The 139,640-nt window shown below is 43.7% G+C and overlaps 5 protein-coding genes across 6 annotated transcripts; 3 read left to right on the forward strand and 2 right to left on the reverse strand.

Annotated features, from left to right (window-relative positions):
- Nucleotides 1-30,016: 30,016 nt before the first annotated feature.
- Nucleotides 30,017-31,668, forward strand: aard (alanine and arginine rich domain containing protein). Its single transcript, XM_028964377.1, has 2 exons — nucleotides 30,017-30,448; nucleotides 30,599-31,668. Exons 1-2 carry the CDS (start codon nucleotides 30,176-30,178, stop codon nucleotides 30,722-30,724), a joined length of 399 nt encoding a protein of 132 aa, XP_028820210.1. The 5' UTR covers nucleotides 30,017-30,175; the 3' UTR covers nucleotides 30,725-31,668.
- On the reverse strand, nucleotides 31,460-35,115 carry LOC114770441 (protein FAM167A). Of its 2 annotated transcripts, XM_028964375.1 has the most exons (3): nucleotides 34,980-35,105; nucleotides 34,704-34,870; nucleotides 31,460-33,014 (listed from the first exon to the last, which is right to left on the reverse strand). In XM_028964375.1, exons 2-3 carry the CDS (start codon nucleotides 34,743-34,745, stop codon nucleotides 32,745-32,747), a joined length of 312 nt encoding a protein of 103 aa, XP_028820208.1. In that variant the 5' UTR covers nucleotides 34,746-34,870; nucleotides 34,980-35,105; the 3' UTR covers nucleotides 31,460-32,744. The 2 variants fall into 2 exon arrangements, with proteins under 2 accessions (XP_028820208.1, XP_028820207.1); XM_028964374.1 differs by having other exon boundaries at nucleotides 31,461-33,014; nucleotides 34,704-35,115.
- A 6,845-nt stretch (nucleotides 35,116-41,960) lies between these two features.
- Nucleotides 41,961-47,563, forward strand: LOC114770317 (zinc transporter 8-like). Its single transcript, XM_028964126.1, has 8 exons — nucleotides 41,961-42,215; nucleotides 43,988-44,148; nucleotides 44,502-44,648; nucleotides 44,778-44,931; nucleotides 45,960-46,221; nucleotides 46,396-46,501; nucleotides 46,659-46,793; nucleotides 47,066-47,563. The coding sequence occupies exons 1-8, from the start codon at nucleotides 42,139-42,141 to the stop codon at nucleotides 47,209-47,211; spliced, it is 1,188 nt and encodes a 395-aa protein (XP_028819959.1). The 5' UTR covers nucleotides 41,961-42,138; the 3' UTR covers nucleotides 47,212-47,563.
- Nucleotides 47,564-49,569: 2,006 nt separating this feature from the next.
- med30 (mediator complex subunit 30) lies at nucleotides 49,570-66,739 on the forward strand. Its single transcript, XM_028964850.1, has 5 exons — nucleotides 49,570-49,683; nucleotides 50,288-50,503; nucleotides 50,594-50,752; nucleotides 54,298-54,405; nucleotides 65,744-66,739. The coding sequence occupies exons 2-5, from the start codon at nucleotides 50,333-50,335 to the stop codon at nucleotides 65,837-65,839; spliced, it is 534 nt and encodes a 177-aa protein (XP_028820683.1). The 5' UTR covers nucleotides 49,570-49,683; nucleotides 50,288-50,332; the 3' UTR covers nucleotides 65,840-66,739.
- A 1,222-nt stretch (nucleotides 66,740-67,961) lies between these two features.
- On the reverse strand, nucleotides 67,962-121,676 carry ext1b (exostosin glycosyltransferase 1b). The gene is made up of 12 exons (XM_028964125.1): nucleotides 121,340-121,676; nucleotides 120,003-121,158; nucleotides 83,198-83,291; nucleotides 81,601-81,708; nucleotides 81,378-81,497; nucleotides 78,475-78,607; nucleotides 78,052-78,170; nucleotides 75,509-75,604; nucleotides 73,107-73,196; nucleotides 71,084-71,244; nucleotides 70,804-70,975; nucleotides 67,962-70,678 (listed from the first exon to the last, which is right to left on the reverse strand). Exons 2-12 carry the CDS (start codon nucleotides 120,941-120,943, stop codon nucleotides 70,493-70,495), a joined length of 2,220 nt encoding a protein of 739 aa, XP_028819958.1. The 5' UTR covers nucleotides 120,944-121,158; nucleotides 121,340-121,676; the 3' UTR covers nucleotides 67,962-70,492.
- Between the last annotated feature and the right edge of the window lie 17,964 nt (nucleotides 121,677-139,640).

A 139,640-nucleotide genomic window follows, 5' to 3' on the forward strand; every position in this document is an offset into this window, starting at 1 on the left:
CACATGATCTCAAGTGAGATGTGACACCAACTAGAGTCTATTTTTTCCCAGAGTGTTGTTGATAGTGACAAGACCAAATGCCCACCCTCGGGGGACTGCTGTTCCCTCGTTCCGACCACTCCTCACCCCTCAATTGTTATTAATCATCTTGTCTGCGGGGTGTCTTACAGAACCACAGTTTTTGTTTTTTTCTTCAGTGTTTGTGATCCCGTCAAGCGTCTGTCCAGACGAAACTGTCTAAAATGTCTCCCTAGGCTGCCGTACTCTGTCCCATCTGCCAGTTCAGCTGGGTTGTCCTCACCGACGTGACGTTATCCGCCCTGACATGCGGTTGCTTGCACTAGCGTAGTACCTACTAACTTCACGTCTTATTGAAAAACCATCTTCAGCTTGAGTGTAACAGAGCAACGGTCTGCTACCGGTAAAAGAATGACTCAGGACAACCATACGTTTTTAAATAAAACTTTATTGATATTTTAGCTCTGTACCAAACCTGAATGTATTTTATTAATATACCAGGATGTCATTGTTACTTGCGGCTTTGGTGTGTTGTACAAGATAATTGATAAGATTCACCAGATTGATGGCAGTGGCCAGAGCTAGAAGAGCCTCTGTGGCATGACATTCACCTAGATCCATGTTGGGACTTTTGTCCGAGGTGAAGTAACGTCCAAAAATAAATGAGGTCTAGTCCTCAGTGACATTCTGCCTTGAGAACTAACCACTGCATTAGTTCCACATAACTAAGATAACCTATCTTAGTTAATTGTGTCTCCTAGACGTACCAGTTTATCTTTGCTGAATGCATGCCCTTCTTTACAAGGGTATTTTAATGCATTGTGTCTCATCTCGTAGTGTGGTAGGGTGGTAGTAGCCAGAAGACCCAGGTTCAAATCCCACTTACCATTGTGTCCCTGAGTAAGACACTTAACCCTAAGTTGCTCCAAGGGGACTGTCCATGTAACTACTGATTGTAAGTTGCTCTGGATAAAAAAAAGTCATCTGGTTTACAGCTACAGTAGAACATACAAGTTTGTTTTCTAATGCTGGGAAAAGTCCAGCGCATACAGTTCTGCATTGATTTCCCATATGCATGTAAGTCATCACTGAGCATGGCCGCAAAACCCATGTTTGCTTTACTGTATGTAATTACTGGCATCGCCTTTAACATAGCTTTTCAAATGCTTTTCAAAAACAACATTGAACATGTCAAATTATTAAATGCAGATTGATTTTTTTGTAATTCATTAGACACGGACTTGTTAAATCGACATTAGATTTGTTATCTGTAGTGGTATTGTGGCCTCAGACATCCAAGGTCAAGGGTTGAGTTTGCATGTCTCCCCACGTCGGTGTGGCCTGGTGATGAGCACTATAGTTTTTGTTGGTGACTGTTTTTCATTCCAATGTCAAGTGACTTTAGATTGGCGCAGGCATGAATGTGAGTGTGTGTTTGTGTGGGTGAAATTGGCTGGTGCCCTGTCCAAGGTACCTGCCCAGTGATCTGGGATAGGCTCTGACACCCACAGCCTTAGTGTGGATTAAGCTGCCTCTGAAAGTGATTGATTGAGTGAGTGTGTGAATAAAATTTATCACTTTGCACATGAGTAAATTGCACCATCTACTGGGTGAAAATGTTGGAATGTAAAACATCGCTCCCATCGAGCAAATTTTATCAGACCATTAACTGGCAACTGAAACATTGCCCATTACATTCCATAGTGCTTCTTTACTGTCCTTTACCACCGATTGTTATCAGGAAATGACAACCATTAAAGATGCCTTTGACTGATCAAATTTCATGCTTGTGCTCATTTCTGCCACTAGATGTCACCGTATACCAGGTATGAGAACCTGCATTGACACAAAAGTCACAGTGAGAAATGACAAAGGTTCCTACTGTGGTTGGGATGCATGTTGCACTTGATCAGATGTCGCATTTCTGAAGACAGCTCTAAACAGGATCAGTATGTGGAGGTGAAAGCTGTGTAGCCTGGGGTGTCAATATGAGCCCTTTCATGTATTCTGAGAAATTCTTAAACGTTTGTTATTTAACTTCTAGTTTTGCATATGGTTTGCCCATGCTTTATCTACCAGAGCCTAACTGTGGACAGTGATGTGTTTGTAGAAGTTGTGACGTAGCACTCTCTAGGACCTGATGTTTAGTCTTGTCACCTCTCACAGGCTGTGTCATGTCATTAATTTGCTTCTTCCATTATTTAATTTTTTTTACATTTCTGATGTGCACATGCATCCACATAACATTGTGTTTTCCACCATTCCTTACAGAAGAGATGAAGTTCTCGGAATGATGCGTTCTTGGCAAGAATGTCAGGAAGCTCACTTGCTCCACTTTCTGTCTGACTCCACATGATTTTGGCGAAATAAAGGGGAATAAACTTAAACAAACCCGCAGGCGTGTGGCGATTGCCAGAACTGAAAATACTAACACCTACACGGTTACAATGTCAAGTTCACGAAAATGCCGGAGATCTCGAAGGGGCGGAAGTCTCTGGCATTTATGGGGCGTCAGGATTGGAGTCAGGTGTGGAGCCCAGCTGCAGGCAACCCTGACAATCACTGTCTTTTTTAGTTGAACCATTGACAATTTGGTTGCACTCTAGAGCCCGGCTGTACATCATAATTCTTCCAGTCAATCATGTTTTTCCTGAGCTTCAATGTGATTGGCTAATTGAATTATCAACAGATGTCCATATAAGGTACAAACTCTAAAGAATAAAATCATTTCAAGAACCCCAAGTGTGGGGTTCTTCATGATTCAAAGTTCTTCAAACACAATGTTCTTTAGGCAGAATGAACAAAATCATCTTTGTACAACTTTGGTGAATTAAACGAAGCCTTGAGGCAAAGAATTTTTTTGTAATTATTCGAATAATCGTTTCAGCCCTAATCTCGAGCTTGCACAGTATATAATGTGATGTGTTTCAATTAGCACTAAATGGGAATTTGAGGCGGTGAAACGGAGGCTAGCTTCTGCCGGTTACGAAAGCAAAGTCTGAGGAGTGGAAAAAAACTTGATGTTAAAAAAAATATAAAAGATACAGACACAATACACAACACTCGGTTGAGGAAGTCGGAGTGGTCTACTTGGATCCTTTCCAAGTCACTTGGTAAGATCACTCATCAAGGTAGAAAGCAAACTACTGCCATGCTGAGCCCTGAATTCCAAGCCTCTTCAAGATAGACAAGAGAGTCTTGTGGTTAACTGTGTCAAATGCTGCAGAGAGGTTGAGGAGAATATGTACAGATGACAGTTTTGCCAATCTGGCCAGATGTAGCTTCTCAGAAACAGTCAGAAGGGCAGTCTCAGTAGAACGAGCTGTTCTGAAGCCAGACTGGTTAGGATCTAGGAGGTTGTTCTGTGACAAATGAAGTGATTGCTGATTGTAGGATTTTAGAAAGAAATGAGAGGAGAGAAACTTGTTGGTAATTGTTGATGTCTGTAGGATCAGCACTGGGTTTCTTTAGGATTGGAAGAACCCTGGCTGTTTTAAAGGCAGATGGTACATAGCCAGATGTGATTGAGCTGTTTACAATATAAGAAATGAAAGGGATGAGGTCAGGAGAGATGGTTTGGAGCATTGTGTAAGGTATTGGATCTAGTGGACAGGTGGTTGGATTGCTTGTAGATATAATCTGAATGATTTAATCTGATGTGATTTTAGCAAACTGATTTAGAGCAGTTGTACAGGGTGGGCCATTTATGTGGATACACCTAAATAAAATGTGAATGGTTGGTGACATTGACCACATTTTATAAGTGGTCAGAAACTTGTAAATAACTCATGAAAGAATAAAGTTACGTTAAAACCAAGCACACCATTGTTTTTCTTGTGAAATTACAGATACATTTGATGTGTCCAAGATGACCGACTTCAAAATGGCCACTATGGTCACCACCCATCTTGAAAAGTTTGCCCCCAACCATTCCCATTTTATTAAGGTGTATCCATATAAATGGCCCACCCTGTATAATCTTCTGAGGGTACAGTAGGATTTGTGGTGGATAATGTCTTACAGAGTTGTTCAACCTCCCTGTGAAGAAGTTCATCGGCAAAATCATCAGCAGTTAGGTAAGATGGGGTAGGGGGAGTTGGAGGGTTGAGTAAAGATAAGAATATGCTGTGGAGTTTTTGATGGTTGTGGGCAGAGGCTTCCAGTTTTGCCTTGTAAAAAATTTGCGCAGAAGATTCTGGTAATACAGTAGGTCTGAGTCAAGGTGTGATTCCTTGTATTTTCTCTACACTGCTCAAAGTACTCTTCGGTTGCTGCACAATGTATCGGAGAGCCAATGTATCGGGTTTAGAAGATAGAGGACAGAGGTGATCTAAAGAAAGGGAAGGACGTTCACAGGAGAAGAAACTGAGACTGTGTGGTATTCAAACAAAGAGATGTTAAGATAAGGGAGAAGCAGTGGTTTGAATGACCAATTTCACGATATTAAAAGGCCAGTACCCCCTCCTCTCCCAGACTTTCCCAGAGTGTGGGAGAACGTGCAGGCAGAAGAGAGAGCAGCAGGTGTAGCTGTATATGGATAAGGGAGTCTGATAAATGTAAAGAAGAGGCACAATTAGGGCAGGCACAATCGGCCACGATTGTCAGCAGTAATCTCTGGGTTCTGTCGAAAACTAACTCAAGTGTTTTAAGGGCTTGAACTTGATTATCATCTCAAGCTTGCACTGTGCGCTTGTGATATAGGCCCTTCTAATCTTAATCTAGAGTCAGGGGACAATGTTGGGATATCTAGTTGAGTCAAGAAATTCTCAACTGAATTATGGTCCTTTGGGTACTCAGAAGTATATAATAGAGAATAGAAATTCCTGAATGCGTCATTAATTTTAGAATGATCGGTAGTAATGGTACCATCCTCCATTCGAATTTTTGTAATGTGTTGCTGTGCTCTAAATCCTCTTAACTGACTAGCTAACAGTTTCCCAGATTTGTCACCATGAATGTAAAATTGGCTCCGATTCTTTAATAATTGGCGTTTGATTACACGTGTTGAGATAAGTTCAAACTTACTTTGCAATTCTACACGTTTTTTATACAGATCAGGGTTTTTAAATAGAGCATACTGCCGATCAATTTCTTTAATTTGGTTGGTCAGATTTTTTCGCTCTTTATTTGCCTTCCTTTTCATATTTGCAGTATGAAATTATCTGTCCCCTTAGGTAGGCTTTCAGAGCATCCCAAACAACTAAACATGACACTTCAGGTGTTTCATTTGTATTTAAGAAAAAAACTATCTGGTCTTCCAGAAATTTAACAAAATCGTCCCCCATCAGTAGCGATGAATTAAAAGGCCAATGTTTGTTAATCTGAGGGAGATTGGGGAGCTTTATGGACATAATTACTGGAGCGTGATCCGATATCACAATGCTCTGATAGGCACAAGAATTAACCATTGGGATCAATTGATTATCTACAAAGAAGTAATCAATTCTGGAAAAGGTATGATGAACATGTGAGAAAAAAGGAGTACTCTCTCTTTTTTGGATTAAGGAAGCGCCATATGTCAGAAATACCAAAGCTACAAAAGGTAGAACTGAAGTAGTGTGGCAGATTTACTCAGAGGTATAAGATTGGGAGATCTAAATAGCAATTAAAGTCTCCTCCTAATATGAGGGAGTATGAGCTCAGATAAGATCAGTTAAATAACTTCCCTGAAACAATGATATAACGACCATATGTATCAGCAATAATGTTGTGATGCTCAAAGGAGATGTTTGGATTAATGAGGATTGAGACACCCCTCGCTTTGGCCTGAAAAGTAGAGTGGTAGTGCTGCCCCCCCAACGCGACATAAGACGAGAATGATCAGAACTGCGAATGTGAGTTTCTTGTAAAAATGCGATTGCAGTGTTAAGTTGTTTAAGGTGTGAGAGCACCTTTCTTCTCTTGAACGGATGGTTTAAACCCTTAACATTCCAGCTCACAAAGTTTAAAGAGCTATTCATTCTCCCTGAGAGGAGATGCAGGTAGATAGACACAGATAATAATGAAATGCCTGGCGTCAATCTTAAAACAGAAATGTATAACACAGAGTAACATATTGAACATACACCATGTACACTGAACTAGTACAATGCTGGCTTTGGAGATCCCCCACCCCTTTAGTCTGATCTTTAGTCTGGTTCCGGTGTATACTGAGAATGACGGGCCGGGGTCTCTGACCTGAAGCGGGTTTGGATGCGGGAATACGGTGGGCTCTGTCGATCTCCGGCAGGGATGGGAGCGTTTCACTCCCAAACACCTCACATAGAAATTTTGAGAAGAACTCGGTAGTGAGTCCACTCTGATAGGCACAAGAATCCTGCTCCGGCCCTCTAGGTCCACGACTTTAGGCGTTTGCTTAGCGTTGCTTTCCCGAAGTCCGGAACAGATGTTCTCCAACTCACTCACACGCTGGCTCAGGTCATCCGTAGCGAGTTCTAGTGAAGGTAAGCGCTGTCCATGGTCCTCTACTTGGACTTGAATTTGGTCCAGTTTACTTTCCAGTAAACTAAACGCTTCGCGGTGTTTATCTAACAGCTCAGAGATGGTCTCGACTGTTAGCGCGGTCGCAGGGTCGTCCTTTTTCCCGGTTTTAACACTCCTGGTAGCCATTATAAATTAATAGTAGATCGCCGTGGGGTAGAGTATAAAGTTATTGTGAATTAAAGATTTAATTTAACATTTAAAGACGAGTAGGGGAGTAAAGAAACCAAAAATTGTCGGAGCACCTAACTCACACGTCTACTCAATGTGGCTGCTAACCGGACATTTAGTTGAACCAATTTGGTCGCACTCTAGAGCACGGCTGTACATCATGCTTCTTCCAACCAATCACGTTGTTCCTGAGCTTCAATGTGATTGGCTGATCAAATTATCAACAGATGTCCATATAAGGTACAAACTCTAAAGAAATGAATTATTTCACTATGTGCGTGTAGGTTTCCTTTTAATGAAACATTCTTTAAGCACAATGTTCTTTAGGTCGAATGAACAGAATCTTCTATATAAGACTATAAAAATGAGCAAGTCAAATTAATAACTAAACTTAGAATGAAGTGGTGGAAGATTTTTGACAGAGGCAAGCGGCCAAAGCGCGTACCTTTAAAAAAACAGTTGGAGATAGAACGACAGAACAGAGAACTCTGCCAACTCAGAGAGAATGAATTTCAAAATGCATTACAAATTGAAAAAATGCTCCATGGAGAACTGGAGAGAAAACAGGCTCTCCTTGAAGAGGAAAATCAAAAACTGAAAGCCATAATGCAGGATGAAGAGAGCAAAAGAGAAAAAGCTGAAAGAGAAACCAGGAAACTAGAGAGGATTTTACAGAAAAAGGAGGCACAGTTCCATGCAGAACTGGAGAGAAAACAGGCTTTCCACGAAAAGGAAAAGCAAAAACTGAAAACACAGCTGGAAGCTGAAAAAGAAACCAAGCAAAAACTAGAGAAAGTTTTACCAAATATGGAGGCTCAGTACCATTCTGAGCTGGAGAGAAAACAGGCTTTTCACGAAAAGGAAAAGCTGACAGACAGAATGGAGGATGAAGAGAGCAAAAGAGAGAAAGTTGAAGGAGAAACCTGGAAACTAGAGGGGCTTTTATAGAAAAAGGAGGCACAGTTCCATGCAGAACTGGAGAGAAAACAGGCTCTCCACGAAAAAGAAAAGCAAAATCTGAAAACACAGCTGGAAGCTGAAAACGAAACCAAGCAAAAACTAGAGAAGGTTTTACAGAATATGGAGGCTCAGTACCATGCTGAGCTGGAGAGAAAACAGGCTTTGCACGAAAAGGAAAAGCTGACAGCCAGAATGGAGGTTGAAGAGAGCAAAAGAGAGCAAGTTGAAAGAGAATCCAGGAGACTAGAGAAGCTTTTACAGAAAAAGGAGGCACAGTTCCATGCTCAGCTGGAGAAAAAACAGGCTCTCCACGAAAAGGAAAAGGAAAAACTGATAGCCATAATGGAAAATGAACAGAAGAAAAAATGGAAAGTTGAAAAACAGCTGGAAACTGAAAAAGAAACCAAGCAAAAACTAGAGAGGGTTTTAAAGAAGATGGAGGCTCAGTACCATGCTGAGATGGAGAAAAAAATGTCTCGCCACGAAAAGGAAGAACAACAACATGCTGATCTGGAAAGTATATAAACATTTTATGGAGAAGTTCCAGCATCTAACCAAGAGAATTAAAACTCATGATGAAGAGTTAATAGAAAACCTCAGACAAGATCTTTTCGATTAGACCTAAGCCAGGCTTGAACTGGAAATGCATCTTGAGGAGTTGACATGTGAATATGACACCAAAGAGACTAAAGAGGACGAGGAAGCCTGGAGCAGAGTCGAGGAAAGGGAGGCGGAGCTTGCTAGGCAAACTGAGCAGAATGCACGGATGAAAATTAAATTAAAGCAGCTACTAAAAGCTTCTCAATGGAATTTGGGGAAAACAACAGAACACTTGAAAGAGGCTCAGCAAAGACAAGCTGTCGAGGGAGCAGAGAATACCCAAACTAAAAGGAAAGAAAAGCTGGGAATGAAGGAAATCCAAGAATCTCCAAAACGATCTCCAAAAACAGCTAGAGGTAGAAAGTCAGAACAGAGAAGAAGCAGAAAACCTTCTCTATAAGACCACAAAGACCTTTGAGGAGGAGGCACAAGTTTGTGTACCACAAGCACATGCGTGACTTGTTGTGACTTGGAGGAGTACACGACATCAGTCACCAGCTACATCGGCAAGTGTGTCATCGTCTGCAAGTCCGTCATCACCTGTCCGAACCACAAACCCTGGTTCTCCGCTAGGATGCTAAACCTGGTGAAAATCAGGGACTCTGCCATCCAATCCAAAGACAAAGAGGCTTATATTCTACAGCCAGATCCAACCTGTCACGAGCCATTAAGGAGCCAACAGCCACTTTACATCTTTCAAAGGATATATGGCGCATGTGGCAGGGGATCCAGACCATCACGGGCTACAAACACATCAAGCATGCAGCAGCGACCCTTGTCAGATGAGCTGAACGACTTCTTTGCACGGTTTAAGGCAGAGATCAGGGAGTCACCGAGGAAAAAGACTCCCTCTCCCAACAACCAGGTCCTCTGTCTTTCCACAGGAGACGTCAGGTTGACGTTCCGCAGAGTCAATCCGTGGACAGCAGCAGGACCACACAACATTCCTGGTCAGGTGCTACGGGAGTGTGGTGACCAGCTTGCATCTTCAACATCTTCACAGATATCTTCAACACATCACTGAGTTCAGCTGTGGTACCTACCTGTCTCAAAACCACCAAAATCTTCCCAGTGCCAAAGAAGTCAACTGTGTCCTGCCTCAATGACTACCAGCCCATAGCACTGACACCCATCATTATGAAGTGCTTTGAGAGGCTGGTTCTGAGGCACATGAAGAATCTAGACTCGGTCAAACCGCTCCACAGACGATACAATCTTGTCTGCCCTTCACACAACCCTCTCCCACCTCAACAAAAAAGACACTTATGCCAGAATGCTGTTTATTAACCTCAGCTCAGCATTCAATACTGTCATCCCTCAGAAGCTTGTACTGAAGTTTGACTTGCTGGGAATAAGCTCTCCACTCTGCAGCTGAATCTTGGACTTCCTAACAGACAGGCCTCAGTCTGTGTCTATAGGACATAACACCTCCAAGGTCCTCGGACTGAGCACAGGTTCCCCAAATGGATGCTGCTCAGCCCACTGCTGTTCACTCTGCTGACACACGACCGTGCTGACCAGTACAGTTCGAACCACATCCCAGATGATACAGTAGTGGGGCTCATCACCAACAACTTACAGAGTGGAGATAAAACATCTGATGGATTGGTGCCAGAGCAACACCCTGACCTCCTAGGAAGGCTCAATTAGGTAAAAAAACCTAGCCTGCATAACAACAACATACAACCTTATTGTTTCAGGCATAAGGCCGTATCTCTGTAAAATACTTGGTTTCTCAAAATGAAATAATCTTTCAATTTACATAGCATGGAATACCATTTTTTCTTCCATATCCTTCTATGAAGTGTTGTTTTATTCAATGCTAAATGAATTACCATGTGTTTTAGGTTATTAACCATGAAATTATGATAACTCCTTAACCATTAACATTTAACTTTATGACCTAAATTATCGTTCAAAATGAAACATTCCATCTCAAAACACTTCTCTTTTCCTCATGAAATGATTACAGAACATTAATGAAGTGAACTTTACTCATAGATTACAATTTTACTCATAAATTGCGCTAGCAACAAGCACACACACAAGGCGCAATGCAAGCAACCACATTTAGCTACTTTAGCTCAGCTTTGCGTGATCCACCAAGACGGTCCGTACAAAGACATTGACAGGTTCTGGGTAATTTCAAGTGTTTTGGGTATTTCTATTAACACTGGTTTTGGGGGTTAAAACCACTTTTTTTCCCACAATCACCGAAATTAATCTCTCACTCTCTCTCTCGTTCGCGCACGCTCCTCGTGGTGCTGCGTTGACTAACTTGCTAACACAAATGAGGGCGGGACTTTCTCCTCTCCTGCAGTAAAGTGAAGTGATTGTCACATGTGATACACAGCAGTGAAATTTGTCCTCTGCATTTATCCCATCACCCTGAGTGAGCAGTGGACAGCCATGACATGACATGCTCAGTGGCACCTCAGTGGCAACTTGGCGGATCGGGATTCGAACCGGCAACATTCTGATTATGGGGTCACTTCCTTAACCGCTAGGCCACCACTGCCCCAGTGTAATAGCAAGTACTGACTGGCCAGACCAATAGCAATTAAACAAAACATGACAGGCACCCAAATAACTTTAAATAGTCATAGTTTGGTTTAACATGAGTAATAAGAACCAAAAAAATACACGTTTCATGAATTACGGCATCTCTAAATGAAAGGAGGGACTCTTTCTACTGGGTTAGATCTATTTCATAGAGCGACCATATATTCCTGCTGAACTGCGTGAACACTGCTAATGCAGTAGCCTTTTGATTACTGTACACTCAAATGTGCGTGCAGGAAAACCGGAAGCAGCAACCGATTATTGTTTGAACATAGCTGCAAAATTAAGATGCAATAAACTCTGCTGATTGGCCAAAACCTTCTATAAAACTGCATAAATGGATTTGATTGGCTGGCACTTGCTTAGCACTTAATTTTTTGTTTCCAATTCCAAACAGTCTCCATTTTGCAAGTCTTATTCTTTAACGTGACCTTCAGTGTTGCCTGTCTGCAATGAGATACAGTCCTGAAATCTTTCCTGAGCCAGATGCGATTCATGTGACACTCATATATAAAAAGATTGTGAAATATGATTATATGCTGGTTAGTAGAATATTCAGTATAATGTGTAAAAAACAAAAGTAAACAAATAAATAAACTATAAATGGATATAAATTTGTTCAAAGGATGATATAAAAACAAATTCTTTAATACATAAATTTAGGGTCTTCAGTTAAATTAGATTTTTGTATATTTCAATTGGAGGAGGAAGTGTGCCTCAGAATTACCATGTGAATAGTTTAACCTGTAAACATAAAACATAAAGAGCGAATTTGTCCCTGCAGTGTAAACATACTCAGTATGGGGCCTTTGACTGTCCTCCTCTCCCTCTGTTTTCTTTGTGTTGAGAGAGTTTGCACCGATAACTAACTAGATTCCACAGGATTATACGTTCAGCAATGTCACACCATTTTCCAAAAAAAAATTGCACCCCAAATGCTGCCATGTCTGTTGGGGTGTTGAGTCCTGTTTCCCTGACCATAAAACGCAAGTCAGAGATATGAAGTGCAGTGGAAGAAAGGTCGGAAGTTGGAGAAGGACGACTGAAGACCAGGTCCAGGACATTCCCTCCTTTGTGTGTGGGAGAGATGTTGCTGTTGGTCAAGGAAAAAGAGTGGAGAAGGGGAAGAAGGCAAGATGATTGGCTAGTGGAAGGTTTGAGTTAGGGGGTGTCTAAGGAGAATATGCTGAGCAGAGTGTCCAATTCATCAATAAAGGTCCAAAGTGACCCTTGAGGGTGAAATATGACAATGAGAAGGATGTTCACAAGAGAAGCAAACAAAGAATGTTATTTGGGCCTGTCAGAATGACAGACCATTTGCTATTGAGCTGGGAACACGTTTTTGGCTCCCTGAGGCTAACCGCTGAAGCTAGCGACCCGAAAACTGAGGCGAGGCCGAAGGCCACGCCGAGTCCTATAATCTGATATATAGGACGAGTCAGTGCCACCAACGGGGATTTGGAAAATCCAGAAAACCCCGGAAAACTGGGAAAAAGGCAAAAAAGGACATGTCTTACATTCAAGGCTGCCACACAAAGACCATGAAACGCACAGAAACAACGGTGAGGTTGTCTCCGCACAAGATGACATATTGTTTGTTTTGATAAGAGGTATGGCCCGCCCACAAATCGGGTTCAAAGTGTAAAAAGTACCGTTTATTATTGTGCAGAGGAAGATGTTTTCATCTCCCTGTGACCAGCAGTAAAAGCTAGAGACACGGGAGTCGAGGCGAGTCCAAAGGCCTTACTGAGACACACAATCTGACATATTCGATGTGTTGCTACCCCCAACAGAGGTCGAGGAAATCTGGAAAACAAGGAAAAAAGCAAAAAAGGCCATGTCGTGCATTTGTGGCTGCCACACTAAGACCTTGAAACGCACAAAAAAAATGGAGCGGTCAGGCTGAAGGCTTGACCTCTCCGCACAAAATGACATATTGGTTGCTTTGTTGGGGACTACAGGACGGCCACAAATCGTGACCAAACCATTAAAAGTGTGAATTTGCGATGACACATTTCAGCGCACACACAAAACTTTCATGTCAGGTCGTGTGGCTTTTCGTTCCGCACGGTTTGACATATGGCTTGGCTCTGTCAGATTTACGGTTTGCGCGCAATTCCCCAAAAAGCGTTTTCAGAACGCGTTAATTATCCTAGTCCAAAATTGGACTTTTTTTTTACTTTGTGTCCAGATGGTTTGACATACAAAAAAGGTTTTAATGTTGTCTCGTAGATCTCGCCAAGACCGATGTTTTGACATATGGTTTGTCTCTGTCTAACTTACGGATTATGCACAAATTTGAAAAAACTAAAAAATGTCAATAGGCAAAAAAAAATGTATTTATAATTTATTTCAGCCTTTTATCAGCACTTAATGCGGGTCGTACCGAAGCACGCACACCGGCGTGCTCTATATCAAAAATTTGTTCTTTATTGTGTGAGGTGTGCTATTACTTTTATAAGCGATCGGACTGGGCGTGGCCAAGCTATTAACGCTCAAACAGGGTCATTTCCCATTGAAATGTATTGAATGCTAATTTTAGCATTGGTAGCACTTGTAAAATGGGGCCCCGTTTAAGTGGTACTGCTACTGTGTCATTGCCAGCAAAGGGGGCCCTACAAGGGGTACTGATACAGCAGCAGCGCCAGCACTGTAATTCAATGGAATCTTAAACCAGCAGCTTCATTCAGCTTCATTATTAAGACCGCCTGGTCCGCTTAATTAGGGACGACCTGTCCTTCGGCCATTTCATATGGGACGCCCTGTCCTTAAGCCACTTTATTAGGGATGCCCTGTCCTACAGCCACTTTATTAGGGACGCCTGGTCCTTCGTCCACTTTAGTAAGGATGCCCGGTCCTTCGGTCACTTTAGTAGGGATGCCCTGTCCTTCTGTAACTTTATTAGGGACGCCCTGTCTTTCGGCCACTTTATTAGGGACGCCTTGTCCTTCAGCAACTTTATTAGGGATGCTTGGTCCTTCTGCCACTTTATTAGGGAAGCCCTGTCTTCCGGCCACTAAAATGCTAACCCTTGAGCTAACATGCTAATTTTTTCGACATGGTCCAAAAACACCAAATTTAATGTGAAGCACCTTGGCCACGCCCTGTTAGCATTTTATTATGTAAGCATGCTAGCATTAACATGGTAGCATGCTATCTTTTCAACATGTTCTTAACGTCAACAACGTCATCTTGGACACGCCCTCTTAGCGTTTTTGATTTTAGCATGCTAGCATTAGCATGCTAACATGCTAATTTTTAAACATGCTCCAAACGTCACCAAATTTACATTGACGCATCTTGGCCACACCGTGTTAGCGTTTTTTATGTTAGCATGCTAGCATTAGCATGCTAACATGCTCATTTTTAAACATGCTCCAAACAACACCAAATTTACATTGACGCATCTTGGCCACGCCCTGTTAGCGTTTTTGATGTTAGCATGCTAGCATTAACATGCTAACATGCTATCTTTTCAACATGTTCTAAACGTCAACAAATTTCACCTCACTGCCTGCTCTATCAGATACTTTAATAACACCGCCTGATTTCAGAGCTGAGACCAGCTCAAGAGGTTATGCCTGCGCTCCTACGAAAAACGGCCAGACAGGCCCATCAAAATTTCCTCTGGAATTTTCGTTTCTTTGTTATGAAAAAGTAAAAATCCCATGCAATAGAGCGTTGTGATAGGTCCCAGTGTGTGGCCTGTCTGTACAGGCCTGTGTCTGAAATCAATACTAGATCAATTATGCAAGTGTTTTAAGGGCTTGAACTTGATTATCATTGCAAGCTTGCTCTGTAAATGATGTGATGCGTTTCGATTAGCGATAAAATGGAAGCTGAGGCGGTGAACCGAAGGCTAGCTTCTACCGATTACAAAAGCAAACTCTGAGGTGTGGAAAAAAGTTTTGACCATGAAAAATTTTGAAAATCATGAAAAACAATGTAAAAGATAAAGACACAACACACAACACTCGGTTCAGGAAGTCAGAGCTCCTCCTGCCAGTGCGACCGCCAATTATTTTTTTTTTAGTAGAACCATTGATAATTTGGTCACACTCACAGAGCCCGGCTGTACATCATGATTTTTCCAACCAATCACGTTGTTCCTGAGCTTCAATGTGATTGGCTGATTGAACTATCAACAGATGTCCATATAAGGTGCAAACTCTAAAGAATAAAATCATTTCACTATTACAAAGTGTGGGGTAATAGTGAAATTAATTCAAACTTCTTTAAGCACAATGTTCTTTAGGCTGAATGAACAAAATCTTCTATATAAGAAAAAAAACGAGCAACTAAAATTAATAACTAAACTTACAATGAAGTGGTGGAAGAAAATTTTTAACAGAGACAAACGGCCAAAGTGCATAACTTTAAAAAGGCAGTTGGAGATAGAAAGACAGAACAGAGAAGAAACAGAACGCATCTGCCAACTCAGAGAGAATGAATTACAAAATGCATTACAAATGGACAAAATGTTCCATGCAAAACTGGAGAGAAGACTGGCTCTCCACGAAAAGGAAAATCAAAAACTCAGAAGACAGCTGCAACATGAAAAAAAAAACAAGCAAAAACTAGAGAAGGTTTTACAGAATATGGAGGTTCAGTACCTTGTTGAGTTGGACAGAAAACAAACTTTGCACCAAAAGGAAAAGGAAAAGCTTACAGCCAGAATAGAGGATGAAGAGAGCAAAAGAGAGAAAGTTGAAGGAGAAACCAGGAAACTAGAGGGGCTTTTACAGAAAAAGGAGACACAGTTCCATACAGAACTGGAGAGAAAACAGGCTCTCCACGAAAAGGGAAAGCAAAAACTGAAAACACAGCTGGAAGCTGAAAATGAAACCAAGCAAAAACTAGAGAAGGTTTTACAGAATATGGAGGCTTGGTACCATGCTGAGCTGGAGAGAAAACAGGCTTTCCACGAAAAGGAAAAGGAAAAACTGATAGCCATAATGGAAGATGAACAGAAGAAAAAATGGAAAGTTGAAACACAGCTGGAAACTGAAAGAGAAACCAAGCAAAAACTAGAGAGGGTTTTAAAGAAAATGGTGGATCAGTACTATGCTGAGATGGAGAAAAAACCGTCTTGCCACGAAAAGGAAGAACAACAACATGCTGATCTAACCAAGAAAATTAAAATGCTAAAAGCCAAAACTCATGATGAAGAGGTAGAAAGTCAGAACAGAGAAGAAGCAGAAAACATTCTCTATAAGACCACAAAGACCTTTGAGCAGGAGGCTGCAGACAAATTGTTACTACACAAGCACAAGCTTGAGTGGCGCAAGCACATGCAGGTTCTTCATGAAAAGCTATTGCTAGAACTGATAAATGAACAAAAAAGCCGACTGCCAGTGCTCCTAAAAAAACATGGTAAAACAAGCGCTTCAGAGAGAAAAGACCAGGACGAGAGAGCAGATTATTCCCAAAAAACATACCTTTAAAACTAAGCCGGCTCAGCCAAATAAAGGGGACTTGGTGGATAATTTCTGATTTTAGTGAGTGGGACTGGATGTCGGATGTGTTTACTCTTCATATGGGTTCTAAAGATCATACATTAATTAATAAAATGATAAAGATAATTAATTGTATTTGTTGAAGTGTATGATTTAGTTAATATGCCATGTTAATATGCTTTGCTGTATTTTCTTTTTGAGTAAAAAAATATGCTTTTGTTCATTTTTAAACATGCTGCAAACGTCACCAAATTTACAGTGACGCATCTTGGCCACACCCTGTTAGTGTTGTTGATGTTAGCATGCTAGCATTAGCATGCTAACATGCTCATTTTTAAACATGCTCCAAACCAAACCAAATTCAATGTGAAGCACCTTGGCCACGCCCTGTTAGCATTTTTTTATGTAAGCATGCTAGCATTAACATGCTATCTTTTCAACATGTTCTTAACGTCAACAACATCATCTTGAACACGCCCTCTTAGCGTTTTTGATTTTAGCATGCTAGCATTAGCATGCTAACATGCTAATTTTTAAACATGCTCCAAACGTCACCAAATTTACATTGACGCATCTTGGCCACAAACCTGTTAGCGTTTTTGATGTTAGCATGCTAACATGTTAATTTTTAAACATGCTCCAAACAACACCAAATTTACATTGACGCATTAACATGCTAACATGCTATCTTTTCAACATGTTCTAAACGTCAACAAATTTCACCTCACTGCCTGCTCTATCGGATACTTTAATAACACCGCCTGATTTCAGAGCTGAGACCAGCTCAAGAGGTTATGCCCGTGCTCTCACGAAAAACGGCCAGACAGGCCCATCAAAATTTCCTCTGGAATTTTCGTTTCTTTGTTATGAAAAAGTAAAAATCCCATGCAATAGAGCGTTGTGATAGGTCCCAGTGTGTGGCCTGTCTGTACAGGCCTTTGTCTGAAATCAATGCTAGATTAATTATGCAAGTGTTTTAAGGGCTTGAACTTGATTATCATTGCAAGCTTGCTCTGTAAATGATGTGATGCGTTTCGATTAGCGATAAAATGGAAGCTGAGGCGGTGAACCGAAGGCTAGCTTCTGCCGATTACAAAAGCAAACTCTGAGGTGTGGAAAAAAGTTTTGACCATGAAAAATTCTGAAAATCATGAAAAACAATGTAAAACATAAAGACACAACACACAACACTCGGTTCAGGAAGTCAGAGCTCCTCCTGCCAGTGCGACCGCCAATTATTTTTTTTTTAGTAGAACCATTGATAATTTGGTCACACTCACAGAGCCCGGCTGTACACCATGATTTTTCCAACCAATCACGTTGTTCCTGAGCTTCAATGTGATTGGCTGATTGATTTATCAACAGATGTCCATATTAGGTGCAAACTCTAAAGAATAAAATCATTTCACTATTACGAAGTGTGGGGTAATAGTGAAATGAATTCAAAAGTCTTTAAGCACAATGTTCTTTAGGCTGAATGAACATAATCTTCTATATAAGAAAAAAAATTAATAACTAAACTTACAATGAAGTGGTGGAAGAAAATTTTTAACAGAGGCAAATGGCCAAAGCGCGTAACTTTAAAAAGGCTGTTGGAGATAGAAAGACAGAAGAGAGAAGAAACAGAACGCATCTGCCAACTCAGAGAGAATGAATTACAAAATGCATTACAAATGGACAAAATGTTCCATGCAGAACTGGAGAGAAAACTGGCTCTCCACGAAAAGGAAAAGGAAAAGCTTACAGCCAGAATAGAGGATGAAAAGAGCAAAAGAGAGAAAGTTGAAGGAGAAACCAGGAAACTAGAGGAGCTTTTACAGAAAAAGGAGGCACAGTTCCGTGAAGAACTGGAGAGAAAACAGGCTCTCCACGAAAAGGAAAAGCAAAAACCGAAAACACAGCTGGAAGCTGAAAACGAAACCAAGCAAAAACTAGAGAGGGTTTTAAAGAAAATGGTGGCTCAGTACCATGCTGAGATGGAGAAAAAAATGTCTCGCCACGAAAAGGAAGAACAACAACATGCTGAGCTGGAAAGTAAAGAAACATTTTACAAAGAGAAGTTCCAGCATCTAACCAAGAGAATTAAAATTCATGATGAAGAAGAGTCAATAGAAAAACTCCAAGATCTTTTCGATGAGACTGAAGCCAGGCTTGAACTGGAAATGCGTGTTGAGGAGGTGACATGCGAATATAACACCAGAGAGACTAAAGAGGACGAGGAAGCCTGGAGCAGACTCGAGGAAAGGGAGGCGGAGCTTGCTAGGCAAACTGAGCAGAATGCACGGATGAAAATTAAATTAAAGCAGCTACTAAAAGCTTCTCAATGGAACTTGGGGAAAACAAAAGAACACATGAAAGAGGCTCAGCAAAGACAAGCTGTCGAGAGAGCAGAGAATACCCAAACTAAAAGGAAAGAAAAGCTGGGAATGAAGGAATGCCTGAGATGCAACAATCTCCGAAAACAGCTAGAGGTAGAAAGTCAGAACAGAGAAGAAGCAGAAAACCTTCTCTATAAGACCACAAAGACCTTTGAGCAGGAGGCTGCAGTCAAATTGTCAGTACGCAAGCACAAGCTTGAGAGGTGCAAGCACATGCAGGTTCTTCATGAAGATCTAGTGCTAGAAGTGACAAGCTCTTCAGAGAGCAAAGACCAGGACGAGAGAGCAGATTATTACCAGACTCTTTCATCCAGGAGATTGGAACGCAGAAAACATCAAAAGTTCATAAAAGAACAGAAAACACAGCGTTAAAACTAGGCCAAATAAAGGGGACTTGGTGGATAATTTCTGATTTTGAAGTGATTGTCACATGTGATACACAGCAGCACAGCACATGGTGCACACAGTGAAATGTGTCCTCTGCATTTAACCCATCACCCTGAGTGAACAGTGGGCAGCCATGAAGGGCGCCCGGGGAGCAGTTTGTGGGGACGGTGCTTTGCTCAGTGGCACCTCAGTGGCACCTTGGCGGATCGGGACTCGAACCGGCAACCTTCTGATTTGGGGCCGCTTCCTTAACCGCTAGGCCACCACTGCCCCCCACTGAGAGTGGGGCTGGATGTCGGATGTGTTTACTCCTCATATGGGTTCTAAAGATTGTTCTGAAATTGACCTCTGGTTTGGTACTCATGTGGGCATGTGGGGTGGAATCACTGTGATTTAATTGGAAAGTTTACTTAAACATTAATTAATAAAATTAGAAAGATAATTGATTGTATTTGTTGAAGTGTATGATTTAGTTAATATGCCATGTTAATATGCTTTGCTGTATTTTCTTTTTGAGTAACCTGTCTTCAGTGCAGGCTAGAGACATCAGAAGCAACATTTTTTTGACAGAGCTAATGATGCTAGTGTGAATTATTTAGTCAAAGATCTGGACTCCCTCACATTTCAAATACTTGTTGTCAGAACAAAATAAATTTATATCAGGGTGAATTTAAGATTGGGTAGTCTGAGGTGCCACTCTCTAAATGGCGAAGCAGAATGACCAAAGCACTCTTTATACATATTGCCATTTCTAGCAGGCTGTCATAGACAGACGAGGGGAACTCGTATTAAAAAAACTCCCTCTCCCAACAAACAGGTCCTCTGTCTTTCCACGGGAGACGTCAGGTTGACCCTCTTCAGAGTCAACCCGTGGAAAGCAGCAGGACCAGACAACATTCCTGGTCAGGTGCTATGGGAGTGTGCTGACCAGTTTGCATCTTCAACATCTTCACAGATATCTTCAACACATCACTGAGTTCAGCTGTGGTACCTACCTGTCTCAAAACCACCAAGATCTTCCCAGTGCCAAAGAAGTCAACTGTGTGACAACTTAATGACAACAACCAATAGCACTCACACCCATCATTATGAAGTTCTTTGAGAGGCTGGTTCTGAGGCACATGAAGACTCCACAGAATCTGGACCCGCTTCAGTTCGCCTAGCGGACAAACCGCTCAACAGACGATACAATCTTGTCTGACCTTCACACAACCCTCTCCCACCTCAACAAAAAAGACACTTACGCCAGAATGCTGTTTATTGACTTCAGTTCAGCATTCAATACTGTCATCCCTCAGAAGCTTGTAAAGAAGTTTGACTTGCTGGGAATAAGCTCTCCACTCCTCAGCTGGATCTTGGCCTCAGTCTGTGACTATAGGACATAACACCTCCAAGGTCCTCAGACTGAGCACAGGTTTCCCACAGGGATGCTGCTCAGCCCACTGCTGTTCACTCTGCACGACTGTGCTGCACAGTACAGTAGCATACGTCCAGGGACGTAACACCACATCATCAAGTTCGCAGATGACACAGTAGTGGGGCTCATCACCAACGATGAGTCTGCTTACACAGTGGAGATAAAACGTGGTGGATTGGTGCCCGAGCAACACCCTGACTCTCAATGTCACCAAGACCAAAGAGATGGTTGTCAACTTCAGGAAGAAACCGACTGTCCCCTCCTCACTGAACATTGATAGATCTGCTGTTGAGATAGTCAGCAGCATGAAGTTCCTGGGTGTTCCATGACAGACGACCTCTTCTGGAGTCTCAACACCTCCACCACCAAGAAATCCCAGCAACGTCTGGTCTTCCTCAGAAAGTTCTCCCTCCAGCCGTCTGGCAGACTGTTCCACAAGCAGTCAGAGCTCTCAATGCACCACCATCACCAGAACACTCTTAAACTCAACAACAATACACTTCCAGCCTTATGCACCTGATTTTTGCACATCTCAACTCATTTTGCACTTGTCTGCGCTTTTTGCACATTCCTGCGCACATGTTTGTCTTGTCTTGTGTGTCCTATCCAACATATCCACTTACAAGCATCTTACATCATGTTGTCAAGTTATGTCCTGTTCGACCGGTTCATTGTACAGAAGTTTTCTCCTTTTAGTGTGTATATACATGTACTTTTTTCTATTATGATTGCACTGTGGGTCGGGTCTGTGTGAAACATTTCAATACACGGTATTCTCTAGTTTCTGGGTTGAAAATCGGTCTCGATCTGTAACCCAGCGGTGCTGGGTTGGGAACGCGGACCTGAAAGAGAGCACGCACGTCACGTCAACTACCTGGGACATCAGCGAGAGGAGCCGCCATTGTCTTTGCACCGTCTTTAGTTTCTGAGGGGCGAAAAAAAATTTTTTCTGAAGGGCGAAAAAATTATTTTATGAGCGAAAGCCGCGGGGTTAGGAGACGGGCGGAAAAAAATTCTGAGGCAAAAGCTGCGGGTAGAAGGACAGAGGAGAATTTTTTTCTTGCTAACTAACACTTGCTATGCTAACAATGCTTAATATCTTACGACTGCATTGGGGCCACCAATTTGTGTGTACTCACTCACACGGAGATCGGTAAGCTTTATTTTGCATATACAATGTGAAAGGGGGTTTTGGGGTTTAATGTTGGATTTTAGAAGTATACCTTTCTGTCTACATTTGTCTGTTTCTCTCAAGTTTTTTTTTAAGGAGTTTTGCTTGCTGCAACGAGAACCATTTTGTGGATGAACAAGGTGAGTTGTTTTCTCTATTCAAATTAGAAACTGCTGGAACATTTGTAGTTTGAAACATGCATGTAATTATGAGGTCATCTTAAGGGAACAGTGAGCATTTGATACTTGCAGCAATGTGTTTTTAGAGTAGCTCTCTACTTCTCTACATACAGTTTTGTAGAATTCAAATCATTTCAATGTAGGTTTGAAAAAAGTAAACACCCACTTTCAACATATGCCAGTTTTTTTTTTGCACTACTAGTTTTGTTTAAAGCCACTTTAAAATGCTTTGGAAATGCAAGTACTATCTGCGAGAAGAGCACAGTTTTTTAAACGTTACAGGCTAAAATATGGATCTTATGCAAGAAGGAACTAAGCCCTTTCCTTGCTTGCATCAGGAATCAGGAGGTTGTAAAGGATGAGCCTGACATCAACCAGATGATCCAAAGCTGGCCAGTGCTTTTCACTGAAAACCAGGTTTGTGGATGTGTCCTTTAATGTTTTTTTTTTTTTTTCTTATTTGTTTTACATACATGATGTTCAGAGAGGTTTATTTGTGTTATAAATAACTCTGCCTGAAAATCAAAACTGAGCATATTTAATATTTTTCAGGTTTACCTGGAGTTTAACAGGATTGTTGGTAGAAATTTTAAAGAAGAGTTCTTTGGTGTTCTTGATGGGTTGTGTTCAATTTTGCTGAAAATTTCAAGAGGAAGACCGGTCGGATAGAAAAGCAATTAGCTGACCTGCTACAACACAACGGTGGGTTGATATTTCTCTTTTCTTCTCATAATGGTATTGATGGTTAGTTCAATACATAAACTGTTCTCTTGTGGTATTTCTCTATATGGACAAATAAACTGATTTATTTCCTTTGTTCTACATTCAAGTGTGTTTTATACCACTTTGCAGAGCACAGAGCCAACAGCCATTAGATGCCTTGTCCTGAGAGGACTTCCAATAATTCTTGGAGATGATGCATCTATGTTCTTCAAGAGCAGTTCAGTGAGTAAACCCTTTCTCCATTTGTACCATTCAAATATCAAATTGTGTAATATACCACCTACTGTCACAACATGAAAGACGGCTATATATAAACACACAAAATAGATTGTTTACAGTGCCTAAAATAAAATCACATTGAATTACAAAATCTATAATATTAGATAATTCTATACAGTTGATTGTAGACAAATTGCTGTTAACCTGCATATTCTCTTTTTGTCATGTTTCTTGCACTATGTAGAGTCTATGGAGACTCCATGGACATCCCAGTGGGAATCCTCTATTATGAGGACAACAGTTCAGCAAGCCCAGCAATACCATAACTCAACCCCCCAAGACTGGGCATCAACCGAGAGGGCAAGGGAAGCACTCACCAACCTACCTCAAGCAATGTGCCTCTTGTTTGGCTTAACCTACCCACTTCACCTGCAGCACCCAAAGTGCTTGAAAACACGTTTACCTTCATTCAGCAGGCAATGTGAAATTAAGGTAGAAGTGAGCTACCTCCAAAGGTTCAGAAGCTGAAGAATGAGCTAGCAGGGTAAGAGACAATTATGCTTATAGCACAGCTCTTCATGCCTGATTGTTGTACAATTACTTTGCAGTGATTAGAGCAAATAGGCTTGCAGTTGTTCATTTTGTATCTGATTCTTCTTGTGCTTGATGTGTCTAGTATTGTATTATTATTTGTTTTACAGAGGGCACATTTTTAGGAAAGTTGCAAGTTTATTATATGACCAAATCTGATCCTTACTGCATAGATGTTCTTAATGCCTGCTTTGTTGTGTGTTTCTTACAGATGACTCTTATATCTTAGTTTATGCATGATAAGAAAACTTTTTTTCATTACATTTACATGTCAAATTGTGTTTTTCTAAAGTTAATTTGGCTTCAATCTGATTCATTGTTACTGACTTTATTCCAGAAACACTGTGACTACATTTTGATACATTTTCATAAAAATTGTCTTAATGTTGAGGTGGAGATGGAAAAAAAGGTCTTAAATTCATATGGACACATTTTTTACATGTTTTGTCATGAATAAAATTCCATTATTGAAATATGTATTGCTGTATAATTGTTTTTATTTTAGTAATTTTAATCACAAGTTTCTATATTAAATTTCTGACCCATTTTGGGTTCCATTCAACCCAGCAGCGTAGTCATTTTTAACTAATAGTTGGGTTAATAATCACAACCCAGCATGCTGGGTTAAACGTGTAACCCAGCGTTGGGTTGGTCCCTTTTTGACCCAGCGCTGGGTTACCAAAATAACCCAAATTGGGTTGTTTTTAACCCAGCAGTTTTTAGAGTGTACAATAAACCAATCTTGCATCTTGAATCTTGAAATAACACTTAATTTAAAGTTTACTTTTAAAAGTTTTACTTTGTAAAAAACCTTGTGGGCGGTATAATGTGCAAACTATGTTCAAACCACCCCATAAAACATTTTTAAACACAGTTGCCCACAAAAGTACATAATTCTGAATTGTCCAACATTACAATAAAAAAAGAGAAAAATAAAGCCATAAGTGACCATAACTGTCAAATGTGCTTTTTGCTATTTCTATAGCAAACATGAATATATCAGTTGTCTTTACTGATATATAAAAAATATAAGAAAAAATATGTAAGAAAGCAGCTACAAAATACTATAGTATTAGACTCTAAAGCTCTTGCTCAGCTTGAGCAATGTAATGTATGCAATACACAGGTAAAAAAGCATATATAGTGCATCTGGAAAGTATTGACCATGCATAGCTGTTTCCACATTTTGTTATTTTGCAGCCTTATTCCAAAATCGAATACATTTTTTCTCATCAGAATTTTACACCCAACACGCCATAATGACAATGTAAATAAAGTTTACTTGAGGTTTTGTCAAATGTATTTAAAAAAAATGAGAAAGCACATAAGTATTCACAGCCTTTGCCATTGAGCTCAGGTGCCTCCTGTTTCCCCTGATCATCCTTGAGATGTTTCTGCAGTTTATCTGGAGTCCATCTGTGAAAAAAAAAAAAACTGTTGACTGGACATGATTTGGAAAGGCATACATATCTATATACGGTCCAACAGTTGACAGTTCATGTCAGAGCAAAAACCAAGGAATTGTCTGTAGACGTCCGAGACAGGATTAGTGCTTGAGGCACAAATCTGGAGAAGGTTACAGAAAATTTTCTGCTGCCTTGAAGGTCCCAATGAGCACAGTGGCCACCATCATCCATAAGTGGAAGAAGTTCAAAATCACCAGGACCCTTCTTAGAGTTGGCCGGCCACCTAAACTGAGCGATCTGGGGAGAAGGGCCATTGTCAGGGAGGTGACCAAGTCATTCTGTCAGCGCTCAAGAGGTCCTCTGTGGACAGAGAAGAAACTTCTAGAAGGTTAACGGTATCTGCGGCAATCCACCAATCATGCCTGTATGCTATAGTGGCCAGACAGCTGCGGGAACTGGGAGACTAGTCAGAGAAAAAGATGACTGCAGAAATGTACAGAGGAATCCAGGATGGATGATCCTGGAGTGCTCTTGAATTCAGACTGGGGCAACGGTTTATGTTTCAGCAAGACAACGACCCTAAGCACACAGGCAAGATATCAAAAGAGGGGCTTCAGGACAACTCTGTTAATGTCCTTGTGTGGCCTAGCCAGAGCCCAGACTTGAATCCGATTGAACATCTCTGGAGAGATGTCTGTGTCTGTTCCAAAGTGAACTGCAGAAAGAGAACAAGGAAAAACAAAGCCTGAATGCACGATTAATCAAAGGAAATAAAAGAACATTTAAGGAGAGCTGTAAACTGAAGGAGAAATTTGGAAAGTACTAGAGAGGCTTTTACAGCAGAAGGACGCACAATACAAAATCTCTCTACAAAGAGGAGGTCATGCAGCTAAAATGCACAGGCAAAAAACTCAAAAAAGAGCTTCTCAAAAAGACCAATAACCGAATTAATCTGGAAATTCGTTCTCAGATTTGGAAAATCTGAATTTCACAGGTGAACATAACGAAACAGAGACTCAAGAGATTGAGGACGCCCAGAGTATAGATCATTATAAGACAGAGCTTGTTGGGAAAATTGAGAATAAAGCATGGATCAAAGCAGGGACTGCTTCAAGTAAAGGAAAAGATGAGCTGGAATTAGAGACAATCCATGAATGCCTGAAATGTGAGGATGTCCAAAAGCAGCTAGAGATGGAAAGACAAAACAGAGACAGAAGACCGTTGAGCAGGAGGCTGCGGTCGAAATGCAACTACCGTTCCAAGCAGACAGGCAGACAGAGCACTAACAGTGCTCAGTGAAGAGCAACTACAAGACGAGAGAAAGGAAAAGTAAAAGCAGACAGCCAGAGCCTGGCTGTAGAAAAGGTGAAACAAGCTCCTCAGAGAGAAAATACCAGGACGAGAGAGCAGATTATTCCTAGGCTGTTTCATCGAGAGGATTGGATTGCAGAAAACAGAAACAGGCCATAAGACAGCCTCCAGTACTGCTCGCCTGGTCCCTCCATCTCTGAAGGTAAAAGGAAAACATTCATCTAGACTCTTCTCCGTCTTGGCCCCTCGGCGGTGGAATGAACTTCCCCTCGAGGTCAGAACAGCTCAGTCACTGAGCACCTTCAAACGACAGCTCAAGACCTTCCTCTTTAAAGAATATTTAGATTAAATTGTAATTTTCTTGTTGTCGAACTTTGTGTACAGAATCTACAACAGAGTGAATTAAATAGATGTATTCATAGTTGGGGTCCTAGTGAACCGGAATTGATCTCTTCATCGATGGTAACTTGAAAGCACGTTGTAAGTCGCTCTGGATAAGGGCGTCTGCCAAATGCCATAAATGTAAATGTAAATGTAAATAAGGCTCAGACTTGTCAGTGAAGAGCATGCTCAGAGATTGTTAGGTGCTAGACGAAGAAAAATTATAATGTATTTATACAAAATTTATACAAAGAGGTAGGCGAATTTACACCACTTTAGTCTACCATGTGAGACCAGCGTGAGCTGCAATATCTACGGATGTTGACGATCACGGAAAAATATAAGACAAGAGAAGGGCATGAGTCTTTGCATGAAAACAGGCAAATAATGACTGAGCAGGGAACGACGGGCATCTTGCCTATTTATAGGAGTTGTGTCACCTCATTTCCGCGTTGCTCCCGGTCATGCAGATGGAATTACACGACGCAGGCGTCACAGCTGTGATTGATGTAATTGCTCGTTTGCCTCTATAGCGCGGGTAGCTGTTTTTATAAGCAATAAGGAAATGATCTGAGATTATCTGAGATTGCAGAAGAGTGACTATGTCTTATATATTTAAGATGTAGGTCAGTACAACATCAAGTTGGTGACCACCTTCATGAGTATATCCTGCAATGAGTATGGCAGTGGTGGCCTAGCAAAGCAAAGCACCGTCCCCACACACTGCTCCCTGGACGTATGTCAAGGCTGCCCACTGCTCACCTAGGGTGATGGGTTAAAAGCAGAGGACACATTTTGTTGTGTCACCGTGTGCTGTGCTTCACAATGACTATCACTTCACTTTCACTATTCTGTTTAACTTAGACTGAGTCTAGCATAGATAAGAATACTGTTTTCAGTGAGTCTTCTAATTTATCAGAGCATATGTGCTTTGAGACTACATATATAATCTCAAAAGATTTAAATCTATGTTTTGGTCAGACACAGTTCATCAAACCCCTGATCTGTAATAATTTCACAAACAATTAGTGCTTTACATGTGAGATATCTAACATTTAATAATCTGATTTTTATATCGGAGATGTTGGTGGTACGTTCAGTAGGAATGAGGGTAACAGGTATTAATCTAGGTAACAGACACCCATCCAGCCCGGGGAATCTTAATCGTCCTGTTTCTTGTAGTGGCTCTACACAAATGACAGATGCTCGGTTAGGCCGCCTGGTCTCGGCTCTGGCAAGTCAGTTTTGTTTTTTGATTCTTAAGACTATCAGCCAGATTTTTAGATAACTGAGTGGTGCCCGCACAGTTGGGACGGATACCACCTCGCCCAAAATGTTTGCCAGTTATTAATAAAAACACACTTTATTTTTTGGACACCACTCTGACAACCAGTGGTTTATATTGAGGAGCTGCTACAGGTGTCATCGCCATACCCGTCAAGTTTTGGATTTGAAAATACATGAAATTTTCCAGCCAAAACGGGATACGCCCATTGAGTGTCCAGTAATTAGCTAGTAGCCTACAACATGCATGCCATGGGGTGATGCTCATGTTAGAATATTCAAACACTTTTCAAACCCATTTCATACCGTTTTAGCAAACGTCCAGTAGTCCAGCAGTAAGATAGGTAGCTAACGTTATATAGCTAACTGACCTTTGATGAGTTGAGTAGCCTTCGTTTTTCACGTGGAGTATTTTCGTGCAATAGCAGTGACATGTCAGCTACACACTTGTTGAAGACACCATGGAAGGAGAAAGGAATGCTGTTATTGGCACACAGCATTGCCATTTTTACCTCTGCACTTGTGACCTGGTCTGCCTGCCTGGGTTTTTGGCAGGAGCACCTTCCTTCTCTGTCCTGGCGTCCATCATCTGTCTGTTTTTTTTTTCTTCTTTTTTCCCATGTTGTCACTCATCAACTCGTCATCTGACCTCACACACTAATCTCGCGACATCTGCCACCTACAGTACCTGTAGTAGGCTAGTGACAGAGCTCAGATTTTTTTTTGCGGGGAGACTTTTTTTATTTTATCATTTTTTTTAATAACGCAGATTAAAATACGGGAGATTTACGGGAAAATACTAATACGAGAGGACGGCGAGAAAGAAGGGTAAATTACGGGACTTTCCCAGGCAAAACGGGATACTTGACAGATATGGTCATTGCTACTGCAAAACTGGGGTAGTGGGCTAGAACAGATTACTTTTTCCGACTCAATTTGAGCATAAAACTGAAAGTGTCACAAGAGGAAATGAAAAAGAGAGAGATGGAAGCAAAAACTCATATATAAAAAGATGGTTAAATATGATTATATGCTGGTATAATGAGTAAAAAACAAAAGTAAATGAATAAACTATAAATGGACAATATAAAAATAAATTCTTTAATACATAAATTTAGGGTCTTCAGTTAAATTCGATTTTTTATATTTCAATTGGAGGAGGACGTGTGCCTCAGAATTACCATGTGAATTTTTTCACCTGTAAAAGAGGTTATAAACATAAAGAGTGAAATTGTCCCTGCACTGTAAACGTACTCAGTATGGGGCCTTTGTCTGTCTTCCTCTCCCTCTGTTTTCTTTGTGTTAAGACAGTTTGCACTGATGACTAAATGGGGGTGGTAGTAGCCTAGTGGGGAACTCGCACACTTAGGCACACTTAGGTTCATAGGCACACTCGCCTATGAACCAGAAGACCCAGGTTCAAATCCCACTTACCTCCATTGTGTCCCTGAGCAAGACACATAACCCTAAGTTGCTCCAGGGGGACTGTCCCTGTAACTACTGATTGTAAGTGGCTCTGGTAATCTGATAAATGCTGCAAATATATATGTAAATGTAAATGATTCCACAGGAGTATACGTTCAGCAACGTCACACCATTTGCTATGTAAAAAAGTAAATAAATTGCACCCCAATTGCTGCCAGGATTAATCTCTGTTGGGGTGTTGAGTCCTGCTTCCCTGACCATAAAACGCAATCCACGTGCACCACAAGCTATAATAAATGTTTTGCCATTTCTGGCCAACAGTACTTCCTTCAACTTAACATTGAGAGTTGTGCAAAAAGTTTCTGTGACTAAAATATAAAAAAATATACTTTTTTTGGTTGGTTACGGTGTGTTTTTACACCTTGAATATACAGTTTCTATAGAAACAGAAGCAGGAGTTGTAAATTTATCAACACTGTGTATGTGTGTACACCATGCCTTTCCATTTAGAACCTTCAAGCTTGCTTTTGAATTGGGCTGACGAGTGGGTCTCTGAGAGGGTAAGCATTGCTGTGAGACATTTTAAAAGGTCACCGGAGCAACTGAATTTACCGCACAGCGACATGACCAGGCTTGGAGACGTCCCACGGCCCATTTCTCACATGAGAAATTGCATCGGAGAGTGTTTGTGAGAGACTGCGAGAAAGGGTAAGGAGTCGGAGCCAGGGACAGAAAGAGGCGGAGGGGGGGTTCCTTTTCACTTCTTTTAAAAGCAACAATTGTCTTTGTCTACCACTAACCCCCCGACGCCCCCCACCATTCTTATTAGGGTGACCAGAGGGAGGGGGCCAGAGGGCCGGCTTTCCATAGTAACGCTGACAAAACTGGTCAGTCCCAGACCAATTGGGGAGAGCGATGGGAGACAGAGCCGGAGAGGAACACAGAAAGCTCTGCAGCAGCACAGCGAGAAGAACGAAGAACGATGCAAATCAAAGTTAAAATCTGTTACAAATTTTTGACAGAAGTTTAACACAGACCATCCAGACTGACTTTTTCATGGACGCAGAAGCCGTTGCTGCTGTCGCCGTCCCGGCAACGGACTGCGAAATGAATCCAGAGGCGGCGCAGTGTGAGGACGCCCTGTCCGCCATGGTTTTGGAGAACATTAAGAACAAACTGTTGCATGCGTTCAGGGCAACAAGGGAGCCCAGGGGCATTCAGGACATCTCAGGGGCCTCTGCTACCTGCATCGGGAGGAGTTATCAGGCAACCGAGGAACTGAGGAGAGCCAAGATTGATGGCGCGATAACATGGCTGAGGTCTGAACTGGTGAGTTTTCTGTTAAAGTGGTCATTTTACCAGACGCTACTGTCATTTTTTGGTCAATAATTACTGAGAACAAGGAAATGTGTGGTTTTCATTTTTTTTTTTTTGTTCGGATTTGAAACACTGATTCGTTCTTCTGTCATTGAAATACAGCTAGAGATGCGATCTCAGGACCAGCAGCTGGCCCGGACTCTGCTGGGACTCAACAACGAGATTCAGAGGCTTCGCCGAGAGAGCAGCACACTGGTCCTGGATCAGGAAGGCGCCGAACGTTCCTAACCGAACCGAGGCAGTCCCACAGGGAGCCGGCAAAGGAGGGGTTGGGGGTTGTAAGGCTGTGACCCTATGGACCAGGTCCCTTCCCGCTGACAAAGTGAATCAGAGGAATCGCTGAGTGGCAGCACCGCACATGTTGTTGTTTTCCCATGGACAATGAATAGGTCCAACCAGAGGAGGGCGGGGCACTTCCATCATTTCTTAGAACAGAAATTTTTTTAAAAGATTACAATGCTGTATGACCACAGCGGTTACTATCTTGAACACTAACTGTGAGGCTTGTTCGCTAGTGTAAGGTCAACATGTCCTCAGGATTTGAACGGCGTGGTTGTTATCTGTATCATTACTGGGTTCTGGTTTTGGGTGACAGAAATAATTACACACCAACAGAAAGGTTTGTTAGTTTCACTTCTTTAAGACACAGGTATCCACCAAGCAGTTCTTTCTCGTTTTATCTATTTTAAGTTTAAGTGAAACACTCCAGCACAGCACACGGTGACACAAAGAAATGTGTCCTCTGCATTTAACCCATCACCCTTGGTGAGCAGTGGGCAATCATGACAGGCGCCCAGGGACGGTGCGTTGCTCAGTGGCACCTCAGTGACACCTTGGCGACTCGGGATTCGAACCGGCAACCTTCTGATTACCCCAGTGGTGTAATCCTGTGGACGCCTTGCATGGCACACAAGTCCCACGTTTAGCACGTAGTGCCCTGAATGTTCATTTGAAAATGTGTGGGGTTTTTATGTTTCTAGTGACTAAAATTAAAAAAAAAGATCCAGCGTTTTCAAGCTGATATCGAAACTAAATAAGATGCATCAAACCTCATTTTCATAGAAACTGTTTATAATTTTTGACAAAAATCTAAAACTGTTGCCAGACCAGTTTAAAGAAGGGCAATGGGCATAAGCTCACCTGTCCATGAGGGAAGGAGGTTGTCATTTTGTGAATATGCATGTATTTCTTTTTTTTGTAGCATTAAAGTATTAAATTGCAACAGCTACAGAATTACTATCTTATGGCTTAACTCTTTGTTCATGTCACATCAACTTCACCATCACCACATCATATTCATGAAGTACACAAATGATGCTCCTTTAGATTCCAGATATTGCCGAATGGATCGTGCATCCATGGACATTTTATTATTTATTTATTTATTTATTTTGAAACTTTATTAATCCTGAAAGAAATTGCTTCTCTTCTTTTAACCCATCACCCTTGGTGAGCAGTGAGTGGGGACGGTGCTTTGCTCAGTGTCACCTCGGCCGCTTCCTTAACCGCTAAGCCACCACTGCCCCATACTATATGCCATGCAACAGTATGTAATATTTCATCATTTGTGTGACATTCCGTGACCATGGGCAGAATTCCGTTTTTTAGCTGTGGACAGAGGAGGAAGAGGTCATGCCAGGCTTGTTCTATATTTGCACTGGTCCTAGCACAATTAAAAACTAGACTTTACTTGCATGTTTTCTACTATGACTACACATTATACTGCTTATTCAGCCAAGTCAACATTTAAATTTGGTAGCAGCCCTCCTTTAGCAGAGTTCTGCAAAATTTCTGCCCAGCGTAGCATATAGCAATAATGTCACACATAAATTAATTTTGCTAGAATCTGGTGCCTGTTTTTATCAACAGTTGTGACACATTTCATTGCACTGCTTGTGTCCTGTTTGTGTCCTGCCCCTCTGCTTAACTAATTAACAAAAATGCGCTCACACATTATTGTACAAACAGGTTCATTTACACATAAGACTTCAGGCACAGACACGCTGCCTTTGGTTGAGTTAAAAAAAAAAAAAACGCCACACAAAATAACAAATACACAATTGCAGCCTTTTACATCTGGCTTTGTTTAAAAGTCATATCTTTTAAGTGGGATCTGGACATGAAGGTGGGCCGAATTCAGAAAAGATGTTCTTCTGACATTTGCCATGAAACACACAGGCTCGTGTTGGAAAAGCAGCTTTGCAAAATTCAGCCCATGTGAGCGGAACAGTGGTGACCCGGTCCCCATTTAGGGCACAGAGCTTCTCCTGCTGTACACTCTCTTGGATCGAGAGCCCAGAGAAGGGGGAGAAGCTCTGGAGGTGGAGCACAGGTAGGGCATGGTGGAGTGGTAGCCCAGCTCGGTCTCGCTCCCAGAGTCCCAGTCCTCCTCCTCTTCTTCTTCCTCCTCCAACTCGTCGCCTTCAATCTCGGCATATTCCATCTTGAGCTCCTGAATGCCGGCATGAAGGTCCATCAGCTGGCGAATAAGAAGCTGGTCCTGGGATCGCAACTCAATCTGCAGGTAGAGAAAAAGACACAGGATTGGGGGGAATGCGGATGAAAAGCAGAAATCGTTATTTTTTTCCTGGAACGTTTCAGACACCTCAGGACGACAATGCCTTTTTTCACATGCAAATGTCTTTTCTCCAGCTTTCATCTTCTTCATGGTGGCCGGTCTAATTGCACACATTGTGACAGTGTAATATCCTGAATGCGAACAAGCCCAGAAAAAGAAAAAGAGCTCGTTTCAGAATGAGGAATTTGGGGAAAAAAAACGCAGAGGCTGTTCTCTGCTAATTACTCAGTCAGACGCTGAGGCCGAGAAAGAAAGACGTTTAAAGTACATTAAAGAGATTCAATGATGAGATTAAAACCACCGTTTGGCACGCTGGGGACAGGCTTTATATGTTTCCCCAAAGCTCCGGTAAAATACAGTGAACACAGAGAAGATTATCACTTTGGGACAATGCGTCAAGGGACTCAATCATCTAATCAAAGGGTTCCAAAGGTGAGGAGGCTACGAAAGCCTTTGTTGTTTGAATGCAGCCTTTGACTAGGCTTTTTTTAATAGGAACAAACAGGAGAAAAGGCGTGTTTACCACTCAGCTGGCAATTTAGTATTTTTTTTCGTGGTTATCCTGGCTCGTACGCGAATCCAGAACCACCAAGATCCCACTGAGGTCCCCTTGAGCAAAGTACCGTCCCCACACACTGCTCCACAGGCCTGTTTTTTTTGTGTATGCTTAAATACTATAATACAGCATGTTAACATGCATTAATGTATATTAAAGATATTTGCTGTGTAATGGCAATGAAATTAAGTTAATACAAATAGTTAAAGGTTTATTATTAATCAATGTAGAAAAACATTATTATAATATTATTCTATTTTTTTTTTCAATAAAGGGGTGTGTAAACAAAGCCTCTTTTGGTCGGGTAATTTTTTTTTTTTTATTATTTGTTTGGAAGGATTGCCTTAGGAGTTTGAGGTTTTGGTAAAGGCAATTGTGCTAACCAATAATAAAAAGCACTATTCAAGCTAAATTGACGTTTAAAGGTGACTGCTGTAATTAAATTGATCTAAACTTTCAGTTATACTTCTTTACAGTGACCCACTGATCTCCAAAATTGCCAAACCTGTTTATAGGAGACTATATTCAAACATGCAGATCTTATGCAAAAGGTTATGGTTTAATTTTTTTTTATTATTAATAGAAGGCTATTCATTTCAGACTGTAATGAATCAATCTGTCCTCATCCAAGGTTTGTCCTATCTGGTTCATGTGGCTTTGGGATGCCAGTTGGTTTCCATGACGAGTCGTTATGGAAAAGGGCCCAAATGCCAAGCAGCATATTAATCATTGACAATAGGACCAGAATCTCCGCAAGTTTAACCCCTTGGGAGTGTTTGGAGATTTGTCTGGAACTTGGCCACATGTATCAGTGAGTAGGAAGGGGGTCATAATTCTGCGCGTGAACGTTTCCGAAAGGCCAATGCAGCACCATTAAATGCCTGAGCCTGAGATCTCTGACCTTTGGCTTTATGGGCAATAAACATGCTTCCACCTCCCCCCGAATTACGAGGACGTGGTGGACCACCCATGGTGTTGCACACAACACAGATTATGTGCAAGCGTGATCAAATTTCGGACTGTTTCTGTATTTCGATTTTGCGTTTGAAGGGAACCCGCTGGTCTGTACTCACCAGTTCTCGGCGCAGCCAGGCTAGGGCACTTTCGATGTCCATCTTGCTGGAGCAGCGCCTCTCCCCAGGTGGGCATTCGTTCCTCTGGTTCTCCTCAGAGGGACAGTCCCCTCTCAGCGGATCTCGCCGGAGCAGTGCGGAAGCAGCTCGGCAGTCACCAAAGGTAGCTGCTTTGCAGGAAAAGTCTCTCAGTCTGGTCAGCACAACCTCCATTGTTACCTTTTCTGGGGTACCAGGGTGAACTCTGATCAAAGAAAACCTCAAAGTCAGTCTCACCAGACTGCGCATTCAGTTATTTCTTCTTCTTTTTTTTTTAAATCTAGCCTGCGGTTTCAGCTGTAGCGAGATACAGCCTTGTCCCTGCCGATCCTTTTACTCCCCTGGACTGCTGTCCAGTGAACCACTGAACCTTCTTGGCCTGCACCAGGCTGGAAACTTTAAGAGCAGCCCGTCTGTCCTCCCAGCCGCTGTGTTGTGTGTGTGACGTCAGGGTTACGTCACCTCCACCTATTGTTTGACCAACTGACCTATGCTTGCTTACCTCTTTTGGGTTTTTTTTTTTTTCACTATTTGAACACACAAAAAGAGGAGAAGAAGAAGAGGACTGGCCATGCTGTTGCCAAGGCTACCTATGGGTCTCCTTAAAGACGGTGTGTGGAATGTCCTTGGCTAGCTCTTAAGACGGATGGAGCCATTTCCATGGAAAGAAGATGTGGGAGACGAATTGTTCCTCGTCTGCTTGGGAAAATACACACGCGCACAGATATATAGGCGAAGAACGTACAGTTCCAGTACAGACCCATTCGTACAAATGCATTCTGTTAACACAAAAAGACCCCTTTCTGGGGTGGGGAAGGGTATGGGGTGGAGGGGGTGCAATCTCGGACACTAAAAGGCCTTTTACTGGAATACCTCCAGTAAGACGCCGCAGGTGACACAAGGCAGCCGTACGGAAATATGCAGAACAGCTGCAGTGAAAAAACTGGTACTGAGATTATGGTTTTATGAAGTCCTCGTTTACAAATGAGGAGCACCTTCATATTGACACATTCTTTAAAATATAATTAAACAAAATTAGCTTGGACTGTTTGGTAAGATATTTGAATTTGTGGCAAACAATTGGACTGTATATACAGTTTAATCTATTGACACCACAGTTAATGTGACAAAAGGACATGAACACCATGTCAATTACTCTGTTATGGGGTGTTATGAAAAAAATATTTTTTAAAACCAGGAGAGAGTGAATATTCATTAGCTTATCATAATTTGCCATAAAATGTGCAACTTTTCTTTAAAAAACATGTTGAAAAAAGATCTGTCAATTGCTCAGTTGGCCTTGAATTAATCACGACGAATCCCAATTAATAAAAAAAAAAGGTGTGGAAACAAACCCTCAGGCTGTAACAGTACACTCTCACATATGTGCGGAAGGTGTTAACGGGTGTTACGACGTGGCATGGCGGCATGGGGAAGGAAGCGCAGAGGCGGGACATCAGGGTAAAAGGGATCTTAACAGCCCCTGGGCGTGACAACGGGGTGCATCCCACGCACATAAAGGATGTGCTACTAAATTGTGGGTCAGTCGCCTTGCGCTGTCTGTGGAGGAAAGCTAAAAGAAAAATTTTCAGGAGTGGTGCAAACCAAGTTTTTTTTTTTTTTTTATATTTCCATATGAACCATATACAAGTGATCTGTAGTCCAGTATATCAGTTGGGTTTATTGCGAGTAAAGCAGGTATGTTGTTGCACGTGAGAATCCACAATTTGTTGCCGCTCCTGTGCTCGCTGAATGGCAGACATGCCCATCCTCAAGTGTTGATGCTCCATTTACTGCATCACCTTGCTTAAGTGCATTAAAAATTAAAAATTAATTGTTAAATTGACAGCCCTACTTTGTATAGGAGTTACGGGGCAGTGGTGGCCTAGCATGGTGCAGTGGTGTCCTAGCAGTTAAGGAAGCGGCCCCGTAATCAGAAGGTTGCTGGTTCAAATCCCGATCCGCCAAGGTGCCACTGAGGTGCCACTGAGCAAAGCACCATCCCCACACACTGCTCCCCGGGCGCCTGTCATGGCTGCCCACTGCTCACCAAGGGTGATGGTTAAAAGCAGAGGACACATTTTGTTGTGTCACCATGTGCTGTGCTGCAGTGTTTCACAATCACTTCTCTTTCTTTCTTCTTTCTTTCTTACTGTCAAAATCACATGAATTGTACAAAACGATTAAAGAGGCAGCCATTCAGTGACTGATCGTCACATGGATCTTCTTTATAAAAGAAAGGCCTTGTGTACATTCCAAACACCTTTATTGGCAATGCATTCATGTTCATTGAATTGTTGCAACAAAAGCATTGAAAATGTCCCCATTAGCTGGGTGTGAATGCCCTGCATACACACACACACTCACACACACACAGGTCCACAAGGTCCATCACTTCACAAATACTAATTCAAGCTCCATGTTTGTCTTGGTTGTTAAAACAGCAGTTCATGCACAGGGCTTTGCGTGGCGTTTCTGTGATGGAGATCAGCGGTGACAATTTGTGGCCAACTAACAACGTCTGCTTCCTCCCAGTGCTTCTCTTAGCAACCAGCACAAATGAGCCATGAATTTGGCTTGAAAGAGTGGATCTTGACGCCATCAGCGTTTCAACAGGATTGGTTCAAATGGTATAGATAACCTGTGTACTGATTTTAATAAGGGTGGTGCAGCCAGTACCATACACCAGATGGCAATAAGCATGTTTCAAATACAAAAGAACTCAGAGTAATTTCCATTCATTTATTGCATTTATCTGACGTCCTTATCCAGAGCGACTTACAGTCAGTAGTTAGAGGGACAGTCCCCCCTGGAGACACTCAGGGTTAAGTGTCTTGCTCAGGGACACAATGATAGTAAGTGGGGCTTGGACCTGGGTCTTCTGGTTCATATGCGAGTGTCTACTACCAGTCTATAGGCTACTACCAGTCCTATAGGCGTTTAGCCTACTGTCAACCCAACATAAAAAATATTAAAAATGATATATTAACATATTTCATTGTAAAAAAAACAAACGTTTTTTTTTGCAATGAAACACACCGAATTTAGCCAGATAAAAATATATGGGGCTTTGAGCTTTTCTTTGCTCTCCAGTATCAACACCCATCCTCCAACCCGAGGATCACCACAACGTAGACAGACACTTTAGTGCGCACATTCGGTTTGTATTTTTTCATTCTGTGGTTTTCTGAAAGGTATTATTTGATACTATTTCTACACATTCTATTTTACCATAAACAAGCAAGTATTCAGTAGCCCAGATCTTTTAAACTGGGCCAGACAGGTAGAACCCTTCATACCATTTCTAATAGATCCGAATTTTGAGCGGGTACACCTTCTAAAGAGGTGCAGTTTACATGTAGATACGAGGAAAAACACATAGCTTCTTATGAGGGGCCGTTTAGGAAATATTTCAGACTTTTGTTACAAAGGTGTTTAGACATGAAAACGCTGTTGAAAAGTTCGGCCTTGATTTATGGATCCTTCCACAAGATTTGACGGAGGCTTTATCGCCCTCTTGTGGTTGAATTGGAGTACTGCTGTAGGTTGCAGCACCGGCTTCTAAAGAGGTGCAGTTTACATGTAAATACGAGGAAAATGCATAGCTTCTACTAATTTAGTTAACTTTTAATGACGTCAGACAGCGCAAGAAAGGTGTTTGGACATGAAAGCGCTGTTGAAAAGTTCGGCCCTGATAAATGGAACCTTCCACAAGATTTGACGGAGGCTTTATCGCCCTCTTGTGGTTGAATTGGAGTACTGCTCTAGGTTGCAGCACCGGCTTCTAAAGAGGTGCAGTTTACATGTAAATACGAGGAAAATGCATAGCTTCTACTAATTTAGTTAACTTTTAATGACGTCAGACAGCGCAAGAAAGGTGTTTGGACATGAAAGCGCTGTTGAAAAGTTCGGCCTTGATTTATGGATCCTTCCACAAGATTTGACGGAGGCTTTATCGCCCTCTTGTGGTTGAATTGGAGTACTGCTGTAGGTTGCAGAACCGACTTCTAAAGAGGTGCAGTTTACATGTAAATACGAGGAAAATGCATAGCTTCTACTAATTTAGTTAACTTTTAATGACGTCAGACAGCGTAAGAAAGGTGTTTGGACATGAAAGCGCTGTTGAAAAGTTCGGCCCTGATAAATGGAACCTTCCACAACATTTGACAGAGGCTTTAGTTTACATGTAAATACGAGGAAAATAAATGGCTTCCAATAATTTAATTCTAAAGAGGTGCCATGACATTCACAAAATAAAATACATCAACTGTTTTAGATATTTGTGATTTTCAGCTTGCCATTAAGAGATTTACTAACAGAGGTGTCTGAAACCCAATGCCACAATTTCTGTGGTTCTGCTTGCTATCTACCAGCAATCCGACACACAAAATCAAAATCAGTCTGTCCGTTTAGTAAATTTAGGACGCAACCAGCATAGTCACCAGGACTAGACAGCAGATCCATGAGAGATCAGTGTTTAATGTGACAATGACAGCCACCTTAACCTGTACAACAGGTTCCAAAGTTTTATTTATTCCATTTACTTCCTCATCACTATTATTTTCCAACAACGGCCATTATGGCCTGGTGATTGTGTTCTGGGAAACACAGGTACAAGGAAAAAGAAGAAGTCCGGATCAGATTGATAGTCCGTTAAGCGAAAGCCAAGACTCCTCGATATCAGGGAGATCTTTGTTTGGGGGTGTTAGACACCCGTGAAACCCGGCTTTTTCTTGTGACCAGTGACCCCTGACATACTCTGAGGCAGTGGTGGCCTAGTGGGAGAGGAAGGGGACTCTTAACACAGTGCACAGTGTGTGAAAGTGAAGTGATTGCCATTGTGATACACTGCAGCACAGCACACGGTGACACAACAAAATGTGTCCTCTGCTTTTAACCATCACCCTTGGTGAGCAGTGGGCGGCCATGACAGGCGCCCGGGGAGCAGTGTGTGGGGACGGCGCTTTGCTCAGTGGCACCTCAGTGGCACCTCGGCGGATCTGGATTCGAACCGGCAACCTTCTGATTACGGGGCCGCTTCCTTAACCGCTAGGCCACCCTTTATATGCTGTATATCATGATACCAACAACTTTCGCCCACACACGCGTACAGTAAAAACAGCATTGAGTGGATTATTTTTTTTTAGGTTCAGTTATGTCCTGAGTAACAACTGGGTCTTCCTCTACGGTTGGGTTTCTAACCACAGAGCAAAAGCATGAAGGTTGCACTAGTTTATGCCAATTTGCACAGCTAGATTAAAAACTGGACGGGGACATTTTTTTACTTTTCCTATTTAATGAAATGCCTGGGCTGGCTAAGGCTGGGCAGGTCAGCTGCAGGATCAAACCTTTCAATCCCTTTCGTGGAAAATGGAGTCAAACAATCCATCATTTCGTTAAACTTGTCTCTAAGGCATGTGATCGGTGGTGGAATGAACTTCCCCTCAAGGTCAGAACAGTTCAGTCACTGAGCACCTTCAAACGACCGCTCAAGACCTTCCTCTTTAAAGAATATTTAGATGAACTTGTAACTTTCTTGTTGTCGAACTTGTGTACAGAATCTACAACAGAGTGAATAAAAAGATTGTATTCATAGTTGGGGTCCTAATGAACTAGAACTGATCACTTCATCGATGGGAACATGGAAGCATGAAGTCTGCCAAATGCCGTAAATGTAAATTTAAATGTAAATGATCGTGGCACTTTTTTTTTTTGCCGATCTATCATGAGTCTGTGTTTGTGTGTGTGTGTGTGTGTGCGCGTGCGTGTGTGACAGCACTGATTCATCTACACAAGAGGATTACAGAAAAGCTACTTTCCGTCACCCAAGGACAATACAAAAGATGCGTGTCTTTGTGCCGAAGCGAACAAAGAGCAGGTTTTGGTGATATGACTGATGGTGAAATATTACCGGGCCCCCGCTACATAGTTGCGAACCTGCTGGATGCGAAGCTCAGAGGACACAGTCAATGCCATTGTTAGATGTGGCCGGAAAGCTCAGTTACAGCACTTTCCCGAAACAGCAGATTACATTATGCAACATCTGAAGGTGACAGGTCAAAGGTCACGAGACCACCTCTCTAGGCACTAAGGATCATTAGATTCAGCATTCATTGGAATTTTGGGTGCGCTGACGAAGACCCCCCCCCCCCTTCCTGTCCATTTGGCAGATCTCATGAGGACGCATGCTTCTCATGAAAAACTCCACGTTCCAATGTAGAAACCAGGAATCCATCAGGAAACAGTTTTTTTTTTTTTTTCGTTGGTTTTTCACGGCAGCATCCGAGGGTGGGACTGCTCCACCTTGTGACGTACAAGAGAGAACTGGCACTGGCAGGTGAGGTACTGTGTCAAAGTGGTCCAGCACCTGAAGCTGACGGCAACAACCCAAGAAGATCATGAAGGTCCTGGCCAGGGCGGAGAAAACGATGCCAGAGGAGACACGGTAAGCCCCAAACTTCTCCTGATGTTCTTCAGACACTTACAGCATTTACCAGACATTCTTATCCAGAGCGACTTACAATCAGTAGTTACAGGGACTGTCCCACCCTGGAGACACTCAGGGTCAAGTGTCTTGCTCAGAGACACAATGGTAGTAAGTGGGATTGGAATTGGCAGTAGTCGTCTAGCGGGTAACACACTCGCCTATTAACCAGAAGACCCAGATTCAAATCCCACTTACTATCATCGTGTCCCCGAGCAAGGTGTCTGATAAATGCTGTAAATGTAAATGATTTGAACCTGGGTGTCTTGCTCAGGGACACGATGGTAGTAAGTGGGTCTTCTGGTTCATAGGCGAGTGTGTTACCCACTAGTCTACTATCACCTACCACCCTATCTCTTACTTCACCTTTCTTACCTTGTCCCGTGTGATTGTGGTTTTTTTTTTTTTTGGTTAAGCCTTTCATGTTTTGTTTGCAGCAGGTTTGGTTTTGATGTGGGCGAGCAGAGAACCTAGAACCTTATCTCTGACCATGAGAGAGCAACTCTATGCTAATTTCTGTTTCAACAGGACAGTAGGAATTCCCTATACTTTATGGAATTTTCTTATACATCACAAATTCCAACCCTCCCACAGATCGAGACATCTGAAATGCATAAATACATGAAATACCCAAAAACAAATAAGAATAAAAAAAGGGGCAAATGAACGCCCTTGGCGGATTTACGGCCGGGGTGCTTTTTTTTTTGTTGTTGCGGGGGGAGGTGGAGGTTTGCACACGGTTCCGCGGTCACAAGGCTTCAAATGATCAGCCGCCGAGGATGCTGCAGACGCGTCGTTACGCGCCGACTTTTACGCGCCGCTCGCCCGACTCGCTCCTCTCCTCTCTCCTCCTGCGCCATTAAACGTCCGCGTTCTGGGGAAGAAGAATAACCACCTGCGGCTGCTCTTATCATGTTTAATAAGGACCCGGAAAAACGGCGACTGATCTCGGACAATGTCACCAACATGTACACCATCACCAGGGGACGGTAAGGCACCGTGTTCATCTTTTTTAAAAAATTTTTTTATCATTTTTAAAATGATAAATCCTGATTATTTCCTGGTTGGAACGCGACACGCGTGGATTTCCCTGCCGTTCGGGGAAGTCCGCGCAGGGCTCTTTGCAACTCGGTTACACAAGGCGCTACACACGGGCCGCATGCTGGGTGCAAACTTTGCGCAACGAGCGCAGACTCCCTCCGCGTGAGCTGCTGCGGGGGACGCGGCGGGACGCGGTCACGTGACCGAGCAATCAATCAATCAATCGATCGATCGATCAGGAAACAAAGAAAGCGCTGGGCGAAAATACGGCGTTAACAGTTAAAAGGTGGTCGTTTCATTTAGCAAAACGACAACCTCAGCATGCCCAATGATGATAATGATGAAAAAATATAGAGAAATAATCCCAACAATTCCCCTAACATACTAACATTACCGCTATTTACACAAAGACTTACAGACAAAAAAAACTCTAAAATAACAATAAAGTTTCTTATTGTTATTATGATTTTTTTTATTATGACACAACGTAAATTTTTTTTTGCATGTTTTAACTTTTTTAAAAAGGGACGTAATCTGTCACACCTAATATTTTAGCCTTGATGTAAAGTGAATAAACAGGTTACTGCAGATTTGATTGGTTTATTTACATCACGTCAGCGCTGAAATATTTGGTGTGACAGATTACTTCCATTTTTTTTAAGTTTAGCCACTTTTCACTTCTTTCAGTGCAAAACAACATGGCCAAAAGGACAATACACAGCGAGGTAGGCAGGGAAATACAGTCAATTATCGGACAGTAACAGAGGGGAAACATTTATCCAAGATACAAAAGGTGAACACAATCAGGAAATCAAACGCACACATTCGCACAATACAAGACGGCGCACCGCCTAAAGTCTGAGCCCTGACAGACAAGGATTATTGTATAATGTTGACACGACATTTACCTCTCTGTACCGTGGTCATATCACTGAAGGTTTCAGCAGGGACGATGCTTACCTCCTAAAGGTTCTATTAGCAGCTGGGAAGAAGGCAATTTCAAAATGCTGGCTTCATAAAACCAGTCCTACAACCAGTCGTTACGTTAATATCATTAACCACCTGCGTTTGCATTTCATTTTACTTTCCTTCATAATCCACATCCCAAAACCTCCCTTATTTAGTACAATATTTATACAAACAAATGGATTTCTGCTCAAAAGCCTTTTTTCTTGTGGCCAGGGCCCTTTTCTGACATAACATTTACATTTACTGCATTTACCGGACACCCTTATCCAGAGCAACTTACCATCAGTTAAAGAGACAGTCCCCCTGGAGACACTCAGGGTTAAGTGTCTTGCTCAGGGACACCAATGGTAGTAAGTGGTCTTCTGGTTCATAGGCGAGTGTCTTACCCACTACCAACCCTGTCGGTCTGCTGAATGCGAATTTGAGGGTCACGTGGTCGGGTGATGAGGAAGGGAAAGTAATCTCAAGACTACATTTTAGCTCATTGTGGGCTTGATATTAGCCTTGCTTGTTGCTCTCTTGACTACATTTAAAGGGAAAAATCATTAGTAACTGCAGAGATACTGCTTGTTTATAACATATAATAAGCTTTTATAATTTAACATATAAAGTCATTGATATGGTTATAAATCCTTTAACTTAATGAGAATGAGTGAAGGGGCAAGCCTGACGTTTGTCTTATATTTGTATTGTTCATCATTGTTGGGACCTACACCTAAACCTTACCCTTCATGGTTACTATTACTCCTAGGACGTCTCCAAATGAGGCACCACAGATAGATAATGCCATAAAACACTGTCACGACAACAGCCGGGCACAGGAGGACAGAGAGCGCGAGAAGAAGGTGGCCAGGAAGCGTCTCTACATCGTCTCCGCCGTCTGCCTGGTCTTTATGATTGGTGAAATACTGGGTGAGTAGAGTTATAACCTGCCTGTTTTTTTCAGTCTGTTCACAAGCAATAGCTTTTTTTGACCAATTGTTGTTTTGGCGCTGTTTTGAGTTGAACAGTTTTCATTCATTTGATGCATTTGACATGTCTTTTGCAACCCTCACTAAAATATCAATTGATGAATATTTAAAAGAAATGTTACACTTGTTGGAATTCTTAAAGAAGTTTTTTTTTGTTTTTATTTCATTCTTAAAATTCTCGATATTTCATGGCATGACATAATGGCACAATGTCAATACAAATTAAGCAAGGATAAAGACGGTATCAGATTAAATGTAATGGGTTAATGCTATTTACTTTTGTTATTTGCTCAGGGGGTTACTTTGCCGGAAGCCTGGCTGTGATGACAGATGCCGCCCATTTGCTGGTCGACTTCACTAGTTTTATCATAAGTCTGTGCTCACTGTGGCTTTCGTCCAGGCCCGCCACTCAGAGGCTCAGTTACGGCTGGCATCGGGCAGGTAAAAATACATTGTGCATCGGTTCTCTGATGCCAGCCAAGACAGAAATCGTAGAATTCAGATTGTATTTACTCTACGTAAACCATGACTGAAAAAAGTAACTATATGTCCTGCTTTCCAATCCAACAGAGATCTTGGGCGCCCTCCTCTCTGTGTTCACGATCTGGCTGGTGACAGGCATACTGGTATATTTGGCGGTGGAGCGTGTGATTAGTGATGATTACACCATCGAGGGGACGATCATGCTCATCACGTCTGGCTGCGCTGTTCTGGCAAACATCATGTAAGCAAAACAGTGGCGTCTAAAGTCTTCCTCTTACTCTTACTGAATATTGCATATGAAGTTGTCAAAGTGAACAACAACATTTGAAGGAGATGATGAAATTTGCATCCATCACAAGCCTGAACTTTTGCGTTAGGGTTTTTTAGAATGGAATGTGTAAAAAGTGATCAAATTACATTTAAAGCTCATAACATAATGGCATTTACATTTACGCTATTTATCAGACACCCTTATGGAGAGCGACTTATAGTCAGTAGTTACAAGGACAGTTCTCCTGGAGACACTCAGGTTAAGTGTCTTGCTCAAAGACACAATGGTAGTAAGTGGGGTTTCAAGCTGCGACTTTGTGGTCTTCTGGTTCATTGGTGAATGGCTGACCCACTAGGCTACTACCACCCCTTATATGGCATACATTTTTTTTGGTACTTTTCTGAGTGTGTTTTTCCATGTCATTTGTTTAAGTCTTTGTATATACAGACCATAATACCTTTATTAGCAATACATGATCTATAAGGGCATTAACTTAATAATAATTGTGTTAAGATGATACATCTTCATCTAGAAGAATATTAGACCCAAGGAGAAACATATCTATAATCATCATGGACACAAAAGCAGTTTTGGCTCCAGGTTTTGTTGCCAGATTGGGCGTTTTCAGGAAATGTTTTTAAGTATGTTACAGTACACAGGTATGTGTCAGCTGAACTGGACTAGCCAGGTGACGTAGCTTGACAGGTACCGTCAATTAGGACTCGTCAGTTGTTTGAATGTTCTGGAACTATTACGTTGATGTCCTGATGTCCTGTCTCTAAAACTCCCCTTTTGCGCTAGTGCCTGTTCCTTCACTCGTACCGTGACAGTATGACAGTTAAAAAGTGCTCGTCTCAATATGTCATGAGAACAAATATAATAAAACATTGTGTTTCCACTTATTTATAAAAATCCCAAAATGTAAAAAGGCAAAACAACTGGACAAGTTCCTAAGTAAAATATCAAAAAGTGAAGTGTTGCTTTCCTTCTTCGTTCAGAATGGCTCTTACTTTGCACCAGTCCGGCCATGGGCACAGTCACGGAGGCCTGAGCTCTCACGGTCATGGCCACGGCCACAGCCATGGTCATAAAGAGGCAAATGGTCATGCCCACGGTGTGGACGACCACAGCATGGAAGAGCAGGGAGCGGGGAGGAGGCCTCAGGCCAATGCCAGCGTGAGAGCAGCCTTTGTGCATGTGGTGGGAGACCTGCTCCAGAGTGTCAGCGTGCTGGTCAGCGCTGTCATCATCTTCTTCAAGGTCAGTGCAGCTGGCCAAAGAAACCAGGAGACGCTCCATCCCTGTGCAAATTAGACGCCTCTGCTGAAGATGCTATCCATCATTACTACATATTTAACTGTGTTATCTACTTGCTATTGTAATAATTATACTTAACAGACAGAAATGTAATGAGTTTCCTTTGCTCTTTTGCAGCCCGAGTACAAAGTAGCCGACCCGATTTGCACGTTCCTGTTCTCCCTGTTTGTCCTGGGCACCACCTTCACCATCATGAGAGACATTCTTGTGGTGCTAATGGAAGGTATGGCTTCTTGTCAAACGTGCAAGGCAATTTGTCACAGTTTTTAGAAACCGACCAAGGTAGTTGAAATGGATCCACAGTTATTTGGTGTGCTGTCACTACATCACATTAAGCCGATGCTTGCATATTTCCTTCTCTATCCTGGTTCTCTGTGCAGGTACACCAGCGGGTGTGAATTACAAAGAGGTCAGGGCACATCTCCTTTCTGTGAAAGGCGTTAAAACTGTCCACGACCTCCACATCTGGGCTTTGACCATGAACCAAGCTGTCCTGTCGGCACACGTGGCCATAGGTGAGCACCAAAAGAAGGGGAGGGACTCTCCTTGCAGTGGGGACGGAGTTGAATACGGTTCCAATATAGTGAAATATAATCTAATTAGGATTCAAGAACTTTATTTTCACTGTGTGACATAACAAAATGGCTTTGCACAAAATGCATGAAATCAAAATGAAAATTAACCATTAAAAGCAGGATATGAACAGTGCAACTTTTCCAAAACACTTGACAGCCTAGTTGTATCTTTGCACATCCTTTCCACAAAGTTCACTTTTCTTTCTGACCAGATGACACCGTGGAGCCTCAAGCCGTTCTACAGGAGATCACACAGGCCTGCTTCACCCAGTTCAGCTTCCACTCCGTCACCATTCAGCTGGAGCCCGATGCTGACCAGAGGCCTGATTGCGACCTGTGCCAAGACCCCCAAAAATAGACTTTCCAGCACCTGTGGACTGTGATCCAGTATCTATTTACACTTTCGTCTCATGGATCTTTCCATCAGATACGTTTACCAGTAGCAGATTTACAGGACCCTTGTGCCTTACTAAAGCCTTTGGATCGTTATTGAATGAAACACAAGATATACCCAAATTATATTTTATTGTATATTGTAAACGAATCCAATGGCTCCAGCGAATAATTCATGTAAACTTTTGTTTTAACTTTTACTTGCAAGCACTAAGTTTTTTTAGCACAGAAGCGGTGTAAAAAACGAAAAGTCACATGGTCATGCACCCTGCGCAAATCTTATGATCATGAACGAATAAAAAAATTGTTGCCGGTCATGTGTGCGGCATTCCTGCATCCCTTTCTGCACTCCGCCTGAGCCACTCCGGAGGATAAGTGTTGCTGGGCAACCGGAACACAGTAGATCATTGTCTTTTTGCACACGTTGAGCTTTTTAAAAACCCGGTCCCCCTTCGCCCCTTGGCTACTTCCAGACTCCTTGTGTCTGTAGTGTACTTGTGATGTGTCTATAATTGGGGACACGGTTGCTGACCTGTTAGCCTCACCCACCCTTGTTTTACGACAACTTCTGACCAGACTCTTATGAAAATGGCAACAATGACAATTTGGGCTCCTTTAGACAAAAAAAAAAAATAGTGCATACAACCAATCAAATAAATTTGACACAATTTTCCCAATCACAAATTAGTCGGGTTTATTGCAAGTGAGAAACAACCACTGTTCCTGTGGCAAACACGCCCACCTCTGAGCGAAGAGGTGCGTTTTGGCATTCATTTTGCCTTTTATGTAAGGTTTTTTTGGTGAAAAATGAAAGTTTGACTGATGAGAATTTCTAGAAAATTCAGAAATAAATACATTAGGGTAGCCCCAAAACCTAGTGATGCCCGATAAGGTAAAATAATGGCTTCAAGATTTGAAAAAAAAAAAAATTGTACCCTCGCACAAATGTGTTTCCAAAATGTGTGAATCATATATGATGGAAGCTCAGTTCATCTCTCCGCCTGATGCAGTCATTGTTCTTGTCTGTAATGCCCGGCGGACAGAACTAGTTGCCGTCTGAGCCACAGACGCCTGTCACAGTAGACTAAAGTTGAAGGTGATCAAATAAAAGCACTAAAAAACAAAGGCTCGTTGAGGTGGATGCACTTTGGTGCCTAATGGACTTTGGAAAATATAGGCGAGAGGGGTTATTGTGCGTAATATAAGTGCACTCATCCTTCTCTGAAGTTTGCCCAGGAGGAGGAAGATCAGTCCATTTCTTAATTAAAGCCCGGCTCACTCGGCCTCTCTATTACTTTCCACTGGGGGGTTATTTTCCCCTGCAGTCATAAAGAGGGCTTGTGTAACTCCCCCTCAAATCCCTTGTTTCAGAGATAAATTCAATACAGAGCCAGATTTCTTTCATACGCAGACCTAAAAATACCATAGGTCCCTAGCAGCACAGTTAATAAAAAAAAAAAATCAGTAATACCCACCCTAATCTAGTTTTAAGCCTGACTCAGGCGCAAAAGACTATATTTTCTGGAAGAAATCATACTTAAATTCGCATTAAATGCATGGCAAGAGTAGTATTATGTGACAATTATATTAAAGAGAAAACCCCCATCTACACCTTTTTTTGGATAATCCGTGGTATCCCTGAGGAGTATTCCACATTTTGATTACATGACAGTTTTATGAAAGCTAAATGGAACAAAAAAAAATATATTAAGACTATTAAATTGCCATTACTAAATGGAAAACGGTAAATATGTTGAAATGTCCATTGGGCAAATCGCTCTTCCAGCAATTTTACTGGGGACGATGTCAGTGATTTATTACTAACCGAAGGCACTTTTAATGGTATGTCATATGATCTAGGACGTGCTTGGCTGGGCCTTTATTTAGCCCAATCTGAGAGTGCCTTAAGTGGCTGAGATTTGAGTCTGGAAGATTCTTTCAGATTGTTTCATTTTGGTGTTCAGAATAAGAAACATCACAGCAGAGAACTCAATTGTCACTTGCTATAATAGTTTATCAAACAAACAGACTCTTTACAGCTAAAATACGTACAATTTGGTACGTAGACCCAACATTTCCCAACACGTTTGTGATTAAAAATTAACACTCGGCGGCGCTATTATCTCGTTTAACGATTATGTTCGCAACGGGCCAAAAACTCACCCTGGTAATAAAATACATGATTAAATTAAACATTTTACATATATGTACAATATTTTAATAAACAAAAGAAAATCAAGTATGCGATAGCATGCCAAAAAAGAGACATCGTTATTATTGTTATTATTGAGAGGCGCACTCTGAGTGCGCACCCTTTCCAGACATTACGGCGGCCGAACAACCGAAGTCTCGCGATGTTGCCGTGGACACCGGTGGGATTTCGAGAGCCAGGAGAAGAATGACGTTTTGTTAATAATAAACAGTTACAGACCGCTGGGTAATTAAACAGACCATGTCTTTCTGTAAAACGATTCGGTCGAGCTTATTTAAAGTACCGCGACGTGCCCGTCGCTTGCGGCTATCGCGGTGTTTGGATTTTGATTGTCGGATGCTAGCGTGTTAGCGGTGACGTGCTGTCATGTAGCTCTTTTGTGTTTTATCAGCTAATTAGCAAGCCGACGTGTCCCACCACATTATGGCTACTACACTTTTTAAAGCGTATGATTTCCTAAAATTGCCTTTCCCCGTCCTCTGTGTGTGACTTGTCACCTCACTTGAATACAGTCATTTTGGGACCCTTTAAATTTGGGGTGTTCAGACACCGCATTGCTGTGCCATATAATCAGGAGTTGCATTTGCATGGATGAAGTGTTGTAAACGAACGTTTTCCATTCATGCTAGTTACCAGGACCAAAGGAAAATGTCTTTGGTTATTTAGTTATTTAGCGTGATCTGAAAATCCATGGTTAACTTTCTTTGTACGTGATCATGCATGTGCCACCAATAGGACTGCAAGTAATGAAATCTACGACAGTAGCTTGAATGCAATACAGGACTGTGAAATAATACACTGTTGTTGTTGAAATCTCCCTCCTGCTTAGGCATGCCGCGGCGCACTAGGGCGGAGTAGACGTCTGTGCGTGTCCATGACAACAACACCCGTCTCCGGCACCTGCATGAGCTCCCAGTTCCCCGCGCAGCAGGCGCAGGCCGCCCGAGATGTCAACACAGCCTCCTTGTGTCGCATCGGCCAAGAGACAGTGCAGGACATTGTCTTAAGGACAATGGAGATCTTCCAGCTGCTGAGGAACATGCAGGTGGGCTGGCGGCACCCAGTCTCACGCGAGTGAGTTTTTTTTTTTTGTTTTGTTAAATTTTTTTTGCTTCCCCTCCACCCTTGCATCCAGCTACCCAATGGTGTCACGTACCACCCGACCACCCATCAGGACCGACTGGGGAAGCTGCAGGAGCACCTGCGCATGCTGGGCGTCCTCTTCCGCAAGCTGCGCCTCGTCTATGACAAGTGCATCGAAAACTGCGCCGGCCTGGACCCAGTTCCCCCTGAGGTCAGTTAGCCCCTCCCACTTCTAGAGAGATCCTTGCAGTTCGCTCAATGCTACTGACTACAGATCACAAATGACATTTTATATTTACAAGATGGAGACACAATCTGTAAAGACTACATAATTATTATTATTTTTTATTGGGCAACAAATTTCTCTGATACTGTGCTGGTTATTGATCCTTTCTTTTGAGGCTCCAGGCATATCATGGTGTAATAAAACCGCAAATACCACCAAGGTGCAGCGTACAGGTGTCGTTTACATATTGTTATATTTCACAAACACATGCAAAATCAGAAAAGCATAAAATTACAGGCAGGAATCAAAAGAACAAAAACGCAGGCCCTGCATTGTCAGAATTGCAGCTCGACACACATTGTACCAGCTCTGCCACATCTCTGATTAGAATAGGCAACTATGAAGTCTGAAGATCCCTGGATTTGCATGCTGGAATAAATCACCCCTTGTATGATATCTGTGTGAACATGGGCACATTCTTCCAGTTTGTGTAAATGTGAGTAAACCCATTTTATTTGTCAGCAATTCTAGGACACAGATTTTCTTTTAAACCCTCCGTCGTGGCCTTAAAAAGTCTCAGCATCTAGTGTGTTGAAAGCGTTTATTTAAAAGAAGACTGACTTCACTGCCAGAGTGTGAGAAGTGGCTTGCTGTGACATTTCTAAGTATATGAGTGTTTTGCGCAGCTCCAGACAGCAGGATTAAAGTCGAGACTTGCACTGCAAGCCCAGCTCAAGTATTTATTCCTCCCCTGGTCTCCCACATAAGACCTGCCAAGTGTGTCCAGCTGGTGGCTTTTGCTGTGCCTTTGGCTAATTCAGTGACATAATTCTTGCAGTCAGAAGATACAGAGGGAGCCATCGCAGATGTCGCCAGATCCATTTAATAGAAACTGCTGGCATTTTTCTCCCCTTTCAGAGACTGCTAGCCGCGAACAAGCACGGCACACCTGGAATTGGAAACCTGTCGCCGTTTCTCTACATTGATGGCAAGACTAGTACTGTTCCCTGCATAGAAGTTATTGTCGGCTACTTTCTTTACTGTATTCTCTTAAAAGTCTAGCAAACATCTAGTGATAAAAGTGAGGGGAGAGAACATTTTTTAGGGGGATTTTGTTGAACAAAATCTTTGCTAATTTTACCAGAGCAAGCCAAATTACCTTTATTAATTGCGGTAAGATAAAGGGCGATTTTACGCTGTGTAAGAATGAATATAAGATTGGATGAGTGGATGTTCAGTAAACATTTCTCTATGAAATGCTATTTGTATCGGATTGTTTGTTCAGTTGTACTTCCTGAAAATCTCATTAAACTTTGTCATCTGGGTGACAGAAATATTGGCACTCGAACAAAAGCACTGGTAGTTTGTTCCTCCTCTGCAATATAACTTGATGTCATATTGCACTATGCCCCAAGCACTTCCATCAGTGTAACCCTTTGTAAATAGGGCTCAGCATCTCTCAAATGTCTATAATTCATAAAGTACTGCAGTATTTCAGATGAATACTGGGGCAGTGGTGGCGCAGTGGCTAAGGAAGGAGCCCCGTAATCATAAGGTTGACGGTTCAAATCCCGATCCGCCGAGGTGCCACTGAGGTACCACTGAGCAAAGCACCGTCCCCACACACTGCTCCCCGGGTGCCTGTCATTGCTGCCCACTGCTCACCAAGGGTTAAATGCAGAGGACAAATTTCACTGTGTGCACTGTGTGCTGTGCTGCTGTGTATCACAAGTGACAATCACCTCACTTTGAATATATGTCTGTTTCACCATTCTATTACAATTAAAATTGCAATGGTGATCACAATTCATTCCATTCTGTTTTTCAGTGAACAAGAACCGCAAGAACTTATAACTCGAAATTAGTTTTTTTATTAAATTACAAGGTTCTGAATAATTAACCTTCAAAGCAGAATAATGAAAGAAGAGTCAAATACATCTTTTATGCATGCTGGATGAATACAGTAATCTGGAACTTCCAGTTATTTGCCTAAAACCCCAGACTCCTTCCCACTCCACTCATGTCAGGTGACTGCTGTTTGGAAGGCAATCATTTTTTCCTCCCATATTTCCCGAAACAGGAAATGGAATAATTAATTCAGTCGTGGCCTAATTAGCAGCAGTAGGGATAATGAACATCTGGGCGTGTGTGTGTGTGTGAGGGGGGGTTTGCAGCAAACATCAGCGCTTTCCTGCTCGCCACCGCGGAGCTTCCTGTGCAACATCATGCCGTTTACCGCTCTTTTTTTCGTGGACCCTCCCCTCCCCAGCCCCTACAAACCCCACCATGCCCACTAACTAAAAACCTGGAGCGCTTCCATGAACCCCACTCATCTTCGTCATTCCGGAAACCACATCCACCCACCCCCCCCAATGTACATTTCCCCGTCCTGTTCCATCTTGGCCTCGTCTCGCTTGTCCTGGCAGATTTCTCATCCCTAACCAGCGCTGCAGAGTTCATTTCAAACAAACCCTGTCCTTTCCTCAAATCCCTTTTCCTTTCTGCCAGTCAGCTAGTTATGGCTTAATGCTTTCCCGAACTGGATGAATCTTTTATTTAACCCCCCCATCCTCCGTCCCCCTTCACCGCTGTTGTTCGGCTGTCTCAGCAGTACGGCAGACCTCAAAAAACAACATATGACTCAATATCCGCAATTATTTTGGAATCACGACATGAGTCAAGCGCCTTGTAGATCAAATTGTTTTTCCTTTTTTCATGGTTTCTTCTGATTTATGTGATGCCATGCATCTGGTTTTCTCATTTTAAAGTGCTGCAGGATTCGCTGCTTATTGAAAAGGTATAAAAAAAAAAATAAAAAAAAAACACAACCACGGTAGTATGTATAAAGAATATTTTATGTATAATTTTTTGTTGTTGAACGTTCTACCTCCTAACAGTCCAGGACCAACATCTACGGGCCTGGCCCGTTACGCCTCTTGCTACACCAGTAGGTGTCAGTGTGATTTAAAGCAGGCCAAGCAGGGAACAAGTGCCGGTCCCCGCATAGCTGCTGCTTCTGCTGCTTCGCCAGCGGCGCAGCAAGGTCAAGCACCGAATGGGGTTTGAGGGAATTAATCATATTAGGACTATCTGACAAGCACCGTGGTGGGAAGGAAAAGAAAGAAATAGAGTTGTACAACTTCCCCTGTGTTAAAATAATTACTGCAACTACCTCGCAGGGTTACGCTGCATAAAGGGAGGCAGATTAAATCACAACGTTTGGTATAAAGTTTTTATTTGATTTTAAGTACAGATGTATTGATGGATCGAGGTTGTTTGAGAAGTGTTCTTTAAGTGTGGCTGTAATGTTGAATTCAGAAATTGGAGTTTCTCAATTTACATTTTCTTCCATTACACAAATATCGCAATTTTATTGTTGCAATGCATTCAGATCTGTGGATTTCTTGATACATTTAGCTTTTTTAGCTTTAAGATTTTTATTTATGTGTACAATCTCGGCTGTCATAGAGCATTGGATGAACGGCACACAGCAGGGTTTAGAATGACTACTCTGTTTAACCTCACTGCAGCAACTCATCCCGTATGTCGAAGACGACAGCTCCAAACTGGACGAGCGCTCAGCCGGCCAGACCCACTCTGCCAGCGAGGAGCGGCGTGAGGTCTTGGAGGTCAGCAAGGTGAGTGACCTTTGACCCTATACATTTCAATAATCCAAGATGAAGCACATCGCTGAGCAGTATGCTCGCTGGCCAGTTTGGCGTAACATTCAACATCGCTCGATAAGAAGACTACCTGATGAAAATGTCAGCTTCAGTTTGTCTAAAGTGCAGACAACACCAAATGTCCCTCTCCTAGACATACAGTACTGTGCCTCAGTAGAAACCAGTGAAAATAAAAGCTCTAAACTAACCTCTATCTAAGCTGCAAGCAATTTTGTTAACGTAACAACCCCCCCCCCCCCTCCTTTGCATGTCCAACATTGATCAAATATTGAGTTACTTCAAACATTTAATGCAGAGTTTTTAAGACATAATGTTGTGATCTGTCTAGAGAAAGAGACTCTGTTGTCCTATTGTTCTCTGTGCAATAAATGATCATTCTCTGTCTGTAGACTTTTGCTTGTAAGAGTTTACAGAGTTGGGAGAGATCAACACCCAGTTCTTTCACCATATCTCTAGATATCATGAACATTATTGACACTTTCAGTCTGCAATTGTTATTATTTGTGCATTTTTTTAACATTTAAATCCCTTCCTAAACTATTTCATAGTGACTGTTGGGAAGACAAAAAAGCTTTTAATTGGTAATTTTAAATTGCCAATCTATAATGCATTAAAAAAAGGATCTGGAATATCATCTAACTAAGAAATAGCAACATAGTAAATACTGGTCTTGAGAGAAATAACTCATCTGATGCATGCACACACGCACGCTCCACCAATCCCTGCCCAAACGGCCAGCTGTTAATTACGGCTCCAAAAGTGGGGGTGTTGGGCATGTTTTGGGAATAAAAAAGGAGGTTAAATTATGAGCCGGGGAAAGGAGCCATGCATCAGAATACGGAGAGCAGATGTTAGGAGCTTCGCCGCAGCTGCCGCAGAGGCAACAGCCCAGACACGGCACAGATTCCCCCAATGAAGAGAACAGGAAAGAATGGATTTTCCGACTCGTGGGCCGGGATAAATGGATGGATGGAGCGTAGGTGGTGGCGGGTGGAGCAGCAGGTTCACTGTGTTTGGTGGCCAAGGCTCTACAGGTTGGGAGATGAGTAGAGAGATGAATGCCCAGTATGGTAATGTCCTACTGCTTTATGCGGTGTCCCGTCGGTGAGTGATCGCCCGCTCCCAGCGCTTGTCGATCGCAGGTAATGGATGTTGCTGGGAAGCTGGGGTTGAGTTATGGCCTCAGCTCCAGCGGGGGGCAGGGTGGACCTGGTCATGTGACCACTTACTCTAGCATGCTTCGCTATGTCAAAGCAAGCCTAGCAAGAATGCTAGTCCACTTATCTCATATATGCACAAGGAAATTAATTTGACTTAATTCAATTCTGCCAGCCACATTTCATTAAGTTTAGTTTTAAAAGGGACAATAAAATTCCTGCAGGACACCTTCTGTTATAGGCTCTCACTTTATCTCCCACTCTCTTCCTCCCCTTCCCTGACACCAGTGGGTAAAGAGGTCCCATAGGATCCCTTAGCAAATGCGTGCGGCCGTCTACTGTAGTCCACCATCGCCACCATGAGCTGCCTTTTGATTTAATACCAGCCTAAGTGTTAATAAATTCCTGTCACAGCCCATTAGGAAGGCCTTGGAGAGAGATCTGGGTTGTTATTAATTCGTCCCAGCCTCTCTCGGTCATTCTCAGCTTCCCACACCGCTCTGCTTATTTTTGCATCCTGTTAATTACCACGTCTGTCCTCCTCAGTCAAATGAGCTCAATGGTGAGAGGTAAAAATGAATAGGATGGGTCATAATTCAGAAATGGTCATGGGCGGCTTTAATGAATTTGAGATGGGGTTTTTTTCCCTTCTCAAAATACAAAAACCAAAAGACAATGCTGGATAAACCTGTGTCCATAGCAGGGTACCCCAGGGTTCAGATGTTGGACCACCATTATTCCTAATCTATATAAACAATATTGACACCAGCATATGCAACAAACTGGAAACGTTTTCGCTAATTTCACAAAGTAGGAGGGGTTGCTAGTATTGAGTTGGCGAAAGAGATGCCGCAGCAGGATATCAGCTTAATTAACGACTGGGCTGATAACTGGCAGATGGAATGTAACATGGACAAATGTAAGGTAGTCCATGCAGTGAGCAGAAAAGTAAGAAGGATTTTTTTTTTTATGGCCTTAGCTGAAATTAAGGGAGCGATCAAGTGTTAGACCTCTCCTTGAATACTGTGTACAGTCTTACCTTTCCTAAAAAAGGGTTGGATGTGCTCCTTAGACAGGAACTCTCACTGACTGTAAACTGAAAGCATGTTGCAAGTCGCTCTGGACAATTTCGTCTGCCAAATGCCATAAACGTAAATGGAACGTTTAGCCAACGATATTGGTTGGCTCAATGATGAGAATCAGTGAAAACAGGTTTTCATTGTTCAGCAGTAGCACAGACCCTTTAAAACACTGTCACATAACCTCAAGAAGGCATCGCTAAAAGTGTGTTTAATTGGCGAGTAGAGCAGTGGGCCATGTTGTGGCTTTAACACGGTGCCATCATTGCTTCTAATTGGAGCTGCGGTGATGCTTCACCTGTTGAAAAGAGCAAAAGACAGTGGCCGTGTCCCTCTGCAACTCCAAATCTGGCCTCTCTCTCCATACAGAAGAAGAACTGGGCTTGTTTGAGATCTTAAAGTGGAATTGCGGAATTCTCTTTCATCTGCTTGGATATCTAGCACCTCTTTCTTGTTATCTTCTTTTGTCCTCCTCTACCGTCTGCTCTGTTTGTGTGTTTTTTTTTTTTTTTTTTTTGCTCCCCTACACCCCCAACATTGCCAGCGAAACGATCGTCAGACCCAGATGCTGTAAGCCCCTGACAGCCCAGCCAGAGATGAAAGACTCTTTCCCCAGAAAAGATAGCAAGACCCCACTAAAGAGCCTTCATCTTCCCAGCTCCCTGTGAAGAAAAAGACCATCTCGACTCAGGCACTGACTCCTTCTGAGCTACACGGGTGATATTGGCAACTTTTCCTTGCTCCATTTAGGTCCTTTTGGGAGGGTTCTTTTTTCGCTGTCACCGCCAGTATTTGGGTTAAAAGGCATCTTGATTTGGTTACGTGAGCGTTTCGAGGCAAAAACTCCCGTTTCTTCGGGGAAAACACGGGCATTCAGGACTTTGGTTCGTTCAACGCTGCGTTTTGAGAGGCCTGCGTTATTACTGCAAGTGAAAGGAGATAGACTCCCTTTTCATTGCTGTAGGCCCGCTTTCATGAACGCAACGCCTGGAGAAGCCCGTTCCTCTCTTTTGAAACCAAGAAAGAAAGCGGGGTGGGGGACGGGAGCCACACAAATTAAATTTGACTGAATCAAACAGAACACAATGAAGCCGCAGGCTTTGGGTCTCACTTTGTTTCTGTTTAATGTGAACCCTTGCAGTCGGGAGAGATCTTGTCAACCCTTCACTGCTGCGATCAAGGAGTGGGGCTTGTTATGTGATGGGTATGGTTAATGTTTGGGTTGCAAAACATTTTTCATTATACATTACAGATTTCATATAGAAATATTCAGCCACGAATGTTTCAGTCATCACATCTAAGCTTGCATTCATGCTCTGAAAGGAAGTTTAAGAAAATAATTAATTAAAAGCAGGGGTGGGTAGACCTGCCAGTAGATCCAACACACACCTTCCCAAATTCTCTCACACCACCCCACTGCTACGCTCCCTCCACTGGCTCCCAGTATCTGCCCACATTAGATTCAGGCCAATCATGGGGTTTCACTGTCCTCCCTCAGAGCCCTAATTATACCTCACACTGCACCTCGCACTCTCCGACCCTCCACCACATGCTTGCCTGGTCCCTCCACCGCTGAAGACGCTCATCTAGATTCTTCTCTTTCTTGGCCCCTAAGTGGTGGAAAGAACTTCCCCTCGAGGTCAGAACAGCACAGGATTTTCAAATGGCAGCTTAAGGCCTTCCTCTTTAGAGAATACTTACACTAACTTGTAACTTTCTTATAGTCTGACTTATGCAAGAAAAAACTACAACAGAGTGAATAAAATGATTGTGTTTGTGGTTTGAGTCCTAGTGAACCAGAACTGACCACTTCATTGATGGTAAAATGAAAGGATAAGGGCTTCTGCCAAATACCGTAAATGTAGCATCGTGAAGTTTGAAAAAGTATTATGTTATTATTTTCGTGATCTAGATAAAAAGCACAATACTGGTAGAGGGTGCTAAATGTGATATTTATCTTTTAAATATGCGATCCTAGGACAGAGTGAGTAGGAAGTGGTTACGTTGGCCAAGCTCTTGGGAAAAAGATCTGAAAAATAAATAAAAGATAACTTGACCATACTGTGACCTCACCTGACAAGCTGAAGCACTTACATAAAGCCGGCGAGGGAGAGAGAAGAAAGAAAAAACAAAGAATACCCGCGCTTTTAACAAAAAGGAGATCCTTTCTCTGGTTGCATTAAAGTTAAGAGTTTAAAAAGAAAATCAAAACCATATAAATATATAATTCCCAGATGAATAGCAGATGAAATCTAAAGTGACATTTGGGATTCTGGCGGAGGTGAATTGAGAGTGAAATGGAAATGGAGCAGGAGAGGTATTACTAATGAACCCTGTTAGACATCCAGGGAAAAGCAGAGCAAAAAAATGCTTCCCGTGTCAGGCAGAAGCTACTTTAAATAGAACCACAAAAACATACGCTACCGGTCAGACACGCCTAATCATTTATGTTTCTAATATTTCACAGGACTGAAATAAACGGTGAAAAAAATAGCAAACAACATTTGGACATTTGGGTCTCTCCAAAGCAGGGAGAGACCCTGGATGGCAGCATTTCGTACTCTTTGCTTCTCTGGATAATTTGGACATTTTCACTTTGTGGTGTGCTCACTTTTGTTGCCAAACTGTACATTTACATTTAAGGCATTTATCAGACACCCCTATCCAGAGCGACTTACAATCAGTAGTTACAGGGACAGTTCCCCCCTGGAGCAATTTTAGTGTTAAGTGTCTTGCTCAGGGACACAATGGTAGTAAGCGGGATTTGAACCTGGGTCTTCTGGTTCATAGGCAAGTGTGCTACCCACTAGGCTACTACCACCCTACTGTACTGTACAGTAAATGCCTAAAATTGGTTTAAAATAGAAAGGATTAAAATCTTTGTCATGGTTAAAAGCACTGTGCAAGATTGGACTTGAGAAACAATGCAAAACAGGTTATGTGGTCTGGTGGGTACAGACTGACCCTGTTCCAGTGTGATGGGAGCACATGCACCCATCATATTATAATCCTTACTGTACAAGCCTGTAGAGGCAGTGTCTGGGTTCACTGATGCCACGTTTTAATAAAATGAAGTCAGCCCGCTACCCGAATATACAGAGGGACTCTGCTTTTCCAGCAAAATCGTGTTGCTATCATGTTGCCTTCCATCATTTGGCGGGTGAGTGCACTGTTGATAATCATATTTAAACAGTTAGTAGCACTTTCCTCAAACCTAAGGTTGCCTTACATAGTGTGTGTCATAATTTTTATTCTAATCATTTAATTGTTATGAGCAGTCATTTAAATGCTGTAAAATGTAAATGTAATATAAATATATTTATTTCCCCCAGTTTAACTAAAGTGCACATTCTGGAACAGAATAGGAGAATTTATTTTATCTAATGATTACTAATGTTAAAAAAAAGCATCACCTGGTGGCCCGTTTCCACCCTGATATGCGTTCGGGACTGAAAATTATTGATACGGAAGAGAAGGTTTTGCTATTTAACTGCTTTAAGGTTAATGCATGGTATATTGTTTATGCAACCATTGTTACAAGTGCTTATATGTCCGATTTTTATACAGTAAAAGGCAGCCCCTGGTAAACAGTGTGTTCTGATTAAAGGCTGGCACTTGGGGAGCCCGAGTTGGGGAGAAGCAGAGCAGCGGCGTTGAATATTGATCAGTGGGTGAGCCGCGCGATTCCCGCCTCTCTCAGCTTGAGCTCCCTCTCAACGCAGTGAGCAAATTGAAATTGAGGGAGAGAGGAGTGCGAGTGTTTCAAGGCCTTGGCCAGAGCTCTCCTTCGGGATAATGGCAATTTTTTTTTTTTAGCTTGGTGACAGTCTTGTCATTTTCTCCAAAGTGCAGGAAACCTAGTATTGAATGACAGTCGCCACACAGACACGCGTTCATATGTGCTGACCAAAGGTTTACCACCATCTCCTCCTCTGGCTAGCTGCTTCAGCCCCTGAGGGAAGGAAAACTTACACAGTTTTCTTATCACGGCAAAACGCCTTACCACCGACTCAATACACTGCATCTAAGACTGTGAAAATGTACGGCTTGATCAATATTGGAATAAATAAATGCAAATAACACAGCTGCATTTTGATTACTTCTTGTGTTGGGTCTGACCCATGACACGGAGGAGAAATTCATCCATGCCAGAAACAAGCATTACATTATATATAGACGGACAGCGTAACATGCAATATAGCATAGAGTAAGTCACGATTAATCATGACTCCTCATCTCCGGTTGGCTGCCACAGCAGATGAACTGGTTGTCCGCATTAATCACGTGCAAACTCAGTAGCTGGGCTTGCGATTAGTCACGATTAATTGTGATTAATTTGCTGCAGAATGTGTTTAGTTACAATGTAATTAGTTATACCAGAGTGTGGGTCCAGTTCTGCCGAGGTGAAGATGGGGGATATGCTACAGCTCTGTTTTAAGCAGCTACCCCTCCCCCACCCCAAGCCTCCTTTTGGATCCTCCTAATCCCCTCGCCTCACTTGCAGACACTTACACTTGTAATGCCGTGCCAGATCCACAGGAATAAAGGCAGCGATTTGAGTTGCTACTGACAGGGTGGATTAGCCGAGCCCTGGATCCAGAGCGACACTGCATTTTTATTACTGCGGTGTGCAAAACACTGCGCCGCGTTACTGTAGCGTCCCGCCCTCCCTCCTCATTAGCATTACAAAAGCAGTTAAATGAATTGTTGTCTTGGTTCTCTGAGACATGCATGCGTTTGTTTCATTTTGTCATTGGGAAAGTTACAATTCACTTCGATTCAGTTTGTACTATTTATATTCTAAAACAATGTAAAGGTTTTTAGCTGTGGTGCTCTACATTTTGGCATTAACTGTTATATACACTCATGTATTGGCAGATCTATTCTGTGCCAACCTTGGTTTATGGATAGGGGATTTAGGTCCCTTCTTTATAATATAGGGTGGCTTAAATAGAAAAAGCAAAAGTTACAGTGCTGCCTTTATTTTGGATAACATTGATACAAATATGGTTTTGTATCAATTAACATTACCTGCTGTTTAAATTAGATGCATACTATGTGTTAGCTCCAGTGGCTTTCCATTTAATGCTGTCTAATTAACCATAATAGACTACCTTTGGACCACCATATTGTGATGATTAAAATCTATAGGCCTTGTGCAGTGAGGGCATTTTCACACTTTGACCCTTTCAGCCCTTTAAACAAACTCAGATTGATTCGTTTTTTTGTGGATATGTGAGCTCTTCAAATGTACTCAGACCTTACCACTTAATGGTAAAACAGTACATACTCAAAATGTGTCAGTTTGACTAAAGCGGCAACGTCTTTGTAAAACGCAGAGTGGGTAAATACGCAATAAAATTAGTGTCATTTTAGGAACTTTGGGGAATTGCGCCTGTCAGATGGTTCAATCAGACGTGTGATTGGAGTCGAAACACGCACCATATGTCAGTCAGTTTGCTGCTCATTTCATGTCCAGGGATTCTAAATGTGCCCGCTTTTCACATGGAGCCCAGAACTCAATTTACGCTTCATAACATTTTCATGACTTATTTGACAAGTAGAACATTTCTGCTCCAAAAGAAAAATGTTACAAAGATTGTGCTCACACATTCTTGAGAAACGTCCTTTAGATCTTAATGTGGACGCGAGAAGGAAACACGGGATAAGAAGAAGCTAGAGTCACCCATGTTCATCATAGATTCTGTCCCTGCTCGAACATCAAAGTTCTCCGGCATGTTTCTAATAAAGGCCAGTGTTAATGACTGGCGTCTGGGTTCTTCTCTGGTGCTTTTTTAGGTTGCCTGAGCCCTTCACGATTTTGTTGCATGTTTGATAGACTTATCCGTGACAAAAACTGTGCAAAGTAGGTGAGAAAAATTGGAGAAAAGTTTTTTTTTTTTTTTTTTTTTTTCTCCCCTCCCTCCCCCACTTCTGCGGGGTAATTAAAATGCAGCGAGCCAACGCTGTTGTTCCAGGAGCTGAAGGGCAAAAGAAAGAATCTATTATCAGAAGGGACTGTGTTGACATTTTAACATTTTTTCTAGCGGAGCCAGGTGGGTGCCCTTGCGTGTGAACATCTGCCAGGGCCAAATGTCTCTCGTCCCTTCATCCAGGTTGAGGACAAAGCCCTTGCGCCCTCTCTCTCTCTCTCTCTCTTGATATCTCTTTCTTTCTCTTAACTAATGAGCCCTGTCCTCACAAAGCTTGCATCCAAAAAGTCTTTCGCTGCTGCAAGAGGAAGCTCAGGGGAACGAGCCCTTCACACTCCGCTTTGGAAAGTTGAGTAAAGACAGGGCCGATCTTGCATCACCATTTCAACCTGCAGCTCGATCTGATCTGGCCTGTGGTCTTCAGTGCCCTTTGCTGCGCTGAACCTTGCAATGATCCAAGTGCTTAAGAGTTCTTACGTTAGCCCTTTGAAAACATGGCTCGTGTCTATAACTTTTACACTCACACCCTTTTTCAGAGCAACTTACAACGTGCTTCCAGGTTACCATGTAATCAGTTCTGGTTCGCTAGGACCCCAAGTCATAGTTTCCTCCAGTGTACCCCTACCCCCCAATAAACACCCCCAAGCATACAAATACATAAATCATAAGCATGTTTTGTTTGAGAATTCTCTTCTTTATTGTCATTGGGATCATTTCCATTGCAAACAAGGGAGATTTCACTGAAATCTAAAAGAAATTCATCATCACAGTCTAATAGGGGGCTACTACTCCCCTCTAATAGTAAACCCATGGTGATGTGTGATCTAGTAAAAGTGGTATTTTTGGCTGGAGTGTGGGTGCTACATGAAACTCAAGTTTGCTGCTAAAGTAAATTATACCAAACTTGTGCTTAGGATGTCAAGAGGCGTTGATGTCAGCCTTGTGAAGAGCCCGTCAGAATCGTGAACACTGCGTTTTGGCCTTGTGGCATTCGGCACTCGCTGTATTTGCAGTGATTAGTTTCAAAATTCCCTGTTCCTCTCAGGCCAGTTCTGTGGCAAACAAGAGCCCTGCTGTCAAGGAAAAGCCCCGCAGGAGCAAATAACAACCGAGTAGTGGACAGAAAGGAGACGTCGTGAAGGCAAACATCCGCGTTCAGAATATATTGAGAGGAGGATGGAACACGAGGCCTCCAGTCTTCGCTGTGCCATAGTTGTTACAGCCTGTTCTAAGGAGGGAGTGTACTGAACACAGGGGAGTTTTTTAAATAAAAAGGCTAACCCAAAAAGCTGAAACTGGCACCTGGAGGACTAGTCGTAGAGTGTACATGACGCTATAAACACAATTTCAGTTATACAGTTCAATATGAGAGCTAAATAAATGTAATCCTGATCTAACTGCTTATTGAGGTTGTCATCGTAATGCCTCATATTAATCTTTTGTCCATTTTTTTCAGCCACAACCTCAAGTGACAAGTAAGTGCCACTGCTGACGTTGCTAAGCAACAGTACCGGGATCACCAATTAAACTTCTTTTCTTTTTTTTTTTTTCTTTTTTTTTGGACTATCCTACTGTTGCAGAAATGAATTGGAAACCGAGGCGCTGTACCTCAGCATGCTAGTAACGGTACTGACAGTATGGGTGACAATAATAACAAACGGTGATGTTACCAGTTATATCCCAAATCCCAATTTTTTTAATCATCTGGTATTTAATACTGTATGGAAAGGTTTCGATGGATAAACCATTTTTTTTTAAGAATCCTGAAGTACCATGGAGCACAATGCTTCAGAATATTATTTTGTTTCAGCATAGTTAACAGAATAACGCTGTGGAGCGTTAACACTCGCCTATGAACCGGAAGATCCAGGTTCAAATCCCGCTTACTACCATTGTGTCCCTGAGCAAGACACTTAACCCTAAATTGCTCCAGGGGGGGACTGTCCCTGTATGTCACTCTGGATAAGGCCGTCTGATGAATGCTGTAAATGTAAATAAGATGATTTATTAATAGGTGCGTGTGATAAGGCCAAGGAGAACATGTTGATTCAATCTCAAACGTTTCAGTGGCCGCAAGGGGCCGGCTAAACGTCACGAATTAGGGAGACGGTGAAATTGATTGCCGGAATTGTTATCAATGTCGGATAATGTTGTGCAATTAGTCACGGTTAGAGAATTGTGACCATTTATAATGGAGTTGGAATAGATTTTTTCATTCTTTTTAACCGTGGTTTCAGATACTGCCTGATTGCATTTAGTTGGACTGATGAAAAGGATGTAGCTGTGTTGCACTGAAGAACGGCAGGGCGAAACAGAAAACGTTGAAATTTCACACAGAATCTGCCATGATGACCAAGATAACGAATAAATGAATGCCTTTTATTGTCACTATATAGATATTATACACTAAACAAATAACACAAGATAACGTGAATAGTGCCGCGCTATATACATGTGGAAGAGAGTAAGTAAATAAAATACGGTCTTATGTATACGTTATTTTAATATTGCACAGTAATGATTGACATACGACGTGAGCAGCAAATATTGGACTGTAATACTATAATACTATTAAATATTGCACTACTAATGATTAGATGGAATTCTGAGGCATCGGTCTATGTTAGTAGTTCAGAATAGTAATGGATTTTGGGCAAAACCTCTTGAGTCTGTTGGTCTTTGTTGTGATGCACTTGTAGCACCTTCTTGATGGCAAATCACAGTTTGATGATATTTTGGAATGTTAAAAAAAAGAGCATGAATTAATGTGACTATTCTGAAGGTGCTAGATAAGCACATGGGGAGTGTTCAGGAATGCCAAATTCCTTGGGATGCGCTGATGATGCTTTGGTAGTATGTGGTCCCTGCAGTTTAGAACACCCACTGACGCATTCATACATCAACTACTTTTCCACTTCCCCTGTTGGCTTCAGCTCATCGGCTGTACAGCCCTTCTCCTCCCGGTCCGTCCTCTTTAATGATTCCCATCATTCACACAGGCATGAGATGTCAGCGTTTGTAGGATATGTAACTATGTCCGTGTCTGCGCGTGCATGTTTTCAATCTTCGATCTCAGTGTGCAACGTGTTTAATTTGATGGATTTCCCCTTCTGTTTATTGACAGAAACTCAAACAGAAGAACCAACAGCTGAAGCAGATAATGGACCAGCTCCGAAACCTCATCTGGGAGATCAATTCGATGCTTGCAGTGAGGAGCTGAGGCTCGTCTTTTCGAGCGCTTTCTATCTCTCTCTCTCTCACACACACCCACCATCAAGAAGGAGGCGATGGATGACTGCTGTTCTGTTCTTTAAAAAGATGGCTGTTCTTGGACAATGCAGAACACGGACGATGGCAACTGCCAGCTTCTTACTAACTTCTATTCATCTCACTATTGTTTTATATAACACAATCATATGCTAAATGTGTGTGTGTGTGTGTGTGGTTTTCATTTATGGGACAAAGTGGATTATTTTTTGGCAGATGCTGTTCCTTTTTTTTTTTTTTTTTTTTCTTTTAATGCCATAAGCCATAATGCTGTTAGTGCAGAAGCTCATGAGGTAGCCTTCTTTTTCCCAATAACCCCAAACCAATGCTGAATTTGGCATCAAACTGGCAACTTTATTATTTTATGGTCATAGAATCCAGTAAGTGCAGTTCATGTTTGAAACATAATGACATCTAACAAACTGATAAAAAAAAAGACATTAACAGTATTTTCTAAACTGCATTCCGGGGAAGTTGCTATGGTGGCGGCACTTTTTAAGACTTATGGTGTGTGTGTGTGTGTGTGTGTGTGTGTGTGTGTGTGTGTTTTTTTAACTGTTATAATTGTTACTGTGACTGATGCAGTGTTCATTTTCCATGTGCTGTTTGAAGATATGCTTTCAGGCGCTGCATCTGTGAGGTAGAACACTTTGAGGGCTGTCCCCTGATTGCTCTCAAATGCACAAAAAGCCACTTAAACGATCACAGAAGGTATTAAAGCCAGTTGCTAATGCAATGCATCATATTAAATAAGTTATCTACCTTTTTTTTCAGTTGCCCAGCAGCAATGAATGAAAAAAAGCCATGCTGCTGGCATCATGTATGCAACATTAAATGCAAATAAACAGCGAGACGAGAGAAAATTGTAATGGCTTTTATTTCTCATTTGCCAAAGGAATTTGTTTCACATTTATACTGGGTTAAAAATACATCTATAGTACACAATACAGGAAGGTGAGATAGATATTTGAGAGCAATCCAAATTGAAATTACACAAATATGAGGCTGTTATAGCCTCACTCAATTGCTCGATGACAAAATAGCAGGGTGGAAACAGAATTGGGGGGGAATAGACCTCAATATCTTTTCTCACTCAACTAAATTGTTTTTCCCCTTTTGCTCAATCTGTCATTCTTTTCCGCGTTAGAATAATAAGTGTGCCACGCTGGGTTTGAGCCATCAACTAATAATAAGCAGGGTGTTGAAAGCACTGTGAGAAAGCTGTTAATATACCTGCAACTGAAGAACAAACCAAATCACTTCTCTCACATTATTAATTCCCCAAGGGGAAGTCAGAAATGACTTCCAAGTGGTTTATTTCCCAGGAAATGATTAGATGTTCTTCGGCTGTGAAAATACACTCTTTCAGAACTGAATGATTGTTCTGTTTTTAGGATAATCAACACGCTGTCTTGGCCGCATGGTGGCATGGCGGTTGGCGATGTGGCCTCACACGTCTTATGGTTGTGAATCGGAATCGGACCTTGTGTGGGCGGAGTTTGCGTGCTCTTCTCCCGTGGGTTTCCTCTGGAAGTGTGTGTGTGTGTGTGTGTGTCCCTGCATCCAGTGCCCTGGAATGGGCTCCAGCAGCCCTGACCCTGAATAAAACGACTAAGCGATTATGGTCAGTGAGTGAGTGACCATCAATAATTTAGGCTTTCTTTGCCTGGTGTACCTTTCGACCAGCCATCCGTCTAGCTTTTAATGGTTTCATTGAGAAAATGTAATTTATGTTTGTTGCAAATAGTATTAAAGGAAATTACTATGATAACTGTAAATTCAAATGAAGATGACTGTATTTAGCACAGTTCAATGAAGATCCAATGGTAATGTTTTGAATTTTGTTTAAAAGTTTAAATGCTAAATCTAGAACAAAGATGTAAATGAGCCAACAATTGCTTCTTATTAATGTGTGGGACTGGGCTACAGAACATGTAGTGTACAAATATTTGTAATTTGCGTAGGTAGGTGTCCCAAAAATTGCTCTTGCCTAAAATGTCTTTTGACTGATGGGGACTTTGTGCATGAAGAACATTTTCGTACACTCAGCATTTAACAAATCAGGCAAAGGCATGTTGCCATACACCATCAAATATTTATTTTCATATAAATCATTCATACAAAATTGACATTATCCTATTTCTTTATTACCTCTATAAAAAAAAAATGTTAATTACCGGAGGGAAGGAGAAAGGTATCCGAACAGGAGGGGGCAAAAAGAAAATCCAAAAAGAAAATCTGCTATCATCATAAATAATAATGTGGTCATGCAGGTGTGGGTATCTTCTTCACCATTTGCCGATTGAAAGTAGGTGTGTATTTCCAATGATTGTTGAGGAAACTCCAGTGTTAGACAAGCTAAATCTGACTGACTTCGGGAAACCTCTTCCATACGGACCACCCAAAATTGAAATATAATCCAAGGCACAATCAAAATGACTTATGGCACATGGCCACAACACTTACGCATTCATATGATATATATAATTTTCTCTTCAAGGCTTATTGCTGTTTGCACAGAACCATTTGTTAGCGGCCTCTATTGCCAATTCTCAATAAGAGAACATTGACCTTCGAGGGATATTCATAGCAGGGGTTTGATTCGCTAACACGGTTAAACAGATCAATGAAATCAAATGTTGACAATGAATTTCGTTACCCATCCTTTGTATGACCGAGTCAAGTGTCTTTGGTGACTTCAAAAGAAATCTTTGAGAGATCCAGCAGCATTCAGAAAGTCAATTTGATATGAATGGCTTTGTCGTGTATTATCAAGTTCACTGAACATGAATCATTTAAAAAGAAAAAAAAGAAGAAAAGAACAAAACACAGCAAGACACTTCACCGTTAACATGAAAACTTCAGAGAGGCTGGGTGGAAAATATTGGCACAGATATTGAGGGGGAGGAAAAAAAAAAAAAAAAAAGATATGCTTTACAACCATCCACTGTAAATTAAATGTCCAGGTTTATATGAAAAAAAGAAAGACAAACATACAGTTTATGCATTGGGATTTCCCACGTCCATGGTTTGCCTGTAAAAAATGCATGATAAAATATTAACACCGTGAAATGATTACAGACATGATATGCAAAAGACAGAAAGAGATACTGAATGTAAATGTTACATCAACTGCAGCAACTGATATGTACTCCCAGTTCTTCACCATACAAGTAGCTGAGATGCTACAAAAAAATACGTACATATGCTTTTTAACATGAAAACCAAAAAAGATGACATTCAATGGAAGTGGTAAATGTGGTAGTGTCACTATGAACCATGATATGACTGAATCATGACAAATGCAAAAACACCTGCCTGCTGTATGTTGTATGGCTGTGACGCGGCGTAGCGGGCATGCTCATTAATGGTGGTAAAGTCCAGTCGCCTTGCATAAAGGAGGCTGTGCGTCTATGTATGGCACCCCTTCAAGTTATCAGACATTCAAGTACCTACTTGGGCGGAAAGTGGGAGAATAAAACATCACACCCCCCCAACCATAACGAGAGACAGAAGACATTCCATTTTGTAAGTCAGACTGAAATGTAAATTGCTACTCTTCAATGTAGTGTTGATTTTTTTTAATCCATCATTGTCGTGAGAAAGAGGCGATTTTAAATAATAAAGGACATGAATTTAGACGGGTCACCATCAGTCCGTGTTGACGCTTGCGAAGGCATTTCTGCGAGCAGGGAATGGCGATTGGCAGTTAACGCAGCAGACGAATGAAATGTTACAGGCAACCAAGGACATTTTACCACCCATCACAGTCATCGTAGTGTCATTTGATAAATTAAAAAGGATGAGGATGTTGGGGGGGGTTAACCCATCCGATTTTCACAAAAATACATCTTGAGCTCGGAAATCAAAATGACGTTCGTCTAAATCTTGTATCTGCAAAATAATAGTAATGGTTTAAAACGGAACATTCTTCTTGAAGCTAATTATTTCTGCACCACTTAGAAATAACATTATAAAACAGATTTGCAAAAATAGAATTTAAGATCTGAACAGTATCTGTTGTTCCTTCGAATAAAATTATGTGCACTATGGAGAGAGAGAGAGAAAATAAAAAATCTGTTCCATTGTTGTGAAGCTGACAAGTCAATATGACCACAGGCCACAACTTAAAGGCTAACGTAAAGTAACCTGTATGACACTGGTGGTAATATGTGGTAACGATCCAAAAGGAGAATTAGGTTTAGGGATCTTTTGCACTGAATTTTGAATTCCATACAAAAAAAAAAAAAAAGTAATAATAACAAGAACAAACTACACCCCTCCTGTCTAACACTCTGCAGTGAAAGCAAAGTCGTTTTGCGGTTGGGTGGCATTCATGTACATATATATTTTTAAAAAAAATCTCTCCAAGAGTCTTGTGGCCAGAAAGGTGGGTGTGTGTTTCTCTCGAATGTGTGTTAAGTGTGCAAACGTTCCCCAGACACTGCTGTAGTCCTGCCATTGTTTTCGTCATTGGCAATGTGCTGAGTGGAAGACAAAGCCACGGCACGCCACCCTACAAAGGCGGCATCGAGTCCCTCGGGCTCCCCCTCTCAAAGTAGTCTCTAGTAGCCCCCTGTCTGTCCGTCAGGGGGCGCCAGTCTTGTCAGAGCCTCTCAATCTCCCTGTATTTCTTGCGTAGAATGGAGACCTGGTCCTTGAAAAGAACTGGGTCTAGTCTCATTTGGGAGTGGACCAGAGGCATGGCGCCAAACCAGCTGGCGAACTTGTTCATACAGGTCTGCCGCTGGGCAAAGTGGTCCGGGTCTGCCCAGCGTGACGCTCTGGAGGACTGAAGGACAGAGCACACACAAAACACGCATGACTATACAGTAAATTTGGAAAGCAATATGATCTACCACTCTAGAAACATCAAGAGCAACCTAAGGACTCATGTAGAACCCATGAAACACACACCTGCCCCATCATGGTTTCCTTGTATTGCTTCTTCTGCGTGACTTTGATTGGGGGCAGCTTGGTGACAGCAGAGACCAGGAAGTTCATGAGGATGTCTTCACAGTTGGCCAGCTGGTCCACCATGTTCTTCAGGCTACTCGGCAGGAAGTGGGTGTATAGGTAGTGGTAATATCTGTGCGAGGTAAAGGTTACAATTTGTTTTTACTCAGTTGCCATGACAACATTCATAAATGGTCGAGGATGCTTTATAAGCAATTATTACTAATGCTTTAAAGATTACCTATGGTAGATGGCAGCTCCAGTGAGGACCATGGAATAATCATTTGTCCATTTGGAGGTGTAGCCCCAGCGCTCCTTGTTGCTGTCCCAGAAGTGACTGCGGGCAGGGTATCCCACGATCCTCTCCGGGAAGCTCTGCCATACCGTGAAAGCAAAATCCACCTATGGGTGGTTGGGGGGGGTAGAGAACAGATCCTGGTCAATATCTTCTACAAGCCCGGACCACCAGAACTCAAGGACAGCCAAGAAAAAATAAATGAATAAATAAAAATCTGTATTTTATATCTAAAATCAAAAGGCTCTGGGATCAAAGCCTTGATGAAGTCTTGGCGGCTGAAAAAAGAAATAAGCAAGAGTCACGTCCCCGGTGACGTGAAGAAAGAGACGAGCAGACGCTACATCTCGCACGCATGTCGTACTAAACGCCAAATAAAAATCATTAGTGAAACAGCAGCTTTCCCAAGAAGGAATGATTAAAGCGGTTTTGTTGGAGGCCTGGTCTGGGAAAGACGTCGGGACCCTGCCGAAGGGCGTATCCCTGCCTAGATCTTATCTCTTATGGCAAAATTGTGGCAGCTGTTAAGGGCCCCAGTTTTCTCAACTGGCAGTCAGGGAGAATAATGGGGTCCCTGTGAATTCTGAATGCGGTGGCCCTCGCGGGTAAGGAAGTGGAGTCGGGTTGCAGAAGGCTTGCGGGTTCAAGTCCTGAACTGTCCCCTCGATCAAGATACCGTCCCCACACACTGCTCCCCGGGCCCCTTTCATGGCTGCCCACTGCTCACCAAGGGTGATGGTTAAAAGCAGGAGGACGCGTTTTGTGGTGTCACCACGTGCTGCGCTGCAGTGTTTCACAATGTCAACCAATTCAACTGGGAAGGAGGGGAGGGGGGGGAAATCACACTAATGGTCCAAAACAAATCACTGCCACAAATCATCACAAATTGTGGACAAGGCACTTGATGGCTGCATTTCGTTCAATCATGTTAATGTCACGAAGGGAGAGCAAGGCGACTAAGAAAGATTGAGAAATTGGATTCTTCAAACACGGTTCTTTTCGGTTTAAAAAGAAAAACATTAAATAAAATGAATGTTTCCTGTACTAGAGTGGGCATGCACAACCTTAGGCTGGTAATATGTGCCTGAGTTTGACTGTGGTAAGAAGCCTAGTGAACCGGACCAGGGCAGGTCCCAGGTTCGTATCCCACATCCTTCCACCGTGTCCCTGAGCAAGACATTTAACCCCGCGTTGATCCCGGGGGACTGTCCTTGCCACTAATGATTGGAAGTCGCTCTGGATAAGGGCGCCTGCTAAATGCTGTAAATGTAAGCGCCCCCCATGAAGGTCAGCCTGAAAATCATAAATGGCTTCCCAGTGTATAAACATGAATTAAGTCTCGATTCTTCTCGTTTAAATAAGCCGGACAAACAGTGCTGCCCACAACAAAATCAATACAACTATATACTGTGAGAGCTCTATTGATGATATATTATTATATAATGGGGGTCCCACCCCTTGATCAGGGTGACAGAGGGCTTGCGAGTGAGGCTCGCAAGCTGAATGATTCATTATTTGCCGCAAAGGATTTATTAATGAGAGTTAACATGGGCTGTGGTGCACCAGGGAGCGTGATGACGGGCCAAGTTAGAAAGACAGAAATTGCCAACACACAGGAGGAGTTGGGAGGGAGGAGAAGAAATAACTAAAGAGAGAGAGAGAGAGAGAGAAGAGAAAGGGAGATTGATCGAGTGAAGAAGCGAGGACTCTGCTTTTCCTTCTCCGCTGCTGACGCGGCTCGGGGCAAAGCCTCGGTAAACGGTGACATCACCGTTGCGAAGCGTAGCCAGATCCACAGCACTAACAGAGTGTGAGTGAGGCGGGGTTGGAACAGGGGAGACAGACAGAGGGAGCCAGAGCAGCCAGATTTAGAAAAAGATTAATAGCAACAGTGACTGAAAGGACACAGAAATAAAAAAAATATATAATAATTAATAATAATCTGACAGCAGGCCTGCGGAAGGCCTACCTCTGTGGTGGACAGCACCGTGTCCTCATCCAGGCTCAGCACAGCGTCTGTGACTAGGGTTTCATAGGGCAGGAACCTGCTGCTCATCACCTGCAGAAGGTGGGGGAGAAGGATCGTGTCATTGGTCAATTACCGCACGCTCTTAAATCCTCAGGATTGGATTGGACGTAGTCTCTCCCAGTGAGGACGACTTTAAATCTCCACGATGTTTCGTCTGAAAATATGGCTCTGTTTAAATATTTAGACAGCGGCTGGGCTTGCAGAGAGCGCATGGAGGCCGGGTGGAGGGATGGATCGGTGGGGGAGACGTATAGCGACAGCCAGTTAGGAGATAAACTGCTCTGTGCTGGGGAGGGCAGCTTGCATTTTTCACCTTACACTCACACTCACACACTCACACACCTCGGCCTCTACAGTGAGAAATGCATATGACCTGAAACTCACCCATCTAGACGTGCTCACGCTTGTCTAAAAACAGTCTGGGATTCTGATATATTATTAAAATGTTTATGTAAAGCTTGATGAGCCACAATGTGGAGGCCGAACTGTGAATTTCTGTCTCTCTCACACACACACACACACACACACAAACAGCCACAAACTGAATTTAGCCCATTTACAGCTAATGGGTGTTAAATTATGTTTTTTATGTCAATTAGATAACGGCCCCAAATTCAGTGGTGTTCATCATTAGCGTAGCGGTTTGACATACACGTGACACGCATTCATGTAACCTTCGTGAAAGTTGATTATATGGGGAGTGATATAAAGACAACCTGCCACAAGTTTTAAAAACACATTTTCAAGTAAAAAAACGACAGCACCTCAACGGTCATAATTTTGTTACCGAGATTAAATTTAGAGCTTGGTTTAAGACACTGGTCACAATAAAGAGCTGTATTAATTTTTGCATTATTTCGCAACACTGGAAATGGAAATAAACGTAACAGCTCAGCAGCTAAACGTGCTATAGAATAAAATAAAAACCCAGAGAACCTCAGTGATTGAGCCATCAGTGGTCCAGCCGCAAAAGGCCCTGCGCCGGCCACTCGCGCGGCCTCGGCAGCTGAAGCCGCAGAGCTCCAGTCGAGCTGCCCGTCTGGCCGGGGAGGCTCTGCTCTGTAAACACGGCCCGCCGCAAACACAACAAACCGCAGCCGCCACAGGCCGCCGGCGTCACTTCGGCCCGGAAACACAAACCTAACGCTCTCTCTCCGTCCGGCGGCCAGGCCGGGCGCACATTCCTCCCTCCCTCGGCTGCGCCAGCGCCACGCTGGCTCCCCTGGCCTTCGCATCTGAGCAGAATTACGCCGCAGAGCGAGCGAGCGAGAGGAACCGGCTCTGATTACGGCGCCGTGCCCCCCAGCTGGCGGTACGAGCAGAGCAGCGTCCCGAAATAGAAGTAAAAAAAAAAATAAAAAAAAGCAACAACGTACAGTCAACATTTCACATGGCGCGCACATGAATCATGCGCAATTATGCCGCTTCTAAATACAGAACCTGGATTCCCACGTCTGTGAAAACGCTCACGGATTTCAATACCTGAGACACGGTGTGATATTTATTTAAAAAAAAAAAAAAAAAAAAAGCTACAGCTATAAAACGGTCTAGTACAGAACTTGTATTTTGATATATCATTTTTGCACCAAGCATGTTACATCCCTGTCATCGAAACGTCCACATTCTTGTCGCCATTGAGGCGCTGTGCATGAAGGCGACTGCACCGCCTTGTGAATGTGTGTATTATATACACACCGATGTGGGACGTTGCAGTGTTACAATGACACCTGGCAGCGGGTGGGACATATTAGACCTTGAAGTTGATGCGTTGACTTCGAAAGACTGGCTAGTGTAAGGATTTTAGTGACTTTCACAAGGACCAATTTTTGATTGCTAGATGTCTGGACCACATAATGTACAAAACTTCTGCTCTTGTGGGATGTTCCTGTCTGGAGCGAAGAGGACCTAACAAAACATTAGCCTTCTATTCATGTGGATGTTACTTTGGTATGTACCACATACCTAAGCTTTGGTGTTGACCAAGTGCACGAGTACCAAGTGACCAAGTATTCCTTGATATCAGTGCCCTTTTTCAGCCGAAATGGTCCAAGCATGGGCTCCAAATTCTCAATCCAGTCAAACAACTGCGGGATCTCCTGAAAAAGCCCAGGTTGACCCGGGTTCAAATCCCATGTACTACCATTGTGTCCCTGAACAAGACACTTAACCCGAGTGTCTCCAGGGTCCCTGTAACATAATTGTCTGCTTGCTTGGTGTTTCGTGTAAAAATAGCCCCAGAAGGGCACGGCATAAGAGATGGTCAGTCCCCCCAAATGGACTTCCTTTCACAAATGGGGAACGTGGCGGTTATTATTATTAATTTTAAACCGAGTGACACTCACCTTCGTTTCCCCTTCGATGACTATGACCGGGACTGAGGTGACAGGCCAGCGGTGCTTTGCAGGCAGAGGCTTGTCGCAGTTCCACAGGACAATGATCTGCAAATGAGACGTAGAGGGGGAACCAAGAGATGAGTAATTATGCTCACTTTAAAGCTACAAGAGAGTCCATAATTCGTCACCATTGCACCTACTGCTCTCAAATCCCCTTCAGGCCCAGCACTCGATAATTGAATTTCAGCCCCGCAATCTGGCTTCCAGAGATTACAGGGGAAAGCAGCCATGAGTTATTAACCTGGTTAACCTGGGCATACGGATCAGCATTTACTGAATGCAGCCCTCATGAAGGCAGTAATATTAAATATTAATGACCTAATGATTATTTAAAAAATAATATAATATTTAGTTTTTACACTGGAGAAACAAATTTTGAGTTAACAAAATTTGTGAGTTTCATCCAGGCCTATTTTTAATTCACACAAGTTCAGGTTTTAATGGCTGCACGACGAGGGGCTCACAATAATATCACCCTGATGCATCTCACAATGTCACATGACCAGCTGGCTGCTGACCAAGTTGCTTAGCAACAGTTTGATCAGAGATAAACCATTTCATCACATAAGTCTTTACTGGTCACACTAAGTAAACTCATTGCAATAGAATTGTACTAATACTAGTGCCTCTACAAATCAAACTGGGGGGGGGGCACTCTAGGTGCCGTGATTATTCATCTTTTTCAACCTTTATGAATTTATATTATTCAAATTTCCTGAAATGCACTTGTTTGTGGGGTTGTGTGAACCACCAGTGCCATCTGGCATCTGTAATTCAATGAAATGAAAAAAAAAAAAAAAAAAAACACATTTAAATGCTTGAACAACTGCTAAACAGTAATCTTACAACCTTTATGCGAAATTACAAGACTATTTTTGAGGTTATGGAAATATATTTCCATGCCTCTGAGTCCTTAGCATTTTGTTATTGTGCTGACATTTTTATATTTTGTCGTATTAAATTTTGTCGTATTTGTTCAATAAGTGCATGATGGCCCTGATTGTCACATGTGATACACATGGTGCACACAGTGAAATTTGTCCTCTGCATTTAACCCATCACCGTTTTGTGAGCAGTGGGCAGCCATGACAGGTGCCCGGGGAGCAGTGTGTGGGGACGGAGCTTTGCTCAGTGGCACCTCAGTGGCACCTTGGCAGATCGGGATTCGAACCGGCAACCTTCTGATTACGGGGCCGCTTCCTTAACCGCTAGGCCACCACTACTGGAAGTCAAGCTATGATGCAACCATGCAGTCATCAGGATACACTCCTTCTAGTTAAACGACATTAGTATACTAAATCCAATAATTTTGCTAACATTTTCCAATGTTAAATAATATAACAGTAATATATAGCATAATGTAATAATATATGCACAGCAGCAGCAAATATTTCCACCCCCCCAAAAAAAAACCTCAAAATCTAATTTTATCTCTGTAGGATCTCAGACTGCAGAAAAAAAAAAAAAAAAAGACTACATAGAACAAACTTCAACAAACTACACAGAAGCGAAACTTCTGAAGTTGAGAGGTGGGCTTGAGTGGCGTGATTCTTCATGGCCTGATGTAGGGGGATCCAGTGCTCGGCTCGTGGATTGCTCACATCGTTGTCACTGGAACCTTTTTTTTTTTTTTTTTTTTTTAAATAGAACCCAGGTTCACTTCTTTCCGACGCCCGAGAGAGGCGAGGAAATGAAAGACAGATGGTGTCTATTTGGTTCCCCCCGTTTGTTGTGAAGCTAAGGTGTGTGTGAATAGATCTGTGACTAAAGGACACACACACACACACACACACACACCTACACACAGTGAGAGGGAACACAGGAAAGCAGCAGGAGGGCCAGTCATGGGGAATGCTCTTCCCGAAATCAGTCTCTAAAGTCTCTACGTCGTTCTTTAAAACTCCTCCTTTCTGATTTATTTATACCGTCCTCCCCCACTTCCGTTCACAACACGGAGGATCTTGTTGATGAAACCAGGCGTCGGGCTTTTGTTGTTTCTCCTCTCCACTTCGCCTTTTCCCGGTCCTTCACTCTTTTCACACAAAGCAGAGCGCAAAAACACACCATTCAACTCCAGCCAGGAAACTAAAAAGGACTCTGGCTGATTTAGCAATCAAAAAGAAAACAGAACAGAAAAAAAAGCCTCTTTTCCATTACCTCCCACCGCGCCGAGTCGAAACAATCGGTAAATGTCCGCCTGCGAGTCCCAAACACGTTTCATGCAGACATATGGGACACATTCCAGCTCTCCCTGGCCCTGCTGCAGAGCGCAGAGGGACTCGATAAAAAAACGGCGAGCAGCAGCGCTGCGGAACACAGGCTACTGTTGTCTCCGCCGGGCAACCGATGCCATGGAAACGCAGGCGCCGTCCGCAGAGGCCCCGTCGCTCCATTTAAGTCCAGTGGGTTTTTAAGAACTGGTTCTTTCGGGGCAAAGCGAAGTAAAAAAAAAAAAAAAAAAAAAAAAAAAAAAAGGAAAAGGGACTCGGTACCTGAGCGCAGTACTGGGACTTGGCCACGGCAACCAGCAGCTTGAGGATGGGCTGGGACTGGGAGACCAGGGGAGTGACTGCGTGGATGACGGCAGTGAACTTGGCCCGTGGTTTGATACCTGTGATGGAGACAAAAGACAAAAAAAAAAAAAAAAAAATTGAACAAGTGAGGTCCTGTTCAATTCGAATTTTAATCAAATGAAAAGTTCTTAGGTTTATTAAGTTTGTTATGTTTTTTTCCCCCTCAGTTCATGTGCTTCAAAAACATCCTTTAGATACAGACCAGGATCCAATATTCATATAGTGACCACCCAAAAGTTCTCAGTGTTCTTGGACCCAACAGAAGGACATCAGCTCCCCAGCAAGAAAGGCTTGGGCTGCATTTCTATTGCAATGGAAGTTAATGACAAGACAGGTACTCACCCAGCCCGGCATAGTAGAAGGGGAAGTCTCCCAGGTACGAGGAGTACTGGGGCAGGGTGAAGAGAGCACCGGGGTGGCTGTTCCACATCAGGGTGCTCCTGGACTTGTGCCTGGACACCCGATCCTGGATGATCTGAAAAAGGTCAACCATCGACCATCAAGAGCCCTTCACAGAAATCATGATGGGGTCTTGGCCATTAACTTGCTGCTTTTTCACAAACCTCACTATGAAAGTTTACCTTGCAAGTTTTAAACCTTTACACCAAAATTACATCTTTGATTCAACATATGTATAATTTTGAATTAAAAGGTGAAATTTTGGCACATTTCTGTGTTTAACAAACTCAGATCAACAATTTATAGTGAGTCATATTAAGGCCATGCTGATGTTAGATTTTTAAGCTTTTGAGTTTGCATTGCACTGCTTGCCCATGTCATTGTGGCAAATTTCGATGATTCAACATGATAGAGGAAGTTGCTGTCATTTACACCTTCAAAAGAAAAAAAAATGGGGCAGTGGTGGCCTAGCGGTTAAGGAAGCAGCCCCGTAATCAGAAGGTTGGTTTTGAATCCCGAACCGCCAAGGTGCCACTGAGCAAAGCACCGTACCCACGCTGCTCCCCAAGCGCCTGTCATGGCCGCCCACTGCTGACCAAGGGTGATGGGTTAAATGCAGAGGACACATTTAGTTGCGTCACCATGTGCTGTGCTGCAGTGTTTCACAATGACCACTTCACTTTCACTACAAGACATCCAATCTGCACCAAACTTCATGTGATTGATAAGGGTCCCAGCCTGATGAACAGTATTAAACTGTTAAATTGAGACACGCAGCAGCCGAGGCACTGGAATATGGAAGCAATGCGGTTCACTGCCTAAAGCCTGCAAAGATCAAGCGTTGGGCCCTAAAAATGGAGCAGAGTAGGGCAAAAAAAAACAAAAAAGTAATGGTTTTATATGTTATCTGTTTTATTCCCCAGAGTCAGTCTGGCAATATTGGAAGAAATTGTGATAAGAATCTAAATCGATATGGAAAAGTATATAGTGATTTTTTTTTTGCCATATCGCCCAGCCGTGTTACATATAAATATAAACCCTTTTTTATTCTTTTTTTAATTAGATTGCTTAGCTGGGAGCAGGGGAGGTGTTGTGTATGAGACCCTTCGCGGCTGGAGGGGGTCTTTATAATGCTATTGACAAAGCAACAAAATTTCATGGTTACGATCAAGGATTAAAACTCTGGACGAGACTCCAGCTTCTCAAGCCTAAGGGTGGTCAATAAGAGTCATGCCAGAGTAATGCAGAGTCTTTGGCCTCTCGATAAAACCACCTGTCACTTTGAAAATGAAATCTTACGACTCGCTGAAAGCCCAGTTGTCTGAAGAAGAAAATAATGAAATGGGGGGGGGAAAAAAATAATTCTGCCAAAAACAACCACCAATGGCCTCTCCAGATATGCACTCGGTGCGGCAGTGGAGCCACCCCATTGGCTAACGTACTTTAATCACCTCGCAGGAAATGAACGAGGATCGGGATAAACACATGCCGGCTGCCTGGAAGCCAGGAAGATGGGCAGGGAAGAGAAACAACGAAGAATAGATCATCTCCGAAAGCATGTCGCCCGTCCAGCCGGCCTGTCTGATAGCAAAACTCATTTGCCGAGAAGCCACAGGATGCAGCGGTGAGCTCTCAGATGGTAGGAGATAAAACAGTTTGGGGAGAGGACGATAGATGCCCTATCGAGGGGTGAGATCTGCATCTGAGTGCAGACAGATCGGGGAATATGAATATGGTGCGGTTTATCAACACTGCCACCGAGTGATGATATTAAACGCATGAGATCACAATATTTTGACATTTCATATACATCATTTTTAAGACTGAATTAGACAGACATTTTGCATTTTACAATTGAATATAAGATCTAATCAGACAGCTCCATCTAGTGGTGTTTTCTTATATGAAACTAAATTCATTTATATCAAACTGAGCTACATTTATATAGCACCTTTAGTGCAAAGATTGCAAGTTGCTAAATGTAATGAAAGCTGAAACGAAGATTTGGTGACTAATAATTGATCAAATTCATATACTTGATCCTATAACTTGATTTATATTGTATACATTTTTGGGGTATTAAGTGCAGTGGAAGTGCTACATTGCAATCATCACTTGTGGTGGCATGTGGAAAAGTGCCATGTGTACGAGAGGCAGCCTTATATGCCCCTGACCACGGTATCCAGCTATTTCACCACCTCTGGGAAAATCTCAGAGGACATCTATGCACCTTCCGTATATTAGACATTAGACTATATTGCATATTGTTGGAGTTTTAATACAGTTGTGCTTGAGAGACGCCATTGACCGAAATCAAATTCCTCATATGCTTTTGCTCACATTCTTGGCCAACGTGATTGCCTTTCTGATTTACAGATCCATTCCTAAGGCCTATCAAGCTGCTGAATCAGCCTTCTTAATCACTGCCTCACGTGGCGCTTTGCCGAGGTTCTTCTCTGCATGAGCAGTAAGTTAAATCTTCCGCACTAAATGTCTGATTTCCTGCACTGCAACCCCGCGACCATCTGTCACTGAAAGTGCACTGGGACAAATGGCGCTGCACTTGGCATCTGCATTCAGCTTATAAATCTTAATTTACAGCAACAGTTGGCTCATGCAGGAACATGACATAAGAGGACAGGTTTCAGTCACTTCCTGCTTCCGTGTGTTTCAATGTAAACGTCCAAAAATGATCATCATTGAAAGCAGATTTGCAAAAATTACACACATCAAGGGACGCAAACAGGTTGTCATTATCACCTCGAGCGATGGCTCAAGCTATCAATTACAAGCCGGAGTCTCTGCCCGGCTTTAGCCCACTCTGTAAGGATGAACGTGGTGGTTACCTCCAGCGTGGTGAGAACGATCTTCTCCACGGAGGAGAAGTAGGCCTCCCACAGAAACTGAGTCTGCTGGCGCAGGGAAAGGATCTTATCCTGATGGATGGAGCGCACCGTCGAGGGGATCTGGGGAAAACGAGAGACGCGGAGAGAGCGTGAGTGGAGGGGAGGGTTTAAAAAAAACAGCGTGGGTGCGAGAGGGTGCTGAAAAAGGCAGAGAACAGGATACCTGAAGCAGGAGTCTTTCGTCCCCGATGATTGCCGCCGTGTTCCAGTCGATGACCTCTGAGAATGGCAGCTCCCAACCGTTACTGAGCATTACAGGGACACAGGCAGCCTACACAGACACACAAAGAGACAACAGAGAGACGTTTGACTAAATGTGTGTATTGCAGTCTTAGTGGGAACCAAATGTCCTGGACATGAATATTTTGTTGGTACCCCCAAAGGGAAAAATGCTAATTTTGAGAAGATTTAATTATAGATTTGTATAGGGTTGCTTTTAGGCCTAAATTTACATTTACAGCTTTTACCCCCTTATCCAGAGCACCTTACAATCAGTAGTTACAGGGACAGTTCCCCTTGGAGACGCTCAGGGTTAAGTGTCTTGCTCAGGGACACAATGGTAGAAAAATGGGGTTTGAACCTGGGTCTTCTGGTTCATATTGAAAGTGAAATGATTGTCATTGTGAAATGTGCCCTTTGCATTTAACCCATCACCCTTGGTGAGCAGTGGGAAGCCATGAAAGGCGCCCTGGGAGGAGTGTGGGACTGTCCTTTGCTCAGTGGCACCTGCACGTCTCGTGATTCGGGCCGGTATCCTAGCTAGCCCACCACTGCCTCTAAAAGGTAAGTGTCATACCCACTAGGCTACTACCACCCTATACCTGCAAAACAAACTTGGGTGATATTATCATAAAATTAGCAAGACACAGTGGTAGTAACCTGGGTCTTCTGGTTCATAGGTGAGTGTGTTACCCACTGGGCTTCCACCACCCATATTTAAATCCAGTCCGCACCAGTGTTGCCATATTTGTGGTGGTTTCTGCCCCAAACCTTCCAAAAATAGGCAAACGCACAAAACTGACAAAACAGTTTCATACGTATTTCATAGCAATTATTCTACACTCTTAAAGGCCCCCCATTATGAAATGTTTTTTGCATTTATATATCGGCCTTATTGGTCCCCTTATAATGTGTCTGAAGTATTTTTTCCAAAATCCAGCTTTGGTGTAGAATTACAGCCACCTTTATCCAGTCCCACAATGAGATTTCCCGAGGACGTGCCGTTTCAGTGTCTGCAGCTTTAAATGTTAATCAGGAGGAGCCTTCACCAACCACAATGTTTGTCGCAACCAGGAGGTTTTTCCCTGCAATAACCGAGCATCTACAATGCTTCGCACATTTGGAAGCCACGACGTTCAGTGGAGAATGTTTTAGGGAAGCGGTGAGCATGAGAAATGGGATGTAACCTTTCCCCTTATGATGTCATAAGAGGACAAATTCCAGAGCAGACCATCTGAGCTGCTGCTCTCTGAACAATGAAACAGAATGACAAAAGCACTCTTTAGACACATCGACATTTCTAGCCACTGCAGGAACATAGACAGGCTCGGGGAACTCGCACTAAATGAACTCTCAAAGTGAAATTTTCATAGCAGGGGCATCCTTGAAGCTCGACAAACAAATGTTCATGATATCTTGAATTGTCTCCAATCTGGGGCAGTGGCGGCCTAGCGGTTAAGGAAGCGGCCCCGTAATCAGAAGGTTGTTCAAATCTGTGAGTGAGTGGGTGGGTGGGTGGGTGGGTGGGTGGAAAGACTCACCTGCAACGCCTCCAGGAAGCGAAAGGAGCCGAGGCGTCGTCCACGGGGCACCAGGCAGAACGTGGAGTTGTGCAGCATTTCTCTGTAGTCGTATCTGCAGACACAGACACAGACACGTGTTACCTGCAAACTCACAGAAACGCCCGGCTTAACACACTCGTGGGGACTCACAAACACACGCGCACGTGCTCATTACATGCGATTACACCAACGGCACCACTCTCCCCTCCGCTTCTGCCCTCGCTCCAGCGAGGTGCCTGATTGCCATCCTAACACAACCGTCAAACTTAATGAGGTGCGAGAGACACCTGCTCCGAAGAGATATACTGTTCTGTTGTGTGTATGAGTGAGAGAGAGAGAGAGAGAGAGTCACACTTAATGATGAAAATGCAGCACTTTTATTAAAAAAGCTGCTACAATAAAAGGTGAATAAAACATTTAAATTTGATGTCTGAAGACACACAAACCACCTCTAAGCAACCTCGGAATATCACACACACACACACACACACACACACACACACACACACTTGTAGAAGACAGCGAGATGGAGCGTTCTCAGGCCACAAGGTTAAAAGAGTAGCAAATCAATCATCGGGCAGAAAATCATTGCACTGCTGCTACTGTCCATGAAAGGTGAAGGTTAAAGCACTCCTAACCACACACACACACACACACACCTGTGGTGATGTTCCTGCTGACACAGTACAGGGATTGTGTTAATGGGGCAGAATAGCAATGAAAACAAAAGAGAGGATGGCTCATAAAAACCACACACACACACACACACACACACACACACACACAGACCATCTATTGGAGTGTGTAAGAACCCAGGAGTACAGCCACCTTTACTTGTTCTCCATTTCTCCATCCCTCCCGCTGATTTAATATCCTCTTACAGCTCAGACGCCAGCCCACTAACCTCTGCACGCTGAGGAAGCCCAGCGTGGAGAAGAGTGTGTGTGTGTTTGTGTGTGGTGTGTACCTGCAGGTTGTTTCCTCCTCTATATTAAGGCAGCTGTGGTCCGCAATTAAAACTACAGAAAAGATTAAAAATAAAGGAAGGAGTCACGCGACCATCACGTGAACCTCCCATCGAAACAGGCTTCAGATCTCCATCTCCATGACAACAGCACGTACACACCCACACCGGGCGCTGGAGACCCTTTAATGAGGAGAAGTTTTTGGAAATGACTTGTTTAATACAGATTAATAAATAAAATTTATTTGTGGCGAGAGAGGTGGAGTGGGGGTGGTTATTCCAGGATCGGAGCCAAGATCGTCATCTGAGCTGACTCACCGCGGGACGTAAAACGGCACAATGCAAACACTTCCCCGTGGACTGCGGGTGACACACGCACAGGAAACCGCAAATTAACCTTCTTACACACACACACACACACACCCAGACAGAGCAGAGATCCATCCAAACAGTCATACATCAAGGCAAGCCGATGCATGTCACCCGGGGGTTTTACTGTACAATGACACTAGGACTGTATTAGAAGAAATACAAACTAATCCCAAATAGCACTTAAACAAGGGTCTTAAAATACACAAAACCAACTGAATATAAACCACTGCAATAGACGCACCTCATGACATTTTCAACTTTGTTCAAAAAGGCGCAAAATTGCCCACTTTTTAATATTTATTATTCTATTAGCCGGCTGATAAATTATTATACAGTCACTGATTTAAGGGATTGTTTATAGCAGAGATCGAACTCCAGTTGGTTAATATGCCAGGAAAAAAAGAGGGGTGAGCATATAATCCGTATTCTCATATTGATTTTATGTTGGCCACAATGTAAAAAGGGCACACAATTTACGAAAAAAACTTTTAATGCTTTGTTTCAGAAGGGCATCTCTTGCATATTGTTTGTGCCCGCAACCACAATCATAAAAGTAAAATTCTGAGATGACAGGAAAATCAGGGGCAAAAGAGACTAGCGTATGTAGAGAAATTCCTTAAAACTCTCTCGACGTTCAACACCAAGTGACTTATTAGTGTCGTCCCAAATGGTCAACATGTACCATGTCCATGAGCAGTCCCTCTGTCAAATAAAAAAACCCACGGCAACATTGGGGAGCCTTCAAACTCACAACCGGTGATCTGGGAAGCCACGCCACTAACCGCTGTGCCAAGTAGCCCAAGACCGCTTCTTCTAGTCCAAAATATTGGTTTCATACTAGCGTTTTCTCAACCAAACTGGCAACGTTGGTGGGCGACTTGAAGCGACATCTCTCCTCCAGTTAACTGCAGTTGACAAGAAGAGTCAAGACCCCAAAATCCGCTGAAGTGCAGACTTGGAGACCACCACGGCGCCATGCTGCCATTTGGGAACCCGGCCACAGTTTCATCAGTGGTGACGCTGCTGGAACCGTTTATGCTTCTGAGCGAGGACGACGGAAGCAGAGGTGTGCCACCAGGCAACAGGAGAGATCCAGCTTTGATCCCAATCTCCTCTGGATTTTGCGCGTGTCCTCATATGTATGTAAATCCCTCCTGACAAACCCCAATGTGTTTGTGTGTGTGTGTCCTTCCCCAATGTGTGTGTGAAGAACAAGGGGTTTGAAGTGACTCATTCCATATGCTAGCCCAGTCCATAGAGCAGTGTATGAATTCGCTTCAGCCCTCTGTGCCAAAAGCCACACACACACACACACACACACACACACATACATATATACTCTCATAGCTCTAATCACGCTCCAAACACACACACACACACACACACAAAGTACTCAGACAAAGCCTCTAATACAGCATGACTGGCTTCATCATTAAATCTTTTCAATTTGTTCCCTTTATTTCTAATCTCTGGAACGAGACCGATCCAGATCTAATTTGTCCAATAAAAAAAAAAAAAAAAAAAGTATGAATGAACGATGGTGCTCTAGCCCGTCATCTCTGGTGCAGGGAGTATCAAAAACGCCCAATGAACCCAGTGCCTCTCCTGATTGGCTGTCAGTGCCCCGGGGATCAGACTGACCCGTCTGATCCCTCCTTTCAGACTAGAGCTGAGCCCACCAGATGTGCTTCTTCCAGTAGAGTTCTCATCCAGATGGTCTCCTAGCTGCCGGTGTGTGTGTGTGTGTGTGTGTGTGTGCGTGTGTGTGCGCGTGTGTAAGTGGGAGTCATTTGGACATGTCAGCACAAGCTTCCCAGTTCCCTTTTAAGTGCTCTTGTGTACGTGACATTTATGGAGCATTCGCTTTTATCCGTTAACCAAGGAGACATCACAACCAGGATGTAAAACCACTTCACATGTGCCAGTCAAACTAACAAAAAAAAACGCTAATGGCTCACAACTCACAAACAAATTGCTGATATTTGTGTGGCCTAAAATATACTCCTTAAAAGCTCTTTTTTTTTTTTTTTTTAACTCATCCTCATTGTCTAATCTAAAGGATCCGCAGATTTAAAAAAAATTGCACTTCAGAAAGTGCAGTTACTCTTTTCACACGTATGTGTGTGTGTGTGTGTGTGTGTGTGTGTGTGTATGTATGTATTTGTCAGAAGGATCTTCAAAATCACTCAGCCTGAATTTTACAGAATTTAACCATTTCTATCGTAGGGTTCAGGGTCAGTGCCCCGGCATTCTCTGTACCCAATAATAATGGCTCCATACATGGCTCAGACGGAAAGGCCACCACGAAAAATCTTCAGACCTCAGATCGAGGTCACCGTGCCCGGTAGCAAACTCACCGATCAACTAGATGACCTGCAGGGTCATGGGTTCAAATACCACATAATGTCACTCTGCCCCCGCTCCTTTGACCCCACGTTGCTCCAGGGAGACTGTGCCTCTAATCAGTCACCGCATCAGAGCGCCTGCTAAAACGAAGCCATGTCTGGACTGCGGAAGGAACACTGAACTCCCTGAGTTGCTAGAGAGTACTATAATTCATGAAATTATCTTTTTTAAAGCATCATAATAATAAGCATAAACATAATATTCTAAAAAAAAAAAAGGTTTTTAATGTTTTTCTGGATCAAGTGACAAACATAAATATCTAAAATAGAAACATAACTATTATAGATTATAATGATATTCCTAGTAAACTTTAACTGCTGATTATAAATTATAAATATTATGTTTTCTTGTGTAATGTATAGGCCATATCACAAACACTTCATTTAAAACAATCCGCCACTACCCAGAATCCTCTCCCCTTTGAGGGGGTCCTGTTATCTGCATAAACGCAGCGGGTGCAGAGGACACCCCGCCGACCATCATTGGCCCGGGGGGGGCGGCATGCAGCAGCGGGCCAAGCAAACCGACAAAACGTGAAAAGCAAGCGTCCGAAGTGAAGTTGGGGGACGCTCTGTTCGCATGACAGTGAGAGGAAAAAAATAAAAAAATGTATATATATCTCACAGGCCGCTATTACAACAGTCAAATAAAACCGAAACTACTCAAGCATCGCTAAGCACATAAAAATGCAAAAGCCTTCAAAAAATGCCCAGTTAAATGGTGACATGGAGTGTGTTTCTGAGATTGAAATTAGTCACATCGCAGGCATGTTTTAATATACATGCATTACAACGTCTATCTGCATCCATATGAGCTCCCATACTTCGACAGTAGAGGAGTGGCGGCCACAGAGAAAGAAGAAAGGAGGAAAGGTGGAAAGTCAGTGGACTCGATACTTGCGACTGGAGGAAAGCAGTGCCAGAAAGGGGGAGCCCATGACCCCATCTGCTGCGCAGACGACCCCAAAGGAGAACAAAGCCACAAAATTAACTCATTTGTTTGCAAAATTATTCTAATTTATTCCATTTCACAACTAAAATACCCCACCACACAATATGCAAAAGTATATACACTGCAAACATAAATAAGACAGACTGACGGACACAGGAGGACATCGGACACCATCTCTACTGGCACTTTTACTCTCTTGATCCGCTCCAGTTCACATTACAGCGGAGGAGGTTTCCTGCAGGAATAAGGGAAACCTAAAAAAGGGTCTGTGGTTACTGGCACCTGAAACGCTTGTCACTCCCGGGAGAGGGACAGCCTTTAGCAGATTCCACAGATGACAAAAAGAGTCCCAAAAGCAAACCAAAAATGCTACCAGGGTCTCATTCATCACGTCAATTCGGGGGCAGTGAACAGAGCGCACCCTGTGAAAAATATCAAAGCAATGCATGAATTTATGTTAATATAACGTTGTAGGGTTGTGTCCCCACCAAAAAAATTTATCGTTTTGTTGCGTAATCATCTACCCATAATAATAAGGTTGCCAGTTCGAATCCCAAGGTGTCACTGAGCAAAATCACCGTCCCCACACACTGCTCCCCGGGCAGCCGGTCATGGCTGCCCACTCACTAAGCGTGAGTACACGTTTCATTGTGTCACCGTGCGCTGTTCTGCAGTGTTTCACAATGACGATCACTTTCTCTCAAAAAGATATATTGTGCAAGATGCCCAAAATGTGCAAAATGCAACACAATTTATCACACATTGCAAAAAAAAAAAAAAAAAAAAAAAGTTATAGTTATTAACAGAGCAATAACTTGGGCTAAAAAGTTATGAGACCCTCAACCACCTGTTGTAGTGAATAAATATTAAAATGTGTGACGTGTGGAATAAATAAAAATAAATAAACAAACAATAATCCCCCTCGAGGAGGTGCTGCAGCAGGAGATACCAGCGCCAATCTTAACCGAGCCTTGAGTGTATTACTCCTTAATTAAACCACAAGTAGGACAGTCAGTCCGACTGTAAACAAGAGGCCATTTGAGAGATCCTCCATCTGTGGATGTTCAAAGCCAGGGCTGTGAGCGGGCCCGACACCCGATACAGGCGTGGCCCTAATGTCCCCGGCTCGAGTTACACGTCTTAAAAAGGGAGGGGCGTGGACGGGGTCAGGTCACCGTTGCACTGGTAGAGACCCCATGCACTTGTATGACTATGAGTGTGTGTGTGGAAAAGATCTCAGGTTCCTAAATCTTCTAAGCCTTCAGAGCGGCATGGGGATAGGGGGCTGTCACCTCAGGAAGAACAGCTGTCCAAGGGTTCTCTACCAGCACACACACACCCTTCAACCAGCCAGAACCTCATTCGGACAAAGCTCAATGTCTGCTAGAAACTCATTGCACAGTCTTAGGATCCAAAAGGTCAGGCAAACGCTCAGCTGGAGAAGGAAGAAAAAAAAAAAAAAAAAAAAACTTCCCTCCACACCTCCCCTCCCATCCAACAATTCCATCCACACATCTCTCTCTCTCTCTCTCTCTCTGCAGAGCTTAGGCACGTCAGAGTGTCGGAATGCTGCCAGAGGAAGAGCCCAGAGCCCGCTAGGCACCAGCGGAGAAAAGTCAGATTCATCTCTAGATGCTTTCTTCCTCGTTGCTCCTTACAGCTCTGAACCTATAGTGGTTTTTCCATTTTTCTTTTGGAAAAAGGTGCAAGAGGAGGAAAACGATCACATGAGATGAAGGAAGGGGAAAGTGAGAAGAAAAGCGACTGGCGTGAACGGTACCGACAGAGGAAAACCTTATAATCAACGGCACTTACACATCAAGCCTCGGTCAGTACATGCCATTTTACGGGACTCGAATTAAAAAGGGAGCCAACTGGGACACTCATTAAGAACCCACAACAAGGCTTTGGCAAAGTGGAGAAGTATTTCAAACAGGAATCGTTGGAACAATTATTTTCCTCTCCCATTGCCATTGTTTGTTTGAATAACCCGACATTTGAGAGACCAATAAGAGCAGAGAATGCGTTCTAAAGAGGAACCAAGATGATGCTTTCTTCACCCATGTCAAGGACAAACATGAACTTTGATGGCCCACCAATGCTCACTAGTAAATTAATATTGGTCCAATCTCATCTAGTTCAGACAGTCTGAATGAATCCAGGGTTACCACCCTCGGGGCAAACTATTCCATGCTTCCAATAAGTCTTTTCTCAAAAGAACTAAACATTCCTTCATCTAGATAGCATTTACACCTATCATAATCTCATTTACCTGGGTCATGTCACCCCTTAGTCTCATTAAGTTCAGCAATCCCCTGCTCTTAGCTCATCCACCTAAGGCCAGGACTTCTAAAGGAGCAATGTCCTGAACACACTAAATCACAGTAAAAAAAAAAAAAAAAAGAAAAAAGGGAAAATTACAATAATCTTTCCATTTTTTTTCTAAAGGGAAGGTGGGTGAGTTCTGTTTTATGTTATGTTCCTGTTTTGTTACGACAACCCTCGATTTACACCTCAGAATCCCATTTGCCTCCTTTACTGCTACCAACTCACCTCACAGGAGCAGGACATGGAAGAGTCACACCAACACACACCTTGATCTTTCTCCTCGGTCCATCGTTTGCGTAAATTGGTAATAGTAATGGTCCAAGAAGCGAAGCCTAAGGCACTCCAGCTATACACACAGGCTCATTGTGACACTACTGGCTTGGTGGTGAAGGTTTAACATGTGATTGGCTGGGAAAAGACTGGTTCAAACGAAAGACTCAGATTGAGATTAGTCCGTTTTAAGAAGAGAGCAGACCAATGAAAGAGAGGGGGCTGCGATGGGGAGGTGAGGAGTAGGCATAGCGATGTGAATAGAGCCAGGTGTTTGTGAATTTGTGTATGTGTGTGTGTGTGTGTGTAAAGGGTAATGACAAGGACACAGTATTTATTTAAAAAAAAAAAAAAAATTTCCCCGTTGCTCCAGACAAGACAAGAAGCAGTGGTGCAGACAGTCAAGAACACAGCACGTCTAAACACACACAAAGCAAAGAAAAAAATTCCTTCACTCAAACGCTGGCCAAGGACGGAACCATGTCACCTCACATTCTTTCGTAAATGTAGATTCTAATCCGCAACGCAGCCATGACTTCAGTGTTTGAGAATCCATGACTCTTAAGACCACGGTCAGTCACACAAGCTACCAGTGATGGGGAAGGGGGGGGAAGGAGAGAAAGAGAGCGAGACTGTGTCTAGAAGCACCTTTCTTTGACATTATACATACACACACACACACACACACACACACATCATTCCATCTGTTGACACACCTGCACCGTTCACCAATGATGCACATGCCTTGAGTATGAGCCCCACACACACACACGCACACACACAAAAATCTGTCTCTTCAGTTCTCCCTCAGTCCCAGTCTCTCCTTCCCTTCATAACATTACCAGTTATAATAAATTAGTTTTCGCTTAAAAATGCAACTTTTTGATGCTCTATTTTATTAAACCATCGAAGGTTGTACAACTGACTGTGCTCAAGGTTCAGTTTAAGCTTTTTTTTTTTTTTTTTTTATTTCCTTCCATGCTTTGCCAGGCCTGAAAACCTAGGCCAGGGTTTGGATTTAAGGTCCACCGATATAGATTATTAATAACCAACCCAGCAGGAAGCCCTCTGGCAAAAACACAAGACCTTGGTAGACAATAAATAAATAAGGATTAAAGCAGCCGCTCCTCTCTATGAAAGAAAAAAGCCTGGTTTTGTGTGTGTGTGTGTGTGCATTTCTGCACTGACAAAGAAATGGATCGTATTTGCAACTTTTGACTCATAACCATTCTGAGAAGAAGCAAATAAATAAAAGATAGCTATATGTTCAGGTGCGATGCTTGTTGAGCTGTAGCATACAAAAGCCAAACCTGGAACTGTTGTTGTTTTTTCCTACATTGTACTTGAGAGACACCATCTACCGGAATCAAATTCCTTGTATGTGCTTGCACTTACTTGGCCAATATATACGATTCTGAAAGCTTGAAAACTTGCTTTAGTACTCGGCAATAATTGCATTTTGGGAAGCAGTTAGACTTTAAATAAGCCGGACAACTTGCAGACTCAAGTTACATGCAGTTTCCTTGAAATGAGACCCACTGATCATAGAGCCTGCAAACATTTAACTCCACCATTGGAGAATGCTCAGAATTCAGCAAACGCCTCATTTTTAGGAAGAAAATCCTCATCCAGGTTGTCCACGTTGGACGTGAACCGGCCACATTTGATGACTTTAGGGCCTGCTGAGCAGCAGCAAAATGACATTCAATAAAAGGCAGCTAATAATTAGAGTGACATGTTCATAGCTTATGGATTTCTTAATTAGAAGTGTCTCTACCACGTGGCTGGGAGGCAAACGAACTGAAATCGGCAGCAATGAATAAGAGATGTGGAATTTCCAGACAAAACATTGGTGAGTTCTTTAACCTAAGACCTTTCCGTGTGGAGGTGAGATCTGGTTGCATGGGTCGTCTAAATCTGAATGTGTTGAAATTCTACAAAGAACAAACCATAGAATGATCGCAAGATAAAGAGAGCAGCCATTTCTTGAAGGACCTGTGGGAACCTGGACGTGCCTCAGTGCCAATCAGTTAAGGCTCCGCCTGAGACCACGCGCCGAAGTGTTTTCGGAGTTCGCTGTGGTAACAGTCGCACCGGCAGCCCATCTCTCGAAGTCATAACCCCTTAAACCGTAGCTAAACCAATACGGCATGTAGCGGCGTCGGCGAACGTCACCTGGGGTCACCTAAACAGCAGCTACTTCCAGCCACAGTAAATCAATGAATGAGTCTAGTATTCCACTACATACATGTGTGTGTGTGTGTGTGTGTGTGTGTGTGTGTGTGTGTGTGTATTCGTAAGTGATGGTTCAAAGTACTCTCTCTTACAGCAGCGCGGTGCAACGTAATTGCTTTTAAAGGAATGAACTTTGCCTGGCATCTTCCAGCTCGTTCTCTTATCAGCTTAAACTGCCTCCACACAAAGCTGCCTTTGAAGTCACACACACACACACACACACACACAAATAAATAAATAACACAAACAATAGTGTTAATGACGAGGGAGCACAACTTAATGAGCTTTTTGGAGGAGTGGGGGCAGTGAGGAGGACTTAAAAGCCTTCCACGTTTACATTTTACACTGCTGTAGATAAAGAATTGCTCATGAGAACACGGACTGATTCAGATTCAACAAAAGGCACATGTTTGTGTGTGTGTGTGTGTGTGTGTGTGTGTATATACACTCACACACACACACAAATCTGTGCAAGTATTGCACAGTATGCATGCGAGTGAAGGGACTCCCAAATTGGCAACGCTTTATCCCTCAGCTCTAGAAGTTCAAAGGAACTCAATAAAACATTTAGAGCTCAGCGAAGAGACCCCTCTCACTGCTGGCGCCCTGCGACTTTGGGTTAAATGAGTTTAATTGGAGCACAAGAGCTGCACACCCACTGCCCATCCCCGCCAAGCTCCTACAGCACAAAGCCCCCCAGGACGGTCATCCTTCACACATTTTCTGGGCGCGCACGTACGTATGTACATTTCCAACAGTTCACAACAGAGACCCCTATTCAGTAAGTGGATCATTTTTGACAGGCGAACAACAGCTAGTTAACTGCCTTTAGCGCCATACGAATGGCACATCTGTGGAGGTCGCCTCTCAGCCCCGGCATCAAAGGAAAGCCCCCCTGGGGCGTCCGAATATGAGGAACAGCTCTGCTTATTGGCATAAATCGCTGTGGCAGTGCACAAGACGACCCTATATGGAACCAACCTGCTGAGTGTCAAGTTAGAAGACAGAAGAACAAAGAACGGGTGAGAAAAAAAAAAAAAAAGACGACTTCAGTCCAATTTGTTCAGTAGAAATTTATTAACAATGGCCAATCGTAATAATAACTGTGATAGAAAGAAACTAAAAACTGTGTGTGTGCGAGTGTGTGTGTGTGTGTATAAAACATCATAAAAAAGTTAGTTCTTCCAAATTTTTAATCTTTAATCTTTAGGTAAATATATACAGAGACAGTATAGTGTTCTTTATCCAGCTTCTTCCTGTTCCTTATCCAGCTTCTTCCTGTTTGGTCTAGCAAAGGTGACTAAACACTAATGTATTGATTTACCATTTAGAACAATATTTTCATTTTATATTTGTTCAGGGCAGTTTGGAATAATAGCTATAAATCTGTAGGCCTTGTGTAAGTTATCAAGGTCACTTAGCAAATCGTTTTAAAAAAATCGTCTTTTGGTGTTTCCTTACAGGCTTGTCACGATACTGAAATTTCAAACTCAATACCAATACTAGGGATGGTACTCAATGCTATTTTTTGATGTTAAAGGGGGGAGAAAAATCTATTAAATTAAAACCCTCCAACCTTTCCCTGATCACTCCCCCTCAACAATTTGTGGTTTGCAATCAAACAAAAACTCTTCATATCAAGGTGAATCTAGCCTCCCTCATTGTTTTTCCATTAAAAGACAATGACGGCATATTATACCTGTGCCGGCTAAACCTTATCTGGTAAAATGATAAAAGAACAATAAAAAGCCCAAAAATACATTTACTGGAAATACACTGGCGTAACCTAACCCCCCCCCAGCTAAGGCTAAGCACAAATCACGCGGCACTCGCATATATTTCTTCCAAATATGCTCCAAGCAGAAAGGGGTCCGAACAACAAGGAGCGGTCTAAAATGTCGCCAAGTCACTTCAGCTTAGCGTTCAGTGGTCAGTCAGGATGCTGTCGGTGACACGAGCTGCCATGGACAGGAAATGTGCTTGATTAAGTGCAGTCACTTGACGTGAAAGCAAAAAAAAACCCAACAACAAGAGCGTCTTTGGGAAAATGCCGGTCAAGGAAGCCCTCTTCCACGGAGATGGGACATGCTGTCCAACTGCCCCCGGCAACTTTTGGCTGCGACAGCTTAACCACAGATGCAACGAGGAAGCAATCATTTGACAACCAAATGAGACACCTGCCAAAGTCTGACATGGTCATTTCAGAAACAGCAGTGTGTGACAAAGCATCGATTTAGCAAACAACATGACATGATGCCGCAAAGGCGAAGAGCGATTCCGTTATCTCCACCGCCAGCCCCGTACCTGCCGAGCGCATTGCACACCAGTCCCATCCGATGCTAGGTCATGCGCAGATTTCAGCCAGGGGGATGCGTTCCCGCACCAGAACAGCAAGGCTAGTGGGCGTACACCAAGATCTCATGCCGTGCGGCTCAGAAACGGCTCGGATGCTCAAATACCCGCCGTTTCTGTCTGTCTGGCATCGCGGCGACCCTGCATTAGGGCAAAGACAGGTTCTTCAAACTACTCGAGAACTCCCAGCATGCATTCCCTCTTGTTGGCCACACCTAGGTCAGGTATGGGGCTGCTTACATGAACCCGATCCAAATGGAGGTGGGACAACGTGACACTGCACTGGATTTTACACATGGCCCAGAGACTGGCCAGTTTGCCAGCTGGCTTGAAGCGTGAGCTTTAAAAGCTTATGATAAATAGCCCGTCACTTAACATCCTTCCAACCATAAATATTCTCTCATCCACCTCCCAAAATTGAGAATGAAATCAGCTGGGGGAGAGCGGGCATATAAGAGAGAGAGAGGGGGGGAAGAAGGCCAGACACTTGAATGTGTATGTTTGTGTCAGCACGTGGGCTGATGTGCAATCCCACTCCCACCACTTAATACGATTAAAGAGCCCCGACAATAAAAATCATTCTTCCGCTGCCATAAATGAATCAAAGTGTTACCATTTATCTGCCTGGAAAGGCATATTTTACTCAACGTCTCTGGCAGAAGTTGCAGACTGCGGAGGCGGTCCGAGAGCTGCGAGATACAGACGCCAAAAGAAGCCAAAGTCCGGTCAGGTGGAGCTTCGCTCAGGCCAAAGGAAGCTGCCGCTCTCCAAGCCTCCACATTTGTGCTTGAGATTGATACTGGACGTGACAGGTGAACGCGAAGTGCGGCAGAACTAGAGGCTTAAGTCAGAATCGTGTCTGTACGCGTTTCTCTGGCCACACAAAATTCAAATAGCAATCTTTCAAAGATCTTGGCATGCCGCCTAATCAAAAGCACAATGGACACAGTGTAAATGCAGCTAGAACAGGGTGTTCGTTTTCATGCCAAACACTGCAGGGAGGCACAGGGATGGGGGCATAGAGTGACATGACAAAGTTAGGGGAAAAAAAAAAAAAAAAAAAGTTCAATATTAATCTTTAAACCACTGTTGCACATTGCGGTCTACACAACCGCTCCAAAAAAAAAAAAAAAATTCCAGTTTGACCATTTACCTGTTTTGAGCATGACAGCACAAGTACAACACCTACAGCAGCCTTCAAAAAGAAAAGCAACTTCATTCTTACAATTCAGGAAAACTAGAATTTGAAGTGGGTTCTAAGAAATAACCTGGCTATGTAGTCATGGTACATCTGCCAACTAGGCCTGAACGATTTTAAGAAATAAATTGAATTGAGATTTATTTGACAGATATTGCATTGGCAAATAGTTGTTTTTTTTGGCAAAGTTTGTTCTGTATTCACTATCCTACATGTATTAACAACTGTACAATAACTGTTGGAGGGCCATGCGCCCTTGCACCTGGTGACCTGCATCGAGAAACGTGGAGAGGACAGAACTTTGTTGAAACTGCTGCATGCCCTCTCAGACTAACCGATTCATGGTGTTAATTATTTCTGAACTCACGCTCCCCGCGTACATTGGAACGGTGGCGCTCGGCTGCACGAACGCACCATTCGGCACTATCACCACCACGGCAAGCCACACCCCCAAAACACAGTCACTGCAGCTGTTAATTGTTTTACATGTAAGAACTTTTGTGGACCAAGGTTTCCCCAATGTGCTCCAGTACTCACTCGAGAATCGTTTATAAAAAAGGTTCCCAATCATGAAGATTTCACTTTGTGAGATTATTTAACATTAAAAATAGTTCCCCTAGCCTGTCTATGGTCCTGCAGTGGCTAGAAATGGTGAAAGGTGTAAAGAGTGCTTTGGCCATTCTGTTTCACCGTTCAAAGAGCAGTCTGAAATTTGTCCCCTTATGACATCATACAGGGAAAGTTTACCTTCCGTTTCTCACACTTTTATCGGCCAGAGAGTTCCCCACCCCTCATCTACAAAATTTGCTCCACCAACCATCATGGCTTGCAAACATGCGAAGCATTGCAGTTGCTTGGTTATTGGAAGTAAAAATGAGCACAAATGTTTTTTTCAGTACAGTCACATGAGACTCTTACGAACCAGTGGGTTCATTTTATTTTTTCTGGAAAAACATGCACCAAACATTGTGGTTGGTGAATGGTGTTCAGCCTCTCTAATCCTTATTATAATTTTAAACTACAGACATTGAAACTGGGCGTCCTGGGTGTGTGTGTGTGTGTGTGTGTGTGTGTGTGTGTGTGTGTGTGTGTGTGTGTGTGTGTGAGATATAAAAGCGAACCTTTAAAAACACAAAACAAAAATTCTCAAAAGCATGCAAATCAACAAAGGTAATAATGAGTAGTCCCGCTAGCAGAGGCCTGCCATGCCTCATAATGCAAGCCTCAATAGGTGATAGTCTGTAATCAGGCCCTGTACTGTATGATGACTGTGCCAATGGCAATTAAAAACAAGTAAATCAAGGAATGGAACTATGAACCCAACAATGGTGAACCCCTACACTCCTCTATCTCACATCCTTCCACAATCTCAATCTTAGTTGTTGCGGACAAGGTATAAATAGGATAAACAATTTACTGATTCCTACACACAGCACATTTAAAGCATAATATTTGGTTGTCGGTCACTAGAGCCAGCTAATGCTGTTATATCAATTCATCAATAGGGCTTGTCTCATCCTTTTCACTTCTCGATCATTTAATCTCTGGATCAGATCCCCTACGCTGCGAGAGATGAAAGTGCCTTTTATTCAGGGAGTGTGAAAGGACGTCTCGAGAGGCGTGACAGTGCCATGTGAATGCGTTTGCCACATTTGCTTGTTTACATCGGCAGCAGTGGCATCATTGGCAGTCCAGACATGTTCACCAGACCCTCCTCCACCCAGTTCCCACGCCCCCTCTCTTTATCAACCAACCCCTCCCCCCAAAAAAGCCTATACTTTCAACTGCAACGTACAGCAACAACGAAAGAATGCCAACCACGCACAAACATCCCAGTTGCATCCAATTCTTTGCCCTTGTAGGCCATTCCTATTAAATCTGCCAATGCTCGGGGCTCAATCTTGTCGTTCTGCCAAACCAGCAGGTGTTCACAAGGGCTTCATGTGCTAGGTTTTATCTAGCCTTTCCAAAACCCAAAAACAAACAAAAAAAAACATAATTTATGCAGGATCACACAAGTAGTTCAGCATGCCAAAACACTGCAACCACAGTTGCACAATCCCAAACATATGCGTTCATTGAAAATATGTCTGAAACCATAGAAACATGCTTATATATGACTGAGGGGCAAATTCGTGGACTCGAAAATCCAGTCAACCGATATTTGGAGGGCCACTGGCAAGTAGTCATAAATGTAAAATAATAATTGTTAACCCCGGGAAGGCCGAGGCTAGCCGCCTCTCCTCCTCGTGCTACTGTTCAAAGCACTTCAAGATTCACCAAAATCACGAGGCCATGGAATGGGATGGTGTGCAAGAATGAAACTGAATAGCATGAAAAGTTACAGAATAGAATAGAATGTAGATCCAGCGTTTCTTCCTGACAACATTTGAATTTGATTTTGCTATCTGGGCTGTAGGTTTACCCGATTAGACAAACAAAAATAAAAAAGGGGGAAAAAATATATTATATATTTAATATAAAATTATAGCATCACCTGATAAATAAATGCATCCATAGAGAGTTCAAGTTTGAGAGGCACCAGCTGATTGAGTGTCAAGTAAAGCCTTCCTTAATGAGCAATTCAGTCATTTTTACGTTTCACCCCCAAAGGATAACCGTTGTAATTCCAGTAGCATTTGAGAAATGTGAATGCTACCAAAAGAGTTCACCTCAAACTAAAACGAACTACATGCAGCCTAGCACGTACTAAAACGGTTTGTGGTGTAATGTGTCCAAATTGATTTGAGCGGCTTTTCTTGGCACAGAAGTGATTTCAGATCCAAAATTTTGACCTTGAGGTAGTCCAGTTAGCATAACGATACCATGTTTTCCACTGTTTTTGCGAAGAGATCATGGTCTTTCCTGGCTTTGTGTGCTAGACACGTTGTCCCACATTATTAATATTCATGCTGATATTTTTATTTTAGCATTTCTGGATTAAGTGGCATTCTCTGGAATTAATACAGATGTCAAACGTTTAGGTGCTAGATCAACATCTGGTTTTAGGTTGCCTCATTTACAGTCCTGTTTGCATCTGATCACCCTAAGGGAAATGGCTATGCAAAAAAAAAAAAAAAAAAAAAAAGAGCAAGTGCTAGCAAGAAGCTAACAACACGACATCCTGTAGTCGTTGCCTCCACTCCCATTTCAGTGTCACACAGGTCTAAATTAACACCTTCATTCAGTCCCCCTCTCTGGGCTTTGACAGCTCGGCTCTAGTATTACAGCTCTGAAGTCGGCCATTGTCTCCAGCTCGCAGCAGACACTTTCCTCTGAGACGCTGGGAAATCCCCTAATTAGCGCGGCCCAGAGCAGCAGGTAGGGGCCGCCGCGCAGGCCGGAGCAGACTGAGGCTCGGCCCCCCCGCCCACCATCCACCGCGCCTCGGGGGGTTTACTTTCAACCGAGTCCCGGTCAGAGGTCAAACACATGGCCTCCAGAGGCTTGAATCCATTCATACAGATCCAAGGGGGCCGAGGCAGATTTTCACAATGCGTGTTCTGTTCTCTTTTATTCACTGCTTTATGATAACAGAATATTATAGTTTGTTTTGGCAAAACAAATGCATAACTCACAGGTCAATAAAGCTTTCTGAATGGACACACACACACACACACACACACACACACACACACACACTCAAGTCAGGCTCAGCTCTTTTCCCCCAGCCATCCCAGACCAGACTCAGCCTTTCTGTCATGGCGCAGAGATTAACAGTCTCCCAGCGCACCATTTGTTGGGTGCTAATGTGCCTGGGTGTGCAGACGTGCTGACGGGGCATCTATTGAGGGCTCGAAGTGCATGTGCTTGCACGCAGGAGAGCTCAAGACACACACGGGCGGCCGAAATAATGACTAGAACAGACCGATGCGGGCAAAATCGCAAGCCCTTCCAGCAATAAAACCGCTAAATTGGGGGAAGTTTGTCAGGCCTGCATTGTGACACCACAAACTCCAAAATGGCCAGCTCAGCCCTGGTAGAGACAGTGACTAGTAAAAGATATTAAAATGACCAGTAGGTGGGTCACTTTCAACTGATTGTCTGATTAAAATACGTTTTTTAAAGAAACAATTTGGGACCGAAAAAATACATCTAGTGATCCTTCCAGATCCTCCAACAGACTAACATGAGCAGAATATGTAGTTTAAAAATATATATAAATAATAGTTATTATTATTTATCTGAGTATTATGTGGTTTTAAAAATAATTACGGCCCACGTCGCAAATAATGGATTAGAGAGGTTTTTATGCCATGTCATCAGGCAGAAAATGTAAAATGTTTATGAAATTACGGTACTGCATCCATTTACATTTTACATTTACATGTACAGCATTTATCAGACGCCCTTATCCAGAGCGACTTACAATCAGTAGTTACAGGGACAGTCCCCCCTGGAGCAATTTAGGGTTAAGTGTCTTGCTCAGGGACACAATGGTAGTAAGTGGGATTTGAACCCGGGTCTTCTGGTTCATAGGCGAGTGTGTTACCCACTAGGCTACTACCACTCTCCATCCACATTTTACCTACTGCAGATCGGTCCATAAATTCACGTTTTTGCTATAGTTCCTTGATCCGGTCAATACTTTTATCTACATTCATTGCATTTATCAGGCGCCCTTATCCAGAGCACCTTACAATCAGTAGTTACAGGGACAGTCACCCTGGAGACAAGTGTCGCCCTCAGGGACACAATGGTAGTAAGTGGGGTTTGAACCTGTGCCTTTATGGTGCTCTAGTTCGGGAATTTTATAAATTTGCTGCCAGTTTGTTGAGATGTATTGGTACATGTTGCCAGCCTCTTCCTGTGACACGGTCAGATGAATGTCAATATGAATCAGGGCCTAAGAGGTCGCTCTGGGCTCTTCGTCACATCCCCCTCGGCACTGGCTGCACCGACGACTTATCAAAAGGCTGCTCGGGCTCAGCTGGCCAACCGCAGGGGACAGCGTTACGTCATTTGTGCAGAGAGGGACAGGCCGAGAGGGCTGGAATCAGTCTGGCTATGCTTCATACCTCGGGTCAGCTTACCGACAGAAGGCGGTGGGGTTCGGACTGTGGTCTGGAAGGAGGTGGGGAGGGACCAGAAGAACATTGAAGGGGGAGAGAGAGAGAGGAAAAAAAAAAAAAAAAAAAAAAAAAAACAGGCCCGCAGCAGAATATTTCCACTGTGACGGAATGCCTCAGTGGTTCACTCGTTACCGCTTTCCCCTTATAAACCTCCACGCTGCAGTGAGCAGCTGCAGCATGTATGTGTGCGCGCGCACACACACACACACACACACACACACACACACACTCTCTCTTAAGGATTGATTTGATCCCTTTTCCCAGCTCCTCCTTTACACAACTCCATCTGTAGCTTTGTGAGCCTCCGGAGTAAAAGCAGGTAGACAAAAATCACACAGAACATTTAAAATTTAATGCCACTGCGGTAATGTTTACCACTGTGGAAGGAGACCTGCTCTGTCTGGATGGGGCAGGGCCCTCTGCTGAGGCACTCAGGTTGACAAGGCCTCTCAAAAATACATATTTCTGAGAACACACCAAACCAAAAAGAGTTCTATTTTGCTAATGACTAATTTTTTTTTTTAAGTCACTTCCATTTCACACCACAAAAACAGAGCAAGGAAAAAAAAAAAAAAAAAAAATAGGAAGATGACTTCGAGTCATTCGTGCAGGCAGAATGGAAAAATGTGCGAAGACCGGAATGGGGGTGAGGGGGAGGCGGCGAAGCGGGGAGCGCGCGGCTTGGAAAGTGTCTCATGTAAACTTGCCAGGCAAAAAGCAGGGAGTGCTGACAGCACATCCCGCTGCCTTAGTTCCACATGGCCTGTGAATCTGAAAGTGAGGCCGCGCGTTGCTGAGAAAAAGTGCCGGAAGTTCTGCCTTGCGGATTCTGACTGACTTTCTTCCCCACATCACAGAGAAAAAGAATACATGTATAAATTCCCTGTTGACTGCCCCCACCAACTGTATATGGGAGGGAATCTTAGTCAGACCACTCACATCAGAACTATACGGTTGACCATGAAAACCGCGTCTAATAGAATGATCCAAAAAAAAAAAAATTCCCTCAGTCCAATTACCGTGGTGAATATGCAAATCAGAATTTAAATGACTAGAAGAAAGCAGTAGGCTATCAATGTCCATGTGATAGGATCGATCGGAATCCTCAAGTGGAATTTACTCAATCGGATCGGAATAAATTTGTCCATTTAACCGCAGCCGGTGCCAGGAGGAATCTATTGTGTTGTATTGATTTGAGTCTTTGAATGAACAAAGTCTAAACTTTGTGTGCAGCCTGGGGCGGGACTATAAACCTTTGTAGCGAAGATTATGAATATCCCGATCAATATGGCCTTGCTTAAAACACTTGCCTTCATGCATTCACTTAACCAAAATTTTATTGCTTTATTATGATTATTATTATTAAAATATTGTTATTAACTCATAGTAAATATCCTTATCAAAAAAAAATATGAAAAACTACTGTTATCTCATTTACTAATTAAGAAACACTATTCTAGACATTTTAGGTACCACGGTAAAAGTATTTGTTTATCCATTTGCATCTTCCTGGTGAAATATCCTTCAAAAGTTCTGCAACATGGCCTCCAAAACCTACGTGCAACTAAAAATAATTTAGACTCAGTGCCAGTCATATGACGGATCAGAAATATCATATAGTACCAGCCATTGGTGATGCAAGACCACAATAACCATCATCTTGTTTCTGGTGTGTAGTCAAGAAAATTGAATCATTCAATTAAAACAAATTAGGTAAATTTCCTCTGGAAAAATTTTTTATATATTCTAGATTTTTTTAAACGGAAACAACATCATGTTGACCGGGCAGGTGACAATAGAAAAGAAGATGGGCAAGACACTGTCCTTGCTAAATTCCACATCCCCCTTTTAGGCTGGAATTCAGGACACGATGACACAGTCGCTTCTCTACTTCTGATGGTCACATGAATGGTGATTAATGGGTGAAACAAACAAAAAAATTAAATGCTCAAATCCTTGGATCTAGGAAATGTTTTGCATTTATAAGGCCAGCACTCTTGGGTTAAAACAAATCTATTTTCAGAGCTTGTAAACTATGGCAAAGAGACTTGAGACTTTGATCAGACTCGGTGCAAATAGTGGGACGACTACAAACGGCTCTGAGTCTCAAGGGAAACGCCACCAACCAGACAGGAAGTCACACACTTTGCGTCTTTGGTACAGGGCCAGATGTGACACTTGTTGTGCGAAGAGAGCTTCCTCGCTATTTTGAAATGTAGACGGGCTGGATCGACGGGGAACGCTCAAATGAACATCAAAAACAAAGCTGCGCCCCGGAGGCACAGGCGTCAAAACACTCAGAAAGCGTACATCAAAGCCCCTCAAATAAAGACCCAGCCCCATCAACATATCACTCAGTCACACCTCGTGCTGAGCGCACGCTTCCCATACGGCACGTCGCTTCTCGACCACAGGAAAAAAAAAAAAAAAGCTTCCTTCCTGCTATATTCATGGCAAATGTACGGCACACGAGCGTGTGTCGTGGCCTTCTTATGCTCGCTACTGATGTGGCTTTGTCAGACAGTGGTTTCATGCGAAACCCATAGACCAAGTGCAGCCCCGTCCAATGGTTTCAATCTGACCTGATCTTCCCATCTACAGCGGACAATTTCAACAGTTTCCCAAATGCCGAACGCCACGCGATTTTGGATTTCCACCAGAAAATCAATTCCACTGCGACTAAAGAAGGGAGAGCTGCAGACGTGGCTGAATGCTCTCCAGAACTGGGCTGGGGGCGGAGCAACCAAAGAAGTAGGTGTGCCCAATCTCGACTGCATTTGCGCTGCATATTTGGCAACGTAACCGAGCTACTTTGTCTTCATTTCTACAGGACGGCGGGTGCACAGCGAGTGCTTGTGCGATTTGGTATATGAGAGTGGGTGCGTTTGAACCTCATTACTTTGGAGCCCTCTTTACACCCCCCCCCCCTCGTGGCTGGTAATGAAGCATGACAGAGGAGAGCTCTGACAGTGTGTCACCTCCCCACTCATAAACAGCGCTGTGATTAATAACCGCGCCAGCTGCCAATGGAAGGGACTCTGGAAAGACAGAGCAGCCATGTTTCCGTGAAAAGCAGGGTGTGTGCTTTTTCGTGTGAGAAGCAGAGAGCTTTTGGCAAAGCACCTTGCGGGGCTTACATGGGAAACAAATCGGCCCAGACTCTGGGAAGACGTTGCAAAATAAATGAGGAGAGGCCGGGGCCGTGTGAGCTTGTTGTTGGGGTGCACTGCAAGAACACAACCACCGGGGCACAAAATCTGTCTTCATTCTCGAAGACACGAGCACAAGTTGCCTAAATAAAAGGGAGGAAGGAGGTGTTCTACACAACTATTCAGTTGGTTTGTTTCGTTCACGGGCCTTCGCCCTCTCTCACTTTCTTACACACCGGCAAAAAAAAAAAAAAAAAATCTTCACACCAATTTATCCCATAAACTGGGTGTGTTACTGTATGGGACACAACACAAGCAAAATCACTAGGAAGTGGGTGGGTCCACAAATCTTGCACCTTGTTCTTTATATAGTGCAGACACTTTCTAGCAATAAAAGTTGCAAAGACATAGTGCATAGACATATAGTCAGTTTATAGTTGGATACAATTGAACTTTGCATTAGGGTTGAATGATATATCAAAATCAAACCGAAATTGCAATGCAATAAAATTGCAATAAATCGCAATGACTGATTATTTTGCAACCACAGACTTTGCTCCATCGGTCAACGCCAGGGTTGCTGCGGGAAGGCGCATCCGCAGAGATGCTGGGTTGGCTGGAGACAGTCAGTGAGCAAGAGACTGGAGCATTGGTGACCCCCTGATACGTTGGGGAGGCAGGCAGAAGAGAGGCAGTTGCAGGGACGGCGTGATGGGGTGATTTATCAACTTAAATTTGCAACAAATCCACAGCAGTTGTAGAATTGTGTCCTTATTCTCCTAGTAGAATTTAATGAATTGACATGGACCAAAGATATATGTTGTAATTTTGGACTAAGTTTGGTTATTCTATTGCGATTTTAGAAAGTAAATGTTTCCAAATGTAACTTTGGTAACCTCACAGCCTCAGTGCAGAGGTCGCAAACCCCAGGGTGGGAACCAACTAGAAGGCAGTTTAGAGTCCAAGGTTTCAGACCTTCCAACGACTAACACGGCTAATGCCAAAGAGGCCATAATTATGTATTAGTAATGTACTAGATACTAGGGGTGTGTATTGGCAAGGATCTCACAATACGATACATATCACGATACATGAGTCACAATATATCATGTTGTATTGTCATATCGTACATACTGTAATATTCTACAGTTCATTGAAAATGTAAAAACAGAGCTGATATACAAGGTGCTATTCACGGTCTGTCATGTTTTGCGATTTCACTCTGCCTGAAATGCCAAGCAGTAATTCAGAGTGCCCAGCTGCACAGCGCCATCTACAGGAGTGGAGGTTGTAGTCGAGCGCTGATTCTCATCTCGGCTGACCTCACTAAATAAAGCACTCAATAGCATCACCCGGTGGACTAAAGTTGTATACAAAAAAATATTTGCTGTCTCGGTATCGATACAATAACTTCACGTAAAATGTCACAATACATTGCTGTGTTGATATATTCTGACACCCCTACTAGACATGTAGTAAGGGGGCTCTGTACAATACTCATACTACTCTTCAAACAGGACGCTCTTCTTGAATCACAACCTGCTTCTTGAATCAGGTTAAAAAAATCTGTGGCATCAGGCCAAGGTCTTTGACCTTGACTCTCTGACCATAACACAGATCATTCACATCTGAAGTTCACAGCTAAGCCAAACTTCCTCGGCAAGACATTTTCGGGAAGGCTAACCAACAGCCTTCATAAATCATTCACAAACACACCTACCACCGACACGCACATAAGCACACAAGGCCAAGGGAGTCCAGCCAGGCGACCTTCACCTGGCCTAACAGGCGATCCCTTCTCAAAGTGTGTACACAAACTGCGGAAAAGTCATCGTGAGTCATCGTGGCTTGAAAAATACCTAAATCACGCCCCCATCTTTCCAACGTTTGGTCCAACTTATTTCCCTCCCATTCCGGTTGATGAGCAAGGCATTGTTTTATGGCCCGAGTCACTGCAACAACTTTCATTCGCTGATGTTTATGGTTGGCTGGGTGATCTGCGATTCCAAAGCGGGACCCGGCACGTACAGAGTTAAGCCTTATCTGCCCCATACATCTGGGTCACACGGCCCAACAGAACTCACTGCATGCAGTCACCTCGTAAAAATAACTGGGCTTTAGTCGGTGCATTGATCTCCTGCTCTTATTTAGACTTCATAGGCGCGCCGGAATGTCTGCGATCCCTGTGGCGGGAGCCTTTTGCTGGGTTTGACCCATGACCCCCTGCACCCAGGGGACAATGGCGTGGCTAAACCGGGCCGCTATCACCTGCTCTGCAACTGAGCTGGTGGCCAGTCACATGGAAGCCATTGCAAGCGTGGATCCATGTGAAGGGAAAGACATAAGCTGCTAACATAGGTATCAGATCCAATACAGTGTATTCGTAAGAATTTAGAACTGATATACACACACACACACACACACACACACACACACACACTTCACAGAAAATGGGAGTTACAGGGTCATATCATTCCTGTCAACACTTCTGTGGTCTCACCAGCGTGTCTAAGCAGTTTCAAGCTGAAGAGTGGAAGTACCCAGAAGGAATGAAAAGACCACCAAGTCGCAGGTTCAAGCCCCACTTACTACCATTGTGTCCCTGAGCAAGACACTTAACCCTGAATGTCTCCAGGGGGGACTGTCCCTGTAACTACTGATTGAAACTTACTCTGGATATGGTCGTCTGCTAAATGTGTTGCGGGTATGTGGATATCTGAAAAAACATGGTCTTTAAAACTTTCTTTTAACAACGTCGGGTTATATATATATTTATTTTTTATTTTAATTAAGTACTTCCCCCCAAAAGTCATCAATCAGTGCAGCTAATCGGTGTGAATGCTGAACCTAGCGGCATGACCGAGCGAGTCTGCAGCAGAAACCAGAGAAAATTGCCCTGGAAACGGGCCTCATTCAGGAGCCCCTGGGAAAAGGAGGGGTGGGCAGAGGGCGAAAGACCCCCAACTAGGACTAACGCAGTCACATCAAGAGAAGGAAAGAGGAACGGACAGCAAGTTACACTGCAATTATTTTCATAGACAGATTTTACTTGCCAGCATTTGGCCTAGATGCAAAGAGAAGTGGGGTTAAAATTAAAACGGTACACACCACATTAAAGATTACCTGACAATTTATTTTTTGCTTTTGTATACATCTAAAGTAATGTTCCTACATTCAGCCGTGGTGCAGAATTACAGCCACTTTGATCCATTCCCACAATGAGATTTCCCCATGACGCAAAAATTAATTTGTTCAAATTATGTCATCAATGCCATTCACCAACAACAATGTTTGGCAAAGACAGGAAATGTGTCGGCGTTTTTCCAGGAAAATATTAGATAAACCCACTGGTTCTTCAGAGTCTCGCATTACGAAACGAAAAAAATAAATAAATAAAATTTGTGCTCATTTTTACATCACCAAGCAACTGCAATTCTTCACATGTTTGGAAGCCATGACAGCCAACGGAGATAATTTTTTAGGCGAGGGGTGAAGGTGAATCACTCTTTACACCTATCGCCATTACTATCCACAGCAGGACCATAGACAGGCTAGGGGAACTCATACTAATAAAACTCATAAAGTGAAATTTTCATAATATAAAGTGTGATGTTTGAAATGAAGGTGATTAGGGTGGTTCCATTTGTGTCTGGGCCCTCTGCCGACATCGGGTTAAAGGTCTTGAACCAGAAATCACAGTTTAGTCGGAAGAACAAGATCACGAGAGTTGGGTGGATATTCATTCATGATCTCAAATAATGTTTCTGTTGACTGCCGGCCTGAAGACTCAAAATATCACATGTGAGCTTAAGCACTATTGGTTTTAAAGCAGTCCTGAAAGAGTTTTCTTGAGCACTTGATGGCTGCTTTTTTCAAGATGCTTTCAAGATGCTCATGAAGTCTGTGTCTTGAAGAATGACCCAGCCTCTGCCCCAGCTTTCAACATAGCAGTGAGGAGGGCGTACGGTTGGGGTGGCTTCCTGCCAGGTCAACCCCACCACATGTCCCACACCGCCTGGGACATTTCCACCGGAGCTGCTGCCTCTGTTCCTCTCTGTGGGAGCGTGTGGGTGTTTTTTTTTTTTTTTTTTTTTTTTTCTAACTGCGGCCTCCAAGACACACAGGCGACGAACCAAAACCCACAGCTAGCATTAATCTGCACTTTACAGCCTTGCGCCTGAAGATACAACCCGGTGTGGAAAGAATCTCTGATGTCCTCTCTGCAGGGCCAACTGGTGTTAAAAGGGTCTCGGATAGAACCAAATGCTTCACTCATGAAGATCCATAAAGCGTATAACTCGAACATCTCAGTGGCCACATCCCTATTTCAGAAGCGCTACTGTTAACCAGGAAGCTCCGAATGCGCCGAGGCTGGTGCATGTCAGTCATGCAGACCGGAGCGTGCAGCCTGACAGCTGCCTCGACTCCACAGCCTTATCTTCTTGTTCTGACAGTGGAGGAACTGCTCCGTATCTAGCAAGGCTCTCAGGAGGCAAAGGCGAGGAGCAACATGTTCGTTGGCAGCACACACTCCTGGATAGAGGAAGTAAAAAAAATAAAATAAATAAAAATATAGCACGCCCCGCTATCTACAGCTCTTCTCCTCCTCGAATCTGGAGGGCAGAATCTGAGAATGGAGCAACTGCATGACACCCGTTGAAAAGTGAAATCCAAACGGTTAACCTTTACTACCAAAACCTTAACTATTCATTGCCCTCTCAGCAATGACCGTTAATGATTGCTCCTAGTGGACTGGGCTACCCAGAAGGTCCCAGGGGATCTGAACACAGAGTCTCGTCTCGCTAACTTAGAGTTGCTCCCAGGGCGCGTCCCATTAAATCCCAATACAAGCGACATTAGGTACACTCTCCATTTCAAAACCTGTGAATTTACGGGTAGTCATTTCAGAAAAATGACAACACCAACGAACACTTCTAATGGGTACTGCGGCCATGTCCTATTCTGAAGCAAGAAGTAATTAAAGAAAAAAAAAAACATTTATTTGTTATATAGCCCATAATCACATACAGTATGTCTCAATGGGCTTAAAACACCTGCACAGGCTTAAATGCATTGCTTGTTGCCTTGCTCGCATGACAGTAGTTTGCACTTTATCTCCATTCTACCAAAAGAACTAAAATAGTGCAAACACAGCAAATACAGTGAGCAGAGGCGGTTTAAAAAAAAAAAGACAAAACCATAATATTCTTACCTTAGAAAATTCGTTTGGCATTCATGTCAATTGCATGATCTGTGCAACACTTGGCAAAAATCAGGGAAGTGCATCTCTCAGGGGTTTTGTGGTGTCGCAAATAAGAACTTCCCAGACTTTCAGAAATTGGGCACAGGGTTGAGTGCCACTGCCACGTTGATGACCATTAGTGCTGGCAGTTCCACAAGAAGCAGTAGTGCTGATAAATAGTACCAGTGCCCTGAAAACGATGAACAACCTACTGCGGTGGAAACGAGCCTGAGGCTCAGGATTGATGCAGAAAGTGGAACGCCCAAGGACTTTCTGACGCAACTTTCTTTTACATTGATAAGAGTGGTAACACTTCCAAAACCCCCCTTCTTCCAATCCTCAGGGAACTCTGAGAGATTTAATTAAAGACACCAGAGGGCACTTCCTTTTCGTGGTGGTGGGATAGTCCCCTGAAGCAGAACCGAGGTCCATAAAGTCAGCATGCCTTGGCTCGCCTGAGGGACATTCAATGGCCTTCAACTGTTCTCCTCTCCTCCTTTCACTTCCCAAATTAAATTCAAAGTTTATTAAAAGTTTAATATAAAACAGGCCCGAGGTTAATTCAGTACAAACCTCCCCGCTTCCAGATAAGGATACTTCTTTTAGTGTCAAGGTTTGGTATTGAACGCTTTCAGCTTAGGTTACCGACGCACTCAGATGCAGATGCCACCTGGTTAGACGGCTGGATATTCTTTTGCATTAATGCATATTTATTGTATCTGCATTAGCCAGAGAAAACATGATTTCACTGCACTGTCTGATTGGTGCCATTGTGGCTCAAACTATTCTTTCATCCCAGACAGCAGTGAGTGACAAGCAAGCCGGGGTTTGGAAAAGCAGCTGGCGACTCTGACAAGGTTTGGATTAACACGCTTAAATCCCACCCCGCCTGACAGAAGCCGAATCGGTGCACAATGCGGGAAATAAAAAAAAAAAAAAAAAAGGAGCGGGTCTGAGGAGCTTTTATCTGAGGCTGACTGCTTTTGAGATCTCTAAGCACAGTCAACAAATCGTGCGACTTGGCATCCACATGAGCGGCATTGCAACACTGAAATCGGACCAGGAAAAACCGGCAAATGGTCGCTGATCGCTCTACCGACGGCGAGTGTTAATCACAGGTTGCGCAGGGAGCCAACTCCTTCCATTTCCTTTCATTAAGGACGCAGCGTGAAACACTAATGAAGGCACTTCCTTCCCAGCGCCCTCCTTATCCCACCATATAAATGTCCTCTGCTCTCACCTCACGTGCGGCGCCAGGTAACGCCTGGTTCTCACTACGCAATTTTGAGACTTTGAATGGCCAACCGGAGGTCAAAAAAGTTTGCTAATACGTAATCAGCAACTCGACCTGACATTTGGCATGCTGAAGTCAGCAAGTTCATAGGACACGGAATGACTGGAAGAGCTAACCATTATGCAAACAACTTCTGCAAACAATATTTGCTTTGTGAAAAGGTCAAGTCCTTTCCAGTGTCCCTTCTCACGTATCTGTCAATGGCACAACATTGCTTTGGAGACCCATTGGCCCAGCAGGTGCTGAAAGATCTCTGCCAAATCAGACTTGTAGTGAAGCCTTATGAACTCTTAATGACCCAATCCAATTTCAGAGTTGTGTAGTGTGAACTCTACAGCCATTCCACAAAATGCCTGAACTTTGCATAATGGGAGAGCCTGTCAACTCTACCGTAGTCCAGAATAACCAAATATTATTAAAAAAAAAAAAAAAAAAAGAAAAAGAAAAATGTAGTGAAGAACGGGTCCTGAGTAGTAAAGCCAGGCCATGGCACCAGAAGTTATGTATACATGCCCCCCCCCCCCCCCCAAAAAAAAGCTGGGAACACAGTTCTGAGACTCATTTGATGTTTATGCTCAAGGCAAGGCCAGAGCATGTTGGGTAAATGTGGCCTCTGACCTCCTTTACAACTACCAGCGCTGAACAGCTGGGGCTCCCCGCTGCACTTACCACATTTGGAGACACGCGAGGATTATTTGTTTCGCCGAGAGACACGGCGGGACACGTTGCGTTTTTTTTGCGAAAGGAAGCGGACAGTGGACGCTCCCAGTGGAGCTCGGCCCGTCCATTACCGCCTACAACAACCCTCACCGTCGAGCCAGCCATGTGCTAAATTACCGCCTCGGCCTGACAGTTTCATCTAGCCCTTCAGCTCCCGCTCTTCCTTTTCTCACACCCACTATATAATTGCATTTGGTAAAAGCCGGCACCTCGGATCAACCTCAGTGAAAATGGGACGTTTCAAGAGACAGAGGGAGGGGTTTGGGGAAAGCAGAGGTCGGGAGGAAGAAAGGCCATTGAAAAAACAGATGCTGCGCTGACAGTGTCATTAGGAGAGAATAGTGCTGGACACCTCGGGTCCTCTTGTGCTTCTCCGTAATGAAGTTCTTCGGGTCGAGTCGGCTACATGCCGTGTGTTTGTGTGTGTGGGTTTACTTTTACCCAGTACCTCGTAATGAAGTTCCTTCTCTGCCAAGTGAAGGAACGAGAGAAACGCAAGCTCTGAGTGACACAATGCACTCCACTTACAGAAAGGGCGAATCGAAAATTTTCCCCATGATGAGCAAGAGGACCCCGTTGACCTGTTTAGGTTCAGACAGCAATAATCTTGCATCGCCATGCAGCATTAAATGCCTTCTGACCTCGGGCACAAAAAAAAATAAATAAATAATAATAATAACAATATTTCAAGGTAATGGCCTCCAGGAAAACTCCCGAACTCAATTTCAGGTTCATCCTGCGGTGAGCGAGCATGGAACAGGGCTGCATAATATCGTAGTCTACAGTCGATGAGTAGCTCAATTGGCAGAAGAGCAAGGGTAATAACAGGAATTAGCATAGTGTAATGAAAGAGAATGGCATGCTGATTAAGATGAAGAGCGCGATGTGCTGAGCTACACAGTACCTGCGCGAGACACGGAGGACGTGCAGAGAAGAGAGCCTTTGAGGTCTGGACAAGGTCAACTTCAAAATCAACAACTCCAACGAGGACCAGGGGTATTAATTACATTAATTGTATCATAGGCCAATATCAATTCAATTTCATGATATGATAAGAATAATCTAGGGCCCTATGAAACCAGTTTCATTCTTTCCTAAAAATGACGTTTTTACCATTTAAATTCTTCTGAATTCCATGTTTTCCAGTTATAAACATATTTATTCACCTATGTGATTTGTTGAATTCCGCATCATGGAAACCATGGGGCCACATAGCCTCCAAGAGACTATAGTTCTCACTTGGAAACACAGACGTTTCGCATCTCAAAATGTGCAGATGTCAAGTTTATTCTAGTCATCATCTGTGTTCATGTCCATCACTACCATTAGCAACATTCTCTGTTCAATTTAATTTGTGCTTATAATGGGGATTTTCAAAACTTTGTGGTTGACCTAGTTTCTACATTTTTGCGCAGGGTAATTGGGCCCGAAACATGACAGGCAGAATTTGCATGCATGCTGTACAGATGTGGAGATTCTGGCATCTGACATTTTGCAATGAATCATGCATGTGGCTTTAAAAAAAATAGATGTATGTCAAGGTCATTAAGAGTACAACGCAATCATGTGCCAGAAGAGAGATGACCAAAACGGCAAGGTTGGAGGATATTCATTCTAGGTCTTCTGTATCTTAAACCTCTGAAATGCTTTTCAAAAATGCACGTCCTTTGGAAAAGCAGTAGTCAAACATGCAGGAAACACAGCGAGCGACTAAACGGGGGGGGGGGGGGGGGTGAACGATGCAAGCAAACCACAGGTAGGGACCACAAGTTTTTCATAAGTAACTTTTACTTCCACATCAGATTTATAATCTGCCGTGCAAACCAGTACTTCATTTTGCCTGTCTGGTAAAGGACAGAGGAAACGAGACAGAATGAGTTACTGAACTTCCTACAGGAAAGAGGATCTGGGCGATGTTGAAGCGATTAGTTAACCAGAACTCCTATCACCGCCCAAACCCAAATCCCGGTTTTAAACAGAGATTAAATCGCTAGGTACAAAAACCACTCCCCGGGAGTCCTTTAGACTTTACCTCTGGGTCACTCATCACGTCTGACCTCAAAACAAAACCCTTATTCCAGAGAGCAGCTTCATGACTAAAGGAATCCAACAGACCTACAAGATCTTTCTTCTACACCAAAAAGAAAAAAAAAAAAAAAAAAAAGGAATAATAGAGGGATATTGCTGCCAGGGTTCCACGGCTGGAGCCAAAGTAAATCCCGCTCTGGACAAAAAAAAAAAAACTGACAGAACCCGCGATCCACCAACTCGCCCTCCCCTCCAAACCCACCCTCCAGAAGACGACGGCAGACACTCGCTGAACGCGAGCGCAGTTTCCAACAACACTCCAGTGGGCCGCATCAGATAACAGCCGCGTCCTTCCGCGGACTCGGCCCGACAAACAAAGGCCTCAGTCAGTATAAGACGTATCGGACGAGGCTCGGGAGGAATGCCGGCTGCGCGATCCCTCGCTCGCACCACCCGGCGTCAATCAGGATCTGCACCAAAACAATGGAGCCAAGAGTCCAGATCGCCGCTTCTCCCGTTTGTTTCTGTGCTTGGACCAACCGGTCCCGATAGGAAGTGGTGAGCACCAGAATTTGATTTAAAAGGGTTTAAAAACTAGCCTTTTTTTTTGTTCTTCTCCTTGTGAATGCTCTGAAAGCCAGGAGGCCAGTCACAGATTTGCTACCAGTTTGAACGGCACAGAGCCATGGCATTGCATTAAAAGCCCAGCTAATCCCAGAGCCTGGCAACCTACGGATAATCACGCTCAGTCAGAACCATGTCTGCGACTTAAAAGAAAGCACGTCCTTCGTCTATATATGAAAAATGTGTGTGCGCGTGTGTAACACACACAGGGAGAGAGAGTAAATTTTGGACGAAATGTTCAAGGACGCTCACATATTTCCAAAGAAAGGAAGCGAGATGCATTGAAAAATACGTTCAAGGCTGTTGGGTGTGAAGTCAAGGAAACCTTTCTTAATGAACAAAGTTGAGTTAGTGAATGAATTCACCCCTCCAACTCCTTACAACCGCCATGGCCCAGGCAGTGAACCTGCCAAATGAGGGTCAGCGGAGTGTCTGAGCATGTCATTGTCGGTGTCATCGAGTTCAAAAGCGGGAAAAAAAGGGGGGCGCATCGGACCACCGCGGCCACCGATTGGGCCAGAAGACGCGATAGGATTCTGGCGGTGGGGGGGAACAAAGCTCTGGGACGTTTCCCAGCTTAATCTTTAAAGGAGGTGGGGGCAGGGGACGCAGAGCTCGGCCGACGAGAGAAGGGGGCCCTTGGTGTCAACAAGCCACAGGCTGCTTGAAGAATCTGGGCAAACTTTCACACAAAGGAGCCCCTCAGCGCTCGGGGGGCCGAACATCCATTTCAGCTGGAGAGGAAGTCAAACAGAGCCGTAAAGCTGGGGGGGTGGGGGCAAGGGCCATTAGCTCAGCTACCACTTAAACAAAACGGCCCTTTCTGTGGCTCGAGTCCACCTTCTCACCACCCTCTTACCTCATCCCGAACGCACGACTCTTTGGTGAAAATGCCCCCCCCACTTCAGAATTGAAGCCACGCCCCATTTGACAAAAGGGAAGCTGATTTTAAACGCCAATGAAAGAGTCCGCATTCTTGTTCAACTCCCCGTAATAAGGAGTGCGGGCTACAGGCACTTCAGAGGCCTGGCATCTGTGTGTGAAATAACGGGGGCCATTGTTTTGAGGGGCTGTTAAACATCTTCACTGCTGCAAAAACGCCCCCCCGGGGGCAATAAAGATGCCCCCGGATCATCGTTAGCGGTTGTGTATGGGATTTTCTAACTGCTCTCACTATAAGGTCGTTGCGAACACCTTTACGAAAAACGTCAATACAGACAGATTCACATTCATTCATCAGATGCAAACAAGGTCAATGCTACACCTTCGGGATCTCGCGAGTTTCTGCAATGCCGTAGAACCAAGGACGGCGATTTCGGAATCAATCGGCGGCATCAATCAAAGCATTCTTCAAATAGTGAGCGAAATTTATACTACTATACGATTCATTATCGGAAAAACCGAAACAGTCATTTTACAATGACTTTCATTTTTCGGGGTTCAACCACTTCCAATTTTTGATTTAGAAAGACAAGTTATGCACATTATTCTTTCCCACGGGTATCTCACGCCACAGCGCCACTGGTCACAACCAAGTTCTAACTGCCCAGTCGCATCCACTGGGGCCACGGCCAAAAAGTAGGGCAACTCTTCTGCCGACTGGCCAGCTCTGATGAGCTCTGTCTGTCAGGTGCTCGGTGGCATGGGAGGCCACCGAATTCTTTGGGCGCCAAGTGGTATACACACACACACACACACACACACACAGCAGTGGGAACCGAATAATATGTGTGAAGGCTTAGTTCATTCATGCCCCTCGTACTACGGCAAGCCGGCCAATCAGACGGCTCCAACAAAAGGGGGAGAGGTCCCAGCGGAGTGCAAGTAAAACACGATTTATTGACGGAAGCTCCCTTAACCGCCCTTTCAATAGCGAATTCCCAGATTCTCACAACTTCAAACCAGTCAACTACAGACTGGTGCTGGCTTTTAAGGGCTATAAAATCTTCAACGTTAAGACCTTAATGGTCTCCTTCGGCCCAGTATGCCGACGTAGACCTCCCTGGAACTGGCTTGCGTAAGGGTGGCCAGACTTTGCAGCTGAAGCCACACTTGGCCATGTCTCTAAAGCCTCACTCCACAAAGGACATTGTTGCACATTGGAGGAACCGGTGCTGCTGGTTGAGCAACCTTCCACTGAGAAGGACAGCAGGTTGGGAGAGAAAGTTTTGTTTCGTGGAAGTTTTGTGACTGTTAAACGGGAGGGCAGTGCAGTCACAGTCCAGTACGTTGCCAGTTCATATTTTTAAGAACTTTATGTAGATGATTCATACAGGAACAAGATGAAAAAAATCTGAATTCTAAAATTCACTCCATACGTGAGAGTCACGGAATCCAATATATAAAATGGAACTAGTTGTAAAATGCGCAATGGTGTATAATTCGCTAACATCAGTCTTTAGGCAAAGTGCGAGGAACCGCGCCCCCCAGCAAAGAGGCTCACGGAAACACCAAATCCTCAAAAACTCAATTCTTAGCGCTAATACCAAAAACATTTTTATGAGAAGAAGTCACAAGAACAACTCTTTTGTATGTTTTTTTTCCTCCCCCTGTACACAATAGACTGGACCCACAAGAACACGACCATCACGTACAGTCAAAGACAGAGACGGAGCACCAAAAGAAGGACTGCTTCTTTAACTTCAATGCGAAATAAATACCACATTAAAAGTTGTGTTTTTGTATACATGTAAATGTCTTGCCAAAGCAGTACATGTTCTGCTGAAACCCAGTAGTTTGTGGAATTTTTCGGGGCGGTGGTGCCCCTTGCGGTTAAGGAAGCGGCCCCCAAAATCAGAAGGTTGCCGGTTCGAGTCCCGAGCCCCCAAGGTGACACTGAGCAAAGCACAGTCCCCACACGCTGCTCCCCGGGCGCCGGTCATGGCCGCCCATTGAAAGAAGAAAGTGAAGTGATTGCCACATGTGATACACAGCAGCACAGCACACGATGCACACAGTGAAATTTGTCCTCTGCATTTAACCCATCACCCTGAGTGAGCAGTGGGCAGCCATGACAAGCGCCCGGGGAGCAGTGTGTGGGGACGGTGCTTTGCTCAGTGGCACCTCAGTGGCACCTTGGCGGATCGGGAATCGAACAGACAACCTTCTGATTACAGGACCGTTTCCTTAACCGCTAGGCCACCACTGCCCCCGAGGCTCACCAAGGGTGATGGTTAACAGCAGAGAACACATTTTGTTGCGTCACCATGTGCTGTGCTGTTTATCACAATGACAATCACTTCAGACAATCACTTGTCTGGATTTCACAGGGAACTTCTAGGCTGTTTTACAGACCTTTTTATTGAAAGAAAAATTAAAAAGATTTGAAAGTTGATAGAACAGATAGCAAACCACAGCACTAATTTGTTGTTCACCTTGAAATGACCACTTTTAACCCAGGAACCCAATCTGAATCTCACAGGAGGACCATCCTCCCGGCCATCAGCTTCGGCAGCATTTCGGATTGTTTTAATGCTCGGTGCTCACGCTTATTAATTCACGCCCGAGCGTTCGGTGATAATTTTTTTCTTTTTTTTTTGGACCTCTTGCGCCGTTCAATTATTGCCAGAAGATGCGGCTCTGATGTTTTCTAATACTGCCTTCTCCGCCACAACGTTTTTTTGGAATCGAGGAGAACTCTGCAGCGCCACAACGGGTCGGCGTCTGAGGTGGAACGCCACGCCTGCCGTCTGGCGGTCCCAGTGTCACGCGAGGGCAGGGGACAGACAGAGGGGTCACAGCCTCGTCCATTCACGCACACGCAACCTGCACCCGAGGACGGGCTATGTGACAAATGACAAGGTTTGATGGGGGTGAGGGTGACAGAAATCAGGCCGGCAGATGCGCCGCGGCCTCAAAAAAAATCTCACCGTATCACACCGTGTTTCAGTTTGATGTGCACGCACTCAAACGATCCAGGCGACTCCGCACAAATGGAATTAAAACCCCGTCGATTTAGCGATGCGACAAAAACCAGCCTTTCCACACCATGGCAGGAAAAGATAAATTCCAACGCGGACTAATTAAGCGAAGAGGTATTCCGGCTAATTAACCCAGGATTAGCATTTCTCGTACAATCGCGGGCCGCCGCTTTATTTTCAGTGCGGGGAGCATCATGAAAAATTCATGATTTATTAGCGCGACAACACAAACAAACAGCGAAATCAGTGGGAGCACTGGTGGGATGGCGGCCAGGCAGGAAACAAAAGTCGGACTTTTCCTTATCCCGCTCCCTGAGAGTCCCTCATAAATAGTTATGGACCCAACAACTACGACATGTACACTATTTTACTACGGACGGGCCGTGCATGCGTCATGAGTGGGCATGAATATACGGAAAAGATATGATAGATAGATATGTATAGATAAAAACTTTTTTTGTGAGCCACAAGCAGTTCTAGGATGAGGTAAAAGAAATTCATAAATAATAAACTCAATATGCATCCTACATACGGTCAATTTTAAGAACGCACACCAGGTGACCTTGAACCAGGTCAGGAGCAAAGTGGCCGGAGAGTCAATAAAGGCGGCGCCGGTTAGGCATTAAACGAGTAAATGTCCGCGGTTCAGCAGAGGCGAGGGGGGTGTGTGGTGGCCTAGCGGGTAACTCACTCGCCTATGAACCAGAAGACCCGGGTTCGAACCCCACTCACTACCCTTGTGTCCCTGAGCAAGACACTTAAACCAGAGTGTCTCCAGGGGGGGAACAGTCCCCGTAACTACTGATCGAATAAGGGGCGTCTGATAAATGCTGTCAATGTTACTGTGTGTGAGCATCCCCCACAACCAATTTCTCTGGACAGTCGCCATTTTTGGGGGGAAATGTGTTCCAAACTAGTGAATAAAGAAATGAATCCGGCAGAGTTTACTATCGAACAACCGCGCGTGGCCACTTTATTAGAGAGACCTCGTAAGCGTTTGAGACGGCTGCCGAATGTATATTTTTTTTCCCTCGTCACCGGAGGGATACGGTGATGCGTGTCCACCAGCAAGCCACTAGCATGAAGGCACAAAGTTAATGTTTCCAAGCAAACAAAAACCTGCCTCTGTGGGATCATTTCCCAGAAAAAAAGAAAGCCAAGGGGATCCCCACACCACCGCTCCCCGGGCGCCTGTCATGGCCGCCCACTGCTCACTCAGGGTGATGGGTTAAATGCAGAGGACAAATTTCACTGTGTGCACTGTGTCACATGTGATGCACAGCACAATCACTTCCCTTTTTTTTTTTTTTTTTTTGACCCCATGACCCTTACACACCACCAAAATACACAATATGACCCCCCCCCCCTCATATCCACATAGCAATTGTGCTCATTTAAAACCATGAATGCAATACACTGTGACAATAAATGAAACGCTTTACGGCTTCTCCAAAGATTATCGTTCATAGGTTTTTATTACGCAAGTTTATTTACTATAGTTTCCCTGCATGAAGACGATGCTTCAGCCCATTATAACTGACAATGTGCAATTAGGTGTAATTATGTGGTACTATACACCAAATCAGTGCACCCTGTCACCCACACAGTCACCGAACAAGACTGATTTCATGCCGCTGATAATGTTGCGCGGACACCTACTTGTCGTACTCGGCGTTGTCCCTGTCGCAGCGCGCGTCCTTGTGCTTCTGCCAGTCCTTGCCGTGCTTGCAGGTGGTGAGCAGCAGCACGTCCTCGGCGTTGTGGACGTGGTACAGCGCGTTCCTGGTGTCCGAGCCGATGCCGGTCAGGTACCGCTTGCCCTTGAACACCAGCATGTGCTTGCGAAAGGGCGGAATGGTGTTGTACTTGAGGAAGCCCCGGTCCCCTCCGGTCCTGGGGTGGTCCTTGGAGAAGAGGGGGATGGACACGTCGAAGCCGGGCCGGAAGTTGTCGCCGCTGATGCTGGCTTTGGCCAGCATGGCCTGGCCGATGTCGAAGCCCAGGTCCTCCGTGTAGTCCGGCCAGGTGCCCGAGTAGAGGTTGAAGATGAGGTGGTTCCTGCCATTGTTCCACAGCTGCAGGTTCTGGACCTTGGTCTTCAGGTTGTGGACGAACTGCGGGGACAGCTGGTCCCGGTCCAGGGTGTCCAGGCCCAGGACGAAGAGGCACGCCTGGCTCGGGTCCGAGGTGTAGAACCTGGACGCCTCGATGGTGGCCAGGATGCTCTGGTAGCTCTCCGAGATCTTCTCCCCCTTCTGCTGGGGGTACACGTAAACTTTGAAGCCGCCCCTCTGGCACTGCGCGAAGTCGAAGCACGACTCCATGCGGCACCTCCGGCCCCGGTACACGCCGGCGACCACCTCCCGCTTCTGGCGGGGGGAGACGTGGAGGTTGTAGCCCTCCGTGTCGGCGTGGCCGCGGGGCCCGAAGGCTTGTAAGCGGTCGGAGAAGTGCGGCCACGGCTGGTCGGGCCGGTAGGCGCCGCGGCCGCGCTCATGCCGGCCGCGGCCGGCCGCGGGCAGCGGGACCCCGCCGAGGTACAGCAGCAGCAGGCACAGGCCGGCCGAGAGCAGCGCCAGGTAGCGCTTTTTGGCCTGCATGGGTCCGGCGTGGAGGGGGGTCGCGGTGCGGGGCTAACGGGCTCGGCTGCGCTCACCACCTCCCCCGGCCGCGCCGCTCCGCCATCTTCCAGCGAGCCGCGTCGCCCCTCGTCTCCGGATTCCGTTCCCCTATGCGGCGTGCGGTCCAGGGCATGTGGGCGACTTCGCGCTCAGGTTCCCGCGTCCTCTCTTCTCGCCAGCGGGACCATTTGGGACTTTGTGGTTCACGATAAAAATGTAAAAAAAAAAAAAGAAGAAATTGTAATAATAACAACAGTAATAAATAAAGCAGATGACGGGCGCGGAAAATAAATCCTCTTTCACGTATTCCGGTGGAAAACCGCGACGCGCGCCATCCCGGATCGACCAACTCTTCCCCGCCGTGCGCCTCCGTACCTCTGCCCCGAAGAGGGGACCCTAGTCCGGGGGCCGCCGAGATTTCCCCCCCGGTTCAGTCTCCCTCTCGCTCGCCTGGATCTTCACTCCATGGAAGCGGTTCTGCCGGAGCGCAGCCGCACGAATCCCTGCACGCCGCTCGCTTCCATTCCTTCTCGGCCAGATTATTCGGATCCTCTCGTCGGGACGGCGGGGCCCCCCCGACCCGCCACCCTCCGCCGGGTGGGACGTTCACGCCCGGCGAGGAGTCCGAGAGCCGCGCCGACGGGCTCCCATGGTCCGTGCGCCCGGTTGCCGACCGCTCGATTGTTCCGACCGCGACTCTGTTACGTTCCGATCCGACACGACGGCAGTCTGCGTGACGTCCCATCAGCGCGCGTCCGGCGCTCTGATTGGCCCAGAGTGAGAGCCGGAAAGGGCGGGGCTTCCGCTGCACCCATTCATGGCCGGAGAGTCCCTCTTCTCGGATGGGTGTTGCCAAATCGGTCTTATTTAAGCAAGCCCCCCCCAACACTTTCGCTTCCATGGCGGCATCTTTACTCTTAAATATATATATATACAGTACAGGCCAAAAGTTTGGACACTCCTAATTCAATGTGTTTTCTTTATTTTCATGACCATTTACGTTGGTAGATTCTCACTGAAGGCATCAAAACTATGAATGAACACATAGAGTTTTGTACTTATAACTGAAATAAGTGAAAACATGGTTTATATTCTAGTTTCTTTGCTCTGATTACTGCTTTACACACTCTTGGCATTCTCTCGATGAGCTTCAAGAGGTCGTCACCTGAAATGGTTTTGAAGGAGTTCCCAGAGGTGTTTAGCACTTGTTGGGGTCCAGCTCACCCCAAACCATCTGGATTGGGTTCAGGTCCGGTGACTGTGGAGGCCAGGTCTCCACTTTTTGTTAAGTACATAACTCCACATGTGTTCATTCATAGTTTTGTTTGTGTGTGTGTGTGTGTATATATAGAAAGAGAGAAAGAGAGAGATTTTGATCTTATTTTTTCCTTCTGGGTTCCTACAAAATTCAGCATCAAGTAGTTTAACCAAAACCCTTATTGCTGGTTTTTATTGTGTTGTTCAGTTGATGTCTGTGAAGATGTTGCTTCCTCTTAATGGCACTCTAAATCACTTGACTTTTAATTGCTCTCAAAAACACACAAAAAAGTCTGGAATTTGTTCACATTCTAAGTATAGTGACTATAGTTACATAGTTTACTCCCAGTTTGTTTTATATATTATTATTATCACTGGAACGTATTGATGAAGATGAGACTTGATGATTACATTAATGGTTAAATTATCACAATTCCACATTCTAGCAACAACAGAAGTTTGGAAAGTTTATTAGTAGGGTTTTGTGAGATCTGGCACCCCTGGCTGAAGTGGAGCTGCTGCAAACCATTAAACACAAATGCAAAACAAGTTTACTTTGCCCGCCTCCTACTTTTAAAAATTAGACATTACTTACAAAGAAACTGAAACATTTTAGACAAACTGATAATAGCTATTAAAAAATTGTCCAAAATAAACCCAAGATTAATAACGCATTAAACATTTTTGTGACACATTACTTCCTCGCCCCAGACGACCTCCACAAAACAATCTCAACGTCAAGGAAGCCATTCATGATGGAAACATGTCAAGCACACGCCGTTGTCGACACAGAACCGCTTTACGAGAGCCCGTCGATGCCCAATTACCAATTTTATGGGCACATGCTATATTTAAAGGTGAAGAGGGCAGCCTCATTTTTATCAGCTAATTACACAAGGGAGGGGGGTAACCAGCAGGGCCGACTGGGAAAAGGGCCAGGACCCCGTCGTCAGACAGAACACTACTGTACGTGCCAGTGCTCCGGAGCCTCGGCACAGACTTCCAAAGAAAGGGAGTTGACGGGGCACCTCCCGCTGCCTGGTCGACCCGGACCCCTCCTCCCTCGGCTTGACGAGAAAGGGCCGGGGGCGGCCTGGCGGGGGGAAGGGGTCTGCCAGGCAACAGCAAGGCAAGCGGCAGTGGGAGGCGAGGGAAGGGGGGAGAGGGCGGCTCGCCCCGGCCCGTAGCCTCCTCTATTCATTAGCCGCCCTGACGTCCAGGCTAAAGGGTGGGGGCACCGGAGGGCCACGTCGCCACAATAGCCCGGCCGGGAGGGCTCCTTTTCAGGCTAAATGGCTTTATAATTACATATTAATCACCGTAATCGGTTCTAACTAATTACAACAGATGATTCTGTGAATTTCTTCTGGCTGCGGAACAGCAGAGCGGCGGAATGGAGGGACGAAGAAGCCGATGTTTGCCCACGGACATCGATCATCTGATGGAATTCTCCGCCCCGCCCCACCGCCGTCTTTGTTTTTTTTTTTGTTTCCTGTGGTCTGATAAGTGAACTTAAAGCAAGAGCACTTCCTCTCCCCTTACTGCAGGCGGCCGCGATAAAGCGCCGCAAATTTGGGCCGCTGTAAACAAATACCTGCGTCTGGGCCGTAATCCACAGGTTCAGGGAGTTCTAGGCTGGGGGAAGACAAAACAGCCTTTGAGAGTCTCCCCCGGCCTCTCGCTGATCAGGCACAGATAAACCACTCACCGGGTGATGTAACACGCCACGGTCCCCCAGTGCATCCTGGGGAAACAAGAGGCCGCGTGAGAAAAGGCCACAGAAGGAAACACAATCGCGGTGGGCCAAACACGCCCTGACGGGGGGAAGGCGTCAGCACACGCTTTTCACGACAAATTCCGACTCGAAGGCCAGAAACAAAGTAGGCCAGCAGCCTGTGGAGTTCTGTACTTAACAAAAAAAGGTGAAATAAGTGAAAACATGTTTTATATTCTAGTTTCTTTGCTCTGATTACTGCTTTACACACTCTTGGCATTCTCTCGATGAGCTTCAAGAGGTCGTCACCTGAAATGCTTCTCCAACAGTCTTGAAGGAGTTCCCAGAGGTGTTTAGCACTTGTTGGTCCAGCTCACCCCAAACCATCTAGATTGGGTTCAGGTCCAGTGACTGTGGAGGTCGGGTCTCCACTTTTTGTTAAGTACATAATTCCACACGTGTTCATTCATAGTTTTGATGCCTTCAGTGAGAATCTACCAACGTGAATGGTCATGAAAATAAAGAAAACACATTGAATGAGAAGGTGCGTCCAAACTTTTGGTCTTTACTGTGCGTGCGTTCATATACATACAGAGAGAGAGAGGGAGAGAGAGAGACAGAGAGATTCTTAGATTTTCCTTATGGGTTCCTACAAAATTCAGCATCAAGTTGTTTAACCAAAACCCTTATTGCTGGTTTTTATTGTGTTGTTCAGTTGATGTCTGTGAAGACGTTGCTTCCTCTTAATGACACTCTTAATCCCTTGACTTTTAATTGCTCTCAAAAACACACTAAAAGATCTGGAAATTTGTTCACATTCTAAGTATAGTGGCTATACTTACACTGTCTCCTCACAGTTTTTTTTCATATATTTCAGTATATTACACGCTTTTCACGCCAAATTCCGACTCGAAGGCCAGAAACAAAGTGGGCCAGCGGCCTCGGCGACGGGGAATGCAGAGGTGATTAAAACGCGACGCACTCTGAATGACTGCCACGCTCCTTTATAATTAGAGCAGCGTGCATTCATTATTCATGTCCAATAATTACCATGCCTGCGCGACCTTCCTGTATATTTCATGAATAATGCGGCTTTACATTTTCACGTTATATGGAGAAAGGCAGTCACAGCCATGGATTGCGAATACGCCTTCGGACGATTTCACCGATCAGCCATCTGAAAATGACACCGCAACTGGCACTGAAGCAATGTTGATTTCAAAATATGAACGTGTTGACCCCCGTACCCAAGACTTTTCTTTCTTTCTTAAAATGTGTGAGTCCGGATAAAAAGTTTTAGTTTTCAGATATTTATTAATGACCATTTTCTTTTATGACCAGCAGCATTAAACACAGGTTGTATGTGTATTTTTTTTTACACATCATCACGTTAATGACATTTCACCACTGAAAGCCACGTACCAGCTGGGATTATCTTGCTGCATCAAAAAAAAAAGAAAGAAAGAAGCGACAGGAGTGATTTCCTGTGTGTCCCACGATTGTGTAGAAAGCCATGTTTTTTTTTTTTATTTCTGAGGAAGTATGACCTGACTGTGCAGCAGAACGACACGAGCCAACCACAGCTGTTCTGGTCACGGCGTCCCTCAGGAGGCTCTGGAATGGGTCATCATGACGCTTGGAGTGGAATGAAATTCCACAACGGCAGATGCTGTTCGCTGCTGTTCATTGCTGTTCCAAGTGCTGTTCCAATGTGATTCTGACTCTGATTCTCGTTTTGATTCTGATTCTTCAGCAGTGGTGGCTGTTGAGTTGCTAAGCAACGCAATTTGTTGTACAACTGGACAACTTTGTGCTAGATTTTTAAAGAGTTAAGCCTCATTTTGGCCAGTATCACGTACACCACCTTTACAAAGTGTGCATGATTTGTTTGCCTCAGATATTTTTTCTTTTGATTTGCTCTGGTCCTTTTTGATTTGCTATCAGCATTGTTAAAAGAAACCTTGCAGTTTTCCCTCCTCACTCAACACTGACACCACACCGGAAATATAAGGGTGGGTGTTCTTCTATTCTTTACATTTATGTTACATTTACAGCATTTGCAATCCACAAACGCACATTACTATATATTTTGTACTTGCACATATTTTCTTCTGCTTTTTGTCCGTTAGTTTAATTGTTGTGCTTCTGTTGTGCCTTTTCTTCTACTTTACTTTACTTTACTTTATTTTGCAGACGCTTTCATCCAAAGCGACTTACAAGAGGAAGACACCAGCAATTCTCGTTCGATTTCTATAGATTTTGAGTTTATAAAACTAAGAGCCCTGATAAGGCCTAACTTGTCAGAAAAAGAACATGCTAGGGAATTGTTAAGTGCTAGACGAAGAAAAATTTTTTTTTTTTATTTTGTGCAGTGTGTGTGCATGTGTAAGTGTTAGATTTGTCTGAAATATTTTTTGAATAAGTGTGTTTTCAACTGCTTCTTAAAGGAATGTGTTCCAATGTTTTTTTTAAGTAAATTTGACTCGGACGGGGGCATCGATTAGTTACCGTTTTGGGTAAAACCACCTCCTGCCGCAGAAGCTAAACGGGCAGGCGCGGCATGACTAACGGGACTGCGGCCGGCGAGTAGGTGTGCTGTCTCCAAGTTTTCACTCCTCGTGCCTTGCGCTTGCTGCGGTTGCCCTCAGGCACACAGAGTTGCACCGCGCTGCTCTTTCAGAGCGATGCTCTGCAGATATGCGCGCAAGTGCATGTTTGTTTGTGTGGGAAGAGCGCATACCTCCCTTTTCCTTGTTTATTTCAAATGACCCCTACTCACCAGAACGGAGGTTGCTCTTGGCAAAGTAAGGGTTTAAATGTTCGGGGATGTGGGAGGAAGAAGACACGGGGAGGCTCTGCTCTGTGCATGCGAGGCCCGAATTCTTTTCTTTATTTCTTCCTTTTTCCCTCTCACTCGCTTTTTCTCCTTTTTTTCTTTTTACATTTGCAGCAGTTGGCTGGGAGACAGAGACGGCAAATGAACCAGAACAGGTTAGATATGGTGATAGGTTTTTGTCCTCATTAAAAATCCAAGCGTCTGACTTCTGAACCCTTCATTTGTGTTCGGCACCAATTTATTCTGCACAGATTTAGATTTTTGGAAAAGGTTGATACTTGCAGAGGTGAAATGAGAAGAGATATATAGTTTTTTTCCCAACCAAATGTCTGTAGAAGACATTTTACTTCAGGCATGATTTTTACATGGTCTGTGATTAAAGTAAAAAGGATCCAAAACCTTGCAAGAAGCTTGAAAACACAGATAAATAAATGCTAATTGCCCCCAACTCTAAATCCAACCGGCCCACTAAACAAAGTCTACATGTAAGAAGCAGTACGCCTTGTAACTTAGGGCACTGTTTTCAAACCCAGCACTGTGCGTTTAGTGTGGGAGCTGGTTCGGTACTGTATGGTGCAATGCGTCCTCAGAATGTACATAAATAGAAAAAAAACAAGAAAGTACGCTTGGTAGTTGTCTGTATCTTAAAGAAGAGAAACTAACTACCCTTTTTGCTGGTGTGTAATTATTTCTGTCCTATTTGACAATGTTTTTTGAGCTTGCCTGTCATGTTTCTTTCTTGCTTTATTTGTGTAAACCCTGAGTGTGCCTTTAAGCCCCACTTAGTGCCAGTTTGAAAATAGTGCCCTCAGTCTGTCTAAAGGTTCTTCTATCTCCGTGTTGTCGTTTTGAACCACTGCAGCACAGCACACGATGCACACAACATAATATGGCCTTTTCATTTCACCCATCACCCTTGGTGAGCAGTGGGCAGCCATGAAAGGCGCCCGGGGAGCAGTGTGTGGGGCCGGTACTTTGCTCAGGGGCACCTCAGTGGCACCTTGGCGGCTCGGGAACCCGCAACACGTCTGTAGCCCTTCTTTATCATCTAGGCCACCACTGCACATATCTTACATAAAAGACGGGTTCTACTTCTTTTGTCAGATTTCTGTAAGACTTGCTTGGTCCAAACCAGTCAAGTGACAAATAATATAAGGGTAATTTTATGATTAAAGCACTTAGAAAACGTTGAAATTCATATCTGGCCTGTCTGCACAAATCAGGCAAGTCAGAAAGCTTTCATTAGGCCCACGTTGGAAAGGTATATGAAATCATAGCAGCGCAGCAGTAAGCCTCCGCAACCTCTTATTAATCCAAATCCCTAATGTAAAAGTTTAAAGACCTGTAGACAAAAGGAAAGCTTTGAGAAATGTACATTTCTAGAGACTGTGAGCCCTATTTTCAAAGCATCATGATAGATGTAGTGCTTGGGGCAAGTAATTTAATGTCATCGAGTACGTCTTCAGGAGTGCCTGCTAGTTATCTGTGTGTTGGAGAGAAGTAACCAGCTGCTTCAACCAGAATATGAACTTTAATGATGCTTTATACATGGGAGGAGTCCTTAGTGATGATTTAACCCCCCACCTCAATAATGTGCAAGCAGGATTACCAGATATGTGATTATTTTATCCCGAAATTGTACAAAATGTGCAAAAACACACATAATTTTACTCATAATTAACTGTTGCGGCTAGTTAACACACTTAAATAAAACTGCGTTCACCGCTACCATTTCTCAGCCAGTTAATCGAATTAAAGCTGCCTAATTTTACCTTTTTTTTAATTTACTTGTAATACATCAGTGAATATCACAAACAGGGGCCCATCTGCCACCCAAGCAAACATGCAGATAGATTATCAGCAATTCTACTCGAGAAGACTGATTGCCAAACGAATCAGTCTTATATATTTTTACTTATAAGGGTTCAGAATAATGATGTCTCTGACTAAATTGCTGCAGAAGTTGCTTTTGATTAGTGACCTGTGGTCACTACCTTTATACTTTTATACATTCATTTACTTTATACATTTATATGTGCATGAAATTAAATTGTCCTTCAGGCACTTTTCCTCCTTTCTCCCAAACACACCCACACATACCCCCACACAATCTTTGAAGACATGCAGTGAGAATGTTAATGCATTGCCCCCTTGCCAAAAGATCAGAGCATCTCTCCTTGTCCCTTTGAACTTTCCCTAGTTCCTGCTCCCTCGAGATTCCTAGCTGTAGAGTGGGAACACAGTGCTGGATCGAGTGTCTGCCAAAGGAAGGATGTAGTGCAGATCCCGCTGGGAGAGATGTTAGAAACATGTTTTGTTCTATTCGGCCGTCCGTCCTTATTTCCTGTACATTTCCAGCCAGGCTGAAAGGCCACAAAGGGACATTGTTCTGGTCCATCACCTCACACAGACAAAAGGGTTGATCTAAAAATGAAGGTATTTTGTGGAGACAACTGAGGGCACTATTTTCAAACTGGCACCAACGCTGCAACACATGCTAAGTGTAAGGTCAAAGGTGTTAAATAAACACCTTTGGTGTGAAATTGTTTGTCCCCCAGAATGATTGACGGCTCTTCCTCATTCTGAGTTAAACTCAGAACTTACTTGAACTCACCAGAGGTGGGTAGAGTACCCAAAAAGTAAAAAGAAGTAACTATGTGATTGTAATTTATTTTTTGGAACACTTAGGCATCTGGCTTTTCTCATTCCGCGTCTGTGCCGTGTGATTTTGCTGCACTGGTTTGTGTGTGGTCATGTGACTGCATTGGTGAAATGATGCCATGTGATTATTGTTGCTGCGTCTGAATGATGAAATGTGTTAGATCTACTGGTGGAGTCTGTCTGGCAATAACAGAGCCTACAAATGGTTTAAAAAAATCAACGAGTTGAGTGTAGTGAAAGTGAAGGTGAAGTGATTGTCATTGTGAAACACTACAGCACAGCACACGGTGACACAACAAAATGTGTCCTCTGCATTTAACCATCACCCTTGGTGAGCAGTGTGTAGCCATGACAGGCGCCCGGGGAGCAGTGTGTGGGGACGGTGCTTTGCTCAGTGGCACCTCAGTGGCACCTTGGCGGATCGAGATGCAACCTTCTGATTATGGAACCACTAGTCCACCGCTGCCACAGTAGTGAAGTAAGAGTAGGGTTTCTTATTTACAAATGTACTCAAGTAAAAATTGTAGCAGTTTTTCCCCTCAAAAAGTTACTCCAGTAAATGTAACGGAGTAAATGTAACTTCTGGAACTCACCACATAATATGTGCTATCATACACTGCGCCTAGCACCAGTTTGAAAATAGCCCTGAATGTTCTTCAGCACTGTTGTTGTTGACTTTCGAAGTCAGAGGGTTCAATGAACTGTACATCTTAGAGTTTTTCACCCAATTGACATTTCATGCTTTTGAAAGACATAATAGGTATTGAATTTAATTAAAAGAAACACGTTGGTTAAACATTGCAGCTGAGTGGAAAAGCGGCCAATAAAATGCCGCTGCGAATGTCACAATGGGTGACTTCCTTGACAAGTCCATTATTGGACAGCTGCATGCGCCACAGTCCAGTATGCCTGGATATTGTGCAGTAGCCCCCTCTCCCAGGGAATGTAGCCTGTTTACGTGGTGTGTTGGTGCTGCTGACTCCAGCACTTTCCTGTGCCTTGATGCCTCAATTAGTGCAAGCGCCTCAGTCGACACTGAAGGTGATACTGGCATCAGGGAAATCCACCTACCACCAAAGAAAAAGTGGGATCTAAAAAAAAAAAAGCAACAGTCAGTCGTCAGAATATCTGCGATAAAGTCTATCAGAAATTTACATTTACGACATTTGGCAGACTGCATATATTGAATGCTGTATGCTACAAATTAAGATGGTTTGGTGGATAACCAGAAAACCACCTTTAGTCATGATGGTGCTTACCGAGTTCCTCAGTTCCTCACCTAGCCTTTTTTTTTATACCAAAATGTCATATACCAGCCAAAAAAATCTGGCAACACTGAGCAAGGTCCTGTCATGTCGTTCCCATTTGTTATCTTTGCCCTTGACATCGCTTGTTCACAGCAGACTACACAAACACAACCTCATATCAGTCACATCAGGACCACGTCCACTACCAAGCCAAACGAGAAGATGGATTATCAACGCTTTAATGAAAGAATTTTACTACATTTACATTTGTGAACCTCCTCAAATGTGTTTATCTCATACAGCACGATGTCTGTCTGTGTTCTCTTCTTCCTTCAATATTTCAACATGGAGAGGGAGGTAGAGACTCTCTGCCCAAGGTTACCGCACATTACAGATGTGTGATATATCACATGCATTTACGATTTCGTACAACTGCAAATGACAGATTCTTTAGCAGCAGCTGCTTCAGTAATCTCCGGAAGAGTTGAATGAAGTGGGCTGCCGAAGCCTTCTCCAGCTAACCTTCAAAGCTGCAGACAAAACAAACTGACATCTGCTCCATGCATTAATTCAGTGATAACTCGCCCTGCCATCTCCTCTGCGAAAGCCATCAACTTACGTAACTGGCCGCCTCTCGACCAAAAAAAAAAAAAAAAAACTGCTGAGGGCTGAAACAATGAGTTGCACGAAAGGCCTAGACTTTCTCTTTTCATTTCCTCGACGCGTCCCTCGGAGGACAGGAACGTCTCACCAGTCATCGTTTTTTTTCAGTTTTCGAAAACGAGTTCCACGCCTTCTCCTCCCAGCCTCCCACCTGTGTCACGCCGCCTCATTGGCGCGCGGGGTCGTAAAGTTCTGCGTGAACTTTTCACCTTGGTTCTTGTGTCAACATATCGTTCTTGAAATGCTACGTTCCACAACCAGGCACTGGCCGTTACGGAGTGATATACGGCCGGCGCAGGTCTGGATGGAGAAAATGAGATGTGTGTAAATAGAGGTTTTCACTTGCCTGAGTGAGTTCGCAGGCAGCTTCACATTGTTAAACACACATCCTGACAACTGGGACGGATTTGCAATGTAACGCCACGGAGAGAGTTCTTCAAAATTAAAGGCCTGCTCCTCTGGGACTCACGATATAGCAGACAGCAAGAATTTTTATGTGTGGTGCAGCTTCGTTTTTTGAGAGTATACAAAATAACTCAACTTTTGCTCAACCATGAACCGGAGATTCTGATTGCCAGACTTCTGGTTAACCATTTTCATTAAAAAAACATGATAAACAGATGGTGGATGAGTGAATGAGTGGAGATAATCATTTTTGGCCCATTTTGATGGCATGAATGGGATCCTTTTGTCCCTTTGCAGGTAAGATCACTAGAGAAGTGTACCTAAATTCTTTCTGGATAGGCCTGGATGGACGGTATTTATTGGACTGATGGTATGTAGGTTCAAAATAATGACTAAACCAATCATTTAGGCTTGATGCACATATTGATTTATTTCTCCCGGATGATTATCTACATTAAGATTTTGCCAATGCTGCAAGGGGAAAAATTCTAAATGCAGATTTCCATAAAGACAAAACAAAGTGTCACACCTTACGGTGAATACCGAATGTCAGTCCCCCATTTACAGCATTTAGCAGACGTCCTTATCCAGAACGACTTACAATCAGTAGTTACAGGGACAGTCCCCCTGGAGACACTTGAACCTGTGACTTGGTGAGTGTATTACCCAGGAGGCCACGGTTTGCAATGTTGATTGAAAATAGCTTTGCCTCTAGCGATTCCACGTACCGCGTGGCCTTGTGCCTACTGCAAATACTAAAATAGGGCCCATAAATGTGCCTGGCCATTCTATACTGGTTCAGTGAATCTTATCCGCAAAGTGCTGGCGCGGAGGTAGGTTTAGCCATTAACTATTAACTGAGGAGGCTTCTCGGTTCACCTACAACCCCAAAACCTGCAACATCACTGATTGTGCAAAACCATTGAAGGTAGTCAACATCAAGGCATGTTGGATGGCAAAAAGTTCGCAACGACGGCCCTGTACAGCTTCATTAGAAATGAAAATATCAATTTACCACAAACGTAACACGCATAAAGTATAGATGTAGTACGGTATCCACACACACACGCCCCAAATATCTCCCTTCTTCGCCCTACCTGACCTTAGTCATGTAGCAAGTTAGGGGTTTACCGAAGGGCATTTCAGCTGACTAATTTACCAGCACAAGGCCAACGTACAAGTGCAGAACTGGAGCAACTGTTTGTGGGGTGCGGGGCAATTAATCATGGCGAGTCCTATGAAACAGCTCAAATCCCTACACATTGAAGGGGGAAGGTAGCAATAATTATGAGTCAAGCAAGCGATGATGCTGACAGAAACGCTCGCTTCCCCTCCGGAGGCAGGGCTGGGAGGGGGAGGGATGGCAAACTTCGCAACGCATCAGCAAACAGCGCTGACACGAGGCGGACCGGAGCGGCTGGGAATTCTCCGGATTGAGAGCTGCGCGTTACCGTCACCTGTAATGAATCAGAGAGAACAACGGGGCGGAGACGACTTCGTGGCTCCGCGCAGAGCGTCTTTACTCATCTCCTGACCTCGCGCCTCAGATCCCAATTCGAAAAGGCCTCGGCGGAGGCCTAGCTTTTCGCGGCCGATCATACAACGCCGTGCTCTCACTGGCCACTTTATTAGGCACACCTTGCTTGCCCTTGAAACCTCCGTGTGCATGTCAGGCCAGTTCTAGTCCTTCATTATTGCTCTGCAATAAGTTTCTAAAAATCCAATGTGAAAGAGACCCCTCATGGCAAGTTTATGGTGTATCTAGATAATAAATGCATAATAGATGTGGCCACAGAGTGTATAAAGGTAATATACGTTGCGCAGGGAGAGTTCTCGGAAGAAGAGCTGCACGTAAGAAAGTGTTATTTTTATCCATGCTGAAGACAGACTCTCTTCAGTGATCTTTTCAGGAGGCCTGCATCTTAGACTAGGTACAGAAAGTACACATAATGCATCTTGACATGAGAACAGCATGCTGTGCCGCTGCAGGCTGTTTTTATCCGCGAGCTACGCCCCCACCCCCACCTCCCCTTGGTTGCCATTCCCCCTTTTTTCCTGTCACTCTCTCACGCTCTCTCTCTCTCTCTCTCTCTCTCTCTTTTCCTCGCTGTCCGTCTCCCGGGCGGCGAGAGGCTGGAGTGGCAGTCAGCTGCCCATGTTGGTAGCGTGGCCCCAGCTGTCTGAATGGAGCGGCGCGTCACGGCCGACGCCCCTGGGGCACGGAGGAGCCTGTGGCTGTGATGGCTGCCAGCTGGGCCTCCAGACAGGAGCCCTGCTTTCCACTCGGTGAGCACGTGCGAGATCTGTCATACACACACACACACACATACACACACACAAACAGGCTACAAACACACACAGCAGGACAGTTAAGAACATGGCAGATTGCAGCACCCCATAATCCATCTCTCTAAAATCACCAGGCATGGACACGTTGTCTTACTCCGCATGTGACAGATACACACACACCATCTCGGAAGATTTTTCAGCAATAATTCATATTACAAAATGCGCAGCCTGTCATGGCTGCCCACTGCTCACTCAGGGTCATGGGTAAAATGCAGAGGACAAATTTCACTGTGTGCACTGTGTGCTGTGCTGCTGTGTATCACATGTGACAATCACTTTACTTATTCATACTAATTCAGACCTTGGAAACCTAGGTCCAAAACTGAAATGGCTAAAAATGGTGTCAGAAGGGACATTGCTGGCCTAGCGGTTAAGGAAGCGGCGCCGTAATCAGAAGGACACATTTCGTTGTGTCACCGTGTGCTGTGCTGCAGTGTTTCACAATGACAATCATTTCACTTTCAGCAGTGTGATGGCGTGCCATGAGGGATTTGTGAAACCGAAACCACAAAATGTGTCCTCTGCATGTAACCCATCGCCCATTGTGAGCAGTTCAGTGTGTGAGAACAGAACAAGGGTGTGGTGTCACATCATGCCAAGGCACCGGTGCCCTACCCGCGTTGCCTTGCCGAAGGTGAAACGAATGAAGAGAGCTTAATAAATGATTTGGGAAAGTTGTGACACAGTACTTGCTGTAATGGTTACATATTACATAAGCAAGAAGCCTGTCAGTCAAGCAGGAGTGGGGATTTTTTTGCTTTCTGGACCAGACAGCGCGAATTTGCCCCCCAGGATTTGGAAGGAGACTCTGTGGGAACCCACAACACCCCGATCCCTTTCCATACTCGCTTCCAGAGCCGAGACAACACCGCTTTGAGGCATGGAGAACAACGAAATGTCCCCAAAACAGCCCCTCTGCCAGCTTGGGGAGCGCTGTTCATACCACGGAGGTGGCGGCGCAAATGTTGAGATTCATTTCAAGCGACTCAGCAGTGTTTGTCTGGGAAAAAAGGGGCCATTCCGTCCGTGTCAGCACTAATGAGACACATAGGCCGTGTGAACCTGCCGTACCTGTTCCTCATTACAAAACGCTGGAGGAGGGCCAGCGGCGCGGCCAGGGACGAAGACGCTCTACAGGAGCCCGCTGGCTGGTTGACGCCATTAGCCCTTCATCCAGCCGGCCCCGCGGTGGCCCCAGACTAAGAGGTGCTGGAGGATTCCTCATGTCAGCGGCCTTTCGCCCCACCCGTGGACTCCGGACTACCTGTTGAGCTTCTGTAATTACAACTGAGCACTTAGACACATCGACAGACTACCCAGGACCACGGAATTCCTGCAAACATTTGTTCCAAACCCCCTTTGGCTCTCTCCGGTCCTCTTCATTCCAGCATTCTTACCCCCTCCACCCCTCCTTTCCCATCAAGGACATAATTAACTCTCTCTGACATGTAAATGCGCGGTAATAAGCAGTGATTTTCGCCCCAAATGATGTCAGGCGGCGGCCACGGGGCGCTGCGAGGGACTCTGGGAAGCGTCGGGAGTGGATGACAGTCGAGAGGGCCACCAAGCCTGGAAGTGTTGTGAGAAGCTACGGAAGAACGGAAGAAGCGGCGCATTCCACGGGCATCAGTCAGCACGGGTCAGTGACGTCAGGCCTTTAGAACCCGGGCCATGTGAAAGTTCCCCATTAAAGCGAGGGAACGGTGAGTCATTACAAAGCGTGTGACTGATCTTCAGAGCCCCAGGGGGACGTTTTGGTTTTGAGAGAAGGGGATTAAGGCAGGAGAAAAACCAGGTGCTACATGGGTGGGTGTTTTTGCTTCAAGTGAATCTAGAACAGTCTATGAAACATGCAAGGGAGAAGACACTTAGCCAAGAAGGACGCCAGCACCCACACATTATTCATATAAACACACACACAGTGGTATTCTCAGCTTTGTGAGGACTATTTAACAAATGCTTCCTGCATTAGTAGGCTCTCCTTCAGTTTACTCCTTTGTGATTATGGACATACCCGGAGAGGTTCCGATTAGGATTGGAATTTGTACGGATTTTGCACCGATTTGGAAATATATGTGCTTAAAGCGATGCAGATACTGTTACCGATATGTTTTTTTTTTTTTTTTAAGTTGGTCACATAAATGTCAATTTATGTAAATTTGAAATATTGTCAGAAATCATCCATAAATCATCCTACTAACTTTACAAACATAAATAGGGGTTCAGATTAAGGGTGTTGATTAGCGGTGCAGATGTGCGCCCCTTGGTGGTGGGGAGGCAAAATTATGTCTAAAACATCTCATCCATTTTGCCGATTGGCCAACGTAAATGAAAGAGGTTAAAATCAAAAGATAACAATACCCTGCTGATATGTTGTGCATCCCTAATAAATTCTGATTTAGGATACACCAACTGCATGTGTGCAATATGGATTTGTGGATATCAGTACTGAAGGCTTGGTTTTTGTACCACTGTAATCAATGTTGCATGTGGGGTTTGTTAATGTCACATCTAGTATGTCTTCAGGGGTGATTATTAAAAAACAGAAACGGCTGCTTGATAGTTATCTGAATCTTGGGAGAGGATGAAATTCATACATCATTTTTCACATCCATTGAATTACCATTATAGTGTATGTTGTTACATTAATCTTCAACAAATATAGATTAAGAGTTTAGGGTGGTCCCATACTTATATATAACATTAATTTTTTGCACATTTGGTCCCCAGCAAAGCACACACATGCGACCACAGTGGTGAAATAAGCACACATAATCTGCCCAGTCACGCAGAAAGGGTCCTTACTCACCCCCTCCACAGACTCTCAAAGCAAGGAGAGATGGAGCAAGGAACTGTGAGTGTGTGTGTATTATAATTAGAAACTGGGGCTGGGGTAGAGGGAATAAAAACACCCAAAATAACAGACAGTGCATTAACATTTCTAAAAAACCCACAACTCACTTGTGGCAGCGATCCTCAGAGAGGTATGGGGGAAAAAAACATACAGGGACAGAGAATGTGTGTGTGTGTGTCTGTGTGTGTGTGTGTATGCAGCCCTAAGCGCAAATACCCTGTAATTGTGTCAGCCATATGCGGCCATATGCTAATAAATGTCTATGTATTCTGTTCACTCGTGCTCCAGCAGAGACGCAAGCATGACCTCCCAGCACAGCTCGCAGAAACGTCGGGAACGACACTCCCGGCTCCCCATCCGAACATTCTAGCACCTTCTTTTCTCTATGCGTGTGTGCTCCCACTGGGACTTGGAGTGTAAGATGTTTAATTCATAGAGGGCAAAGCCTGCTTGCTACAAATCTGTAGAGATGGGGGGTATGGGGGACGGAAGACGGAGGGGGAGATGGAAAGGGGATGGATGGGGAGCGTGAGAGAGCAAGAACACAACAAATCCTACTGGCCCTGGTCGGCCTGTCTGTTCATCCATCAACCTGAAGTGCTGAGCCTGCAGTCACCGTGGAGTCACCATATCTCTTCATCCTGCACTCGTCCCACCAGCAGCTGGCAGGTGAAGCACCCTGGTCAGCAGCGAGGTTGTTCCCCCTCTGTGTGTGTGTGTGGGCGTGGCAATGGCCTACAGCATCTCACTCTGCAGTGATGACCCCATGGTCATTCTCATCTGAAAAAAAGCTTTTATAATGGTTGTAATTGCAGCGTGTTATTCTTGCTGTTAAACGAATCATTAACAAATCGCAGAGTTGAACATCTCGTTTACAATGTTTTAATTGTAATATGTAATCATTGCTTTTGATTAAAATACTGCTCTGGCAAACAGAAAACCAGACACCATGTGTGAGCAAAAAATGAAGACATGGTTTATACTCTTCCTGGCATCGTAATGAAACACCTATCAAGCTTACACCTGAGACCACAAGTACTATATGTATATTAAGAAGTGCTTTTCTCATACGCTGCTAAGCAACCACTGCCTCTTAATGAACTACATTACTTGGCATAATTGAAACTATTATTGATAAATATTATAGGATATGGTATGTATGATATGAACGGGGCCACGTTTCACGTTGGTCCTGTGTTATTAAGTTTCCTGATTGTTTCCACCTGTATATGATTGTATAAAGCTGCCCTGTTCGTGTCTGTCTGCCGTCGGGTCATTGTTTGGTGACGTTTCCCCTGTCGTGTGACCATGTATTAAACCCGTTCTGTAACGTGGTGCGTATATGTCCTTCTTTTTAGGTGCAGTGCGGATCCAGTGGTTAAGGAAGCAGCCCCGTATTCAGAAGGTTGCCAGTTCGATCCACCAAGGTGCCACTGAGGTCCCACTGAGCAAAGCACCGTCCCCACACACTGCTCACCCAGGGTGATGGTTAAAAGCAGAGGACACATTTTGTTGTGTCACTGTGATACACTGCAGCACAGAACACAATGACAATCACTTCACTTTCCCATTTCACTTTCTTCTTCGCCATGTCCAGCCATCGTGACAGTTAGTTATTACAACTAAAGCTCTATTTGCATGTTTTATTGGCCATTTAAAACTGCACCATTAATGGGTACGTACAATGAGGAGGGTCCAGAAACTGCAACTCCGATAAGGATTCAGCTGTTATGGATGGCGAATGAAGTGAGTGATAATCGTTAAGAGCCGAAAAGTCCAAACCGCGAAAGTGGATCATCCATTTATTTTTCATGTGTTCAGATTCAACGTTGACCCGAATCACTGGACTAATATGCAAAACAGGACTGATTAGCCATCTTACAGAATCAAAGCAAGACAGACACCACAGATAGTTGATTATACTAATGTTTATTAGAATATTCATGTTAATATTGTCATTAATATTCATGATTAGGCACCCTATATGAATATGAAGGGAGATGGAAGGTTCCGAAAGACTTGGTCGACATGCTGGTCATACGAAAAACACCAGACTAAGAGCAACATGCTTTTAGAGTGGCAATATCCCCTTTTGACCTCTGTATACTGTGAGTGTGTGATATATATATATTCTGTCCTCATATATGATATAATCTATGTAATATCTTATATTATTGTCTGAGTAATACTTGTCAGTCTTGTATTTAAGTGTGATATGGATTTTGTGTGTCTTTGTGCAATAGTAATAAGGTGATGTTCCACAAAAGAAAGTGCAAAAGGTGTTTGAGGAAACTGCACCTTTAGATATATTCTAATAAAGAATATATCTATTAAATAACGCGTGGCTGATATGGTGCAAACCAGTGCAGGTTTCTTGTGGGATTTCAACGGGGCTTTTGGAAGGGATGACTTGCTACACTAACCCCTCGGTAAAGTATCCCTGAAGACCACCATCTCTAATCACAAACCCACCAAGCCAGATCCCTCTGGAGGGATCCTGACACCGAATCTCCAACAGGGTGTGAAATGGCAGCACGGGTTCAATTTGAACGGCCTGCTCCGGTGTTTGAACCGGGACACTGCGGTACAAGATTTGGGAGCAAAAAAAAAACACAGGGACGTGCTTCGATCTCGAACCCATTTGCTTCCAAGGCACCTTTTTAAGGCTACCCACTATCCAAAGTTTAAAA

The sequence above is a fragment of the Denticeps clupeoides genome, chromosome 20, assembly GCF_900700375.1.
Source record: "Denticeps clupeoides chromosome 20, fDenClu1.1, whole genome shotgun sequence".
NCBI lineage: Eukaryota > Metazoa > Chordata > Actinopteri > Clupeiformes > Denticipitidae > Denticeps > Denticeps clupeoides.

What these genes read in the sequence shown, in the direction of transcription:
- aard (XM_028964377.1), top strand. Translation starts at nt 30,176, where the DNA reads ATGGACGCAGAAGCCGTTGCTGCTGTCGCCGTCCCGGCAACGGACTGC. An exon ending in CATGGCTGAGGTCTGAACTG is followed by an intron (nt 30,449 to 30,598) that starts GTGAGTTTTCTG and finishes ATTGAAATACAG; the next exon opens with CTAGAGATGCGATCTCAGGA.
- LOC114770441 (XM_028964374.1), bottom strand. Translation starts at nt 34,991, where the DNA reads ATGCGCAGTCTGGTGAGACTGACTTTGAGGTTTTCTTTGATCAGAGTT. An exon ending in CCTGGCTGCGCCGAGAACTG is followed by an intron (nt 33,015 to 34,703) that starts GTGAGTACAGAC and finishes CTCTACCTGCAG; the next exon opens with ATTGAGTTGCGATCCCAGGA.
- LOC114770317 (XM_028964126.1), top strand. Translation starts at nt 42,139, where the DNA reads ATGTTTAATAAGGACCCGGAAAAACGGCGACTGATCTCGGACAATGTC. An exon ending in TTACGGCTGGCATCGGGCAG is followed by an intron (nt 44,649 to 44,777) that starts GTAAAAATACAT and finishes CCAATCCAACAG; the next exon opens with AGATCTTGGGCGCCCTCCTC. An exon ending in TCTTGTGGTGCTAATGGAAG is followed by an intron (nt 46,502 to 46,658) that starts GTATGGCTTCTT and finishes TTCTCTGTGCAG; the next exon opens with GTACACCAGCGGGTGTGAAT.
- med30 (XM_028964850.1), top strand. Translation starts at nt 50,333, where the DNA reads ATGACAACAACACCCGTCTCCGGCACCTGCATGAGCTCCCAGTTCCCC. An exon ending in TGGACCCAGTTCCCCCTGAG is followed by an intron (nt 50,753 to 54,297) that starts GTCAGTTAGCCC and finishes ACCTCACTGCAG; the next exon opens with CAACTCATCCCGTATGTCGA. An exon ending in AGGTCTTGGAGGTCAGCAAG is followed by an intron (nt 54,406 to 65,743) that starts GTGAGTGACCTT and finishes GTTTATTGACAG; the next exon opens with AAACTCAAACAGAAGAACCA.
- ext1b (XM_028964125.1), bottom strand. Translation starts at nt 120,943, where the DNA reads ATGCAGGCCAAAAAGCGCTACCTGGCGCTGCTCTCGGCCGGCCTGTGC. An exon ending in CGGTGCTGTCCACCACAGAG is followed by an intron (nt 71,245 to 73,106) that starts GTAGGCCTTCCG and finishes AACCACCCATAG; the next exon opens with GTGGATTTTGCTTTCACGGT. An exon ending in AGGAAACCATGATGGGGCAG is followed by an intron (nt 70,679 to 70,803) that starts GTGTGTGTTTCA and finishes TCTGTCCTTCAG; the next exon opens with TCCTCCAGAGCGTCACGCTG.